Source organism: Notamacropus eugenii, chromosome 6 (assembly GCF_028372415.1).
Source record: "Notamacropus eugenii isolate mMacEug1 chromosome 6, mMacEug1.pri_v2, whole genome shotgun sequence".
Classification (NCBI taxonomy): Eukaryota; Metazoa; Chordata; class Mammalia; order Diprotodontia; family Macropodidae; genus Notamacropus; species Notamacropus eugenii.
The window spans coordinates 31,545,880-31,690,058 of NC_092877.1; the positions used below are offsets into that span (position 1 = coordinate 31,545,880).

General features: G+C 37.7%; 1 protein-coding gene across 5 annotated transcripts; it reads right to left on the reverse strand.

Moving 5' to 3' along the window:
- Positions 1-15,471: 15,471 nt before the first annotated feature.
- Positions 15,472-111,990, reverse strand: FAR1 (fatty acyl-CoA reductase 1). 5 transcript variants are annotated; one of them, XM_072619368.1, is made up of 12 exons: positions 111,541-111,960; positions 60,416-60,611; positions 53,198-53,373; positions 48,766-48,945; positions 46,598-46,775; positions 45,341-45,385; positions 45,119-45,237; positions 43,820-43,887; positions 42,038-42,209; positions 30,115-30,244; positions 20,280-20,407; positions 15,472-18,590 (listed from the first exon to the last, which is right to left on the reverse strand). In XM_072619368.1, exons 2-12 carry the CDS (start codon positions 60,602-60,604, stop codon positions 18,428-18,430), a joined length of 1,548 nt encoding a protein of 515 aa, XP_072475469.1. In that variant the 5' UTR covers positions 60,605-60,611; positions 111,541-111,960; the 3' UTR covers positions 15,472-18,427. The 5 variants fall into 5 exon arrangements, with proteins under 5 accessions (XP_072475469.1, XP_072475470.1, XP_072475468.1 ...); XM_072619369.1 differs by lacking the exon at positions 111,541-111,960 and adding an exon at positions 84,773-85,619; XM_072619367.1 differs by lacking the exons at positions 42,038-42,209; positions 111,541-111,960 and adding exons at positions 41,565-41,736; positions 80,797-80,817.
- Between the last annotated feature and the right edge of the window lie 32,189 nt (positions 111,991-144,179).

A 144,179-nucleotide genomic window follows, 5' to 3' on the forward strand; every position in this document is an offset into this window, starting at 1 on the left:
CATTCCAATATTAAATTATATGGAATAACAGGCAAAGAAGGAGTGCTACAAAACTCCTTTTATGAAACAACTATGGTGCTGATACCTAAACCAGGAAGAGCAAAAACAGAGAAAGAATTATAGATGAATTGCATTAATCAATATGGATGCAAAGATCCTAAATAAAACACTAACTAGAAGACTACAACAATAAATCACAAAGATTATACATTGTGAGCAAGCGGGATTTATACTAGGAATACAGGGGTGGTTTAACATAAGGAAAACATTAAACATAATTTCTTATATCAATAACAACAATAACAAAAATCATGTGATTATATCGATAGATGCAGAAAAAATCTTCTGACAAAATACAACCTCTTTCCTATTAAGAAAACTTAGGTATAAATGGATTTTTTCTTAAAATAAAAAGCATCTACCTAAAACCATCAGCAAGTACTATTTGTAATGGGGATAAGCTACAGAAGCCTTCCCAATAAGACTGAGGTGAAGCAAGGATGTCCACTATCACCAATATTATTCAATACTGTATTAGAAATGCTAACAATAGCAATAAGAGGAGAAAAAAACTAAAGGAACCAGACTGGGCAATGAGGTAAAAAAAAACTATCTCTTGTTGCAGACAATATGATGATATATTTGGAAAATCCTAGAGATTCAACTAAAAAGTTCATTGAAACAATAATTTTAGCAAAATAGCAAGATATAAAATAAACCCACATCAATCACTGGCAATTTTATATATCACTAATGAAACTCCTCAAAAACAGATAGTATGAGATGCCGCACTTTAACTGTGGACAGAATAAATACCTGAGACTATATTTGCCAAGTAAACCCAGGAACTACATGAATATAATCATTAAAACACTTTTATACAAATTAATTCAGGTTTAAATCATTAGAAAAATGGTAATTGTTCAGGGATAAGCAGAGCTAATATAATAAAAATTATAATTCTACCTAAACGAACCTACCTATTCAATGTTACCCCAATTAAATTGTTAAAAAATTAAGCTAGAAAAAATAAAAAAATTTATTTCGAAGAACAAAAGATCAAGAATATCCAGGAATTAATGAAAAAAATATAGGAAGGAGGTTTAACAGAACCAGATCTTAAACCATGGCAGTATGGCAGTAATTATCAAAGCTATGGTACCAGCTAAGAACTAGAAAGGTGGATCAGTGGAACAGAGGAAACATATAATGCAAAGTAGTAAATTATTATAGTAACCTTGTGTTTGACAAATGTAAAAATGTAAGATTTAGGGGATAAGAATTCGCTATTTGGTAAAAAAAAAAAATGTTGGGAAAACTAGAAAGCAGTATGGCAGAAATTGGGCATAGACTGATATCTTACCCCATTTACCAAGTATGAGGTGAAAATTAATACAGGATCTAGATATAAAGGGAGTAAGAAAAGAAAATGAGGAGAAAATGGAACATATTGCCTATCATACTTATGGATAAGATAAGGAATTATGAATAAACCAGAGATACAGAGCATTGTGAGATATAAAATGGATAATTTTGATTACATTAAATTAAAAAGTTTTGCCAAAATAAAACCAATGTAGCCAAGATTAAGAGGAAAGCAGAAAATTGAAGGGGAAATTTTATAAACTGTCTCAGATAAAGGTCTCATATCTCAGATATGCAGAGAACTCTTTCAAATTCATAAGAATATGAGTCATTTCCCAATTGATAAATGGTCAAAGGACATGATTAGGCAACGTTTAATGAAATCAAAATTATATCTAGTCATATGAAAAATGCTCTAAATCATTATGGATTAAAATGCAAATTAAAACAACTTTGAGATATCTCACACCTATCAGACTGGCTAAAATGACAGAAAAGTGCCAAATGTTGGAGGGGATGTGGAAAAATTGGCACCCTAGTACACTGTTTGTGGAACTGTTAACTTGATCCAACCATTTTAGAGAACAATCTGGAATTATGCCCAAAGAGCTATAAATCTGTGTGTACCCTTTGATCCAGCAATACCACTATTAGGTCTCTTTCCCAAGGTCATCAGGGAAGAAGGGAAAGAATCTATATGTTCTAAAATATTTATAGCAGTTCTCTTTGTGGTGGCAAAAACTTAGAAACTGAGGGGAATGTCCATCATTTAGGGAATGTCTAAACAAGTTGTAATATATGATTGTGATAGAATACTCCTGTGCTATAAGAAATGATGAACTGCTTGACTTTAGGAAAACCTGAACTTACATGAACTGATGCAGAGTGAAAAGAGCAGAACCAGGAGAACATTGTATAGTAACAACAATATTGCTTGAAGAACAACTGTGAATGACTAAGTCATTTTGAGTATTATACTCAAATCAGCTACGAGAGCCCTATGAAAGAAGATGCCATCCACCCCCAAAGAAAGAACTGATCAACAGAAGTATGCGTAGCATGGTTTTTATCTAATCTGCGTCCAACGTTGGCTTTCTTTAGCGTGGGATTGGGAGGGAGGGAGACAGTTTAGAACTTAAAATGTAACAAAAAATATTAAATTTTTACAGAAACAAAACCACAAATTATCTATCTTATATTGTATTGATACTTTGTTAAATATTTTCCATTTGCATTTTAATCTGTACATCTATGAGTTTGACATTTGAGTTCAACTCATTTTACAGATGAAGAAATTGAAATCCCAGAAAGGTTTGCCCAAGGTCTCATTCGATTTGGACACAGGTCCTCTGACTATATCCTTACTTCTGCAAACCATGTTGCCTCTCTCTTTAATAATTCTAAAGTTTTTTGCAGGAATCAAAGTTAAGCTTACTGGCCTATAATTTGGAGATTCCATTCTCTTCCATCACCACCACCCCCTTTTGTTTTTAGGATCAAACCTTTTGCCTTCCTCTAGTCATGTCACACCTCTCATTCTCCATGATCTTTCAAACACAGCAGTGGTTGAGCAATCATATCCTCTCATTTCTACTGCTCTCACCACTACTGCCTCCAATGTCCTATTCCAGATCTGCCCTCCCCGGTTTCAATGTATCCTCTGATTGGAAACTACTACTTTATCATTAGCAAACCTCCCTTTAAGACTTTTTCTTCTTATTTTTCTTCTACTTTTAGGTCCTCGCTGAGACTTGCTCCTCCTGGATATGATTGCCTCCCACATCCTTCATCTCTAGTATTAGTTATATTTTTATCCTACACTCAATTTGCTGGTCCCAAAGGTGGAATATGATAAGATAGCCCTTTTCACGGTGATAAGAGAATTTTGGGCAACTCTCTTGCTGCTATTTGCTTAAGATGAGCAGACAAATTAGCTAGAGTCTGCACAATCGAGCTGAGAAATCAAATGTAGCCTTGGCATTATCTGGTTAGTTCCTGCTGTATCTACAAACAGCTTGAGATGTTATCTAGTCATCAGCTGGTTTCCTGTTTTACTTGACATGGATCTTCCCCTTTTGTCACATCTTCTTTGCTCCATAAATCATCATCTTCCCTTATTTACCCTCTGAAATTTGATTGTACTCATCCTCTAACTAAAACTTATATAAGGATGCTGAGACTGCAGCTAAGGACTCTGATTTTTGTATACAGTGAGTCTGTGCACTGAACACAATAAATTGGTTTTCACTGCTTCTCTGCATTATTGGTTGTGTAAGCTGGCATCAGTAACTATCAGCAAACCCCCAGACAATTTTTGCCATATCACGAAGTCCATACATGCATTCTATATTTGCCATTGATCCCATAACTTCCTATCCTCTCCAGGAGATTGCTACACTATCAATCACACCCCTCTATTCTCCAATCTCTGTCTTTTGGTTCCTTTACCTGAAGCCTACAGAAGCAGCCATATTTCCTCTCATCCTTAAAAAAAGAAAACCTCCTCTAGATCTTAACTTTGCCTTTTACCAAAACTACCTTCTAATTCATTATGCATGCATCATACCCAAAAGCTTGGAGGTGGGAGGGTGTTGGAATTAAATAGTTTCTTGGGTATGGGAGAAATGGACAACGGCCACCCCCCCTTCCCAAGTGAACCCCAGAGGCTAACTTCAGTGAGTATCCTGAGGTAGACAGTTTCCAGTGAGAAATACCACCTTTCCTTTGGTATCTCATATCAAAACCCTTTCACACTGAACCAAGAATTTCCCTGACATGTTTGTGTAACAGACAGACTTTCCCCCTCCCCTCCTTAGAAACATCCTGTCTCAAAGCATCCTGTCTTCAGCTATTTTATTTTAAATGAGAAGAAGGACATTTGCTATTGCATCTTCGTCTTTCACTGTCTCATTCTTGCCTTTGCTGCTGAAAGTAGAGGATTCCAGAATCCTGGGAAGCTTCTCTTCCCTTATCTGGTCTGTCAAATTCCTTTAAGTGAGACCAGCTATGCTGAGACGGTTAAATCCCTTATCATCTCCTGCAGCTAAGAATACACATTTTTCTCCAACAAGTATACTGTTCTTCTTATATAACCACCTGTTTTCTGAATAGCCACTTTTCTTTTGTTTCACACAATGTTACTTTGAAAAATGCTGAGCTTCTGAATGCTGCCCTAAAAATCTGCACATAAGGAGGATCTTGGGTCATGCTCAGGGTAGATTTCCATCCATCTTTTAATCTCTCCCAATCAGCAGGTATAAATAGCTATTTGTTTCACTCTTAACAGACTCCTTATTGCTATCATGTGATGCTGACCTCAAGAAAGATTGGTGAGTGATGACCCTCTTGGGTCCCTAAAAAAATTCCACTACATGGGAAGAGGGTCATTTTATCCTTACTGAGTGGAAGGGATGAGAGTGACAAATGGAAGAAATATGGAGGCCTAGGAGACCAGAAAAGCACATCTGTCAGTGTGACCTGCTTATAAAGTTGGGAGAGTAGTAAGCTTGGAAGATACTGTCCAATTAACTGGAAAGCAGCCAGACTATCCCTAGAAAGGCCAACTTCGTCTTCCACAGCAAGCAGACAGATGGGACTGCAGCAGTCCAGTTGTTGGGTATGAGTTATAGTTGATTCTCCTCTCTTACACATGCAAAGCAAGGTAGCTGGAGGCATCTTCTTTTTTTATTCCCTCTTCCTTCCCTCCATCTGTGCAGCTGAAGATGAAAATTGTCAGTAACAATTATGTTCTGTGTTGCTAGCCACCACTGCCAGAGGTACTTTGAAAGTCTGGCTCTTTTTGTACAAATTAATTTCGTATACTGTTTCTTGAGAACAGTGTCCCTGGACAGAGTGCCCTGAGGGGATTTGCATTTCACAAAAATATCCATCTAGGACTCCAGTTCCCATTTAGAGGTGAGGTGGAGGGGGTCAATTGATTCACAGTTTAGTTTATGGATGATCCTATTATCTCTCAATAAAACCCTCAATAAAATCCCTCAAAACTTTGACTTGGGCCTCATTTAGACCTCCTCTATTAGGGTGTGACTGCAGATTTCCTGAAGTTTCTTTGGAATGAAAAAGAATGGAAGGAACACAGAGACTCTTCCAGAGAAATCTAGTATTACATTAGGTACATACTTAAGAGTTTTTTAATCTGAGTTAGTTTAAAAAAAAATCTTGTATTTCATTATAATGTTTCTTTCATCACCCTATGAACTTTGGGAGATAACGAGGTATAGAGGGAGACTTAGAAAGAGTGGTCAGATAGGTATGAGAAGAACCAGAAGACAGCAGTGTCACCAAAAACTAGAGAAGAGAGGGTATACAGGTAGAGAGTGATTGGCAGTTAAGGCAGCAGGTTAAGTCAAGAATGAGGATCAAGAAAGGGCCATTACATCTAGCAATTAAGAGATCATTGACACTTGGTGATGTTTCTCTAAAAACTTAATTCAAATTTAAAATGAAAAAATTATTGGTAGTTTATACACAGAAAAGATAAAAAGTTCAGAAATAACACAGAGAAGTAGGGCAGTGTTGGAACTGTTATGTTAAATTTAAAACATATGTTTTAAAAAATTCAAGTCATACATAGTGAAGATGTTATCTTTTTTTGTATAAGGAAATGTTTTTGTTTCTTCATGTTTGTGTCCAGTTCATATTATTAAAAAGGAAAAATTATTTTAAAGTATTTTTAGGGATAGTAATGACTGAATATGCAGCTAATGAATATTTATTAAGTACCCCACTATATGCTAAGTAACCATTGTGTTAAGCATGAGGAATACAGATATGAAAGACAAAAAAGTCCATGCTCTCAAGGATTAATTTTTTTAATCTTGTAACTTAGTGATAAGAGATATGAAGATCTGGTTCTAAGTTCAATTTATTTCCATATTTTACTTTAAATGGATGTCATGGATAAAAAAATTACTAAATAAAGATAGATATAAACGGAAGAAATGTAACTTTAATTGGCCGTGCTTGCTAAATCATGCTAATTTTTCAATTCCAACCCAATGATGCAAAAATTTTTGTTCAAGTTTAGCTAATAATACTTTTCCTTCGTCCCTGAAGTCAATCAGCTGTTTTTGCAAACTAATCAAAAGGTCTTGCAACATAATTTTTAAAAAAATGTGTTCAAAACTTCCTAAAACTCCATTTGGAAAATTTTGATCTTCTAATTTTTATTCTGAACTTAAAAAATACAAAAGGGCATTTCCACACAAATAGCAGAATATGCGTAAAGAAGATTCTACATAAAACCACAAATCCTTCATTCTGCTTACTTAAAAGAAAAAGATATGATGCATTCTAGACACAAATTTCAAAATTGTCCTACTTGTCAGTACTTCTTTCTGAACTTGTTCTCTTGTATTTCAAAAAATGTTGCTACAGCCCTCTTTATTTTGGCATTGTGATTGATAAACCTTCCAACCCCCTACATGCCCTGATCAAAAACTAAGAGTAAGAAAAAGAAAAAACCCTCACAGTGGTCATGTCCAAAAGTTAGTGTAATCTGCACCTTGCGTCCATTAATTCTGTCAGAAGATTGGTCATATGCTTCATTGATCTGCTGGAGACTTGACTCCTCATTGCATTGATGAGAGTTCTTAAGTCTTATAAAGTTGCTTTTCTGAGACTAGTCTGATACAACCTGACTGTGTGAAGAAGAAATGATGCTAAGACACCAAGGATCTCAGCTTCCCTTAAGCATTCAACTTAGAGATGAAACACTTTATTAGGCCATAGAGAAAATTCTCCTCTATCCAATCCAGGAATCCAAAGAGGATCCCCATAATTTTACAGCCCTTTGAAGATGTTGGGGGAGAGAAATTAAAGGCAGAGGGGAGAGCTCAGACAGTTGCCCCTTTGGGAAGTCTAAGCATTCCCTACTTGAGCCTGGCAGCAGCCCAACCAAGAGCCATGAGCAGTTTGGCCTTCCTTATCCACGCCTGGGCTTCTGCCTTGCCCAAACCTATGCATGGCTGCCTACGCTGGATCAAGAGGGTGCAGCCTTCTAGCATTTCAGGTGGGTTTGATGGGGTGCTTGGGTGCATGTGCTTGCACCACAATTCTAAAATCACATTTCTCCCTAGCCTCAAAATACTATCCCAGGCAGTTTCTCCCTAGCCCAAGGACACAGCCTGCCCCTGCCACAACCGTTATCTTCCTTCCTGTTACAGTAACCAGCTGCACCTACAGAACTTATTAGTCTGAACCAGCTGTGTACTGGCTGAACTGGCTGTGCACTGGGTCATAACGACATTTACTACTCACTGACCAATCATATGTATCCTAGACTTAGACATAGCATACTCCCTTATTTATCTTGTAACAAGACATTGACGAGAGCAGCCCGGTATCCCTTAGTTAGTCCTGACTATTAGTTGACTTAGTGACATTTCAGGTCTAAAACCATACCTCCATGTAGCCCCTCCTTGGGCTATTTCTCGATGAACTCTGGGTAAAATATCTGCACAGTTGATACTAAAAGTGTTTCTTTAAGAACTAACCACTCCCTAATCCTGCCCTGAATCACCTAGTCAGCATATTTGGCACATGTTTTACTACAGAATATCCTGCATAAATTTTACCTCTACCCCTCTAAAGTTGTAAGTTTCCTAAGAACTCTTCCCCACTGAAAATCGTAATAAATCTTTACCACCTTGACCTCAATGCTTGAGTCTGTGAATTCTTTCCCAGACGGCCCACGCAGGGAACTCCAGTCTGTACCTCTCTCTCTCCAGCCCTCATCAGGTTCAGTGCAGCAGTCCCTGAAACAGAGTCTAAGGTTGGTCCAGTCCCAATGGGCCCCAACTCTGCCTTAGTCGAAGACAGCAGGCAGCCTTAAGGAGTTCTGGTTTGATCAGCTCAGGGTCTAGCTAGGTACTAGGGGCTCTAACCAAACTTCAAGAGAAAGGCCATTGATAAAATTGAGCCTGAGTGTTACCTGAAGTCTGTGGACAGGAGTAACTCCAGAACCCAGAAGCAGGAGAAAAAAACTCCATGCCAACCTATAGCAGGGAAAGGTCCTGGAACCCAGTGAAAAGAGGGAATCCCCAGACATTGCCCTGGAATACCTTGGAAGTGGGAACTAGTAAGGTTCACTACATTCAGGACTGGGGAGACTGCCCACTTCAATCATCAGTTGTAAAACCTGATCCAAGTACAATGTTGGGCCTACTCCTCTGGCCTCATGAGAAAACTAAGAACAATTCTGACCACTGTTAGAAAATGTCTGACATTGAGAGCACCCAGGGGATAAACTCCAAGGAAGATAGCAACCCACAAGTCAGTCAGTCAACCAGCATTCACTAAGTGCCAATAATGCACCAGGATTTTGGCTAAGCACGAGGGGTACAAAGGAAGGTAAAAGATATTCCCTGCTCTCAAGGAGCTCACAGGTTAACTGAAGAAACATGCAAATGACTACGTATTAATAAGATATATGTGTGTGTGTGTGTATGTATACACACACATACACACAATAAATTGGAGATAAACAGTAGAAGGGAGACACTAGCATTAAGGTGGACTGGGAAAGGTCTCTTGCAGAAGACAGGACTATAGCTGAAAGTTGAGGAAGCCAAGGAAGCCAGGAGGCAGAGGAGGGAGAGAGTTCCAGGCATGGGGGACAGAGATTGAAAATGTCTGTAGTTGGGAGATAATAGTGTCTTGTGTGAGAAACAAGGAAGTCACTGACACTGGATCTTAGCCTACATCGGGGGAGCAGAATACAGGAAGACCAGAAAGGCAGGAAGGGGCCAGCTTATAGAGGACTTTGCAAGCCAGATGATTTTACATTTGATTCTAGAGGCACTGGGGTTAAATGAATGGGGCAGGAGGGAGGTCAATGGAGTTTCCTCTGGGTCGGACCTACATGGTCAAACCTGCATTTTTAGTAAGATCACTTTGATAGCAGACTGAATGGATTAGAGTAAGGATGCATTTGACTAAGGGAAACAGAGCATCTGTAGTCCTGGTGTGAAGTGCCAAGTGTCTGCACCATGGTGGTGCCATCATCAGGGGATAAGAAATACTTCAGACAGAAATGATGTAATTTGGTAACACATAGGATATGAGGGATGAGAATGAGAGATTAAGGATGACACCTAGGAACCTATTGGTGGCCCTTGACAGTAACAGGGCAGTCAGGGCAAAGGGGGGATGGGGGATATTGGGGAGAAATATGAGCTCAGTTTTGGACATCTTGAGTTTAAGATGTCTATGATTAGCAATAACTTTCTGAGTATCTATCTCCCTCTCATATTTCGAGCACTTAACTGTCCTATTTTACCATTCCTAAGGCCATTTGATGTTGACCCGACTAAGACAAACACAGCAGACTGCCAGCTCGAGAGCCTCACCCTCACTTTTTTGTTTCTTCCACCTCACAACACAGCAATCTACCTCTTCACAAAGCTAAGCAGTCCCTCTAGCGAGTGTTCTTTGATGTGCAACTGCTATTGATAAGCCTCCTTTCCTCAATATTCCCAGAATTCGCAATTTTTTTTTAAACTGGGGAAAAATTACTCATACCTCTAGGTTTTTACACAGCAGTTTTCTCCCATCTTCAATGGACAAGGTAGCATATTATCCTCATTTTAGAGAATGGCTAATAATAATAGCTAGGATTTATACAGTGCCTACCATGAGCCAAGCCCTGTACTACTTTTAAGCTGTATGGTTACACAACCAGTGGCAGCACCAGGACTTAAAGCTGGGTCTTCTGATGTCAAACTCAGTGCCCTTTCTTGTACCTCACACTGCCTCCCTTTATTAGAAAAGAGCCTCTCCCCTGAAGTGGGGTACCATGTCTGAGGAAAGGATGATGAGGAATGAGAAGAGTCCTAGACACCATTGGGTGGCTAGGAGTGCGTGCGTGCGTGCGTGCGTGCGTGCGTGCAGGGGGGTGTCTCTAGCAGCCTTATGTATCTCAGATGAAAGAAGCAATGAGAAGAGTCCTAGACACCACTGAGTGGCTAGGAGTGTGTGTGTGTGTGTGTGTGTGTGTGTGTGTGTGTGTGTGTGCACGTGTGTGTGTGGAGGGGGGTGTCTCTAGCAGCCTTATGTATCTCAGATGAAGGAAGGAGCCAAACAAGAACTCATTCTGGAAATACCTTGCACCAGGTGCCTACTCATCTGAAATGTAAGGAAGATTAGATGAAGTGCTGAATATGTGATCCCTCACTCTCCACCAGGCATTTACCTTGGCTGCAGATACACAGGATTTAGAAGTCTGACAAGATGTTCCAAAACATGTATGTAATCTTGGCAACGCAAATACTGACACATATTGAACCTACCCGGGGCAAAAAGCTTAACAATGATATTAACTGCTAGAATGTAAATAGCATTTTGAAGTTTATCCCTCCCACCTCCATCCTTGTGGTGCAGAAGTCTTAAGTTTTTAGTGATCTCTACCATGCACAGAATTTGGGCAGACATATAACATGACTAGAAAATGAACTAGAAATGCTTAGAGACGATGGTCTATGCAATCTGGGAATATAATTCATTTGCAAACTGAGTAATTCCAATCTCCCTCCACCCAATTTATTCTTGGCATACTATCATAGGATCACAGATTTAGAGATGTAAGGAACCCGAGGGGTAGGTTATGTAGGCCAGCCCTTTCCATGTAAGGATGAGGAAATTGAGGCCTGGTGGTGAAGTTACTTGCCCACGTGCCTACAGGTAGCATATTCACATTCTGTAAAACCAAACACACTTTCCACTACATCATGAGTCAGCAATGTAGCTATCATTATTCATCTTCTCAAGCTCTTCTTAGAACCTTTTAGTAAGGTCTTACTAAAAGTCATTGCATAGGACTGGCATTATGGGGAATATTAAAAGTCAGGAATCCTTACTCTTAAACGGAGACTCTTTTGCTCTGATCCTGGTCTCTCTAATAGATTCTAGCACAGAACATGGTACACAGAGAGCACTTAATGATTACTGAACAGAAAAGGAACCAAACTTTTTCTGTTTGGATTTAGAGCATAACTAGTAAGAAAAAGGTGGAAGTTAGAGAATTGGATTAGGGCTAAAAATTAGGAAAAATTCTGTATCAATTGAAGTTGTGCAAGGATAAACCACATTGAACATCTTTGTCATGACTTAAACGGATGACCTGGGGGTACTGGGTAGAGAGTTCCTAGCAACTGCGGATATTCAGCAGAGGTTATATGGCTACATACTGGGGTTACAGTAGAGGGCAACCACGACTTAGGATAGTACCTAGCTATGTAAACATTTCCTCCCCTAAACTTCACAACCCTAATCTGAAAATTGGGAGGTCAACAGCTGGAAGTGGACTAGATTATCTTAAACATCATTCTGGCTGGGGACATTAATAGTTTGCCCTCTTAGCCGTCTTTTAACCATGTTAAGATACGGTCATCGTGGTACCATTCACACCGCTCAATCATCATATGTAAATCAGCAACCTGGGACACACCAGTCCATATAAAGATGCCCAATACAAGTTTACGTAGGAGTAGAGTAGTTCTAAACAAACATATGAATCTTCTTGCTCCTTAGATCTCACATCGACTGTTCGACTTGTAAAGCAGGAGCTAGAGAATTGATAGTTGAAATTCTTCCAGGATTGAACGCCATGACGAGCAATTCCATGGTGGTAAATGGAAAAGAGAATGCACCATTTTAAGCAGAGGACAAAGGCCAGCCCTGCACTTTGTGTCCAAGAACGACTCCACAACTTACGTGTTACAAGACTTGCCTAGGGCAACTCAGCAGTTAGGCAACATACTCAGGGTTTACTGCCAGTATGCACTAGAGGGAAATCTTGCGCCTGGGTCTTCCTTTTTCCAGCTCTTTAAATGGCACACCACACTGTAATCCCATTTAAACGCTATCTCTAAAAACTGGCCTGCATATTAACAGGCACTTATCAAACAGAACACTCACAAACTGTGACTAAAATGATCTTAGAGGTATGATTTTGTGAGGTACCTGTGATTGGGGTTTGGTGAGAAATTGCCTGGTCCCTGGAACACAAGTATACTAGACTATAAAGTACAACTCTGGCCTTATTAACCACTGCTCTTATCTAGGAATTTCAAACCACCCTCCTTGAAACAACTTTCAGAAATCAGACAGCTTTGGATAGTACAAAGGGGCAGATGGCAAATAAAGCAAATATAACATTTGATTTGGAGAACAACGCTCTAACCAACTGAGTTAAGGAGTCAGTCACTGAGAAAGCTTGTAGTTTCGGCATAAACCACACTGGTGCTTCACCAGCCTTCCTTCTTCTTTTGTCTCATAAAACAAATGTCTTTTATGGCTATATGTTTTGGAAAAGGTAATATACAGTAAAAACCGAAACAATGAACATCCAGTTATCATTTAGGCAGGTTTCTGGTTTTAGGACCGGAGGGGTTTTAACAAGATGGCCAACAATATAAAAGGAGAGAAATTTTTTATATCCCAAAAAATGCTTCAAAAGCACTTTGTTAACTTGTGTTCATCCTTCGTTGCTGAAGATGATCATTCATCAGAAGTGATGACATGACTTGCACTTGACTTTGTTTTGAGTGAGGGAGGGCTGTGCAGGTCACCAGCCTCACTTCTCCTCCAGAGCCATTTGAATCCTGTGACCTGATACTCCTCAGGATGACTGGAGATGACTCAGGATGAGGCAATTGGGGTTAAGTGACTTGCCCAAGGTTACACAGCTAGTGAGTGTCAAGTGTTAACTAAATAAGAAAGCATTCCATTGTTCTGGATGAGACTGAATCTTTTTTTGAGGAGGGTGGGAAAGAGGTGGAGTGGAAAAAGGCATTGACATACCAGGTCATATTTTACTGCAACAAAGTTCACATAATTAAACGATAACTTCCTTCTCTGGAAATAAGTCCTAAACATTTTCTTTTGACAAATCCCAAAGGCAAGCAGATATGCTTTCGAAGTAAGTTACTTTCAAGGCAAATAAAAACTTACTAGCAGTTCAGAACATCAACTGTTTTAACTTCTGTAAAACTCAGCACTAAATGGTTATATGGCAGAGTAAAAAACTCAAGCCTGTTTTTAATAGATTTAACCACTGGTTTTAAGAATTTACATTTATAATGTTCAAAATTCAAGACTTAAGGCATGATCATAATTCCACAAATTGATGCTGGCAGATACTATCACTTGATGACAGTACCTATGGACACATGTATAAATGTGCAAAGTTAATCCCTCTGGTTAATTCTCTTTTTCCTTCCAAAGGACTCCAAAAATCTTAGCTACCAAAGGATTTGATTCTCTAAGAAATTATTTGAGTAATTCTCTGAGAAATTATTAAGAACATTAGAAAATATTATAAATGAACTTTCAAGTCTCCCGATACACTGGTGTCTTCCATTAGCATTTCTGCTTGTTAAAGACAAAAGCTTCCTATGCTCCTACAAAAATAAAGGGAAAAGACCTCAAAGAATTGTCACCACTCTTGACTTTTTATAGATCTATACCATGACACTGCCAGGAAGACATCATAATCATTTTATAATATGATATCTTAGAAGTCTGAAGGGCATTCAATTATTCGGCAAGTAGGTAATTAAGCGCCTTCAATGCACATGTGAGACATAGATTAAAAAAAAAACAAACATCTATATCCTTAAACATCTTTCATTCTACTGAGGCAGAGGGCAGCATATAACCAGTATAAAGATAGGTAAATATAGAGTAACAGGAGGGACAGAACATCAGTTACTGGGAGAGATGAGACTCTGGGTTACAGGCAGCGCCTAAGAGGCGAAGGGGAGGAGGGAGCTCATCCCAGGCACAGCAGGACAGTCTGTACAGACAACAAGACATGGGGGTCAGAGAGCTGAGTTAAGGCCAGTTTGGCTAAAACATAGTGAGCATTAAAGGGAGTCATGTAAAATAAGTTTATAAATGTAAGAGCTTTAAACACCAGGCTGAGCTCTAGAAATTAAAGAGAAAAAGAACCTGTGTATGACAAAAAGCAGAAGTAGAAGAAAAGCATTTAAAAAATGGACAAGTTCTAAATCTATTTAAGAATTTTGATCACTATAATTAACGACTCCAGTGTACCAGTGATGAATTGTACTAAATACACACACACATAACACACAGGCACACACAAACACACACACGTTAATGTGGAATCTGTTTTACCTGACTGCATTTTTGTTCTATGGTTTAGTTTTCCTGGGGGCTGAGGGAGGGTAGAAACTGAGAGAAAATAAATGCTCTGTCAATTAAAAAAAAAGGAATTTAAAAAAGACAAGGAAGACAAAATAATGGGATTTTTAAAAACACTGGCTAAAGAATTTTAATTTTATCCTAAAAGCAAAAGGAGCCACTAAAGATTTTAAGTAGGAAATGATGTCAGACGTATACTCTTATTGTTTTTGCAGCAATATGGCGGATGGATCAGAAAAGAGAAAGATTGGAAGCAATGAGACCAGTTAAGAGGACACTGCATAAGCCCAGGTGAGAGAGGTAAAGAGCTTGAACTAGAATAGGAGTCATGGGACTGGAGAAGAGGATATTGTTGACAATGTTGTTGCAGTTCGGTCATTTCAGTCATGTCTGACTCTTCATGACCCATTTGGGATTTTCTTGGCAGAGGTTCTGCAGTGGTTTTGCCATTTCCTTCTCCAGCTCATTTTACAGACGAGGAAACTGAGGCAAATAGGGATGACTTGCCGAGGGTGCCACAGCTAGTGTCTGAGGCCACATCTGAACTCAGGTCTTCTAGCACTCTATCCACTGCGCCACCTGGCTGCCCTAAACGTGAGAAACGCTGTCCAGGCAAAACTGAAAAAGAAACAGCAACTGACTGAATGGATGTTGGGGGAGGGGGAGAGGAAGTCACAGACAGCTCAGTTTGTGAACACTGGAAGGATGATGGGGCCATCAAAGGAAATAGGCTGGCCCTTAATTCACTGTGAAACTCTCTCACAGGAAATACACAACCAAGAAAACCTGGGACACAAAAGATAAAGAAGTGAATACACCTGTAGGAGGCTGGAGGGCACATGAGGAGTTACCAAGGAATTCATCCCATGATCTCCTAAGTTTTACAAGAGGCAGAAATGCAATAAGTACTATAACAACAGATACAGGGATTTGTTTATTAATCTTTTTGGTTTACAAACACAAGGCACTCAATAACGCTTCTAATTTAAGTCTTAGAAAAGAGTATTGAGTTACATTTTAATTCTAGGTAACTATCCCTACAACAGGAGAACAGAAAAGGAAGGGTATAAAATCACCGGTATTGGGAAAAATGCTTCCCCCTCCCGTTCCCAGCGCTATCATTAAACATTCAGTGACTATTCATTTCATAATACCATTCCTACTTAAGAGACGATTTTGCTGTGCTTTTTGTTCTTGTTAGTTATAGAGAATATGAATGTTTTCTGTATCAAAATGAATTCATTATGATCACCATGACATTTAAAATACTTGATTCCAAAACAATGTTATAGGATCCCAGAATGAAAAAAAAATGTTCTTTGAAAAACAATTTTAGCAAGTGGCTCATGTGGAATGAAACTATGTGCTAATTTTATTGATGAAAAAGCCTCAAAGAGGTAAAGTCAAGGGAGAAAGTAACCTATGAAATCCACAACCCACAGGGGGACAAAGCACAGGAGAGGGTTAAAGTTCTCTCTCGGAACATTTATCTTCCCTTGAGGCCAGAAGGTCATATCCAGGGCAAAGATGAAAGATCTTTATGCTCCACAATGATGCACTCATTCACAGTTAATTTATTTAACAGCCTTCCTTTAAAAGCAGAATTTTCAACAGAGAAAGTTAGTGCAGGGGCTTCAGCACCTCCCAGACTTACAATCAGAGGAATTCAGAAGTAGACATATTTTTAAAAATTATGGTTACAACAGGAACAATGAAACAGCTGAACATACGTACATACATACATATGCATATACACATAAAATGTGCATAACCCTGCCCCACTCAATAATTACGGAGCAGCTGTATCTCTCTCCAAGTTCACATGTAAGATACAAAGGTAGGTCTGAAGATTCTAGGGATATTTTGCAGAAACCATAAGTCATATCCATATTAGCAAATTTTCAATATAACCAGAATACATTCGGGGAGGTGGTTTAATGCATACAGTAGGAATATTAATTAAGCGGAACACTTAAAATCACAGGAACCATCATTTATTCCATTTTAGACACTACTCAGGTCTCTCACACCTTGAAAAGGTATGGTCCTGGACCAGAAAGCAAGTAGCATTTCAAAGAAAGAATATATATGTATATGTGTGTGTGTGTACATATATATATATACATACACATATATACATGTACATATACTACACACATACACACATAGACATATACACATATATACTCACATATGTGTATATACACACATATTTATATATGTATATGTATATGGTATCTTTTAAAAGGATGTTTAAAGTTTTTACTACAGAGTGTTTGGCTTCAACACGGAAGCATTTTTCATCTCAAGATTATACACCTACATGAAAGAAGGTGTCTTCCTCTACAGTTAGCTTTTCACAACAATAACAAAATAAGCTTTTCAGACATTGCTTTGAAATTGACAAAGAAAATACAAGGTGTTGATTTTTATGTAATTCTTTTGTGTTGTGAATTGACCTCTTTAAATATATTCAAAGATTCATTGCTGATGATTTAAATACAGTACAACGTGATCATTTTAATTTGAACAGTGTTATGCTAAACAAATTATTAAAAGAAAGTTATGCTGAAAGAGTATAATATAGCATTCTACTGAGATTTAAAGAGAAATCATAATATCATTAAAATAGACTTCAACTCTTTCTTATCCCTAGAAGTTTCTATAAATGTATTTCTTCCTAAAGCTAAAACCACATGCACAGAAAATAGACAGTATCTCCAAATTCAGTCAACAGTTTGCTATTAAACATGTTATGTTAATAAACTCCTTTATTTGGATTTAATACACATCATTCTTTTTTTCTTGAAGGAATTCAGCTTGCAAGTTAGAAAAGTAATATGTGCTTACACACATCTCTATGTCTGGTATATGGCATCACTGCTCACAAATACATTCTTTCATAATGCACATTCAGTTTTTGTTGGAAAGAAAGTATATATCTTAAAAATTCTATGAAGACAATTTTATAAAAGGGGTGAACGAAAGGCATGGATAAGAGTCTAAAGAAATCTTCAGGCTTCAAAAGTTCAAGAGATTCCTACTGGACTAATTTCACAATCCTCCATAAATGGAAAAACTTAGCAGCTGGTATTTCTATTCCTTTTAATATTTTGATTACTCTGAAGTGTTGCTGTTTTTAATTTCCCTTCAAAAATACATAAAAAATATATGAATTCTGAAACCCATCAAATCCTGTCGGTCAAGTGGAACATACAGCTAACTTGCCTTTCAATAATAAACTAACAATTCAAATCCTTAACAACTGAAAAAAAACAAAAACGAAAAAATGACACGATCACATTCATATATGAGAATTTCCAATAACTTAAAGGATAAAAGTGTGCCATAGTTTCAACAAGATTTTATATAGGACTAAAACATTCCTATGGAAAAGAAAAATAAAAGATTTAATTCAAACAAATAAGCCAATATTTATGTCCAAATGAATGTTCCCATTCAGGTTAAAATTACAATGAGAAATTCACTGTTAAGGCATAGATTTCAATTGATGTGTTTCCAGGGTTGCACAGTTATATTGGTCAGTGGTCCTAATTTTTCCCCACCTTCCTTCCTCCCTCCTTGTTCCCCTATCCCCAAAACACCCTCCAGGATAAAAATATGAAGCCTTGATTGTGTGGTTATCATAGAACTGGCTAATATTGGGTTTGAGCTGACATCCAACCATTTATTTTCTGGGTTTCTGCGAATAAACATATTTAAATGTTACATAAAATGTACTGTCACTTATTCCACACTCCAGATCTAAGATGGTTTAATGCCTTGACAAAAAGTGAGATAACTTAAGTACATTTTACAGGTTTTGTGCAGTTAAGACCACCATATGCATAGATGTCCTAATGCTAAATTCTTTTCTTCAGTATCTCATAGTGCTGGACGCTCTAAAGTAGGAAAGAAACTTATAACACAGACTAACCACAAAGTACCAGATGTTTCTTGCCATTTGTGATCTTGCAATAAAAATACGCCAAATCAGAATCACAAGAATAGTATTGAAACCATAACGTATGTTCCTCAACCTAGAAAACAGAACAAAAGAAATAAAAACCAGGCTATTACAAGTTTCAAACATAGTGGATAAATGGAACGAATATTTAGTTTATAAACCAATAGTCAAAATTCTAGTAGTTTTGCTTTATAGAAAAGAAAGTAGAAAAAGCAATTGAGTAGTTCCCACTGCTATTCACATCCTTTTTAAAGGACATGTCTTATGAAACTACATTTGTTAATAGTATCCCATCTGTCCCAAGAAATCAGTTTGTTTTATCTTCTTTTTTTCTTGCCCTGAATCTGCTTTTAATCTTCGGTGTTTCTCACAAGCTTCCCTGCCTTACATTATTCTGCCGTATTTTCTGTAGTCTGATTTGTGGAGCCCTGTTTCTATAATCTGTTCACGTTCTTTCTGAAGGAAACACCCTGTGAAACTACACTGATATCTATAGGTACTTCCCCCATTTTCCTTCTTCCTCTCTGGAATCATTCATGATTGCCAAAATTTTGTTACTGAAAACATCCTACCTCACCTCAGGCAGAATTTCCTTTAAAGGAAATCAAGAGATCACATCTACTTTGTTTCTAAGCTTTTAAAAGAACATTCTTCTAATGTACAAGATACACAGTTGATCCATTTCTCTCAGAATATTAAGAAGTCAAAGTAAAATTGACTTTCTGCTATGGCTCCTGTCACTTCTACTTTACCACCCAGGACATTCTTTTTTATCAGATTTAGCTATGGACTAGCAGTTCCCGCAGTTTCTTCCATTGCCTTCTAATGGATGAAACTGGCTACAACTTAATTCAAGGATTATTATGAAAGGTTCTTTTTTTTCAACATTGTTTCTATATCTCACCTTTGGATTTGTTTTGCAAATTTGTTATCCATTTCTTTTATCTAGTTAACAGTTAAATGATACTTCCAAAAGTCAGAGTAGGATCAATTACTTCTATTTCATGCCAACTCACAAGGTATTTCTAAAAAGTATGATTTGCTAATACATACACTGGGAAACATACACAACAAACTTACTTCAGTCAGCATTTGAAACAAAATATCTTCTGAATGTCATGTTGTCCAATTGGAAAAAAAAAAAGGTAAAAAAACCCCAAAATCCTTCCCCAATGCTCCCCCCCGCCAAGAAGGATATGCAAAAATTAAATCACTTTTTGATATATGTTTCCTTTGTCTAAAATGTTTTTCCTATAATTGGACAGTCAGCATTTCTTGGTATCCTTATAATTGTAAGAGACCTAGAAAAAAGGTCCCTAAGATGTTTGAGTAGAAACTATGTAGTATTTATTTATAGAAAGACATGACTAAGTTATATGGGGTAAAAATATATGGTTGGGATATGATTTGTATCATGGAGGGCACAATGCTATAATAATCTTACTTGTTCAGTAATACTGGGGATGGGACAAATCATAATTTTTTTAACAATTTACCAAAATACATCTTATAATAAGGAACAAATTTTAAAAAAATCAACATGGAAAACATGTTAAATTTTTCTTCTTAAATTAGAGGTAATCTGACAAATCTCTAAAGTTCCACTAGAATTTTAGGGCACATTTCCTTCTAGGTCATTAAACTTTCATTTTGGATATATACAGACTGCATTCAGTCCAAGACAAAGGTTTATCAACCTCATAAGAGATTACACAAAGAACCATATGCAGGATAATATAACAAAAGCTCCATGCAAACCTACTTGTTCAGGTGTTTCCGTGCTGCAGGGAGACCCGACATTTCTTCATTCAATACATATTTCTTAGTTCCCATGCAGTAATTTTCTATATATTCTGCCCAGTGCAACTGTCGCACATCTATATTAAATGTCTGCATAAAGCAATGTTTTGACTATTAGTTTGTCATTTGAGAATCATTTTAATCAGAAGATAATCAAAAGAAAAAACTCCACTTTCTAAATAATTACAACAGAAACAAAATGAATGCCAACAATCACACCCTTATGACCACAAATAGGCTTTCCCTCCTGCCATCATCAATTTAGTAGCGGAGAAAGTCTACCAAATGAGGTGAATCTTCACATTAGAAATAGAGGCAGAATTCCATTTGAACAAATAGAGTTTTCTCTTTTTATCGTCTAAAACTAAGTACTAAGCAAGTCCTTCTGTACCCTCCCTCTCTCCCTCTAAAGTATCCTCCTTCTGGTTGGCTCCAGATGGCTTGAACTATGTTGTTTTTTATCTTTGGAGTTAAGGTAAAGTATTTTGTATATATAGTAGATTCTCAGTAAATGTTCCTTGAATTTAATCATTTATGACTGGCCAAGACAGGAGAAGATGAGGAAGAAGCACTAGAGCTGGACTCTTCTTCACAAAGATCTAGAAAATGCTGAGTCCAATGAGGAAATCGCTCTCTTTTCTAAATCCTACCTAGAAAGGTCAGATCACTGAGTGGGAAAGAAGTGAGTAATGTATTTGGAAAGAAAGGTGATGCAAAAACAAAACACATAAACAAAAATAAGATAATTCTTTTTTAAAAAGGGGGAACAAAAAAAAATCATAGTGAATCATTTTTTTCCAGACCAAATTGGCACAGGGAAACAGAGGTCTCTGTAAACACTGAGGAAGGGATCTAGTGAAGAGCATGGAAGAAATTACCTGTCAGATTGATGGATAGAGTGCATGATGAAACAAGAGACATTAGTTTTTTGCACAAATAAAATCAATGCATCTAAAGTTAAAAGAGAATCAGAGGACTAGAGGAAAAAAAGTTCTCACTTCTAATACAGGGAAATAACTGAAATTTTTAAGAATAAAGCTATTTCCCAATTAAGAAATGGTCAAAGAATATGAATAAGCAGTTTTTGGAGGAAGAAATCCAAGCTCAATAGCCACATGAAAAAAAGGAACCAAATTAGTAAAAACCAGAGAAATGAAAATTAAAGCAACTCTGAGGTTTTACCTCAACATTCATCAGTCTGGCAAAGCAGACCAAAAAGAGAGGGGGGCAAGTATTCAGAAGGCTAGAGGAAAACAGGTATATTACTGCACTCACTGGTGGTGCTATGAACTGGTACAGTCATTCTAGAAAGCAATTTGGAACTATGCTCAAAAAGTTACTACCCTGTCAGTCCATACCACTTTGACCCAGAGATACGGATATTGGGTCTGTACTCTGAAGAGAGCACAGAAAGGACTCATAGGTACAACAATACTTAGAGCAGTTCTTTTTGTGGTGGTGAAGAAGCAGAAAGTCAGGCAGTGTCCATCAAATGGGAATGACTGAACAAGTGACGGTGTATGACAGAGATGAAAGACCACTGCACTGTCAGAAAAGATGAAGGGAGGGGCAGTTCCAGAGAAACCTTGGAAAGAACTCCTATGTTCTCTGTGGGAGAACAAGTTATACAGATAACTTTGAAAAACATAAGAATTCTGATTAACCAGTGACCACCCAAGATCCCAGAAGATTCATGCTGAAAAATGCCACCCGCCTGCTCCTGACAGGGAGGTAACAGGACTGAGTGCACACATATTTTTTGGACATGATCAATGTAGGAATTCATTTTGCTTGAACAGGCATGTTGTTATGAGTGAATTGTTTTCTTTTTTCAATGTGTGAGGAAGTGGAAAGGAATGTGGATTTTTGTTAATTGGGAAAAATATTCTTTTAATTTAAAAAATAAAACAAAAAAATTAGTCCCTTGTATCCCTTTTGATGCAACTTCAAAAGAAAACCAGACAACATTTCAAAAGAAAAAAATCTCACTTTTCAAAAGGTCAAACTCAATTATAATGAACTCCTTTGGGTCATTCAGTTTTAGTTTCTTCTTTTCTCCCCCATCACTGTACTTAAATTTTATATAAATAAATGTAAGAGCTGAAAGAAAACAGAACTGATAGCTATTTTCTATGTAGTGAATCATAAAAGTAGGTAAAGTGCTTTGATTCTCGTAGGTGAATAAGGAGAACTGCAAGTTTAGATGCAACTAATTTCTTAGTCAAAGCAAGTAAGGAGGTGAGGGAAGTTGAAGGATAACTGCTACCTGATAGCAAAAACCAATAAAGTTGGGAACAGAAGGCACCTCTCCTAAGTATACAACCAGGCACGACTGTTAGTGATTTGTACATGGGTAAGGAACAGAGAAAGCACTTATCTTACGTTATTCATTGTAGAAAATGTGGAACAGAAGAATACAGCACACACCCCAATTACCTGGAACTTAGATATCTACTGCTCTAAAATGCTTGTGAAAGCAATAAATCCAGAAATAAAGGAAAAAGCTCCCAAGTACAAGTATTAACACAAAGAGATGAGGATTCAAAGATTAAAGAACAATCTTGTCTGGATGGTTCATTCACTAGCCAGTCTAAACACTCTCATTAGTGACAAAGGTTGGGAAAAAAATGAGAGACAGAAGAATAAGAAAAAGTATCATAAGAGGGAAAGAGTGGCGGCAGAAAAGGCAATGGAGGAATGGAATCTCTGACAGAAGGCAGAGGAGTCATATCCAGGGACCAACACAGAATGCAGATGGCATATCAAAAAGCACCATCAACTGGAAGTCATGCTAACGTATCAAAACGTAGCAGGGCCAGTGAGTCTGCTCCCTATTCTGCTGAATAAAGTAGTCTACACCAGTATTATGTTAGCTCAGCAGCAGATATTTTCACTAGGCATACTTTCGTGACATATTCCTAAGACACATCCTAAACTTCTCCGAATGGGAGGCACTGGTAAGAGTAACAAGGCGATATGCTTCAATGGTCTGTGATTTCACCATCAGTGCCGCCACATCTCTAAAATGAAGGGAGTGGCCCCAGAAATCCCCTCCAGTCTAGCACTGTGAACCTGTGACCTCAGGAGATGGTCCTCACGAGTTGCTGTGACTAAAGAGAATTTATCAAATAATGTCCAACCCTTTGGTGATAAGCCTCTCTGAATTCAGACACAGGCTGATCCCGGGATGACACTCAATCTATCACAAGACAGGGCCGAGGACAGCTTGTAGTTCCCTAAAGTCTTTTACAATCTAGAGTCCCATTAATGCATCAATAAGATACTGGGGAGAAAGGATGAGTTCAGGAGTTACGAGCTATACTAATTCTAGCACCAGCACGGTAAGCCATAGGAGTAGAAGCCAAAAGAGGCTCAAATTGGCTTAGGTCAGTACTGGACTCAGGTCCATGAGTGGCTACTACACTTCAAGCCTGAGTGATGGTCTGAAAACAAACACTGGAAGTGGTGTGATTCTTAAGACAAAATGAGAATCTCAAAACCTTATTAAACATGAGGGCAAAAAATTTTAAAAATTAGGACAATATTGGTTCATTTGTATTATATGGTAATAGGGCTCAAATAGGAGAACTGGTCAAATTCATTATAGACTATACCTTAAATAAAGCTGTTAAATTTTGTGGCATTCTACAAGGGATTCAAATGCATGCAAAGCCTTGGTTTTTAAAGACAAACAAACGTTCCTGTCTTTGGCCCAACAAAATTATACAGCTAAATGAAATGATAATTGTTTCAATCAACAAAGGCAGCTCACTGAAACATGCACCTCTTGTAAGATCTAATGTAAGAAGGTTTGCTACAATCTGATGGCTTTTCCAGATAACTTTTTTTCTGAGCACAGAATCTCCACATAGCAATCTTACATTTAATGATAATACTTGCCAAATCCAACCCTAGCAACTGCCTGTCAAATACATTTCTCCCATTCCATGTATGAAAAAAACGGTAGAAAACAAGTTTATAATTCTTTAAAGTACTTTTGTAAGGGATTTTGGTAATTTGCTGTCTTAAGACTTTCAAAGGTATCACATATTTACTAAGAGTACAAGCTATTGCTTAAATAGACTAAGGAATACCTTCTGATTCCTTGCATTGCACTTTTGCACAAGTGAAAGAACATTTAAGGACCACAGAAGTATGTGAAATGAGCAGAGCTCATTCTCTTGCTGGACAAACAGAAAGCTCCCTCTGAGTAAACTGACTTAGTTTTCCTCAGATTCCACACACTGATCTGTGTGATCTTATCCACCAGAGTGTTCACTCCAATCCTCACTCATCCTGTACAATTTCATCTGTCCTCCAAAAAGTTCACTACAGGGATCCAAGCAACACATCAGGTCTTCCTCACTTTCTTCCAACATCCAAAGAGTGATAGTAGAGTTATGCAGATTTGTTTACTACCTTCACCTGACATTATGGCCAGCCTATCTTCCTTCCTTGTTACACAATCCTTTTATGACATCTGGTACTTCTGTCTTATGGAGTTTTGTACTGGTCACAGGTTGCAGCCCACTCCAATCTAACATGCACTTTCCCACCATCCTCTGTGGGATACTCATCTTTAAATTCACAGGAGGCAATTGTTACAAGTCTCACTGGGAAATCAGCGACTCCAGTAAAATACACATATTAAAAGAAGGACTGGGACTTCCAGGTCATATGATAAACAAAATGACTCAACATTTTTTCCAGTTTCCACCAATTCCCCAAAAACCCTCAATGAGGGTCATTAGTGTGTCGGAAGTAAAGGAATCACAGCTATTTCCAAACATATAAGCAAGAAACCCAACCAGGTTAACAGATTTATAACTTCATAGTACTCCCTAAAACGGCGTGGGGAACCTGTGGCCTCAAGGCCACATGTGGCCTACTAGGTTCTTGGGTACAGCCTTTTGACTGAGTCCAATATTTACAAAACAAATCCTTTTTCAAGGGGATTTGTTCTGTGAAGTTTGGATTAGATCAAGGGGCCACACTTAAGGACCTAGAGAGCCCTGTCTGGACTCCAGGTAGAAGGTTCCCCACCCCTGCACCTAAAACTTTCACTTAGCACCCTTCCCCACCAACTTCCATGCACCGGCAGGGGACATAAACCAATCACTGGCTTTTGCTTTGGGACTTTCTCACCACAGTCTCTGTGGGCACATGCTGTCCCTCACCGTGAAATCAATCAATCAGTAAACATTTATTAAACAATTATTATGGGCCGGGCACTATGATAAGCACTAGGCATACAAAAAGGGTCAAAAGAAGTCCCTACCCTCAAGGAGCTCACAAGCTAAGGAGGAGACAAGAAGGAAAAAAATATATACAAAGTAAGCTATATACAGAATGAGTAGAAAATAATTCACAGAGGAAAGGCACTGGAATCAAGAGGGGTTAGGAAAGGCTTCCTGTGAAGGACTTTGGTAAAGAAGCCAGTAGGTAGAGATGAGGAGGAAGAGTATTTCAAACCTAAGGGACAACCAAAAGTGCCCAGAGCCAAGAAATGGAACAGCTAGGAGGCCAGTGTCACTGGATGGAAAAGTTGAAGTCAGGAGGTAAAGTATAAAAAGACAGGAAAGGTAGGAAAGGGCTAGGTTATGAAGGGCTTTGAATGTCAAGCTGTGTGCATGATTCTGAGAGCAACAGGGAGCCAGTGGTGTTTACTGAGTAGAAGGGATAGGAGATGGATGTGACATGACTGGACCTGTACTTTTGGAAAATAACTGGTGCCCGCATGGAGTAGGGAAAAACTTGAAGCATGCAGAACCACCAGCAGGCTACTGCAACAGTATCCTCCAGTGGTGAGGTGTAGAGAGCTTGCACCAAAATCACAGGAGAGAAGAAGGCAAAGGTGAAACCAACAAGCCTCGGCAACCTTTCCCCCAACAATCTGTGGATACAAATGGCAGTCCTCAAGTCTGTCCAGTCAACTGTAGAAGATGAAAAGGGACAAGAGAAGGCACTAGGGGACAGACAGAGAGGAAAGGAGGAACATGCTTCCCTTCTGCCTTGGGAGGTCCCCTCACTTGGGAGCCCAAAGGCAAAAGAAATTCTGCCTGGATCACTCACTCCACTCTTCCCCCAAGCCTATAAAAAGTGGCAAATGCTGACTCAACCCATTCAGAGAACTAAAGAATGCAGTGAACTGGAGCAGAGGGCTAAGGGTAAGGAGTTGTATCAGGCCTGACAGAAAGGGGCCTATGATCCAGCTGGGACCAGTCCTGTCTCCACAGAAGTTACTAGGGGGCACTAGACCAAGTCTGATGAAAAAATGAATTAATTAATCAACGTGGAGGCTGAGACAGCTTTGAAGTCTATCCCAAGGGGAAATCCACCATCAAAAGAGGAGTCAGAAAGGGAACAAAAAGAGACTTGCAAGGAAAAAAATCCTAAAATCACTTAAAAAGGAAGAAAATTCAGTTAAAAATCCAGAGCATAAGCATATAAATCAACAGGAAGAATACTGAAATTAGAAGAGGACTTCCAAGGCATATAACAGTGCAAATGTCTCTCAACAAATAATGCAAGACAAAGGAAACTGAACCAATGCCTGATGAATCAGAGCACTCTGGATTCCCAAGAGAGCATGGAACCACAGAACATTCCACAATGGGTCAAGAGAGAAATTAGAATCTTGAGAGACATTTGATGAGAACAAATGGCAGAATTTATGGCCTGCACAACAGAAATATTTAGCAGAATTAGCAAGTCTCTCCAAAGACGTGAAACGGAGAAAAACAAATTGGAATACAAATATGCTGAAGTGAAGGTCAATCTGTATGAAGAAAAGCAAGAAGCAATGTTAAAACAACACATGATCTCAATATATTCTTCATCTACTTGGTCTTTCCTGAGTGGATGAGCAGGACAGACTGCTTTGAGTGAGGCTTGGCAGTGTCTTGGAGCTTACTGCAATCAAGACTTCATTTATAAACAAAGATGCTCTCCCTAACCTGTACTCTGTGGTGGATCTCCACCATTGCAGTAGCCAACACTTATGGTGAGCATATTTATTATCTGAGAGTCAATGATCATGGGTATTTTGGATATTTTTTGTTAAAAGTTCCAAAGAATCCTGAATGACGTTCATTATAATGTGGACAGAAAATATCTTGTTGAAAAGGTTGTGAGGTGGCATTATGTTCTTCTGAGTTGAATATACAATTAAATTACATATAAAAAATACATATGACATAACGTGTCATATATTGTTATATAATTGAAAGTACAATTAAGATTGCTATGTAATACATTTACGTATTACATATTATATTATCATATACAATTAACACATAAAACATGTATTTATATAAAATATTGTACATCAAATCTTTTTCTCATTTTTATTCTTATTATAATTTCTCATTTTAGCTCTGATGATTGATGGTCCAACTATAGACAGGCTGATGATTCAAAAACAATTCTCATATATATAATGTCTTTTCCTGTCTGTTAAAATGTAGATACTCTAACTCCTTGTTTGGTTATCACCCTGTTGAATGTCTGCCAATTCTTTTTTCAAGAAAGTAATCATGACATAGAGGCATGAGGCTTCTATATGATCTATAAATCTTTTCATTCTGTACTCTGTACCACATTTTCCCATGTATTTCCCTTCATCTTTCCTCTTTCCACTTTTATACTGAAGTCACCAAAAATCAGAGTGTATACTAATTGATAGTGAGGGTATGATCATATTCTTCATAGAACTTGCTGCCATTCTGTCATCTGTTACTGTTGGCATGTAAGGTATAAATATATGGTCTTTTTATAAATATACAACCACCATATTTCCCATATAATAATTATTTCTTGAGGCTTTGGGGCACAGAAAACCTCACCACCCTACCTGCTTCTTTGCATACTGAGGCCATTTTTCAATTTTTCCATAGGTTGCTATGGCCAAAACAATTTTGTCATAGCAGGGGTGGTTGGCCTACTGCTGTGGTGTGACTCTTTGTGAAAACAGAATAGGTCCGTTCCTGGGGCCATGCTAGAACCTGACAGAACATGTGCTTTGCTAGAACAGCCTTCTAGAGTCCAAGATCCCCTCCATACCAAAGTAAAACAGCACAGAAGAAATTTGATGAAGAAGGCTTTTCCTACTGGCCAAACTTACTTCAATGACTAGAATGTGAAATGTTATTAGAGAAGCATTTTCATGCATTCACTAGGAAAAACTTTCAATCCTACTGATTTCAATCCTCTTAATCCTAAACATTTTTGCATCATGGGTTGAATCCGATGGATCGATTTTTAACTTTGTTTTTTTTCCAGAATGTCCACCAAAGTCCAATATCTTTACAAAGGTATGGCTTTTGTATGGCCTTGAAAAAGTATCATAAATGGAGTGCCAAAAATGAGAAAAGCATAGCCCTGTATAAATTATGAAAACTGTCTTTTGAAAAATGAAGTAGTTTTGGAGTAAATTAATTTCCATATCTATTAGAACGAATTTCTGAAATGGTAAGGGATATTGCTCCCCACCCCTTCAACAAAGAACACAAGGGATAAAAATGTTGAAGGAGTTTTAAATGGTACAATACTTTAAAAATATAGAAAAAATAAATAATTTCAACTGCTGCTGATAAATAAAATGACTAATATTGATTTTGAATTTTTTTGAAAATTCTCCTACTAGAAAAGAGAGGCTTCAGTCTTTAATTCATTACTTTTTGGATAAGGGCACTGGTATTGCACTAATTAGAATCTCATGCAACTGCAGATTTTTCATTCTATATACTTTGATGAAGTGACAAAAAGCCAAACAAGCCAAGCTGAAATTTAGTACTTTTCTAAAAAACAGGAGCTTCCTGAATATAACTCTCTAAAGCACAATAAAATAACCTATCACCAAGCACTGTGATTTGCCAGGGACCATGCAAAGCACTGGGCATACTAAAAAAAACCAACAGAAAACAGTCCTTGCTTTGAGTACATTCCAAAGGGAGAGACAACTGTCCATATATAGGCATATATGTGATACCTACAAAGTAGACACAAGGTGCCCTTAGAGGGGAAGGCACCAGGAGCTGGGAAGACCAGGAAACGCCTCTAGAAGATGGTATTTAACTTGTACTTTGAAGTCAGGACCTCTAAGAGACAGAGGAGAGGAGGGAGAGCATTCCAAGCCTGGGGACAAGGAGTAAAAAGGCACGGAGACAGGAGATGCAACACTGTGTATGAGGAACAGAAAGGAGGTCAATATGGCTGGATTGTAGACCCAATTTAAGAAAAAGTTAGGTTTGTTCAGGATGCTCTTTGTTAAATCTGAGAGATATAGAACATGTTTTAGAAAGATTTCCATCACAAATGGTTAGTCTGAGCTTTCTGAAACCACTTCCTGGAGCACCAAATTCTAAATCATGCTAGAGAAAATACATTTCCACAACTGTGTTTGAGAAAGTCCCTTGCTAAGATGCTACTGGTTTCAATGGAACTGTTTGTTACCTGTTGTTTCTCCTAACTCCCCTTGTGAACTGGTAATTTTTAAAATAGTAGAAAATTTAAGTAAAGGCAAAAGGATGTGAAGAGCAATTTGTTATTATAGATCTGGGACACAAAGCGTTTTTTAAAACCACTAAGTTTTGATACAAAAGAAACATCAACCATCAAAGAAAAACACAAGGAAATCCCCAAATCTTAATTTCCATTCCTACTGAGGACTCTAAATATTTCATAGCAATCAAATATATCACAGTAATACTGCATAATAGTAAATATGGTAGTATTTACATAATACATGATTCTGAGAGCATGAGTCCTGTTTCTAACATAAAAAAGAAAAAACTTGCCTTTTTGTCTTCAGGGTTTAGCTGATTCATCAACATATTGACATTGTCAGTGTTCCAAACCCAAGAATTACTTGTGAAGTATTCTAGAAACATCATAGCTCTGTGCAGACGAGTTATTGTTTTCATCATCCTATGTTTGAAGAAAGATTACAAATTGATACCTTGTATAGACCATGAAAGTTCTACCATTGCTCAAATACATGTGGCATCTCCCCTCCAAAATACAATATACACTAACATTAACATCTGGTGCATAATTCATCGTGTAGGAAATAAGAACATTTCTGCATAGTGAATCGAATTCAAAAAAGGAAAGAGGAAATCTGAAGCAGCTAGCAAGAAATATGATACAGCATCAATATTGGGGTTACATAAAATAAGACAATCTGAGGTCAAACTTACTGTAAAAATGGAAACAATAAATTAGCAAAACGAATGATGCCTTGCCTTTAAACTGCAATCTAGCTCAGCTGCTTAATACTTAGGACTTTATGTGAAATCAAAATACCAACAATGGTTCTTGACAGCCATGACATTTGCTACAACCCAAGCTATTTTTGATTGGGAAAAAAATATGCAGAAATGTTCATTTGCCACTTGAATCAAATCACATTGAGCATAGTGATCCCCTCAGATCTGAACCATTTTTTGTGTGCCATGATAAATGACCCTTTATGTACAACTTTATGAATCATAAAGGCAGAAAAATCACAATTTCTCCCACATTTGATTCATCTATAAATAAGTTCAATAACCACCCAACCCCCAAAGAACGGAATCATCAAGTCTAGTTCTCTTTTTTGGAAATATTAATTTTCTCACTAATATCAATTATAATATGCTATAAACCACAACTATACAATCTAACTGAAGAAAGAATGAATTACATTTTTAAAATACTTCAAATGAGAAGAAAAGGGAAAAGTTCTCTCTCGGCAGGCATGAGGATGTTGGGGAAAACACAAAAAAATGAATTTCATCTGAAAAAAGTACTCATAATATTGCCATTGTTGTAAATTAAAATGGAAATAACTTCAAAACAGAAATGCTATATGAAAAAGGGGGTTCCCAAGATACAATCCGTATCTTTAAAAAATAATCCTAGAAAGAAAACTTGAAACACTGAAGCTCATTCAGTATACATTCTAAAAATCAAAATCATCATGTTTTGTCAGGAGAAATAAGTCTTCCATTTACGCACTGTTTCATACATTTTTAAATTCCCCTATTTTTCCACTTAGGACCAGAAAAAATATAAACACTTGCTCCATTTACAGTAAGTACTGTCATGCATTTAGAATATTTTCTTCTGAAGCAATCAAATGATATTAGAAAGAAAAAAGGCTGGAGACCCATCAAAATTGAATGCCCAATACCATCGCAATATGAAAAATAATAAATCTGAAAAACATCCAATATGATGTTTACCCAATAAACATCATTAAAAATAGAAATGAAGACTTTCTAAACACAGCAAATGTTTTGAAATTTTTATCAACATTCCTCCATATACTCTTGCTAAATGATATTAAATAGTCATCCCTTCTTGATAATTCAATTGTTAAGTTTACACAGAACTCATTACTTTAATCATTCAATGATTATTTCTTGAGAACCTACCATGTACAAGGTACTGTGGGGGGATACCAAAATGCTCAAGATGGAATAAATATCCCTGAAAAGGAGATGGTAGGCATCTTGTATATTGAATCATTTCTAACAGTCAGTCTTTCATTGATATAGTTCTTTTTTTTTCATATTCCATGATGACTATGGTAGCAAGACCCTTCAATAGCCTGAGACAACTATGATATATTACAACTGGAAGAAAGAGCCTGAGTTTCTTGTGGTTAGTTGAGGAAGAATGAATTTGAACATCTATCTATCCTACCCGCCTTAGGTTAAACCCCTGAGATGAATTTTTTCTTTTCTGATAATACACAGGCTACTTTGTGTGTTCAATAATGATCATGTGACAGATCTAACCCTCACGTTACAAAGCAGCGCTGGATGGATCAAGACCCAGGTTTGGATAAGAAAGGAATATTCAAAAGCTGAATCAATTTAGTAACACTTAGAAATATTTTCGAAGTGTGACTAATTAAGTTTGTGAAAAGGTACTACACAGATGCTGTACAACCCCAGTTCTGTGTAAAACTGATTAACAAAATCTGAACACAGAGAACTATGGAAGGAAAAAAATGTCATAGACCATGTGCCTTGAGTTAAGTTTTATACAATTATGATAAGTACTCAATTGATGTACCTTCCTAGTTCAGATTGTGGCATGAGCAGGAGAGCTGTGACTTGATATGGAGTTAGTAACCAACACAACCACACCTACCCATTATAACACAACACTGCCCTACTGTACCCTAATGCCACTGTGTAAATTCCCAACCTTCCAACTTCTGAACCAGGCATTATTCTCTCAGAGAAGTTATAACTTAGCCTGCACCTCAGCATCCACAACAACTGCACAGGTACTGTTGGGAAGATCCTATAATTCCAGCATATGCACAAGAAAAAATCTGGAAACTACTGACATAGTGGATACAGGACATGCCCTAGAGGTAAGAAGACTCGGAGTCAATTTCCATCTTTTATATGTACTAGTTGTGTGACCTTGGGCAAGTCATTGAACCTTCTTAAGACTTTTGAGTTGCTGTTATGTACCGGTGGAAAAAGTGACCTTACTAGGAGCTACCTACAGCAATGAAATCACAATACCAGAACAAACAAGAGCACAATAATGCTATTTAGCTTCTATTCAAAATAATGCAATGATTAGAAATTCAAACCTTTTTTTGTTCATTTATACTTCAAATAAGAGTCCTTAAGACAAATCTTCCCAATGAAAACACTCCCTCCTATTCCTCAATATGGCGAATCCTCACAAGGGTGCCTGTGATCCCATTCACTCCTGTCTCCTCTTGTTTCAGTGATCAAATGACAAGTATAACCACTGTCTACTTCCTCATCACCTTTCAGCTCATCTTCTATTTGTTCCCATTCTCACTACTCCTCAATCTACTGGCTGCCTCCTGATAATTCTAAAGTCTCCTCCATCTTCAAAGAACCTTCACTGGATTCACTCATCCCCACTGGTGTTGGGGAATTCCCTTGGCCTGTTTCAAGAGGTCTAACTATCAGAGGAAATCTGATGTCTCTGAGTCAAAGACATAAAGCCAAATAGAAAGCAAACAGATTTATAGTATGTTAAGGAAGACTGATTATCTTTTTGAAAGAAGCTTCTGCTTTCTAGGGTACACTTACTTTTCATAACCTTTCAGGACTACTTAATGTACACAGCCCATCAGTTACATTTTGCAGTAACTTAGAATAAGTAAAGCATTTCTCAGAAGAGGGAAGGGTAAGGAAAGATGGGGATCAGTCACGGGTGAAAAAGGGAGTACCTCACCTGCAAATGGCACAATTTATGATAAGAAAACATTCTCTATTCAAAGGCAGGAGGCAAAGGAAAATGGTCAAATACTTTTACAAGAGTGAAAGAAGTCCTTCTAGACAAAACTGTAGGCTCTTATCCAAGGATAGCAAGTAGTTGTCACAACAACAGATGAGACCATCCATTGTACTGTGTCCCTGCTCTATTTTTTCTTCTTCAGAAGGGGTTGGATACTTTCTATGATTAAGCCACCAGCTAGCTGGGAGACTGACCCACCAAGATGTAAAATAACTGTGATTTCTATTTTTTCCCATGCTACTATCAGTCAGTCTCTTCTCCCTTTAGTGGGTAAACTCCTTTAGAAGGCTCTTTATAATCGGTGTCTCTACTTCCTTCTAAGCTCCATCCTAGGCCCTCTAGTCTTCTCCCTCGATACTACTTTGGTGATTTCATCAGCTACCATGGATTCAATTGTTATCTCTATGCAGATGATTCTCAGAGCTCTTTATTCAGTGCTAACCTCATCTCACATTACTAGATGTCCCATATATATCTTCAACTCAACATGTTCAAAACAGAACTCATCATCTTTCCCTCCTAACTCTTCTCTCTTCCTAAGTTCCCTATTATCATTGAGGGCACCACCATCTTCCCAGTTACCCAGGACTACAACTTAGATGTTTTCCTCAACCCGTCACTCTCTTGCCCCCCTCTCACATCCAATTAGTTGTCAAGTCTTATCAATTTTATCTTCACAATGTCTCTAATATTACACCTCAACTGACCTCTCTTTAGATAGTAACTACCCCTAATGTAACCTCTCATCACCTCATACCTGGACTATTATAATGGTCTTCTGGTTGGTTTCCCTGCCTCAAGTTTTTCCCACTCCAATCCATTTTCCACTTAGCTACCAGAGTGATCTTCCTAAAGCACAGGTCTGACCAAGTCACCTCCCCACCTCCCCTAGTCCTATCCATTCAGTAAACTCAAGTGGCTCATTGCCTCCAGGATCAAATATAAAATCCTCTGTTTGACTTTTAAAGCCCTTCATAACTCTGTCCCTTCCTACCTTCCCAGTCTTTTTATACCTTACTCTCCACTTCCTGCATATGTATGCTATGATCCAGTGACGCTGGCATCTTTGCTGTCCCTCTGATTCAATCTCCTGACTGCATTTTCATTAGCAATCCTCCTTGCCTGGAATTCTCTTCTCCTCACCTCAATCTCTAAGCTTCCTTCAGGTTTCAGATAAAATCTAATCATCTGCAAGAAGTCTTCCTGATTCCGTCTTAAAGCTGGTGTCTTTGCTCTGAGATTTATCCTATATATAGCTTGTCTGCATTTTGTCACCTCCATTAGACTGAGTACCTTGAGCACAGGGACTGTTCTTTTGTTTGTTTGTTTTTTTGAAGTCCCATTGCTTAGCATGGTACATAGCAAATAGCAAGCATTTAATAAACTTTTGTGGATTTGACTTAATGTCAAAAAAACAAGATCCTCTTGATTCTCTTTCTACAACTCTAATCACTTATTTTCCAAATCTTCACTCTCCTTGGGTGTTTTTTTCAAAATTCTGTATTCAGCACTCTTTATGTCCTTCTCCCCTGGCAATGTTTCCATGACATCGATTATTACCTTTATGTCAGTAACTCCAAGATTTTTATTTTTTTACCCTGACCTCTTTTGAGGTCCTAACCTTCATCTTTAACTGGACCTCTCACTGACACCTCAAACTCACAATGTCCCAAACCAAGCTTATCGTTCCCCTTTCAGCAGTCCCTCCTTCTGATGCTACTGTTTCTGTCGGTGGTGTTGCGGGGCATCCTGTCTCCCTCATTTGAAATTCTCAAGGCATCTTTAAATGAGAGAAAGAGTCAATCTCTAAGTTCTAGTGATGTCATCTCCAGAAAATTTCCCAAATCTATACCCTTTTCTCTATTCCTATTGTCACCACCTTAATATAGGCCCCTCGTTATCACCTGTTTAGATTACTATAATAGTCCCTGTCTCCACTTTCTCTTCACTCCAAATCATCTTTCGTACCTCTCTACTAGACTAATATTTCCATATACAGATGCAGTTACATCATTACTTTGTTCCCTTTTAACTAATAGTTTTAATTCTTTTGCCTGTCACTCAAAGTCCTGCACAATCTAGTACCGTCCTCTCTTTCCAGCCTTATTTCATGAAACATCATCCATCCAATATGGACTATCCCCTAAATAAGCTCACACTTCTCAACGTCTTTTGTCTTTGGCCTCAGTATTCCCCATGCCTGGACAGCTTATCTGGCTTCCGCCTCTCTACCTGCTGGATTTCCATACTCTGTCCATTAAAGCCCAATCCAAATGCTGTTAAACACTTTAGCCCTCAAGGACTGATATGCCCTTTTCCTCTTTAGACTACATATAGACCTCTGTCTGCACTTCTCTAGTGTATTTTTCACTTATTCCTGGCTACTCCAGCGATTTGTATAGATGTCAAAGCTCCCTACTAGACTACAAATGATAAGGGTAAGGAGCTGAGTCTTTAAAAGGCCCTTTTGCCTTTTTTTGTCTTGGTATCCTCAGACCCAGCCATGTGACTGGCACATAGGAGGCATATAACAAGTGTTTGTTGAGTCTCTAATCTCTGAATAATACATTGTGCTCAGTTTTTAATTTTTTTAATTGCAAGCCTTGTCTCAGTAGTCATCTATTTTTCCAACTATCAGAATGTTCTTCTCATGTTAGTCCATACTAGTTCTACATGTCAGATCAGAAAGTAGAAAACCACCATATCAACTTTGAGAAATACAAAACATATCAAAATGCATGCCAAACAAATGTTCTCAAGGGCTTCTGATAGGGAGTTTATTTTGGTTTTATGTGTGCGTTTGGACCACTGATTGAATTTCTCAACCAAAGCAGGTCACAAAATACTCGCCTCTAACTTCAGAGTCTGTGACCTTCCTGAGGCTTTGACTTGCCCAGGCTCACAGTCAGTCTGGGTCAGACATAGGTTTTCCTGTTCTCCATCTCCTATGCCAGGCTAATAACATTTCAGCCTTAGAATATATAATGGAAGAAAAAAGGCACATTCATCCATTTTTCTGATAGCCATTAGCAACTACCAATTATTTCCTCTTCCCTGCTTAAAACTATGAAAAGAAAAGCCTATAACATACATATACACAAATCTTTTCCCTCTTGTACAAAAGAACAAGCTTATTTTAGCCATGTACTACATAGGATGAAATTCTAGTACATGCTATCCTCGAAATCTGTAATGCAGATTTCATTCTAGAAATTCTCCCAGGGTAGTAAGATTAGTTTTGTAAGAATATAATTTATTTAATGAGAGAGTATTCACAATTGCAATTTAATGAATATTATTCTTTAGCTGTTTAGCTAACAAGACCCATCCAACACAAGTTTTCATCCTAAACTACACTAATGCAGTTCATCTTGGATCTCAACTGATCAAAGGTAAAGAAAACTAAATTCCCATGTTTTGTGGTCTAGTAAAGTTGGGAAATGAGGTGTTCCAAAGTGGGTTTTCCAGAAAATTTACACTTACCAAGTACTCAAATTTAGTTTAATCATTTTCAGTGAAAATCTTTCAAGAGGGACTTCAAGATGATGGAATTCAGCTCACTCATTTTATAAATAAGCAAACTGAAGCTTAGAGAATTTAAATTACTTCCCTAAGGTTATACACCCAGTAAAGGGCAGCCAGGAATTAAAACTGAAGTCCAGTATTTGTTTCACTATACCAGCCTTAATTTCCCTGTCTCTTAAAAGAGGATGCTCAACATAATTTAATCACGTCTTACTGGATGTTCCTGGGTCAATATGAAGACCAATCTCTGTACTGTAATATAACACACAGAATACAGTATTTTGTAGGGTGTTAAATAGTGCAAATAGCTCTGTAGTTAACAGCCAAAGAGCATCTTCCACAGATAAAAAGGAAATTATTTCAGTTCTAGGGCTCTATGACAACTATTTCAAGTGTTCATAAAGACCTTCTGCTGTTTACTTGTATTTAAGAGTGCTGAGCTTTTTGGAAATTTAACCTTCAGATAGGCAAGGTATTAATAAAGGAGAATGAACTTCAGATTAAGAAGGATGGAATAAAAATAGGGTGTAATAGTGAGTTTAAGATAAGCAACTGGATGGTAAGGGAGCACCTAGCTACCTTCTAAGAGTTTAATTCACAAGGCAAGCCTAACAACATGAATGAAAAAAGCCTTTATTGAGAGATTACTATGTGCCAAGCATTGGGGCTACAAATAGAAAAAAAAAAAGACAGTCCCTGTTCTCAAGGAGCTGACAATCTATTTAGGAAAAACACATTAGTCCTAAATCCTGAAAGAACTGGTGGATGAGTTTACTGAGCTACTGTCAATAATATCTGAAGATCATGTGAAGAAAGAGGGGTGCTACCAAACTAGAAATGGGAAAGTCATCTGACATTCAATAAGAAAGAGGATCAGGTTCTTGAAACTGTAAACTTCTGAGCTTGATTTTAGTTTCTGGCAAAATTCTGAAATATATTAGTAAAAGAGACTGACTGTTGGTGAGCACTACAAAGCAAATGGTCATCACTAAAAGCTAGCACGCATTTAGTAAGAATAGTTTTGTGTCTTCAAATACTGTGTCATACCAGCATTCCTTTTTTTGGCCTGTGTTACTGATAGAGTTTGAGAGGTTCAGGGACCCCCCCAAAGATCAGAGACAGGGTCATCTGGAATGAATTCACAGACTCAAGCATTCTTTAAGTCAAGGTGGCAAAGGTTTATTGTAATGTCAGTATAGTGGACAGAGCTCCTTAAGAAACTTGCAACTTAACAGGGGAGATGTTAACACTTTTATAGGAAAAGTAGCAGATTATCTGGTAGATATGCTAATTAGATGATAACTTACAACCTTGGTCATAGGCATCATTCTCTACTAGAAATCAGGGGAAGGGGTTTCTCAGAGGTGTATTTTTGGTCTGCAGCAAGACAGCTTTGAGAGCTGATGTCTACAACTTGACCTCTGGATTGAATATGATAACTTTGGGAATCAATACATGATACTGCTGTAGTTACAAGATGGTCCTGTTTTTACAAGAGAATTTCTTCAGAAGTCAGCTTGTTTTTGTGATGGGGAAAGACAGTTTATTTTACTGGGGACCCACTCATAAGTAATTGCAGGGAAAGGTAGTTTGTCTTATGGGGTCCACTCATGAGTTATTGCTACACATAACATCTTAGGGCTGAGGAGAAAACTGTGGTGGATAGTGTTTTGAAGCTAGGGAGAAATGTGATCTTGAAATTGGGGTCCAAATACAAACACTCAAGCACCTGTAGATTTAGTGTTTGAAGTGAATTCAGAAGTTACCTTGTCCTACCCTCATACAATAGTGTCCCAGAGGGCAGAGAAAGGAGCAAAGAATAAAGTCACAGAGGCATATTTTATATAGACGTAAGAAAAAAAACTTCCTAAAAGAGCTGTCCAAAAGTAGAACAGGGCACCTTGGAATGGAGTAGCTTGCTGTTCACTGGATGTTTGAAGGTAAAGGCTGAATAACGACTTGGGACGTTGCAGAGAGAATTTTGATTCAGGACTGGGTTGGACTCTATGGCCTCTCAGGCTCCATGCAATTTTAAGATGCTGTCATCACCTCCAGTACTCCTCATTTCCCATACAGCTGCACTCTTTTCTGATTTTTTGACTCCTCCACCATGTCCCCAGCTGAGTACCTCCTTTCTCCTCCTCTAGTTTTCTTTTATGTGTTGTTTTCTCCCATTAGACTGCAAATTCCTTGAGAACAAGAACTATCTTTTTCATTATTAGCATCCCTGGTGCTGCCACAGTACCTGGCACATAGTAGGCACTTCATGAGATTCTGCCACATAAAGCAATTGGCACTGACATAGTGCTTTCAAGTATGTAAAGTGCTTCATCAACATTATCTCACTAAGTCACACAACTAGCTTTGGGAGGTGGGTGCCATTAGTTGACCAGTTTTGCACATGAAGACATGGAAGCTCAAAAACATGAAGTGACTTGCCTATGTTCGCATGGCTAAGGAGTGTCAAAGGATGGATTTGTATCAGGTCTTCCTGATTCCTAGTCCAACTTTCTGTCCACTACATTAAGAATCAAGGAGCACTTAAAGGTCTGTTTTCATCAAGTCTGGCTCAAAAGCTTTAAATGGCTCCCCAGTGCCTAAAGGAAAGAATGCAAATTCCTCAAAGCACTCAATGATGGGCGTGGCCTGACCCTCCCCTTTCCAACTTCACTGCCCTCCATTCACCAATCCCCTCCCCAACCCCCGCCCCACTCCAGCTGTCGGCCCTTGGTGACCTCTTTGCTCATGCTCCTGGAAGAGGACCACCCTGTGAACAAAGGTGACAGACAGGAACTCTTTGTCTCCTCCTCCATCAGGGTCTGGGTAAACTCTTATTTCCATCATGAAACTTTTCCCACTCAACCTGCTGAATCCCTCTAATCCTCACCATCTGCCCCAGTTACTTGAGGGCTGCCTCCTCAAAGGATCACCCTTTCAGTGAATCATGTGTCAGGAATCACCTTTCCAACAAGACCCCAAGTTTCTTTAGGACCAACACTGTACTATTTTTGAATCTGTTAACACATTTAAGGAAGTGTACATATAGCAAACACTCAGTAAAGATTTGCTGAATGAGGAAAAGGACAATTCTAATTTCATTTTTAATGTTTTTTTCTAAACCTTAATATTGTTGCCTGAATTTCAGGGCTTTCATGATTATTTTCAGTACTAAGATATGTCTCTGGCAGCAGCTAAATGCCAGTTTGTAGTGAAATGCACTTAAGTTTTGACTTATCATGAACAGACTTCAACAATTATTCACTTCAACAAATATTTCTTGAGTGACTACTATATGCAAGGTATACATAAACACACATATTATATGTCATAACCTGCTCTACTGTGTCATTTCCCCTTGTTATAGCTTTCTAAATTGTGAGAAACTAATAAATGTGACATTTATTCTTCTTAATATCAAGAAAAAGCATATATAGTGAACAATCTAATTATCCAAAAAAGTACTCTCAACAGCAAAGATATATGCAGATCTTCTGGGTGAAACAGAAAACTAGTCTAGAAATTCTAAACCATTTCTCTCTCAAACATTTCGGTTTTGGCCCTTCTAATGTACTTAGTTGTTTGGTAGTGGACAACAAGAATATGAAACAGGAACCTCAGAGACAAATGAAATCAAAAGAAAATCACAAAATGGTTTCATCTTATACTAATGAAAATGATAAGTAGCTTTCAGCTCCTGACACTCTAATGGGCACTGATTTTTGAGTACGAGAGCTACAAAGAAAATTTTCCTTAAAAACACTCAAACTCTGTATTTTCAATTTCTACCAAAATACCACTTAACTAAAAATTTTTTTTCCAAATAAGCTTCATACTATTTTATGTAATAAAGGTTATACGAAGGCTCTGTTTAAATCTGAGGGATTTTAATTTGGGAAGGGAGAAAAGGAATGTCTAAAACAATTAAAATGGAAAATTTAAGACTTATTTGGCCTTTTAAAATTGTCATTTCTCAATCTAGAAAATTAGTCAAATATAATAATTCACATATTATAAGCTGAATGGAAAGCAGATATATTTGAAATAATTTATTCTCCAGGAAAAAGTACTAAATACCAGAAGGAAGAAGATCTTTTATCCTTAACCCTCTACAAAAACCTACACTCAAATTTTTGGAGTAGTGGAGCGAGGGAGGGGATTCATCTTCAGCTTATAATAACAATGACAACCTTGGTGCTGGGCATTTCTTTTTTTGTTTTTTAACAGAATATTGAAGGGTCAATAGCCCAAAGACGTGAGAACCAGAAATGGTATCCCAACAGGCTAATTAAATCCCTAAGAAATGTCCTGGCATCCTGATTGTGATTGTGATGAATTAGGTTAGTATTACTACGGGTAAAGCTCATGCCAGCGACTTGTCGTCTCTCTAGCAAGCTTCCACCACCTCACCGATACGAAGTGTACTTAGCACTATTCTTCTTACCACGGCTTCTGACCTGTCAACCTGAGTGAAAGATCGAGCAATAAGGCAGGTACTGTGTGTGTGACACCCTTCCAATAATGAAGCAATAGGTTGTTGGAATAAAACTTAAAATTGGGGCGCCTGAACACTTGGTTTAAAGGATTCATCTTGAAGGAATGATTTAGATAATAGCCTGTAGGAAAAATAAGCATCAAAGCATTTTTGAATGTTGTTGTTCCAAGAAAAACCTAAAGTGAGATCTTCAATTCAAGACATCATGAGTTAGGCAACCAGAAGGGCTAAATGGAATGGTGTGATTTACAAGATCACCTCTTTATTTAAGGTAAAAGTCTTGAATTGAAGAGTCTTCTCATTCACAAAGGCCATTAAGCCTCAATCATAAGCATGAACAAAAATACAGTTAACATTCATTTCAGTGGCATCATGGGTTTCACAGTCAGAGGAACAGATAAGACAGAGCTAGTCACCATTACCTTGGGCTTCTTCCAGTAATCCTGAGGTAGACATCATACAGGAATGCTGGGGCCTTATGGCTCACAGCAATCCAGTAATGATATAAAAGGTGATTGGAGGTTAGATTTACATTGGGCCGTCTGAAGGCCTGTTCGAGAGGATTCCTCTTGAAAGTAGAAATTACATGGTATTCTGAGAAAGAAAAGTTGTGTAACAGCTTTGGTAATAACCATGTAATGAACTTTTGAAAACCATTACATTTTTACAAAGTACAATACTTTTTGCTATAGATGTCAGAATTAAACTACTGCATCCATATTAAAAAACAAAACCTTATAGAGAAGTTAAAAAAAGGGGAAGGGACATATGCCCACTGAACTCAAATGATTTGAGAACCACCTCTTCTTGTTAATTTTCATTATACCAAGAACTAAAAGTTCATTCTGGCATTTCTCTGAACACTTTACCAAGGTCACATTACAAGGTCACTTTCTATGTTGCACCTCTCACCATAGCTTCTTTCTTTCTGTTCCTCTTTCCAGTTTCTTATTACTGTACTTACTTTAAAAAGAAAAGGAAAATCATGATCTTTTTCTTGCAAATACTTTTAATTAAATTGCCTAAGTCATATACATAAAAAAAGTAAAGTCATTCAACATTATTTTACTTTCCAATATCTTAATTAAATCTCAAATACAGATCAAATTTCTCTATTATCATCTGGATATATTAATACTTTATTTGGAGTATATATAACTTATTAAGCAGCAACCTAGTATCTATTCCAAAATTTTAAAACTTTATGAAATACTAACTGAACTTATGTTTCAAAATGTCTACTTATTTGAAAATTTGAGTAGTTTTAATCAAAACTGTAGTATAGGTTAAGAAAACCAATGGGGTTGAAAAATACAGTAATATGCAATTTTAAATTAAAGTGTTTATTTGAAAATAATTATTCAATTCAAGGTAGAATTTGACCTTGACACTCAATAACATGAATTAACATTTTGCATTAAAACAGACCAAATAAAGCCAGAATCTGGTTCAACTTAAGTTGTCTTTATGCCATATATGTCCATAGTACACCTGATCCAACTCTTTCATCATTTTGCAGCTGAGAAAATTAATATATAGAAAAGCTGAAACAACTGCCCAGAGAACAAGGTATGGTGTGGCAGAGTTATGACAAGGGCCCAGGTCTCTGAAGTACTAACTTTACTGTTACTGTTTCTATAACAATTCAAAACTAACTGCAGACACACTACGCCATGGTGAAAGTGTCACAAGATGCTAGCATAAATTAAGGCATCATTCTGCTTCCCAAGCAAACTTCATCTGTTGCCATTCTGGATCTACTTCATGGAGTATCTCCCATTATACCATCTCCAGCTCTCAAAGCTGGGAGTAATGCCCACTGAACCTACTTCTCATTTTGCCGTAGACAAAGTACAGCTTGTAGTTCTAGTCAAAAAGAAAGGAGCATTACTTCCTACCAGAGGGGTGGGGCAATTGGGGGAGGAAAAAGAACAAGCTGGGAATAAAGGACAAAAATGGCAGATGGGAAATATACATTTCAAGAAGGCAATCACAAGACCTATCTATGCTGTTGTGCTGGTAGATATAACAATTAAGTTTGCAATGATAATGAAAATAAGTTACAAATGAACATCCTTAAGTCTTAAAAAACTGTAATAGTACTAACACATGATCTTTAAAACAACTACTAAAAACTATTCTACTCAGTAACTTTAAGATTTGTTCTAAGATTTATAGAAAGCAGAAAGAAAAAAAAATCATACCAACTTCACCCCAGTGGAAAGGATTAGTGCTGCCTGTGGTGCAGTTATATACCATGATGTTCCTTGGTCTGAAAAATCAAATACCAGAATAAGTACCAAAGAAAAACTGCTGCGCCTACCTTGTATAGAACACCTTTAATGAGTATGACAAAAGTCTGTGTACCTTTTAGATTAATTATAGTGCCACTGTTGTTCTCAATGGACCAATTTACATTTATTAGCTGAGGTACTTTTAATTGCTCATGTACTTAAACACCCCAAAATTTCTCAATAGAAATTATAGACATAACCCGCCTATTGGTAATTAGTGGAATTTAATGAAAACAGAATATGGGCAAAACACAGTTCTACAGTAATGATGTCATAAATGTTATAAATGGATGAATCAGTTAAATGACATTACAGGGGATTTTGTAATTAACTGTCAGATTTAGTTATCACATATTAGTGACAGAATTATGAAAAAATATTGGTCAGAACAACTCTGTCTACTACATATGCATTTTTTTCTCTGCATAATTTCTCTTTTTGTATCTAGATAAAAAACATTCTAAAAAACAAAAGATAAGCCAAAAAATTAAGGAAAATAAGGAAGAGTGTTTTAATTTCTATTCTCTGTGTTTGTTCTTGACACATTTTCTGAGGCCCAATTTGAGGCAAATTATAGACTGAATTTTCCTTTGCCCAAAACAACATATGCAAATAATTACCTAATACCTTGTTCCTTTAGTAGTAAAGTAGAGCTAGGAGTGGATACGTCAGACCTGTACTTTATTTAGTATAGAGAATCCCCATGGAAGGGAGCTACTAAAGCCAAGTAACTCAGCACTTAAGAGTCTCAAGACAGTTTTCCAAGAGCACCGAAGGGTTTAGTGATTTGCCTAAGGTTTCTAAGGCAGCATGTATAAGAGACAGGTCTTAAACCTAGAGATTTCTGGCTTCCAAGACTGCTCTCTATCCAGCAGGCCGTGACTTCTACTAAAAAACCACTGGTAGAAGCATAGAATAGACTAGTGGATGTCAGAAAGGTTAACAAGGTAAAACAACTCTAGAACCACAGTAGCAAATATCAATATACAGTTATTCTGGGGGGAATTATAACTAATCTTAAACATCCAACTTCTGCCCCCTCCCTCAGTTTTCTGTACAATTACAGATATTCTAAAAAGTGTAGCAGTCTTTCAGAAAAAAAATTATCTACTTTCTTATTTTTTAGTTAAATTTCACGTAAGTTATTTCCCCCCACTTACCATAATTTCAAATAATAACTTAATAAGCCCACACTGTCACCTCATATACCTATTAACTCCAGAATACCAGGCTGCTGCAAGACTTGTGTTGACTACCACATCTACAGGAACAAGATCTGCAAGGGCATTGTTGGAAGCACGCATTGTTCGCAGAATTCCTTTCCCTGCCTTTGAAGAAAGAAAAACAAACGTAATGCTTAAGGTAGTTAAACTCAAATTATCTAAGAAAGGAAAAAAAAAAAAGCAGTAATTAAATTAAAGGTTTACTCACAGCAATAAAGAGACCACTTGGTCCATTAAAGTTATCGATCCATCCCTGTAACCAAAGGAAAGACAATTATTTTAGAAAGTGAAACTCCAGATTCTTTCCTTGAAATGCGCATGCCAACAAATACTTATGTAAACTGATTTTTACCACTTATAAAGGAGCAGAAAGGGAGGGAATTTTGTTCTTGCGCCACCTCTACCCAGCAAGGCTGGCTTTTGACAAGGATCTGATTCAGAAAGTTGGAAGCCTGTTCATAAGCTTTGGGACAAACACCATTTAACTCACAATTCTACTGCTCTTATATAAATTCGTGGTTGTAATCCACTGAGTAGAAGGATGGATGACAAAGAAATCTTCCTATTTAAAATTAACTAATACAAGATGAATAAAGTAATCAGCACTGTCCCAACAAAAAACCAATTTTCTTCCTGTTCTTAATTAATTTCCAGGATTCAGCTTCAGGTATTTTAAAGTGTACAATCTGTTGAACAGCAATTCATTAAATATAAACTATACTCAAGCTTAAAATTTGTTTACATCTTAATCTTCCCAACTGTTCTTACTTTATAATGTCACCAAAGGAGAAAGGAAGGATCAGGGTCGTTAGCGGACTGACCAAGGTATATATAGATGGAAGGGTAAGATCCCTAAATGCTCTAAATTTCACCCTTTGTTCTTTTATACTGAGATTCCAGTGTTGAAGATTGATGGCTATGATGATTTTATATATATATATATATATATATATGTGTGTACATGCATGTGTGTGTGTGTATATATATATATATATATATACACATATATATATATATAAAATTGGACTTTATAAAATTCATATAACTAATTCATATGAAATTAAAATTTCCTCTTTTAGAATTTCATATCAAACACAGGGAAAGCTGCCTTGATCAAGTCTTATGTGAATGGAATGCAGTGACTTCATATCCCTCAATCTTAATTTTCAGTGAAAGAAGATTTCAATGTTGCTAATCTACATTTCTAATACTTTCAATTCCTGCATATTATCCAGCATCATAACAGCATAGTTATTTCCTAAAACTACCTTAAAACAAAAATCATTTTTATAAGGAACCATGTTCATCAATTATCACTTTAATAATCTGTAATTACTTAATAATTAAGAATTATACTACAAAGTCACAGTTTTGTCAAATTTTACTCTATACCTCACTTTCTCAGATGTAACACTTCACAATATGTGTAGATACGCCAGCATTCTATATTCTAGATGTGACTTACTGGGAAAGGCTCCTTCCAACTGGCACCAACAATTGACGGCCTTACAATTGCCACATTTAGTTTTGCCCCTTCTTGCTGTACAACATATTCAGCCAAGGCTTTTGTATATATGTAAGTATTAGGTCTGTCTCCTATAAGTTTGGGAGTGATATCGTTTACTAGTCCATCATCCATCCACCTAATAATCAAAGCAGAAAGAAGATTTAGTTTCCAAATGTCTTATTCTAAAAAGTGTTTTTTAAACAATTCCTCAAACACATCAAACATGAACAAATGATTTGATTCAACTGGTCTTCCTTTATTCAGTGAAAAATAATTTAGACCTCTTGCCCACTTCTTTCTCATGCCCCTCCAAAACACAACAAAAACTTTACAAAGATCTAGCAAAGATAGCACAAATTTGGGACATACTCTTTATGTGTGTTTTATATATGTAAGCATATAAAGACTATGTTTGAATGCAAGAGTCAACCTTAAGTTTGAGAAGATTTCAATGCTCTCAGTAGGACTGACCTGCAAATGCCAGGAACATAATAAACTTTTAAAACAAGTAATTATGTAAACAAATTGTAAATAATTATGTACCTTTCATTCCAAAGTCAGCAAGGAAAAAATGAAATTAGTAACTTCTGCCATGAGAAAATAGGTTTGTTTTGTTGTAATGCATATGAATACATAGGACACTATGAGTCTTACACAAAGGAGGAAGTCAAGGAGTATTCTTTCACCAGAAAACATACCTGACTTTTTCCATAGTTTAGATTGTCTAAGGGATCTTTTTCTGCCTTATTGTGGAGGAAGTAGGGGTTGAAATACCAAGAAAACTGGGATAACAGATGTAGATGTGCCTCAAAAAGTTATGTGCAAAATGGAATATTGTAAATGTACTGTTAAAAGAATGCTTTTGTAGGATTATTCAATCTTCATTTATTCTCTGTGTAGAATCACAGATTTTGAACCAGAAGGGAAGGACCTTGGAGGTCATCTAGTCCAGAGATATCAAACTAGAAAACCACATAAAAATATAATTGGGAAATGCTGAACAAAATAAAAATACAATACAACAGAGATAATGTTAATCTGTGGTTTCCTAAGTCAACATGTGGCCCACTGTTTCTATTTGAGTGTGACACCACTGTTCTCTAGTCCATCATTTTACAGTTGAGAAAACTGAAGTCCAGTGAATGTGTATGGATTTTTTTGCCCAAAGACACACTTAACAAGGGAATTCATCTGGAAGTTTTTTAAGCTACAAACCTTTACCCCACGTAAGAGTCTGTCATAAGCTATGGTTAAAAAGTAACTCAAATGGCCTTAATGTTCTTCATAAAGCAGAAAGTGAGGTTATATGATATGATGAGATGGAGTGGGCTGTACAAGGAAAAAGTATGGAATAGCTGCTTGGGAAGTGGGACAGCAAGTCAATTAAAAAAAAAAAAACCTAACATTCCCAACTCAAGTTTGATGGGCCAAAGTAAACGACAACAACCACATTCTCAAAAGTGTAGAGTAACTGATAAACAGTACTACTAAAAGATACGGGATGTTCTAGCCAAGTCAGAATTAACTAATAAGAGATACTCTCCTGCCAACCACCTACTAGAAAGGAGTAAGTACTGATGACTTATTAAAAGAACAGGCCTCACCTCCTTGTTACTACCTCCACCTTCAACTTTAAGCAAATAGTCTCTGCTATCAAAAGTAAATTAGGTAGGGATTTCTTTCCATGTTCATTCCCACCCTCCCTTGCAAACTACCAGGCATAAACCACACGGTCAAAGGCTGAAAGGGATCATGGATGTCTAGTCTAAACCACACCTTTTACAGATGAATACATGAAGCTTAAAGAGGATCAAGTGACCTGTCCAAAGTTATTCAGGTATTAAGTAGAAACCAGAGGTTCAGACACAGATCTTCGGGCTCCAAATCCAGTGTTCTTTCCTTTATACCATGCTACCACTCCCACACAACAAATCTTTTATGAAAAGTACAGTAACATCAGCACTTATGGTGCCCACAGATAGATGCTCAGATTTTTTTTTTTTAAATGTGGCCAAAATACTTGGTGAGGGGAGGGAGAAGGGATTTTAAAATTGCTTGAAAGAAAAGCACATATGTGTATTTTTTTTATCTCTGCATAACTATAAAGTTTAATAAAAAAGACATACTCCAGAGAATCAATTAGTTTCTTGGGGTCAACAGGAGGGGGATAGACTACTTCATCGATATGCTTGCGATTGCAGTATGCGTAAGCTGTTGATACATGCATGAACACTTCCAGATTCTTCATCTGCTGTGCAAGGAGAATAAGCTGCCGTGTAGCAATCACATTTAGCTGAACCGCATCTCTGGAAACAAAAGCACACAATAAATATCTAGTCATGACTGAAAGATTGTATTATTTACTGTGACACCCAAAGAATCTTTTCCTATTTTTAAAAGAGAGATGCATGGAAAATTTTCCACATTTTCTATAAGTGTGTGTGTATGTATAAGAGTATACATGTGTATGTACATATATGCATGTATGTGTGTTATAACATGTTAAATATATTAAAAATTATATAAAGAATAATCAAATTACTTTGAACTATTTGCAATTAAATTAATTTATCCCATAAAATTTCATAACTTATGTTTCATTTTCTTTAAGTTTTCATCAGAACATTTCTTCCCATTTATCTTTTATAGTCATAGGATAAAGATAAACTCTGTTCTTCAACTTTTTTTTGTATTATTTCACAAAGGTTTTTCAATATTCCTTATATGCTTCAAACTTGTCAATCTTAACTAGATGATTACATTACATTACGTTAATGTAGCACAATGTGTTTAACCATTCCCTTTTTGGTTGTTATTGTTCAATTGTCTCAGTTACGTCCAATTCTTTGTGATCTCTTTTGGGATTTTCTTGGCAAAGATACTGGAGTGGTTTGCCATTTCCTTCTCCAACTCATCTTACATCAGATGAGGAAACTGAGGCAAACAGGATGAAGTGACTTGCTAAGTTCATACAATTATAAGTGTCTGAGGCCAAGATATGAACTCAGGATGATGAGTCTCCCTGACTCCAGGTCTGGTGCTCTATGTATTGCACCACCTACCTGCTGATTATTCCTTTACTAATGGACATTTCATTTACTTCTAAATTGTTTTGTTTTGCAATTATAAATACAGCTATAAACATCTTGGAAGAAAAAGTTCTTTAAATAAAAACCCAAACTTTCAAGATATATTCCCAGCAAGAGAATATATTCCCAATATATTCCCTGGATCAAAGAATACTGATTATTTCTATACTCTCTACTCTGTGCTTACAGATCTCCCTGTAAAAAGAGTACATGTTTGCCACCAGGAATGAGAAGGAAAAAGGGTCAGTGGAAAAAAATTGAAAGGCCTTGAGTTCAAGTGACAGTTCTACCTCTCACTCTCTATTTGACCTTGGGCAAGTAGTTTACCCTTTCTGTGTCTCAGAAAGATAACTCATCTATAAAATGAGAGTCTGTTTTAGCTAGAAGACTATGATGCTATTAATTCAAAACTCTGATCAACACAGTATGTACCTAGTCAATCTGTATAGAAATATTTGTAGTAGTAAGTGTATTCATATATCAATCAATTAACAAAAATTTATTAAGAATTCACTACATGCCAATCTTTTCTCCAGTAACAGAGGAGCCATTAGATTTAAATTCTAACATCCTATTTCCCAATGTGATACAAGAGGAAGTAGAAATGGCACTAAGGCAAATAAAGTTGTATGTGTGTTCATCCTTCATTGCCGAAGAAGACCATGCCATCAGACAAATAATGACATGACTTGCACTTGACTTTGTTTTGAGTGAGGGAGGGCTGTGCAGGTCACCAGCCTCACTTCTCCTCCAGAGCCATCTTAATTCAGTGACCCGATATTCATCAGGATGACTGGAGATGACTCAGGATGAGGCAACTGGGGCTAAGTGACTTGCCCAAGGTCACACAGCTAGTGAGTATCAAGTGTCTGAGGTGAGATTTGAACTCAGGTCCTCCTGACTCCTGCACTGGTGCTCTACCCACTGCACCACCTAGCTGCCCTAAAGCAAACAGTCATAAAAGGAACCAATGAACTAGATAAAGTATACACAAAGGAGGTCCATGCTGGGGAGACACCATTTAAGGGTACGCATAAAGTATATAAAAAGAAGGGAGGACACCAAAAGCGTATCACTAAAAAGGGGACATGAGGAAATATGTACCATTGATCTGTCTACCACTAGCGTGTCTTTTCCTAACCCTACAAAATTAAGCCATGTTATATCTATATCTACACAGCATTGTTTCCGATGCTACTTTGTAGTTAACTATTTTGTATTTACTCGTTTGCGCTTATTTTCTTTGTATTTGTTCTACGCATACTTATACAGGTATTTGCTATCTCCCCGCTGGAACGTAAACTCCCCGGGAGTAGAAATATTTCACGCTTTGTATTTGTAGCCCCAATAAATCCTTGCTAATTGATTCACCGATTGTATGAAATTCTGGTTATCGTTCAATAAAATTACTAGATCTTGTCCTGTTCCATAATCCAGGGTAGTGTACCAGTGCCCAGCTCTCAGCCCCTTGAGGTAAAAGTCAGATATCCACATGATGAATATCACACAGAAAGTAAGAATTTCACTGATATGACTATCACTCTCCACAACAGGGAGAGGAGTACAGTGTCCTTTCCCCCTCCTTTGTGCACTGTTAAAAGAAAAATGGACTCAGAGTGGAACACATGGGTATGAGTCCTTGCTCTGCCACTGACCAGTTGTGTGGCCTTTGATGATCCACTTTACCTCTTATAAACCTCAATGTCTTCATCTATAAAATGGTGGTAACATTTGAATCTTAAAATTTACCTTACAGGAACTATGGGGATCAAATGGGAATTCTAAGTGACTTGTAAGTGACATGGCCCTATCATAAAAAAAATAGGAAAGGAAAAAGGAATCAGCAGTAATAAAAGCAGAGATTTCTTCCTTAGAAGTGGATGTCTTGCTTTCCCTTGCACTTTTCCTACTTTTACTTTTATCCTTCCAGATGAGATTACTTTGAAAAAGTTTATCTACCTACTGCAAAACCAAGTTAACAACCATTTCTTAAATGTTTCCTATGTGCCAAGCACTGTACTAATGGCACAAATATAAATACAAACAGAAAGACAGACAGTCTAGGCCTCAAGAAGATTATATTCTAATGGGGAAAGCTGACAAAGGGGGAGGAGGGAACACTGAGGCAGAGACATCATCAGACAGTCCAGAGAGTCAGGAGTGGATTTTGGAAAGGCATAATGCCTGGCTGGGACATTTTCTTTAAAATGGAGATTGTTCTGGGAGGAATCAGTCAGTAAGAGGAAGGGGGCTTCTGGCAGCAAAGGTCTGTCCAACGTGAGAAATTCAGAGTGAAGTGAACTTGTTTATTACCTGATCAGTTCAGTTAAGGGATTTTCATCACAAAGGCCAGCGTCCTTAAATTTTTTCTTTCAATAGTGGTATGCCAAACAAATGTTTTGTACTGAATTCACAATAGAAAATCTGACCAGAGATCAAGGCACTACTCTGACTGGACACTGGCCAGGGCTTGCTTCTGTTGTGTGGAAGCTTTGTGGTGACAATATGCAGTATAATAAGACTTTATAAAAACAAACAAAACAAGCCTTTAAAAATAAAGGGTATCCCATATGACTGAAACTAGTTTATCATCTTTTGCAAATTCTTGTAGAAATGTCTGTTTTGTTTAGATGTATCATGTGTAGGAAGGGTATTGAACTTGGGACTCCATAGAGACTAGGAATTTGTCATTCCAAAAACTTATTGGCAAACTGTTGAAGTAACATTTTAACGAGGTGGGTTTTTTCCTTGTCATCTTAGGAAGAGGCAACATTACAAGTAATTTTTATAAAAAATCTACACTAATTGGATTTCTAATAATAATGGATATTTTAAAAATCCAATTCCAACTCCCCCAAAGCCCTGCCAAAAGCAACTGCTAGTTTTCCTGAAGAAATCTTCCAATTAAAATCAAGAAGGCGCTGCTTTAAAAAGTCATTGTGAGAAATGTGTGGCCTGGAATATTGACCATGATCTTCATAGACATGCGATGGAGTAGAAAGACAAAGTGTCTCAATAATCATCTGGAAAGAGGGAGAAGTACACAGTGAAAAGCTTACAGTGTGAGGACAGAGTGGATTACTGGAAAGAATAAAGAACTAACAGAAAATATTATCCTAAATTTTTCTACCAACTTTCCCACAGCTTTTCTTTCCTCTCCCCCTCACTTTACTTCCCCTCTAAAATAGAGGGTAAAGCTTTAATCTTGGTAAAAAACTGTTTTTTAGTAAAACATAGTTTTTCAGCATCTTTAAACTGAAGAAAAGGAAGAAAAAAAAGGAAATTATTTTGAAAACATCAGGACACTGAAAACCACACACAGCATCCGGACAAATATTGCATACAATTTCAACACGCTTTGAATAAAAAAAGTAGGCTACATTCAACAAAATTTATCTTTTAGCTTGCAGCAAATGGTTTTAAAAACAAATTACTAAAATTAAGAATTCATAGAAATATAGAGACTTACCTTAAATTTTCATTAAATCTGACAGTGGCTGCGCAGTGGAAGATGATGTTCGTAGAACCTAAGATGATCTCTTGGTCTTCTTCACTAAGGGCCAGTTTCGGTTGTGTGAGTTCACTGCTGATTGCTATGATTTTTTGTCTAAATTGTGGATTTTCATCTCTCAATCTGTCAAAAAGCTATAAAAGAATAAAAAGGAAAATAGGGTTAAAAATGTCCTATTTTAAGAATGTTTTTGCAGAGAAAAGATGCAAGAAAGAACCTCCAAAGATCTTATGATATAATTAAGCAAATCTGAGTAGTACTGACTTACAAGAAATGGACTTAAAAACCAAAGGTAAAATATATCAAAAGCTGAAAAAAAAAAAAGCTACCATCACAGAAAATCATTGGGACTACCTGATATAATCTGGTGCATTTTTAAAAATCAATATGAAAAGGAAATAAACTTGAATGAACTCTTTTTTTGTCTCTATATTGGCCAGTCATTTTCTAACAACTCATCCACCACCTCTGTCTTTCTCCCTCTCTGTCTTTGATTTATACTAGATTTGCCAGCTGGTTGCTACCAAGATCTACAGCCTCTAAGGAAAACACTTTCATATTCCTGGCTAATGTGACCCTGAGACCTGTTGCACAAATTCTTCCTCCTTACCACTTGCTATCAGTTATCTTCTTAAAACACTGGTCTCACCATATCAACCCCATACTCAATATTCAATGGTTTCCTATCACCTCCAGGATGAAATATAAAATCTTCTTTTGGGCATTCAAAGTTCTTCAATACCTGCTTTCTCTCACTCCCACCACCACCCTTGTAGTCTTCTTACACCTTACACCCCACGCTACATACCTAGATCACATAATACTGACTTCTGCTGCCGTTCTTTAAACAAGAGTCCATTCTCCAGACTCTAGGAATACACGAATACAACACACACACACACACACACACACACACACACACACACACACACACTCCCTCCCTCCCTCCCTCCCTCCCGTGCCTACACTGATCTCCCTCCTCATCTCTGCCTTTTGGTTTCTTGCAAGTCCCAGCAAACATCCTCCCTTTACAGAAAGCCTTCCCCAAGTCCTTCTTAATACAGCTTCCCTTCTGTTCTGTCCTATATCGGGTTTGCTTATACACAGTTATTTGCATGTTGTCTCCCCCGACTTCCATGAGATTGTGAGCTACTTAAAAGCAAGGATGTATTTCCCCTTTCTTTGTAACCCCAGAGCAGGCACCAAATACATCTTTCCTGACTATAAGATTTGAAGTCCCACCTGCCATACCTCATCCGTCCCATTGCCCTACTTCCTAGGGATTGGCAACAATTCTGAGTCTTCTGCTACCTCCCTGCCACATCTACTGGTTCCCCTTTCCCCTCCTCAAAGCTCAGTCAAGAGCTCAATCTTCTCTCTTCAAAACACTCCTAAGCACCTAACTATGTGCAAGAAAGTATATACTTTAAACTCAAGTATACAATGAATTCTCAATGATTCAATGATCACTTCCACATGAAGGATGTGAATATCCATAGAGAATCTGGAACTGTAAGAGGTCTCAGAGATCATCGTATTTAATCTCCTCATTTCACATGAGACAAAAATACCTTCAGCTCCAGTTTCTCATTGGCTCTAGGTTTTCAAGTTCCAAATGACTGTCAAACATTGTATTTTGAATATTGCACCATTACTTCAAATATATATCCCCAAATATCCTTTTTTCTACTTAACTGGCTTCTCTTCAAGGAAGATGTAGCATTTGAGCTAGGACTTGAAGGAAAGGTAGAATTTCAATAGACGTGCTGGGGAAGGGAATTCCAGGTAAAAGAAACAGCATGAACAAGTAGGCAGGTAGGAAAGTAGGAGTTATGACTGTGGAATTATCTTTCACACCACCCCCAAATGATTTTCACATGAGTTTTCACGAACCATTGAATTTAGCAGACACTTTTTCTTTCCATGAATGTATTTCCATTCAGTCAGCACTCAACCCAATTAAAAAAAAAAAACATTTGGATTCTAAGTATTCCTACCTAATGATGGCTACAAAATAATGAACAGTTAAAATTTGATTCAAAAACAAAATGGTTCATACTGGTTAAGTGCCTACTTCTCTAGGTTCTAGTACAGGTTCCTCAACAAAAATAGGAAAGCCAAGAGTTGGGAGGTAACAGGAAATCTAAAGTCTAAATTTAGTAGCAAACCTAGACGTCAATCTTTCACTTGTAGAACAAAGATGTATCTTTGTTTTAACAAGTTATAAATATTAAGATTGAGGCACATCTAGTAATTAACATAGCTGAGGAAGGAAAACATCTCAGCTTGTTGTGGGTTATGACCTAAAATGGTCATAAAGTCAAACTATCCTAGAATAATCTGAGAAAATACAAAGTGTCCCAAAGTGTCTTATAGTTCTAAGCTATTAGCAAGGGTCCCAAACTACTGCCCAAGAGATAAATCTGGCCAGCTAGCTGCTTTTATGCAGCCTGGAAGAGAAAAATGGTTTTTAACATTTTTCAATACAATAAAACTTTATTTTAAAATGTTAAAACCATTCTTAGCTCTGGACTGTATGTTTGCAGGACTGCAAACTGTAGTTTGTCAATCAGTATATTAAAGTTTGAAACTGTACACTTTTGGAACACCCCATACAATAAAGGGATTTTTCATAACTACTCTGCTGTCCTTTTCTCCCAGTTCTGGAAAGAGTTCTACTGTTACTAATAAGGAAGCTGAAAATGAGGGGCTAAATTATAAGGCACAAACCCCTAGTATTCTCGTAATTCTAGCCAATGAAAGCAAAAAATCATACTTTTAAAATCAAAATGGCAATGATGAGTAATGATCATCCCATCCCTGGGAAAATCACTTTTCCCTGTGCTTTGATTTCTTTAACTGTAAAATGAAAAGACTGAACTAGATTAACCTCTCAAGTTCATTTTACCAATCCTACCCTAACCTCTCTGCTGACCTTCTGTCTTGCATTTCCAGCTACCTTTCAAACATCTCAAACTGGATGTCCACCAGAAATACTAAGTATTTCTACCGGAAAATTAGAATTATTTTAATAAGAAGAATATATTATTTTAATATTGATAATAATAAAAATAATATAAATATTAAACATGTCCAAAATGGAACTCATTTTCTTTCCCCTTAAATCCACCCTCTCTCCAAATTTCCCTATTGTTAAAGGCCCCACAATTCTCCCAGGCTTACAACCTAGGAGTCATCCTTGACTCCTCACTGTCTCTCACCTCTCATATCCAATCTTGTTGCCAAAGCTTCTCAATTTCACTTTCTTAACATCTCCTGAGTAAGCAACTTTCTTTCCTCTGACACTGCCACTACTCTGTTGTCATTACCTCAGTCTGGACTAGTAGTAGCAACAGCCTGCTGTTGAGGTCTGCTTACCTTAAGTCTTTCTCCACTCCAATCTATCCTCCATTTGGCTGCCAATGTAATTTTCCTAAAGCTCAAGTCTGATCATGTCACTCCCCGCCCCCCAAAAAAATAAACCAAATTCCAGTGGCTTCTTATCACTTCCATGATCAAATACAAAATCCCAACCTAGCCCCAACAAACACACACCTTTCTAGCCTTCTTTCATCTTCCTCTCCAACACACACTCTTCAGTTCAGGGACACTGAACTCCTGGCTGCTCCATGAACAAGCCACTCCATCTCATGACTTCGGGCATTTTCTCTGGTAGCGTCCCCCATCAGCAATGTTCTCCCCCTCATCTTTGCCTCCTGGCTTCCCTGGCTTCCTTTCAGTTCTTTAGTCCCGACTAAAAAATTCCATCTTCTAAAGGAAGTCTTTCCCAAGCCTAATTCTACTGCTTTCTCCCTTTTAATTATTTTATTTTATCTGGTATATACTATTACAGATTTGTTTCTTACTGTCTTCCCCTTTAGTCTGTGAAGTCCTTGAAGGCAGGACTGTCTTTGTGCCTCTTTGTTTTATCTCCAAGGTTCCACAGTGCCAGGCACAGAGTAAGAACTTAATAAAATGCTTTAGCTCTAAAATTAAACCTCACCTACTTCAGTCATCATTCTTCCTGTTGATATCACAAACTCAAAGAAATCATCTTTGCTTCATTCCTCTTTCTCACTTCTTAAAGCTGTAATTCAAGCCTCAATTATATACTACCAGATCACCTAAACTGCCTCTCCAAGTCTCTTTGCCAACAGTCCACCAATTCATTCTGCACACTGCCTGAATCTTAAAATACTGGTTTTATATTGTCTACTCATTCGCTCAAAAGATTCTAATGCCTCTCCATAATCCACAAGCTAGAGTCAAATCTGCTTCCTAGCATTCAAGGCGTTCTACATTCTGCTCCCTTCATCAACATTACTTCTTACTCCTCCCCATCACAAACCTACCACTCCATTTCACAGTGATCTGTTCCGATTTTTTCTCTTAAACATAACAAGCTTATTACTCCAACACCCTGACACTAGTTTCTAACACTAGTTCCTTCCTAAATGAAATGTTTCTTCCATATATCTGATCAACTGCTACATACTCTGTGAAGCCTATGGTGACCAATACTCCAACCAAATCATATTTTCTTCCTCCAAAACCCAAACTAAAAGAGCTGGGCCCTTAGAAATCTTCTAGTTTAAGTCCACCCCCACTCCCTATCCTATTGATGGGGAAACCTGATATATAGAGGCATTAATTTAATGTGCCCAAGGCCACATAACTACTTAACAGTCGAGCCAAGTACGGTCCAGTACAAGACTGCCAAGCTCCTGCATTTGAGGCATTCAAATCTCAAAAGAGAAAAAGAATTCAGAATATGTAACTCTTGTTTTGCAGATAAGAAAACTAAGGTCCAGAGAAATAATGAAAATTTGTAATTTACAGTAAATGAAAGAGCTAGACCCAGGTATTTTGACAGCTTGTAATTTATGTGACAACAATTTCCTAAGTACCTACAACATTCAAGGTACTCATGATTTTAAAAAAAAGGTAGTCTTTTCAAGGAGCTCCCTTATTAGGCAGAGAACTAATACAGGGTTCTGTGTATGATATGGACAAACTAGGAAGCATAATAAAAGAAAATAAAGTTATATTATAATATTAGTATATAACAAATTCAAAAGAAAGACATAGACAAATCTTTCTTTGTATTAACTACCCAAGAGGTCAATCTTTAATAGTGAAAGAGGACTTCAAGGTCCTCAGATATCTACTAGAAGACTCAATCTGCTAAAAGTAGAGCACCTAATACAATTGTTAGTAAGTGAAGAATTTATTCTCTCTCAGCAAGAACAGAGAAGCTCTATTAGGAATTTAATTCTGAAAAAGAAAGAAGCAGCTGAGCACATGGAAGCAATTAGAAAAAAATGACCACATCATACTAGAGTTCATAAAAGCCAAGAAAAGAAACACTAGGCATAAGTGTGTTAGAGTATAAAAAGAAAATATATTCTGTGAAACTAAGGACTTGGAGCTAACTCAAAGATAAATCTCTAAAAGTTTAACAGACCATATAATACAGAACAAACTAACAAGGAAGAAAAGAGAAAGGCATCTAAAGAAACTGGTATGACTATACAGGAAGACTGGAGACTTTAAGATTAAAAAAATAATAAAAGTTTACATAGCATATTAGTTTAAAAATACTTTCCTCAAAGTAACCTTTACAGCAACTCTATGATATAGACCATAATTTTAAAGAACATGTTTAAAGGAGGAAGGGTAATATAAAGTTCAAATGGACTAAGTTTTGTAAATTATAGTACTGGCTAAAATATTAATCAATATCAAAACTGAAAATGTATTGTATAAGTTGATTTTAAATATGAGAATTGAGATTCAAAAGCATTTTAGAAAATTACATGATAATGAAGACAATTACACATTTATCTGAAATCTTTTCTGCTCATCAAGCAAATGGTAATTTTAAAAACTGAATTCAATGTTCTTTCACATTTCAGATAGTGGGTGTAATTAAAGGAAGGACAAGCATTTTCTGTTTCAGTGAAGTTATTAATGAAGTATTTAATGAAGTCATGATATATATACGCTATTACTAAAACTATGTAAATGAAGACAAGACTGAACAGCAAAGTATGGGGGTGGGGCAGAGAACCTTCCATGTTCAGGTCCCCGTCACCTCTGGGGTTGTAAGTGCTCTGACTGAACTGAACTGAACTCTAACTGAAGCTAAATTCGTTTGTGCTGAAACTTTTTTTAACTTAAAATTCTTCAAAAATATCTTAGCAAATAGAGAACAGGAAGTATAATAAAACCTTTTTCTCACTAAAAGCACTATCATTATAAACTACATAAAGGACCGCAGACAAGACACTGTTCTATCAGTGTTTATTTCCTCTGACATAACTGTTTTCTGCTGTCCCTCTTTCCCACTGTCAGGGGTTGTGTTTGTCCATCCCACATCCAGTTCTGTTCTTTTCCATTCCCCTCCCTCTGTCTTTTTATTTCTTTTGTGTTCTTTCTTGTCTCCTAGCTCTTATCTTTCTGAGACTTCTCAGTTTAGGAACTAATGAGACTTTAACACCTCTCACCAATGATAACACCTTTCTTCTGATCTGTCTTCTGACCCATCACTTCATGTCTTCCGTAATCTTTGTGGGATTTCTTGAATATTTTCAGTGCTGCTCATAGTAGCTTAAATATTTTTTTCTGCTTTCTAGTTCTTCAATGTTCCCCAGGGTTGAGATTCCAGACATCTGACTACTTAAAAATTAAGGTATTACTACACACTTCTGAAGAGTGACTGCTTATGGAATTGGGATCAATAACCATTATAAAAAAAGATGTGAAACATACTTCTAAACAAAAGGAATATACAGTAACTGACAATGCTTACTATGTATAAAGTAGTGACTCCAAAGACATATTATAATGTTTTACTATTCTTCAAAATACTTATATTCCATAAATTTTAAAAAGCGCTTAACACTTTTTTTAAAATTATCTTCAGTGCTTAGAAGTGGACATCTTTCCCAAACAAAATTTACTAACTTTACAAAAAATACAATAGTGATTAACAATTTTTCTACTTCTCAGCACATTTGCAATATTTTAGTGATATCCCACACAGTTACAACACACTAAAAGGTTTCTAGGGTTCTGGCAAGTTGCATCAAGATCTTTCTCCAGTATACAAAGAAACATTTTATGGGCTATGTATTACGTCATATGTATTTTCTACTGGTCATTCTCTAGACTTACCTTGCCACTAATCACCTCCTCCACTCGCTCCTGAGGGGTCTGGCCAGCTTTCTGCCTCACTAACACGTACACTGAATTCACCTTAGGACAAGACCGAAGTAACTTTTCGAGAAGCACCTTGCCCAGGAAGCCTGTGACGCCTGTGAGAAGGACATTCTTTCCTTCATAGTATTCTGGAATTGAAACCATTCTGTCCCTAGGGAAAATAAAGTAAGCTCTCATAAGTAAAATGATATTGCTCAGAACTTATCCAAATAACAAAACCCTTATGTTCAAACAAAATAAGAGAATCTCATATACTTCAAGGTGGAAATGTGGAAGGAGTCCTGGTTTCATCGAAATTCTGCTCTAAGACTTCGAGTGGGAAAAAAAGACCCTCTATCTCCTGGGGTACTCCATTCCACTTCTGGAATATTTTAATTATTTAGAATTTTTTTTCTATAATGTTGAAAGCCCTCCTGAGACAACTTCCACCTACTTTCTGAGGCCAAGCAGAAAAATTCTAATTTCTCTTCCTCATAATAACCCTTCAAAAACTTGGAAGACACATAGTAGGTGTTAAGTAAATGTTTACTGACAACTATTATGGCTCCCTTAAGTCTTCTCTTCATTGGGCTAAATATTCTCACATCCTTCAAATCCTCAAAAGGGAAGCCCAACAGCAGGGGAAGACAGCTGGATTTCAAGTCAGAGGACCTGGATTCAAAGTTGCTTCTGCCAACAATTTAAGACAATTCACTTGCCCTAACTGGGGCCAAATTTCTTCAAATGGAAATGAGGAAATTGGGCCAGATAAATGCCAAAGTCTCTTCTAATTCCATATCTGTGATGCTATGTTCCTGAAGGTTTTTACTGTCCTGGCACGCATCCCTTAGATTTTCTCCAGTTTATCAATGTCCTACTAGTCTTTACGCTCCATGATGGCAAGGACTATAAAGGTTTTCTCTACAACTATCTTGCATCTTGCAGTAGTTTCTTAATATTTCCCTTTTTAAGTTAACAAAGGATGCTTTCTAATAGGATTTTAGGGAGTTTTCCAAAGAGCTCCAACCTGTCTTTTCATTAAAATAAAATTCTTTGGTTGTAGGCCAAATCCAATTGTTATGAACACTAAAGGGGATCCAAATGTTTTCATTGTTTTGTCTATTTTTGATATTTCAAATGGAATGCTGTCACATAAACAATAAAAATCTGCTTTCTAAAAGATTATTTAAAACTCCAGGTCAAGTTATATGCATGGAGAAATTCTATTAAATATTTTTAAAAAATAATAGTATCTATGCTACAATTATTTTTAAAGCTGAGAAAACACTAAGAAATAATTTTTATGTGATGAATGTTGCCTTAATAACTAAAACATGGAAAAATAAAGAATCACAAAGGAGTTATCACTTATCAGTTCAATCATTTAGAATTAAATTATAGCAAAAACATAACAATAATACCCAAAAAATTATACACTATGACCAGGATAGATTTCTATGAGAGAATGTAAGAATCTTTCAATATAGTTATGTGTGCATATGAATTAAAACCTAACAATATTATTATGCCACAGGATCAGAAACACAGAGCTGACAGGGACCTCAGCGGTCATTTAATCCAATACCCTCATCTTCAGAAAACTGAAGCCAAGACTGGTTAAGTGATTTGCTCCAGCTCACATAGTGAGCTACAGAGCTGAGATTTGAACCCTAAGTCCTGTGTCTCTAAAATACAACACTTCAAAAATAAACACAAATTCAAACACACAACTGACCCCGACTTCATTTTGGCCCCCTTCAAACAGGAAGGACAAACAACAACAACTCTTCAAATACAGCATACTCAAATATACAAGGCTCATTTTTACAGAAAATCCTAAAAATCACAGGCAAAGAAGGGCTTTTTCTTAATACGGCGAAAAAGTACATATCTAAAACAAAACCAAAAAAAACCATTAGAAGCTGTTTCTTTTTTTCTTTTATTTATTTAAGTTTTCAACATTCATTTCCACAAAATTTTGAGTTCCAAACTTTCTCCCCATCTCTCCCTTCCCCCCACCCCAAAATGCTTTGCATTCTGATTATCCCTTCCCCCAGTCTGCCTTCCCTTCTAACACCCCTCCCTTCCTTTATCCCCATCTCTCTCTCTCTTGTCCTGTAGGGCAAGATAAATTTTTATACTCCATTACCTGTATTTCTTATTTCCCAGTTGCATGCAAAAACAATTCTCAACATTTGTTGTTAAAATTTTGAGTTCCAACTTCTCTTCCTTCCTCCCTTCCCACTCATCCTCACTGAGAGGGCAAGCAATTCAATATAAGTTATATATGTGCAGCTTTGCAAATGACTTCCATAATACTCATGATGTGCAAGACTAACTATATTTCCCTCCATTTTATCCTGCCCCCCATTTCTTCTATTCTTTTTTGACCTTGTCCCTCCCCAAGAGTGTTTACTTCTAACTGCTCCCTCCTTCCATTTGCCCTCCCTTCCATCATCCTCCCACCCCATTTATCCCCTTCTCCCCTACTTTCCTGTAGTGTAAGATAGGTTTTCATACCAAATCGAATGTGCATATTATTCCTTCCTTAACTCAAATGTGATGAGAGTAAGCTTCACTTTTTCCCTCTCACCTCCCCTGGTTTCCCCTCCATTGGAAAAGCTTTTTCTTGCGTAAGCTTCACTTTTTCCCTCTCACCTCCCCTGGTTTCCCCTCCATTGGAAAAGCTTTTTCTTGCCTCCTTTTTGAGAGATGATTTGTCCCATCCCATTTCTCCCTTTCTCCTCCCAATATATTCCTCTCTCATCCCTTAATTTTATTTTTTTAGATACGATCCTTTCCTATTCAACTCACTCTGTGCTCTGTCTGTGTATGTGTATGTATAATCCCTCCAACTACCCAGATACTGAGAAAAGTTTCAAGAGTTACAAATATTATCTTTCCATGTAAAAATGTAAACAGTTCAACTTTAGAAAGTCCCTTATGATTTCTCTTTCCTTTTTACCTTTTCATGCTTCTCTTGATTCTTGTGTTTGAAAGTCAAATTTTCTTTTCAGCTCTGGTCTTTTCATCAAGAATGCTTGAAAATCCTCTATTTCATTGAAAGACCATTATTTCCCCTGAAGTATCATACTCAGTTTTGCTGGGTAGGTGATTCTTGGTTTTAATCCTAGTCCCTTTGATTTCTGGAATATCCTATTCCATGCCCTTCTATCCCTTAATGTAGAAGATGCTAGATCTTATGTTATCCTTATTGTATTTCCATAGTACTCAAATTGTTTCTTTCTAGCTGACTGCAATATTTTCTCCTTGACCTGGGGACTCTGGAATTTGGCCACAATGTTCCTAAGAGTTTCTCTTTTGGGATCTCTTTCAGGAAGTGATCAGTAGATTCTTTCAATATTTATTTTGCCCTCTGGTTCTAGAATATCAGGGCTGTTTCCTTTGATAATTTCACGAATGATGATGTCTAGGCACTTTTTTGATCATGACTTTCAAGAATTCCCATAATTTTTAAATTGTCTCTCCCTGATCTATTTTCCAGGTCAGTTGTTTTTCCAATGAGATATTTTCACATTATCTTCCATTTTTTCATTTTTTTTTGGTTTTGTTTTGTAATTTCTTGGTTTCTCATAAAGTCATTAGCTTTTATCTATTCCATTCTAATTTTTAAAGAACTGTTTTCTTCAGTGAGCTTTTGAACATTCTTTTCCATTTGGCCAATTCTGCTTTTTAAAGCCTTCTCCTCCTCATTGGCTTTTTGGACCTCTTTTGCCAACTGAGTTAGCCTATCTTTAAAGGTGTTATTTTCTTCAGCACTTTTTGGGTCTTCTTCAGCAAGCTGTTGACTCGCTTTTCATGATTTTCTTGCATTGTTCTCATTGCTCTTCCCAATTTTTCCTGCACCTCTCGTACTTGATTTTCAAAATCCTTTTTGAGCTCTTCCATGGCCTGAGACTATTGCATATTTATTTTGGATGTTTGGGATGCAGAAGCCTTGACTTTTATGCTTTCCCTGATGGTAAGCATTGTTCTTCCTCTTCAGAAAGGATGAGAGAAAATACCTGTTCACCAAGAAAGTAACCTTCTATAGTCTTATTTTTTTCCCTTTTTTTGGACATTTTCCAACCAGTTACTTTACTTTTGGGTCCTTTATCAACAGTAGGGTATACTCTGAGGACTTGTAAGTTCTCAGTTCCTTCAAGGTGGCACAATCAAGGGAGAGCAGTTTATTCCTCAAGGGCCTCCAGCTCCGCCATGCCAGCACTCCTCTTTACCCCAGGACCGTGCTCAGGGCTGAGATTAAGATCAGTTGCTCAATTCTCCCAGGGGCTTTAAGATGAGGGTTCCAACAATGAGTGCTGGTTGCTGCTTGTGCTGCCAGGCCACCACATCCGCCACCTGGGGTCAGGGCTAGGGGAGGACTCTTCTCCCTTCTCGCCAAGTTGGAAAAGCCCTCTCACTGACATTTAAAGCTTTATTTGGCACTTGTGGGTTGAGGGATCTGAGAACCTCTGCTGCTGCTGGGGAGTCCATCTTCGAGGCCTGTTCTGGCTCTGCTCCTCCCAGTGCTACGCGACCAAGGCTGGGCTGCGCTCCACTCTGTGTCCAGTATGATTCACCTTTCCCATTGGTCTTCCACGTCACCCTGGGCTGGAAATCTCCTCCACTCTGTCGTTCTGTGGCGTCTGCTGCTCTAGAATTGTTGAGTTATTCTTTACAGGTATTTTATGGGCTGTGGCTGAAGAGCTAGAGTATGTGCATCTTTCTACTTTGCCACCTTGGCTCTGCCCCCTCGAAACTGTTTCAATCAATATAGTAAAGCAAGGGTGCTGTCTCTCATTGTTATTTGACATTGTTCTAAAAATGCTAGCATTAGCAATAAAAGAAAAAAGAAACTAAAAGCATAAATATTGGCAGAGAGTTTATTGCTATTTGCTGATAACATGATGATGTGCTTAGAAGACACCAGAGATTCAGCATAGGAAACAACTGAAATAATTGGTACCTTCAATAAAATAAGCAGATATAAAAATAAATCTATAAATATCACCAAGATACGATAGCAACAAAATCCAAGATGAAATAATTACAAAGGAAATCTGTACAAAATAACAACAAAATGCACAACCATCAGGGGAGTGAATCTATTCTGAAATTCAAAATTTATGTAAATATAATTATAAAAACTTTTAAAAGAAATAAACAATTGGAAGGACATTAGCTTACTTGTCCTGACCGTGTCAATATAATAAAAAATGATACCAACTAATTTGCAAATTTAGAACTGTATCAAACTACAAAGGGGATACTTTAATGAATGAGAAAAAAATAACAAAATTCATCTGGAGTTACAAAATGTCTACATTCTCAAGGGAAATAAGGTGGAGTGAAGGGAGGAATGAAGGAATACTTCCAGTCATCAAATTATATGTAAAACAGTATTTAAAAAACTATTTGGTACTACAGTTTAAAAAAATGTAATTCAATGGAACAAACTAGATAAGCAAAAATTAGACACAACTGAACTCAGAAACTTCTCTATTTGACAAAAACTGATGAATGTTAGCATTTCACAGAAATTAAGTTTAAACTAACATCTTACACCATGTATAAGAACATAGTGTAAGAACAAAATGGATACCTGACCTAAATATAAAATGATGTACCATATGGAGATATGAATTGGTCCAATTATTTTGGAAAATAATTTGGATTAGAGATAGTAGCTAAAATACCCACACAGTGAAACAAAGATTCCACTATTAAATATGTACTAGCCCCTAAGGATATCAATGATAAAAATAAAGGCCTTACATACATCAAAATATTTATAGAACCACTTTTTATATTAACCAAGTACTGGAAAACAAAGTAATTGCCCATTCAAGAGGGAATGGCTAAAGAAACTGTGGTATGTGAATGTAATTGAATATTACTGTCCTATAAGAAACAATGGATATGATCAATCACTGGAAGACTTAAATGAAGTGAAACAAAGGAAGTAAGCAGAACCAGGAAAACAATTTATACTATTAAAACAATATAAAGGGAAAGAACCCAAAGAAGAGCAATAAGAAAAATATCTCCCTCAGCTTCTTTACAGAGATGGAGCATCATGACTGTGGATCACTGTGTAAAGACCTTCAGAATTTTTTGAAGTCTTAGTTAGCTACTTAGTACATACACCCAAATATTCAAAGTAGCACTTGTAGTAGTTAGTTAGCTGAACTTATTTCTTTTTTATTATAAGCAAAGGAGTGGGTGGGGAAGGGATACAATGGGAACAGGGTCTATTTTTTTTTTTAATTCACAACATAAAAAAATTAGTAGAGAACTTGTGATTGGGTATTTTACCTAAATATGGCTCAGAGATAATTCTAAAACAAATCAAGAGACGGAGAAGGGTCACAAAAAATTAATAGGTAACTTCAATTACATGAAGTTGGAAAGCCTGTTTTTGCACAAACAAAATCAATACAGCCAGGCTAAGAAGGAAAGCTACTGACTACATTGGAGGAGGGGAAAGAGGGAGGGAAGACTGCCTTATAACCTTCTGATGACCAAGATATAGAGGTAACAATCATAAATATATGAAAATAAAGAAACACTTCCCAGTGGAGAAGTGGTCAAAGGATATGAAAAAATCTATTTTCAAATTATCAAACTACTGACAACCATATTTTAACACATCTCTAAATCACTAATGAGAGAAATGCAAATAAAACAATTCTGAGGTTTTTACCCAGAAAAATGGCAGAGGTCAAAAGGAGGAATTAGTCTGTGCTGGAGAGGCTATGGAAAGACAACCTTTCTAGAAATCAGTGATACTTTAAAAAAAAAGATTTTGATCCAGAAAGCCCACTGATAATAATATAAACCCCAAAAAGTCAGTAACAGAAAGGGTCATATACATCAAAATATTCAGAGTAGCACTTGAAGTAGAGAAGAATCAGAAATAAAGTAGATGCCAGCCTACTGGGAAATAATTAATGTGAAGTACATGTGACTGTAACGGAATACCATTGCTTTGTTAAAAATCAATGTATATGAAGAATTCAGAGAAACACTAGAAGACTTAAATGAATTAACTCATACAAAAAGCAGACCCAGGAAAATAATTGACACGATTACACCAATGAAAAGGAAAACAATTGAACTCTGTATAACTATAATAACAAATCCACCTCAATTAAGAGATAAGAAAATGGATATCCCTGTTTTCTCTGCAGAGACAGAGGACAAGCATGACAAGTAGCACCGCCAAACCCAATTGAAGGGTTCTTTGGTTCTGCCAAACTACTTTTTGCCCTCTTTCTTTTTTATTCTTTGTTGCCAAGGAATGTTCTGGGTAGGGGAGAGAGAAAGCTATATATAGAAATGAAAGTGCTATAAAAACTAAGACATCAATAAAATAAGATTAAAATTTTATAAAACAAAGTAAAAAATGGTCAGTTTATTAGAAATCTGTTTCATCTTCCATGAGTTTCTCTATGGTGAATCCAAAAATGAAAAAAACTGTGATCCCCAAAATAAAAGAATGGTCACACACTCACCTACAGTTTGCTCCTCCAAATCTCTGGATCTTTTGTAAATTTTTGTGGTGGTTTTGGAACTTTGGTAGGACTTTCATAATGTACAAAAAGATGAATAAAACTGAAAAACAACTGGGGTTTGGCACCATTCTCGACTACAATTAACTACACTTAGAGAATAACTATAAAAATTTAAAAACTGCCACCGTGATTTCAGAAAATTCAAAAGTACAGGTGAACCAAAAGGGAAAGGTGAACAGTAGGACATGGATAGGTTGCACCTTATCCCAAATATTTACTTACACAAGAGAAGTATAAAATACATTATCAAAAACATATATGAAAAGGAAGTGAGTCAGTCTTATAAAGACAGCAAGATGTGATAACAGATGGAAAGTGTGAGAGTTAACTGTTATCTCTAAAATTTTAGAGCTTGCATGTCAGGCAAATCACCTAGCCAGGAGTTGTGCTAACACTTGGATAAGAACTATGCAAGATAAGAAGGCATGAATGGGTTACAATGTGGGGAAGAAATAACAACAGAAATGAGATTTTTAAAAAAATCTGCTGAAGAATTACAGATCAATTTCAACATCTTAATTTTAGCTTGATTAATTCCAGAAAAATAATCTATCCTAGTTCTGTGTCATCTGTAACTTCTACACAATATGGAATTCTACTATTCTAACAACCTAGTAGGTTTGCACCATGTGCAAAAGGAAATAATGATTTACTCTTTCTTGGTTAACCTATTTTTGGCTCTGAGTTAGAAACAGGAAACCGAATGCAGATAAGCATCATACTAAGTGTGCTCAAGATATGGGTACTAATTCCAGCTTCCATTTTCACTAGCCTTGAGCCAAATTTCTAATTTAACTGAGTCCCAATTTCCTCAACTCTAAAAAGGATGGGGAAAGGTAGGAAGTGAACAAAATGAATTCTGAGATTTGTGATTCTATCATCTGGAAAATAAAGTTACTATCTGTTCTGCCTAATTCACACAGCTGTCATCAAATGCATCAAAACACTTTGAAGTCTATAAAGCTCCAATGGATCAGAAATCTCATCAGTTTAGGAGCTCCCTTCAACAACACAGATAGAAAGATAACAACCTGTCCAAGTCCTGGTGCTCCTCTTCTCTCCTCATTTATCTTCAGTTTCACTGGATTCCCTTTTTAGAATGCTTGCTGTTCCTTTCTAGTCTGAACAGTAAGATCCTTATTTTGGACACAGCTCAAAAAGAAAACCTTTATTGTTGTCCTTAGCATTTTTCCAAGACTCAAGTCATTAACCTTTCCAAACATTAGTCCGATAGGTTTGTGGTTTTATCCTTCTTATATATTTTATCCATATATCCAGCCTTTTTGTGTGGAGGAACAGAACTGGTAAGGAAGACCTGGGTTCAAGAACTGCTTCTGCAACAAGTCCAGGCTGGATGACTCTGAGGTAAGTCATGTGACCTCTCAGTGCCTCTGACAATTATCTAAGACTAAATCACAGAGCTGCTGCTGTAATTACAGATCAGCTTTGGAAGAATGGGTTTTTTCTACTAATGAATCACCTTAAAAAAACAACCAGACTTAATGTGTTTCCTGAACTCCAGTCTCCTAGACACCTCAAACTCAACATGTCAATTTCAAAGTCACTTTCTCAACATTTTCCTGTTTCTATTGATAGTACCACAATAGCATCCAGTTTCACAACTTTGGAGTTATCCTTGCGGCTTCCCTCTTACTTAACTCCAAAATCCAATCAACTGTCAAGTTTTGTCAATTTTCTCTCCATGACATCTTTCAAATCCTACCCTTCTAACCCCTCACACAGTCTGAACCCCTAACTGGTCTCCCTTGTCTCCTGTCTTTTTCCTATTTAATCAATCTTCCCTACAAAACTGATATTCTTTAAACACAGATATGACCATGTCACCCCCTAATCAAAAATCTTTAGCAGCTCCATCAAGTCTATAGGGGGGAAACACTGACAAAATCCTCAACTTGACTTCAAAATCTCTCTATAATCTGGCTCCCAACTACCTTTTAGTTTTCCCCTAAGTTCAATTCCAAATTGGCCTATTAGGTGTTCCCTACACACAATGTTCCCATTTCTGGCCTCTAAACCTACACTAAAGTATTTACTCCTCTACCCCTGCCCCTAAATCTAGAAGGTACTCCCTTACCTCTGGCTCACATGATTCCGAGTTTCCTTCCAATTCATGTACTATCTCTTAGGTGAGGCTTGTACTGATTCCCTCAAGTTAACAGCACTCTCTCCCTTTTGAAAGCACATCGTCTATACCTTGTACTTATTTGTTCCCATTATGTCCTCCCATAAACATCCTCCCCCCAAATCCCCTCCCCAGATCCTTAAAGGCAAGGGCTGTTTTTAAGGCACTTAATTTTTGCTGAATTGAATTTTAAAGGTCCTACTTCTTCAGATGTCTCCTTTTCTTTCTTACTGGAATTGTGTGTGTGTGTGTGTGTGTTTGTCCTTCGTTGTGGAAGAAGACCATGCCATCAGAGAAATGATGATATGACTTACACTTGACTTTGTTTTGAGTGAGGGAGGGCTGTGCAGGTCACCAGCCTCACTTCTCCTCCAGAGTCATCTGAATCCAGTGACCAGATATTCATCGGGATGACTGGAGATGACCCAGGATGAGGCAATTGAGATTGACTTGCCCGAGGTCACACAGCTAATGAGTGTCAAGTGTCTGAGGTGAGATTTGAACTCATGTCTTCCCGATTCCTGCACTGGTGCTCTATGCTCTATGTACTGCACCACTTAGCTGCTCCCTTATTAGAATTAGAATTGGATAGTCAGAAGTTCATTTTTTAAAATTTGTGCAGATTCCTTTGTTCATGAACTTGCTCATGACCCATAATGGCTTATAAAGTCTCTGGCCTTAGGTTCACACATAGAAAAATTTCAGTGAAAAGAGTGATCTTTTTTCAAACAGTAGGGCATATATGATCAGTCCTCAACACTGACCTTTTTAACTTTGGCAACTTCAGGCATTCCCATGATTTTCACTTTCAGCATCCGTGGCTCTTCACAGTGGAGAAAAATAAATGCAAGGCATAACGTGTACAAGTTTGTGGAGCAGCTGGTACCTGACTGGATACTTCATGGTGCTTGTTCATCCAACTGCTGTGAAGAACTCCACATAGAGTTGTTGCATCTTTTCATTGTTTGCCTTTAAAACTCAAGTTTTGTGTTGTAATCATAACCTCAAAGCCTAGTATAAGTCCTTTGGACTCTAAGCCCAAGTGTTCAGAGTCAGTGATGTGGCTTCGTGGGAAAACAGAGGTGTTAATAAACTTCACTGCCAGAATGTCTGCGGCTACTGTCAGCCAGAAAAGATCAGAGTTTTTTCAATATGCACCAAATATTTGTGTTCTCTGCTTTTCTTCTGTTTTCCAGGAATGTTACCCACACACATGCACACACTTCCAAAGGCAAGACTGTAGTTATGTCCTTCCCACCTTTCCCTTACTGAATCAAAGGATAATTTTCAGATTTGCTCCCATCCTCCTCCTTTGGGGCCTTTACTGAATCCTTTCAATACCACTCAAAACATGTTCTTATTTTCCCTCTAAGTACTAAAATGATTTCTTTTTAATTTCCACTCTTTATCAATTATACTTTAATTTCTGGTTCTAAGTGGAAACCACCATAGCACACTTTGACAGCCATGTCTTATCATTTTGTGGTCACATAAAATAACATGCTAAAGACTATCAAGGCCGGTTTGCACTCTTAACAGTTACAGGTAAAATGGGTAGCTCTCAGCTGGGTGCTTGGGAAGACTTTGGTGGCTTCTGGGTTTCCTATTTTACCAGATATCTGGAGGGGCCAAAAAACTGCGGTGCTAAGTTCATAGTTCTAAAGCTAGAAGTGACCTTTTAGAGTCATCTAGTACAACTCCCTCACTTATAAGGGAAGAAACTGAGGCCCAGACAGGTTAAAACAACCTGTCCCAGGCCACACACCTAGTAATCAGCAGAGCCAGGATTCAGACTCTGGACCCAGTGACTGAAAATTTCACTCTTTTCACTGCACTGAAATGAAGACCACACTAAAAAATTTCTTTAAAGCCGAAGAGAGCACCACAGGAGCACTTTTTACTCTCACAGATAGCACAAGTTCTTGATCTTGACTTGTTTGTTTGTCCCTTCTCCAGTTCACTTTTACTAGCCACTTCCTGCTAGCACTACTCCGCGTGACCTTGAGTCCTTACTACTGGAATACGATAACCAGAGAGGATACAAACTTTTCCCTTCTCTCCTAAGAAAAAAGGCCTTAATCTTTCTTAGTCATCCTCCTCTTACAACACTAAACAAAATCTTTCCTCTAAATCTTGCCTTGTAATTTGGCTAGTCCCATCCTGCTTGGGTAAGACACTACACTACATTAATCAAACTCTAGCTTTCTAGATTCAGTTGAGTAAGGCTATTTACCCAACTTCAGTTCTATGTCCAGGGGGCCACAGGTTTTCCTCTTAAATGAGAAAGATCTCTCTTAATCTAGTACCCACTGGGCTCCAGATATTCAGTACACTACTGGCAAAGCCACCTCCCCTTCATCTTTCCCCTTCACCTTAACATAGTGCAGGCTTAGATCTCATCCCTGACCTAGCTGCTTTAGCTGAAGGAAATTCAAATCAGATTCAATGTGAAATTTTGGCTTACTATTTTCTGTCACAGATTTTCTTTTTGAGAGTTATATGGTCCCTGAACTACAAGGCCCAGTCTACCATTATCTTTTTACCACATGCTCCCACAGACAGAGTTTCCCCAACCCCTGGCCTAGATGGCAACATGCAGGGCACAAAGGATATTTAAATTTTTATTTTTATAACCACATATTTGGAATTCCAGAAAGATCTGCTTTGCATGTACTTTGTAATAGTGTTATAATAATATACATGTTACAGTGAAGGTGAAAAATCCCTTCTGGGCAATAACACTGGAGGCACAATTTCAAGCTTTGTCCACAGTGCCATATCCTGGCTCTGACTAGTTTTTCTCATTTAAATCATGCCCTGAGTTGACATCCTATAAGTTTCTCTTTTTGGAATTCCCCTAGTTCTTTGGTAATTGGCAGAGCTGAGAGGGACTAGAGAGGCAGTGAATAGCTGATGCCTTTCCCTAGTCTGGTTGCCTACTCCGCCCACCTCTAATTCTCAGTTTGATCCATCCGCACCCCAGGGAATATGTTTACAAAACTTCCTTAATACAGGTTTATACTAGAAAACTTGAACATACTGTAACTAGACTATTTGCAACTACTACCAATAAAGCCAAGGTCCTGTTACCTACCACAGAAGAAATGCAAGAGAAAAGTTTTAAAAATATGTCATCCCTGAGTATGACAAACTCAATTATTTTAATGTAAAAAAAAAGTGATCATTTAAAATATTTCCTTTCACCTTACCAGAAATGGTGATAATTTGCTCTAAGTCTGTGAGTATTTAACAACCTGCTCTAAGTTACTGATTAAAAGTCTAATTAAAGCACTGAACTACAAAAGCTTGACCTCCATTTTCAAGAGATATATTTTGGCTTCACTTGTCATTTCTGTCTCCCCCAAATCTCTCACATCCATCCTCTTCTCTCTACTCATAGCAGCTATCACAGTTCAAGCTCTCCTCACTCTTCATCTGTTCTACTACTTGGCATCAGCCAAGAACAGCCTTCCTTCATCCACCTCCTCTTCTCCAATCCATCCTGTACGTAAGAGAAGAGGGTGAGAAAGGTGGATTCAAAGGCTGCCATTAAGTATTAGGATTAAAAAAAGGTCACTAGATTTGGCAACAATAGCCAGTTCTCAACTGAAGAAACATAAGGCTCTTTCCCCACCTCCACTCTACCCATTAAGCTGCCAAAGTGGCTTTTCTAAGTTGTAAGTTCAGTCATGTTAACCTCCCTACTCACTAAATAGGATCAAATACAAAATCCTCTGTTGGCATTCAAAGCCCTTCACACTTTTGCTTCCTCCATCTTGGCAGTCTTCTTCTGCCTCATTTCCCACTAGATACTCTTTCATCTCCTGACTGTTAGACGAACAACTCTTGGCTCCATGCATTTTCTCTGGAGATCTCCCATGCCTGCAATGCTCTCCCAGCTCATCTGCACCTGGTGGCTTCCCAGGCTTCCTTTAAGTCCACACTTAAATGCCCATCTTCTTCCCCATTTGCACAGAGGCTTTCCTAACTCCTCTAAATTCTATTGCCTTCCTCTTTATCGTGTATAAGCCTGTTTGTATAGGTTTGTTTGCTTGTTGCCTCATCATGCAGTGAGTTTCTTGAGGCCAGGGCCTGTCTTTCTTTTAGCCTCAGCACGGTACCTGGCACACAGTAAGTACTTAATAAATATTTACTGACTAACAACCATATGAAATACATGCTCCAATCACTAATAACAAGAGAAGTGCAAATGAAACTGTCTCTAACGTTCTACCTCACAGTCCTCAGGTTGGCAAAAGATGAGAGAAGAAGAAAATGACAATTATAGGCTTGGAGAGGACAGACACACAAATACAGTACTGATGGGACCAATGGCTCAATCGGTTCAGAAGACAATTTAGAATTTTATATATTTATATATATATTTTTAAATCACTAAACTGTACATACCCTTTGACCCAGTAATACAACTCTCAGGTAGATGTAGGTGTAGGTATAGGTGTAGATGTAGATACAGATATATCAAGGAGATTAAGGATAGTGAAGAAAAAGGAAGCTGGAATACACAATCACTCCATACGAACTTTAACACTTCTATTTGTACCTGAGTGCCATTCTTTAATATGATATTCCTATTCCTTTTCCGCAAATCAATCATAAAGGTTTTGCAGAAAACTTTAAGGCACAAATTACATGAAATTCTAGCTGAAGAACCCTTAAATGTGGTAATGCAGAAATCTGGACCACTTGTTTGGTAAAGTTTTAAGGTAGGCTTGCACAATCTGCTGCCTGTAGGCCACTTGTGGCATGCCAAAAGATTTTGGGCAGCCTGCAAGCCACAGCTGTGCAAGCCTACTCTAAAGTAATTAATTTACATTAGGATGTTTTTTTTAAAAAGATCATATGCAGGTAGAGTCAGAAGAAATGAAGAGATAATGAAAGAAAAACACATTGACTATGTGTGAGTTTAAGGCTTGTAAAGAGATGGCTGGGCAGCTAACTCCACAGGTATAAAAACAACAGAGTTAAATTCCATTGTTTCCAAGTATAACCACTCCCTTTTAGATAAAGGGATATTTGAGGGAAAGATAGTTAAAAGAAGACACAGGCTGAACAATTCCAGTGTTTGCCCTGGGAAAAGTTTGAAGACTGCAGCAATTTTTAACAGATTCAATAGCCAGAAGAATATGAACTCATACTAGCTAAGAGGCATAACATATAATAACAAGAAAGTGTGTATTTTAAAGAAGATAAAAGAAACAAAAACATAATTTGCATATTGTAGAGCCTGCATGTTGCAAGGCCTTCTAAAGAAAGGCTTTGAGCCACGCTGGGTAACACAAGCATCCTGACTCATCACAAAACAAATAAGTCCTGTCAGGCCTTAAAATATATGCAATTTATGAATTGTCTTATTTAGAAACTGGAAATAGTCTTCCTCTAGTAGCTGCCTGCCTAATTCTAATTCTACCTTTATATCTAACACTACCTTTCATTCTCTTCCTCTACTTCCTTTCCCAAATCTGTACTAAAATACTTTAGCTCTAACCCAACCCATTCTCCTGAGATTTCTTCTCTTTACCTTACAAAGAAAAATAGGAAAGGTTTAGAGAATCATATTTGGGGGTTGCTTGTTGTGTAATAACAGCTGGTAATAAATGAAGTAAATGGTCTAGGAGATCCTTTGAACTGGAGCAAAATCTAAGAAGCACTATCTTTGACCAGAAGTAAGCAAGAGATGGGGGGGAGAGAGATGCACATTCATCCAAGAATGAGGGCCAGAATAATCAGAAGCTTTGTATCAAATTTAAGTCTCTGCGGTTTTATTAAGTATGTGAACCTAATCAGGAAAGTCACAATCTCTCTAAGCCCGTTTTCTCATCTGCAAAATGAGAAAACATTAACATGACAAGGGCTGCTCTCCCAGTTTTGTTATACGTTTCCTGCACGCACCATATGCCTCACCATTCCCCAATACAAAAGGAATAGAAATGGCTGAGAAGGAACAAAAATAGGAAAAGCTACTAGACTTTAGCAAGCACATAAGAGCAGGAGCACGCTGGAGACAAGACAACTGCGAGAGGACGGAAGAGCCAACCTGTTTGTAAACTTTGAGAAGAGGAAGGGAGCAAGGTGGGGGGGGAACTGGGTCCTATAGATACTCAATGCTGCTGTGTCCTCCAAAGGTGACTGAGGTTCTCTCAACAATTCCCAACCTCTATGCCTACTCTCCAAGTTATACTGAATCTTTTTAAGAGTCATCTCTACATAAAATTTAGGTCATTTTGGATGGGGGTGTTGACAGGAGAAAAGGAGAGATAGGCAAGCAATATTCGAAAACAGACCATATCTTTATCATTTCACAATAAACTAAAAGACACTGAGAATCAAGATCCTATTGTGTTCACTGATCACAAAAAAAAAAAATTTATTCTGGTATTTATAACAAAATTCTGCATTATCAGTAGGGGTATGGGTGTGGTAGGACACTGGGTCTCCTCTCACTTAGGTTGGAAGTAGAGAGGCCACTCACCAGTCCCATTCCCAACACCAACTAGCACAAAAGCTTTCACCTGCTTCATTTCTCTGATCTGCTCCAGTCCATCCCTGCTTAGGCAGCCTGGTGGCCATCACCTCTGGGAGAGCTCACCATTTTGGAGCTCTCTCAGTTAGGACACTCAAATATTTTTAGCCCTGCAGCTCAGAATTCCCAACCACCCTCAGCTCCTCAATAGCAAGAACTACAGGCATGTACCACCACGTCTAACTTCCAACAAGGTATTTTTCCCATTAATACATTAAAACCATTAAAGATTTCTCACATCAAAAGTCTAGCCAATAGAAAGCTCTGAATGAGCTATTTGAAGAGTGAACTATATATAAGCAGGGTATAAAGATAGGTATTAGGGAATATAGCTCCCAAGACACAATCTTTTCTACTAATAATTTGGGTACTTTTTATAAGATAACTCTATAAGGGCACTAAGAAAATTATTCTTAACATCTTCCAAGTGGTATATAGTATGGTATCTTATAGTTATGTGACCTGAAGAATGAGAATACCATTTCTTCCTCTAAAAATAATTCCAAATTACTCACCTGAGGCTCAGAGTGTTTTTTTTTTCATTCATAAAATGGGTAACAATATCTGGTCTACATTCTTTAACTTCATGGTAAGACTTAAATGAGAGAATATATTTTAAAATGCTTTTTAAAGGATAGGCTAGAGAACACAAAAATAAAGTAAGAACCAGCCTTGCCCTCATGGAACTGTGTGTTACATATTGTGTAAATAAAGTTCAAAACATTATTTTTTGAAGTTATCTTTTTAGAGTTAGAACAGCAATGGCTCTTTGTTTAATGAGTCCTTTGTGGGTTGGATGATTTGAACACAAGAAGACAGCAACTAGTAAAAGCGGTATGACAATAAGTGTCGAGCTAAGGAGGTGTCATCTTGTTTAGAAACCTTCAGTACTTTTAATTTGTATCCTATTATGTTCTGAAAAAGAAAATGTATTGTTACAATAGCATCATAACTTGAAAAGGAACAGGCAGTTTGCTTTCTTTAATGAGGTCAAAAATTAGACAGTCAATGTGCTATATCCACACGATATCAGAAGAACACAGGATGAGAGGGCATGGATGGGTTGCAGGGAGAATTAAAGTAGTTACAGTTCAAAAGGTACACACTTAAAAAGCACTAATTGAGACAATGCATGCCTAAGAGTGGGCATAATCTGCTCCCACTTTCACCCATCCACTTTTTAGTCTGAAAAGGTTAACAAAGATAATGAGTTTTACGTCTTAACACTATCTAGTTTCATCCTCACAGTTATATCTGTATCACTCAAAGGATTTGATAAAGCAATCTTACTCATCAAGTGGAGAACTGCCTGGTATTAACTCTGAAAAGATGTCAAAGTATAAGATTTTTTTACTATAATTTCAAAAACAAATTACGTTTTTAATAACTCATACATCAAATTAAATCTCCCCTGACAAGAACAATATTAGACTAGGTATTCAAGCACCAACCAAGGTTAAAGCTCAAACTCAGTATGTGGTAAAAGTACACTTGAGAAAATCATCTCTATTCTACGACCTTATACCAAGTTTCCTTCTTCCTATTTCAAAATTAAGCTGATAAAGCATTTTTTAGCATTTTTTTTTTTATCTAAAAAAGGACAGAGAACAGCTATGCCATCTTAGCTAACATTTCTTCCCTCAATAAACAGTCCTAGTGTCCAAAGCTGTTATAAGCACCCATTGAGGAGCACATAATAGCCACTTTGTTTGCCTACACAGACATTGCTATAACAATATTTTACTCATTGGAATCTCTTTTTTCCAATGCTTAGGTTGCTCCCTGGTAATTAAAAAAAAAGTTCCTTAACTCTTTCATATCACTACAGTACCACTTTCTATATTATTTTATATTTGCAGTATCATGGAAGAATTAGTAACTCACAAAGTAAAGAACTTCACTCAAACTCAGGACAGAAGATAGAGTACTACACAATCAAATGGAAAAGGTCACTATAAAAATTCAAGATCTGCTTGAAATTTTAAGAAAAATTAGATTTTTGAGCAATAACAAGTTTTCTATTATTTCTAGAAAAACATATTCTAGAGTTGAGAAAATGCATTTCCTTCCCTTAATTACAGAGATAAGGGACTATAGGTGTGTAATATTTTATATATTGTAAGCTATGTTCTATGTATTAATTTTAATGAGCTGCTCCCCTTTTCTTTTTTCATTTCCTTTTTTTTTTTTTAATTTTTGTTTCAAGTCACTCTCTGGGTAAGGGAGGGGGAGTGATATATTCAGGAATGAATGTGATGTAAAACAAAAGACAAATAAAAAGCGTACTTTAAATTCGGTTAAGAATTAAAATCTCATTAACAGTAGGGCCTGGAACTGAGTCTACTTTAAGCAAAATTATCTTTCTAAATGCAGAGCTTAATGGTGCTTAGTAAATGCTAAAAAATAAAACAGGAAGTAATTAAAAGGGCCTAAGAAAAAAAGAACATTAAACAATTCCAGAAATTAGACTAGTAATTGAATTTATAAGTCAGTTCCATCTGTTTGCAGAGGGAAATGTATTTTCAAGCCATAGGCAAAAATATATTTTTTAAAAGTAATGTAGCATTTCCACAATTCAACCGGACTTTTTTCCTAAACCATTCATTTCTGAGTGCTGTATTCTTTCTTTACCTCAAAGTCCATCAACATGAAACCTCTAAAGCAAGAGAAAGTAGTATGGAAAGTACTTGGAAGCAGTATCTTGGGGATTTTTTAAAAAGTTATTTGCAAAATGTTACTTCAATGATCTGTTATCATGATTTGGAAATTCCCTCCAGCTGCACAAACTGTCATCTCTCCATGCATGTCTTCTCATCTTATGTAATTTTTTTTATTCATTTCTTCCCATAAATCCCCCAAAGATGTTTGGCACCTGTTCAAGACATACAGATATACACACAAATACATATATATATGGACTAACTCAATGAACTTCCTACCCAAATGCATGCAGTAACCTAGATGCCATCTGTTTGCTCACTTTACTTTTCCAGTGTAGCTGCCTGGGTCATTTTTTTTTGCAAATGATTATGAATGTCACTGAAGAGTCACTACAGCATCCCAGGGCTTCATGCAAAGTGTGTACTTTCTGTGATCTATGAAAACAACATCATCACTGACTGGGAGTCCCTCATCTATTACATTCCATACACCAAGTCCTCCACAGGTTTTGCAAATAGCTTAAGGGTTTTGAACCTTGCTTGACATCATTATTTAATGGATATTGAACAAACTTTAGTCAAATCTGTTATAGAATCTTATATCGTTTTAAGAAAAATAAGACTGTTCTTAAAGTGATATTTTGTTTGCCCAACAGAATGCTTTTATGAAATAGACAATAAATGATAAGGTTTTTTGTGTGTATGGCTCCAAAGGAAGCCTGTTCTACTTTGTACACTTCCAACTATAGGGTAGTTTTTTCCTTATACTAAATCTAAATCTGCCTCTAAGCAACTTCAATCCATTGCTTGTAATTCTATTCTCTGGAGCCAAGCAAAAGAACCCTTTTTCCTTCAAAATCACAGACAACTATCATGTACCTCTAAATAATCTCTTCTCCAGGTTAAACATCTCCAATTCCTTCCACTGCTTCTGGTATGGCCTGGTCACCATTCTCCAGACACTGCAATTTACTGATAATCTTCTGAAAACATTGAATCTGACCACAATAATATAATGCAGTGTGACCAGGGCAGAGTACAATGGAGCTATCATCTGTTTATTCCCGTAAACTATGTCTAGTAGAATATTGTGCAAGATCCTATTAGGTTGAGTTTTTTAATATGGGATATCAAACTGTTGACTTGTAATGGCACTTTCAGTGCACTAAACTTCCCAGACTCTCTGCCACAAGTCTCTCTCCTTAGTCCAGTTCATCTTATATATGCTGCCAGTGATCTTCTTTAAGAGCAATTCTACTTGGTAAGCTCCAGGGGTTCCCTGTTGGTTTTAGAATCAAATGTAAACTTTGTGAAGATCTTTTTAGATCCTGCACCTGTCATCTAGTAGCTACATAATGCTACCAGGGCAGCTAGGTGGTGCAGTGGATAGAGCACCAGTGCAGAAGTCAAGAGGACCTGAGTTGAAATCTCACCTCAGACGCTGGACACTTGCTAGCTGTGTGACCTTGGGCAAGTCACTTAACCACAACTGCCTCATCCTGGGTCATCTCCAGTCATCCTGATGAATATCTGGTCACTGGATTCAGATGGCTCTGGAGGAGAAGAGAGGCTGGTGACCTGCACAGCCCTCCCTCACTCAAAACAAAGTCAAGTGCAAGTCATGTCATCATTTCTCTGATGGCATGGTCTTCTTTGGCAACAAAGGACGAACACATACATACATACACACACACACACACACACACACATAATGCTACCAAGTTTTGTGTCACTTTCAAATGCAATAAAGGTGCCTCCTCTATCTTCATCCAGAACATTGATACAGAATATTAAAAGAGCACAGAACCAAGCACAGTTCCCTGGATGAATCTACTCAAGATCTTCTAAGACAGCACTAAATTATTAACAAATACTCATTGAATCTGCCAGGCAACCAGTGTCAAAACCCATCCAAATGTATCATCATCTAGCTTATACCACGTCATTTTTCTGCAAGAATAGCACAGCACTATTAAATACTTTGCTAAGATCTAATTAAACTATATAACATTTCCCTAATATATCAATTCAGCAACACTATCAGAAAATACTTCCTTTAAGATTCAGCATAAGTCCCACCTTTTGGAGGTGATCCTTGCTAGTCTCTTTCTGTTAGTATCCTTCCCTCTCAGATTACCTTCCATCTACTATTTAGATTATCTTGAATATATCTAGTTATCTGTATGTCTTTCTCATGATAATATATGTTTCTTGAGGACAAGGACTGTTTTTGCCTTCCTTTGTATCTCCAGTGCTTAGCATTGTCCTTGACATATAAAATGAGTGCTTAATAAATGTCTGTTGATTGATTATCTAACAGAAAAGGAAATAAGATTAGTTTAGCATGAGCTGCTCACTATAACGTCATTTTGGCTCTCTGTAACTATAGCTTCTTTTTCTACATGGTGACTAATCATCCTTTCAGAATAAAAGAATTTCACCAAAATTAGATATCATGCTCTTTTTATATACTGTTTTTAATATACTGTTAGGGTTTAATAAATGTTTGCACTACATCAAGATGAGTATTTACTGAGTTATAATAACTTCTGAATAACTTAAACACGTATAATCCCTTAATGAAACAGATAATACTAGGAAAGAGAAGACCATTACATAAAATTTACGAACCAAATAGAAATAAGTGAGAGATCAAAGGATATGCACAAACAATTCTCAAAAGAAGACAGAAAGGTATTCCCAACAACATGAAAGAATGCACCAAATCACTAATAATAAAAAAATGCAAATCAAAACAACCCTGGAGTTTCACTTCATACCCTGCAAATCGGCAAAAATGACAAAAAATGGGAATATTCAGTGTTGGAGAGGATGTGGAATAACAGGCACACTAACACAATACTGATAGGGCTGTGAAATGGTTCAACTGCTTTGGAAAGCAATTTGAAATAAAGTGACTAAAATGTCTATTTGCACTGAACCAGAGGCTCCAAATAAGCCACCATTAAGAAGAAAGTCCCCATATACAACAAAATACAGCAACACTTTTTGTGACAATTAAGAATTGGAAACAAAACAGATAACATCCATCAATAGGGAATGAATGGCTAAACAAATTGTGGTATGTGAATGTAACAGAATATTATTATGCTAATAAGAAATAATGTTTGTGATGAATATAGAGAAGATGGAAAAGAGCTATGTGAACTGATGCACAGTGAAGTAAGCTGAGCCAAAAGAACAATGTGCAACTGCTGTGATACAAACAGAAACAACAATGACAACCCCCCTCAAAAAAAAATTAAAAGGGATGCAACAAAATTAGAAAAGTGAAGCAGGACTTAAATGAAGAGATGAGAAGATACTCCTAACCCACCCCAACAGATGAGAAGATACTCCTACCCCAACCCTTCATGGAAGAAGGAGGACTACAGGTATTACCTGATGGACATTTTCAGGCTTTTTCAATGTTTTGTTCAGTTATGTTAATTTTTTCTCTCTCCAAAAAAATACTATTTGTTACATTGGATGATGGCTCCATGAGACATGGAGGGTTACTTGGGATAACTATTACAATGTAAGAAACAGAAGACACCAATAAAAACTTATTTTTGAAAAAGAAGTAAATGAAAGGAAGACAAATGAACTTGATTTACAATTTATAGAAAGCTGCAGCTTATTTGTTGGGGTCATTGTAGAAGAGATCCTTGGATCAGTATTGATCAGGGGAGAGACTACGGCTGGTTATAGAGCATTTTTCCTACCTCTCTTCCTTTAAGACTCAACTGAAGTATCCATCATCTTTACCAGGAACCCTTTTCTGATTTCCCCAACTGAGCATTCTCCTTCTCATTCCTCCAAAATTTTTTTCTATTTATATAAGAGCAACTAGTGGTACTGAGATAATAGTTTCCTTTCCATTGAAGTGATTTACAAGGAAAATCAACTTTTAAACTTAACCCAGAGAAGAAACCTGAACTTCTGAACTCATGAACTTCTATAGCAGTGGAGGCAAAGAAACATAGCTTAGGCAGTTACAGAACAGAATCAATTACAGAATGGAATCAAATACAAAATCAATAGTTGATTTTCTCAATTCCCTGCTTAGATCAAAAGAGACCTATTTCCTATGAATCACTTTATTTGTATCATAGTTCTATAAGATATTTTAACATCACCTTTATCAGTAGTGCATATTAACATTTTTTTATGGTGCAAGTTCAGAACAGGCTTAACACAGCAACTAATGTAAAGTCTAAAAAGAATAAGACAGAGGGAAATAAGAGTCCATTTACCAAGAGTGGCCAAGAGGGAGTTTCTGTATAGCCACATGAACAAAGAGGAGGGTTTTGGGGAGGGTCAGCTGGAATGGGTAGTTGTGTCTCTGCTATCACTTGATGAATTTTATGAAGGCTAGTAACAATTTCTCCTAATCAGTTAATGTAAGAACAAGAAAACTAAGCACAGCACAAGCTATAGTAAGAATATCTAGAACCATGGACTAATTTTAAAGAGGAGATTAAAAGATTACCCAGATAACTAAGAAAATTCAGCAGAGATACAATGAAACAAAGAAAGTCAAAGTAATACAATAATAATCATCAATAGGAACTAACATCAAATCTCCCTGTAGCTTAGTAATCCACTCCCAATATCTATTTTAATCAACATTTCATCATCTATGGAGTCATCTGATTCCTGGAAACATCTTCTTTCAGACATCTGGAAGAGGTCTCATTCTAAGGCAACTCTGAAGGAGTTCCTGAAGATCTGCTTCTCTGGTTCCAAGTCACTTGCAGAGAATCATACTGACTCCTGTTACTGACAGATTTCAAAATCTCCGCAAGTGACTTGGATTCAATACAATTTAGTGCAACCTTCTAACTCTGGTTAATAAAATTCTTTTTGTAAAATCCTCAGTCTAATTTAGGAACCTATTTCAAAGGCCTGTATTTCTGATTAGAAACATTTCGAAGTCAATCATATACATAAGTTTACTACTTCATTTAATTAGAAAATTTTTATATCTTCGTCTTAAAAAAATTATGCATCTTTGTCTTAATTTCCCCCCTTAAGAGAATGACATTCCCATATCATCCTGAAAGAATTATATATTTCAAGGACCTAATCTTATACACAAAAATATAACTATCAGAAAGTCCAAAAACTCATTTACTTAGTTGGGATATGAAATTGCCTACCAAGTCACACTGAAAATACTAAGTTCTTTCTATTGTATCCTTACTTCTAACTCAGAAGAACTGGAATGTTGCAACAGCAAGATTCATTATATTGAAAAAAATTATAGTTTTATCTGCTCTGGTTAGAGAAATTTGCTACGAGAGGAAGAAACAGGAAGGAATTTATAACGACATCAAAAATGGCCCTCCAGACATATGCCTAGGGGCACAGAATGACTGGATATATGTATAATAGGATAATACATACTTAGTTCTGTTTCATTGCAGGTAAGAGTCGTATTTATCATTTGGAGTAGTCAATCGTAGCAAATTCAACATCATTCACAGGTTATGATAGCCAGGCTCAGGATTAACCAGGTGGAAAACATAGATTGGGAAAGGAAATAACACAATGGAGAAATGAAGTCAGGAGGATCCTACCTTAGTCCACGCCAACATCATCCCCTCAACCTTTCCCACTCATCTATAAGAGTTCTCAGGCTAGACTTCCTTGAGTAGTAGCACTCCCTAGTGGCATTTCCCTCAAATGATGGATTACTGACTTAATGATCATTCAGATAATTAGGCCTGACTTCAAGACTCAAAACCATATCAGATTACAATCCCATGAGATTTCACCTCAAATAGCAAAGTTTCACTAAATACAGTTATTATCACACTCATGTCGATGCAGTAAGTTAACTAGCAATAAAAATTTTCCAGACCTTTTAAAAAACAAATCATGCAACATCCTCTTTTGTTAAGTTTCAAAGTCATATTAGTGTAAAAATTAATCATTAGAAATTAAGAAAATAATCATATTGCGGAATTCCACACAGTGAATATAGGATAGTTCACTCAAAATCCAGAGAGGGGAAAACACAAAACATTGGCTAAGCACTATAAATCTCCAGACTGACATATTCAGCTCTTAAGATATTATATATTTACCCCTTAAAGAACAAATCTTAAAACTGGAATTTGAGACTAAGTTGGCTCAAGAAGTAGTTTTAAGATATCATTTAATATAGTATCATAATTCTCATACATGATAACCAAATTAAACCAAAAAACCAAGATAAAACTTGCTTTATATACTATAAACAATCTTATAAATCATCACTCCCTCATTTTACAAAGAGGGGATCCTATTTTCTCAGGAAATAAATTCACAAGTTCTTTCACAGGTCTGATAAGATTTTATGATCCTGCCCAAGCACATGGTCCCAAGGAACAAAACAAGTTTACAAATAAGGAGATTTTACAAAGCTGCCCCTTGATTATTCTTCCCTTTTAAGATATGCCTAATTAAATGCTTGATACGTTTTAACATTATGACAACAGCCTCTAAGAAGTTAATTAATAATTTCACATTATCGAAATCAAAAGAAATTAATTCTCCAATGACAAAATTTTATTATTCTTTCTCTTAACTTTCTTATATCGTAGTTTCCCAGGAGTTACATTATAAGAAAATTTAGAGACAGCAATATTCACAATATCATGAATTTAAAACTTATTACCAGTCAATGGTAAATGTTATTTCCAAATTATCTTACATAGAAAATCATTAATTTTATCACCTTTAGTATTTTATACTAATCATATTTAAAACCCAATACAGAGTTATCCAGTATGAAGCAACTGAATTCAATTAAAGAAAATAATGATTAACATTTTAAATAGTGTTTACCACATACCAAGTCTTGTTTTATTAAACACTTCATAATCAAGTAATTCTCAAAACAACCCTGGGAACTGGGTACTATTTTTATCCCCTTTACAAATTAGTAAACTGAGGCAGAGATTGAAGTAACTGACCCATGCTCTTTTCGCACTGTGCCTTCCTTAATTTCAAAATGCATTATTATTTGGTTTCAGGACAAACCTTCACCATACCAAATCTGGACATAAAATCACAAAATCAAAACCTCAGTGTTCCCAAGGGCCATGTACTCCCAGTACTTCACATTCAAATTAGAAACTGACTCTGAAACTTTTCTCAAACTGACTTTCCCTTCTCAGTTTTGTGGTATAGAACAGTTGAGAGAGGTAGGGCTATAGTTGGGGCTTACAGAGGTATAGTCTAGGGATGGGTCTCAAGGGATAGGAAGACCTCTTAGGGAAATAACCCCTCTGTGGAGCAAGGAGCAGATTTTTCCCTCCCTTTATTCTCTCTCTCATATACATCTGTGGCAATGCTCTTGAGATCACATATACCCTTTCTTATACCATCTAGGGCACAAAATATGGATTCACCAACTAATTTTGGGGATAGACTGAACAAAAGCAGAGCATCATGTGGTTTCAGTGGATCTAACCCCAAATTCCACCTAGCACTTCTACAAAGTTTATTACAAATGAGTAGGAACCTCATCTTCTCCTTGTCAAGTATGAAATCTACTCTAATTAATAACCATACTTGAATCAAAGAGTCTAATATAATTACAGCCAAATTTTGAATTCTGAAACACATCAATTTGAAATTTTCTTTCTAAATCAATTTATACTTAATTTTAATTTGTAAAACTCCCAAATATCTAATCAGATGTTCTAAAAAACTTACTTTTTAGCTGTTCTCTGATTTACACAAACTTTTCTCTTTTTCATGAACCGAGAAAGAATTAATAATAGGCAAGTTTGATTAAGTGCTACTGCAACCCAATTTTTTTTTTACTTTGAAGTTTCACTAATACTACTTTCAAATTGGCTTCCCTTTCCTTTTCTCTAATAAGTGAAATTATCTCCCCCTACACTAAAACAATAAATTTGTCACTTTCCAGACAAAGAATGATAAAAGATCTAGGTGTTACTTCCCTGTAACTTTCACAGTCCAACAAATTCTATAGAATTACCTCAAAACTCACTAAAATGTTTTAGCACTTATAAAAACATTCAAACCACAATCTGGAAATTCACAGCAGAGAAATTATATTTAAGTCATAAATTTAGTCTTGAATTAGTTTATGATGCCACAAATTTCTGTAAACTGGGAACAGAAGATCCTTCTCTTATCTGTTTCTGTCTCTTCTCTGACTTCTAACCTGGCCAGAATTAAAAGACAGAAAGAAACCTTTTTTTCTGAAGACAATAGTTTTTGTTGACCAGGCCCCAGGAAAAAGTTACTTTGGCTTACAAAACACAGATAATAAGACAAGACAAATACAAAGACACTAACTAAATAAAATCAGTGAACACAAAGGCAAGTCCCATTTTTAGGTCAAATTCTGGGACATACATATAGACAGATATAGATAGTACATATATAGACAGACAGAGACAGACAGACAGAGAGAGGTGGGTAATTTTGCTATAAATTTAGTCACCCCATTTTTCCACTTAGGAAGATTCTGTTTCCAGGCTTCCTCAACCCCTTCCTTAAATGGGAAGTGTACCTGATTATCCCTCTGGGTTTGCACCAAGAGCCACCCCTTGAAGGAAGAAATATTCTTCCAAGGGTTCAGTATTCCTCCCAACATGAACCGGGAGCCTCCCTTGAAGAAAAAAGTTCTCCAAGCATTCCATATTGACTTCCCTGCAAAGGCACTGATCCTTTAGGGGGATTTCCTGTGTTTTCTATGAACAATTATTGCCAATCAGTCACACTTAAACACAGACAGGACACCAACAAAATTACAATTTCTCCAAAAATATGCGGACTTACCTTGGATTAGAACAATTGGGACTGAAGGGAATGTCAGATCTCTAGTGCAATCCTCTGGGAAGAAATCCCTCCCCAACACGTATCATGAAAATTCCACCTGAGCACTCTGAAGAGAGTCTCAAAAGCTTGCTCCAAGGACAAGACTCCCACCTCCAATTCCTTCACAATCGCCAATTTTCAAAATTGAAATTAAGGCAAACTAAGGCACTAAGTTCTAAGGATGTTCAACCTATTGGCAGGGCTAGCAGTTACCCATAAAAGAGGTCTCTCAGCTCCTCAGCTATCTGAAAAAACACAAGGTAAGATTTACTATCCTTCATGTAGTTTTAGAAAGTACAAGAGAACAAAGAATAGGAAGCATCGCTGATAGAAAACAATGGTTAGTTACAAAATCAGAAGCATCACAAGAAGAGAGGAGGGACAATATGATTAGCCTGAAATCAGAAAGGTGGCTAGCAACAAGCCCTCCTTTGATGTAGGAAATCCTGACTTAGTCCACCTGCAAGGATAACTAATGGTAGATACATAACAGATTTCTTCTCATTATACAAGGGCAACTAGTGGTATAGAGATAACAGTTTTCTTTCCATTACAGTGATCTACAAGGAAACTGAACTTTTAAACTTAACTAAGAATGGAAAATTGAACTGAACTCATGAACTTCTAAACTTAACTCTGAGACAAAGAAACATACAGGCAGTTACAGAATACAGAATGGAATTAAATACAGAATATAAAAGCTGATTTTTTCAAAGGGAAAAGGAATGGGGAGATTAGAACTAAGTAAAAGGGAAAAAAAGAATTAATAAATAAAACTCCAAAGGTAAGGAAAAGGATGACAAAAGGGAGAGGGAGAGCTTGAAGATGAGATGAAAAGAGCCTATGGGAAAAGGACTGTGAATAAATTAAGCAAAAATAACAGATACCAAGTATAGTCTCTAAAGAGCCTTGGTATCTGTTAAATCTAAGTCATAACTTTAAAGGTGAATTAATTAATTAAAAAAAAGAGACTGGATGAGAGAGCATAACTCCACAATATGTTATCTACAAGAAACACACCTAAAAAGCAAAGATGTTCACAAAAAAACAATGAGAGAGGAACAAAATACAGATACATCACATGAATCCAAAAATAAAAAAAGGAGGAGTTGCAGATAAAATATCAGATAAAATAAAAACAACTTACAACAAATACATGAACACAGAAATTACATTATGATGAAAGGAGCTACAGACAAAAATCCAATATCAATATGATCCAGGATATGCCTATAGCATTTACCTTTAGCAAAATACTTCCAGAATACCTTCAGCATCTTAATTGGTCAAGGAAAAATTAACTGAATTACAAGAAAACATATACAGTAACCCAACAACAGTAGGAACCTTTACTGTCACTCATTAAATTTTTGACCAATCTAATACAAGGATAAACAAAAGGGAAACTATAAAATTGGAACAAACTGTTGGAGAAACAAGAGCTAAGACTTATGGCATCTTCTAAACGGGACTGCTCAGGAATATATGTGCTTTTCAGTATTTTATGGAACATTTACAGTAGCACTTTGTGTAGTAGCAAGAAAAAACAAAGTAGATGTCTATGGATTGAAATTGGTATACAAACTGTGGGAATGAATGCAATGGAATATTACCCGCTGTAAGAAACAAGGAATATGATCAATACAAAGAACCATGGAAAGACTTACATGATCTGATGCAGGCTGAAGTAAATAGAACCAGTTAAAAAATATACACAAGTACTACAACAATTTAAATGTAAATAACCAAAAAAATTAAAAAATGAATGCTGCAAAATCACAAAAAAGAAGTATGCCCAAGACAAGATATGAGAAAAAACCACCAATCTAATTTTTCTGCAAAAGTGAGAGGTCCATAGGTGTGAAACATTGTATATATTTTCATAATCTTTTGGTGAATTGATCAGTTTTGCTGATTTTTTTTGTCTCCTTCCTTAAAATTTTTTTTTCCTTAAAATTTTTTAATATGAGATAAGTCTTTGGGAAGGGGAGGAGGGATACTAGGAAAACTTCTGGTGATGTAAAACAATTATCCAAAAAAAATTTTTTTAATGATAGGCACTGAAATCAATCTCACTAACCTTATAAACTTACAAACTCCACTCTTCCCGTTTTTAAAAAAGTAGAAAATGGTAAATGTTTCAAACCTGTGATACCTCTCCCATTCTTTATTGTCTTTCAAATATCCCTGACAATGGCTCAACAATCACTTCTGTTGGCGATTTCAGTACCCTAGAACGTAGTTATCTGGCCTTGGGGTCTTGACTTCATCAAGGGCAACTAACACTACTATCTCACTACTTATTTTGGGTACTGACTTAGATTTGGTTCAATTTGGTTTGGTTCTTTCTGATCCAAAGATCATTTTCCTTAGAGGAACAAACAGAAGGAAAAGAAAGGAATAGATGTATCTTCTCTCATTCATGAATTATTTAGTATGACCCACCCCCAAATAGGGATCCTTTCCCTTCCTTAATCCTCTCCTATTATGGCAACAAACACACACACATCCCTTTTTGTTTTTGTTTTTTTAGCTCTCCCATAATCCTCAACTCATTCTGAGTTTTAGCAGTCTTGATAATACTTACAGGACTGTCATGTTTTTGTTCTATTTCCATTAACTGCACTTACATCCATCTCTTACATATCATTTTTTTTTAAAATTTGTTTCACTCTGAACTTTACAAACAGCAAATAAAACTATCATTTCTGTATACAAAGTATAAAAGAAAAAGAAGACTGCACATGAAACTGTGACTCTATTATATACAGCTTGATTTTTTAAAAATATGACATTCAATTTTCAAAGCTATCTTGATTTACTATGATTATTTTCGGCCTCTTTGTTCTGTGCATTTTAAAAAAATATTTCACTGTCCCTTTTTTTTAAGCTATCATATCTAATCTACCCCTTATCTCCCTCCTACTTCCCCCAAAAGAAAAAAAAACACTCATCATATTTACAGTCAAGCAAAACGAATTCCTACACTGACCACATCCAAAACTGTACAGCTTATTTTGAATCTTGACTTTCTTTGTCCAGGTGGGCAGCATCCATCACCATAGGTACTCTAGAATCAAAACTGAGGTTAGTCATTGCATTGACCAGAATTCTTAAGTCAGTTTGTAAGTTGTTAAGTCTCTATCCATTGTTCATCTGATTCTGTTCACTTTACTCTGCATCAGTTCATACAAGTTTTCCCAGGTTTCTCTGAAATGATCCCTTTCATCATTTCTTGTGGCACAATAATATTCTATCACATGTATGATAACGTTCAGCCAATCTTTTTTGATGGAAATCCATTTAGTTTCCAGAGAGATACTGGAATTCCAGAGATCCCTTTTTCTTCTGTCTTTGATTCACTGAGCGTATAAGCCTAGTAGTTTTATCACTGAGTAAAAGAATATACGGAGACTTTGGGGGCATACCTCAAAATCATTTCCCATTTAAAATGGCCAGATAATCCACAACTTTACTAATAGCGTATTCATGAGACTATTTTCTCCAACAACTGTAATTTTCCTTTGTTATCATCGCCAACCTTATGGTTGTGAAGTAAATCGTCAGAATTTCTTTACATTTTATATTTCTCTAATTATTAGAGATGTGGAGCATTTTAATGGTTGTTGATGGCTGAGATTTTTTTTTCCTTTGAAAACTGCACATTCATATCCTTTGGCCATTTACTTACCAAGGTATAGCTGTTGTTCTTATAAATTTGAATCAATTCCTATATGTCTTAAATATGAGACCTTTATCTTACTGCAGAGATTCTCATGTTTGTTTGTTTTTTCAAAATATAAGTTGGCTCACAACTTCTTAGGGCATCCACGGTTCAGTCTCTTAAGACAGCTCCACTATTTCTACCCTCACTGGAATTGCTTCATGTCTTCTGAATTTAACTTTCTGATGGTTTCCCATATATAGGCTGCCCTCCTTTATAAAATCTTATTCCATGGGAATCTATTTCTTTTCTCTGAACCCTCTGAAATCTGCTCTCTAAAACCATAGAGTAGCTCACTCTACAAGAGAATGGTCACAACTCCCCAAGTCTCCTGTCACTGCTTCCTTGTCTGAAGCAGCAATCTTTCTGGTTACTTCCTATGCCTTTTGAAGGGTCACACCATCATTTCTCGGAAAGCCAAGAAATTAATCTGCTGCCCTGCTTTTAAGACTTCCACCACTATTAGTTTATCCTAACTTTATGCCAGGGATGATGTTCCCAAACTTCTCATCCCTTTCTTCATCTTGTCTAAGTGTTCTCTAGTTAGCTCCAATAACAAAATTACTTATTTCTGCCTCTACTGTCACTCAGGTGTTGTCTACCACATCACTGCATAGCACAATCATACGTTTTCAAAGTTGGAAGGGATCTCAAATGGACACCTAATACAATCCATACTGGTTCTGTTTCTCCCATCTTTTTCTTTTAATGCTTATCATCCTTCCCATTTTCTGTACAGAAAGCTCAGGATATCTGGCTTCTGAACTCTCTGCAAAATGGTCTTTAATTCATTAAGTGGCTAGTATTCAATTCAATAATCATTTATTAAGCACCAATTACATACCAGGCATTAATCTAAGTGCTGGGAATACAAAGATAAAAACAAAATACTCCCTGACCTCAAAAAGGGGGTAAAAACACAAAAGTAATGGGGGCAAAAGGGTGGTGTGAAGAATGTGGGACACACACGAGCAGCTGGATTTATCAGATTAGGCCTGTGTAGGAGGTGGCACTTCAGAAGAGTCTTAGAGGAGCCTAAGGATTCTAAGAAGCAGAAATGAGAAGGGAGTGAATTTCAGACCTTGGTAACCATCCATATAAAAGCATGGAAACCAGATTTGGCTGGAAGGTAGAGTTCCTGATAGGGCAATGTACAATAAACCCAGGAAGGCAGATTGTCACTAGATTTTGAATGTTTTTAAATGACAAATAAGTAGTCCTAAAGGTAATAGGAAATCACTGGATCATTCTGGGAAAGAGAATAACATGGCCAAACCTGTGCTTCAGGAATATAAAACTGGCAGTCATGTGGAGGACAAACTGGAAAGGCGAGAGATCTGGGGCAAGGAGAAAAATCAGAAGGTTATTGCAGTATTCTAGGTGAGAGGAATTAAGACTTTCAATTATGGAGGTGAGGTAGGTGGAAAGAAGGGTACTGATGTGAGAGACATCATAGAGGTAGAAGTGTCAAGATCTTGGCAACTGACTGTGTATGTGGTCTGACTGAGAAGGAACAGTCAAGGATGGCTCCAAGGTTGTTCCACTGTTTTCTATCTTGTAAAAGGATGCTTCTTATAATCTTCTATCATTTTTCTTCAAATAAACTTCTTAACCTAACATAGAAGGTCCTTCACAACCTGGATCCAATCCACCTTTTAGTCTCATTTACATCTCTCCCCTGCTTCTTTCTAGCCAAAGTGCACTAGGTACCCCTCCAAAGTCAGCATCCTACATATACTAAGCAGTGCCTCCATGTCTAGAATCCTTTCAGAATCCCTCTCTTCCTCAAGACTCCGCTCAGGTATTACATTTTCTATGAAAGTCTTCCCTGATTTCTCCCTCATTCCACCCCCAATTGAAAAGTATTTTTCTCTCCCCACAAATTTTCCTAAAGCATTTGGAACTCTCTTTTGTCCTAATCACACCCAACTCTAATTATATTTATTTCTATACCTACCCTAATAAAATATAAGCTTCTTAAAGGCAAGGACTCTTTGCTTTTTAATTTCTGCATCTCCAGAAACTAGCACTATGCTGCAAAAATAAGGCTGCTTAATAAACGTATAATTAAATGTGAAGTGCAATGTTTTCCAAAAGAATGAAGTACCTCAGTAACCCTTGGATGAACCAGCTCTTCACTTTGCAAAGAGATTAAATATTTACTGGCTAGAGGCCATTTCTGAGTTCTTTTGGAATCTTTGTAGGAACCACTTTGCTTCAGTTAAACTTCACTAAGAAATGGCAATAAGCTGAATCAATGTCTTTACTTCTACCACATGAATAATCGAAATAATAGATTTGGATTCAGAGAACCAGAGTTCAAATACTCTGCTGCTTACTACCTATATAACCTTAGCAGGTCTCTTCCCTCTTCTGCATCAGAGTTTAATCATCTCCAAGATAATGTTGTGGAACTTGATGATTCCTAAGGTCCATTCCTAGTTCTAAATGTTATGATTTCCAATATTTTCTTCCAGAGCTAAGTTTGTTTCACAGGTCAGTTTAGAACTGCTGGATAGTACATGTCATATATTCTCCTTGTTTTTATTCACTCTTAATTTGGTTAGGATTTTAACCTTATACTTAACAATTGGTTAATCAACAAATATTAAGAGCCAGGCTCTGTGCTTAGCACTGAACTCACAAATACAAAGACTGAAACAATCCCTACTGGCAAGGAACCTGCATTTTAAAGATCCAAGAGTTCTTAGCCTGTGGTCTATGAACTTTTCAAAATATTTCGATAACTATATTTCAATGTGATTGTTTTCCTTTATTAGCTTACTAAGTTTTGTGCATTTAAAAACATCATTCTGATATTCCAGAAGTCAAAGGAACTAGGACTAAAACCAAGAATCACCTACCCAGCAAAACTGAGTATAATGCTTCAGGGGAAAAAATGGTCTTTCCATGAAATCGAGGACTTTCAAGCATTCTTGATGAAAAGACCAGAGCTGAAAAGAAAATTTGACTTTCAAACACAAGAATGAAGAGAACCATGAAAAGGTGAACAGCAAAGAGAAGTCATAAGGGACTTACTAAAGTTGAACTGTTTACATTCCTACATGGAAAGACAATATTTGTAACTCTTGAAACTTTTCAGTAGCTGGGTACTGGGTGGGATTACACACACGTGCACATGCACACGCACACACACATAGAGACAGAGTGCACAGAGTGAATTGAAGAGGATGGGATCATATCTTTAAAAAATGGAATCAAGCAGTGAGAGAGAAATATATTGGGAGGAGAAAGGGAGAAATTGAATGGGGCAAATTATCTCTCATAAAAGAGGCAAGCAAAAGACTCATTAGTGGAGGGATAAAGAGGGGAGGTGAGAGAAAAACATGAAGTCTACTCTCATCACATTCCACTAAAGGAAAGAATAAAATGCACACTCATTTTGGTAGGAAAACCTATCTCACAATACAGGAAAGTGGGGGACAAGGGGACAAGCAGGGTGGGGGGGATGATAGAAGGGAGGGCATGGGGAGGAGAATGCAATTCGAGGTCGACACTCATGGGGAGGGATAGGATCAAAAGAGAATACAAGTAATGGGGGACAGGATAGGATGGAGGGAAATATAGTTAGTCCTATACAACACAACTATTATGGAAGTCATTTGCAAAACTACACAGATTTGGCCTATATTGAATTGCTTGCCTTCCAAAGGAAAGGGGTGGAGAGGGAGGGAGGTAATGAAGTTGGAACTCAAAGTGTTAGGATCAACTGTTGAGTAATGTTCTTGCCACTAGGAAATAAGAAATACAGGTAAAGGGGTATAGAAAGCTATCTGGCCCTACAGGACAAAAGAGAAGACGGGGACAAGGGCAGAGAGGGATGATAGAAGAGAGAGCAGATTGGTCACAGGGGCAATTAGAATGCTTGGTGTTTGGGGGGGGAGGGGATAAAAGGGGAGAAAATTTGTAACCCAAAATTTTGTGAAAATGAATGTTAAAAGTTAAATAAATAAATTTAATTATTAAAATAAATAAATAAATAAATAAATAAAAAATAAAAACTTCATTCTGAAAGAATGTCTGTAGGCTTCACCAGACTGCCAAAGGTCACACACAAAAAAGGTCAAGAAACTCTGGTAATAAGACCTCTGCCATAACCAAACAATATATTCCTTAAAGACTCAGATACATCAACAATAAGTAATTTCCTATCTATTAAGATATAGTCAATTTCTTTTTTTTAAATATTTAGCGCTCACCCTATCCATTACCTCCTGGCTCTCACCTTCAAGAAAGTACTCATGATGTGTAAGAATGAGATGACTGAATAGCCTACAAACCTTTGGTCCTCAGTCATATTTTCCAGTTTCCAGTGTCTTCTCCTGTGCCAGTCTTCACACTGAAGTCACCTAGTATTCAAGGCATGTGCTCAAGACACAAGCTGACCTAGATCTTAACAAGTTCTTCACAGAGTTTCTCTGCTCCTTTGCGCTCTTCAACAGATGTTGGCACAAAAAATCTAAATATCTGCAGGTCTGTTTTCTTACTGTGAACACTGCAAAACAGGATGGCCAGTATCCCAGGAAGTGTGTTTTGTAATCCTTGGAGTACATGATGAAACTAAATGTTCTCATTCTTTAACGAACCTCTTTGAGGAAAGTTTTTCAGTCATGCTCCCATTTATTTGCAACTTTAAAAATGTCTTGATTTTATTAGAATATAAAATATGAATGTAGTTTAGTTCTCTCCATAGATCAGCTTGGTCAACTGGATAAAGTTCTTTTGTTCAGAGTGTCAAAAATTTAAATTAATGGTTAGGGATAGTCTCAGTACTATATGATTCCAATCTGGTCATTTTATATTACTCTGGCCCTGTGGAAGCACTCCAGCATTGGACCATGTAGGACAAAGGGGGTCACATTATATTTTTAGCTGTTTCATGATCTTAGATTTAGAACTGAAAGGAATCTTACATGTTATCTAATCCAATCCCCTCAATTTTATAGAAAAAGACAAGATTAAGTGTCACAAAGGTAGGTAAGCAGCAAACCAAGGATTTTCCCCCAGATCTGACTCCAAATTCAATATTTTTCCTCCTTTACCATATCACCTTTAATTCAGATGAAGATGCTAGAAACTGAAACAGTGATCCCACACATGACAAATTTGTACTCTACCACCACGTTATTCTTCACCACTTACTGGTGAACCGTTTAGCAATAAGTTTTTCCCCTTAGTAAGGATGGTCCTTAGATGACAGATAGAGTCTGTCCCTGGCCTGGATCCTAAGCCTTTCTAACTTGAATCTGGTAGAACTTTGTGCTTTGCCAGTCTACTATTCAAAAATCCAGCATTATCTCCAGTTGGGATTTTTCTGGAAACTGAAAAATGTAAATAAATGAATTTCACCTACTAAGTAAATTTTTTAAAATATAATAAGGCTGATTCCAAGGAAAGATGATGAAAAGTTTTCCCCTCCCAGGAGAAGGGTATAAGTAGGAAATGACTACAGGATGTTGCTGTGAGAAGCTGGTTTTGTTTACTTATTTTTTTTTGTTATTGTTCAAGGAAAGATCTATGTGGGGTTGAGGAAAGGGACAGAATAGGAAATGACAATAGTATTTAGAAAAAGGCTTTAAAATTTTTAAAAAGCAAAAATAAAATACAAGACAAAAAGTAGACTCTTACTATTCACTGACTATTCCTACTTCAAAAATTTTTCAGTAACACTAAGAAAAAGGGTCATTAAAAAAACTTCATTACTACCTCTTCTAAGTAATCTGTGGTCAATAGTAAATTATATGCCTACAGTTCAAAATCCATAAATTCTATGAGGAGAAATAAACCATTTGCTATTAACCTTTTTTTCAGACTAATGATTTCAAAGCAGCCAACTCTATCCTCACTCTAAGAGGTACTTCCAACACTCTTATGAGAATATTTACCCTTACAATCTGAAGTGAAATGGTTCCCACTTAATTTTGTTCTAAACAAATACATGTGTATAATCAATGTCAACAAGAATTTGTACCCAATCCATTGTGTATAATTATTGTTAGTGACAGCAAATATCAAGATTGCAGTTGAAGTTATGTAAACATCAGTGAAACTATACAAGATGAACTTGCTTCTATATACCTTGACCCTACCAAACTACCTTTGCAGTTCAAAAGGAAATAACCAAGTACTACAGAGAAAAATAAATCCTACATTTTGGTAAAATGTTTAAAATACTAAAAATTATTCTAACTTACATTTCCCTCATAATATACAATTATAAATAATAAAAAAATAACTAGAATTTCAATAACACTAAGGTATCTAAAGGTTTGTTGTGTTGTTTTTTTTTAATATATTAATTCATTTGATTTTCACAATAACTCTGGGAGGAAGGTGTTTTTATTATCTTCCTTTTACAGAAGAGGAAACTAAAGCACAGAGTGCTTCAGCAATTTATTTGCCCAGTAAGTCTCTGAGGTATGAAATAGCTGAATTGATAATCCTTAGTACTAAAAGAAGTCAAATATGCTTGTGTTAAAGCAACAGCCTAGGCACTAGGAAAAGATGCAAAATGTCAACATTATTTTCTTTGACCCTTTCTGTAACACATATTTTTACTTGCACAAGTTTCTTTCTCTGATTATTTTCCATCTAAAAATAAATGCAGCAAATTAATTCACCTGCTCTCCTAAGGGCAGGAAGTTTATAGAAGGTGAGGGGGGAAGATGGGAGGGATTAGAGAACTTTGAAAATTAGAGTTCCTTTCAATTTAACTCTAAGAACAGAAGACACCTTGGCCACAGTGACTTGGGAAAGGATTGTAACTGACGCAAGGATGGAGGATTTAGACTATTTTAATAAAACTAACAAGTTTTGCACTAATAAAATCAATGCAGCTAGAATAAGAGAAGCAGTCATATGCGGGAGGGGAAGAAGCTTTCTATCAAATATTTCTGATAAAAGTCTTATGTCCAAGACATACAGAGAATTGATCAAATATCAAAAAGATCAAGATTCATTCTAGATAGCTGGTCAAAGGACATGATCTATTTTTTAAAAGAGAAATATAAACTATCAACAACTACAAAGAAAAGTGCTTCAATTCTATAAAGAAGAAATGTAAATTAAAATTCTGAGGATCTACCTTATACCCATCAAAATAAGCAAAACTAATACTTAATATTTTCTTATGCTAACAGCAACTATGTTAGACGTTAGGGAAACAATTCCGGTAGTTTTGTCAGTGCAGACTATATGTGAATACAGACGCACACACACAAGCAATATATACTTAGGAAACCACAAGGTTATTGAAGGGGCAGGGCCCTAGCAGCTGCAAGAATCAAGTAAGGTCTCCTACAGAAGGTGGCACTTGGGCTGCATGTTGAAAAAAAATTGCACTTATAAGAACTCAGCAAAGGTGAGGAAAAAATGCATTCCAAGAACAGAGGACGACAAGGGTCATGGAGGGTAGTGTGTGACAAAAAGCACGAAAGACAATCTGGCTAAACTGCAGGTTGTGAGAAGTGAAGGAAAGTAAACTGAATCAGGAAAGGCAAAATGAAGACAAGTGGGGAAGGGCTTTAAATGCCACACTGAAGCTCTCTTGAATGACCCTAAAGGACAAAGAGCTACTTGGTGGCACAGTGCATAGAGTGCCCAGCCTGGAATCAGGAAGACTCATCTTCCTGAGTTTAGATCTGGTCTCAGACTCCAGCTGTGTGACCCTGGGCAAGTCATTTCACCCTGTTAGTCTCAGTTTCCTCATCTAGCAGATGAGCTAGAGGAGGCCACTCCAGGAGCTTTGTCAAGAGAATCACAAATGGGGTCATGAAGAGTAGGACACGACTGAAAAATGACTGAACAACAACAGTAAATATCAAAGAGAGCCACTGTAGTCACTGTGAGTTGAGTAACGTGCCTTTTTCATGAGTCACATGGTCAGAACCTATGCTTTAGAAATACCACTTTGACAATTATGAATGGAAAGACAAGATGGAAACAGTCAACATAGCAGGGGTAGTGGGAAATCCCATACACTAAAACAGGGTGTGAATTAACTGAAAACAATTTGGACAAGGAAAATCTTTAAATTGTACCTATCCTTTGCCTTCACAATCCCACTATTGAACATATACTTCAAGGAAGTCAAACACAGATATAAAAGTCTTGAAAACATGGTATATTTCTTAGGAGCTGTTTTTTAGCAGGAAAAACAAAAGCAAACCCAAAACCTAAAAACAAAGTAGGTGCCCAATGAGTAGGTGAATGGCTACAAAAATTGATATGGGAATGTAAGAAAGGAGGTAAGAAATGATCAAGGAATTCAAAGAAACAAGAGAAGAAATAAGCTAAACCAAGAAAACAGTATGTAACTATAGTATAATATATGCCAAAAAAAACTGCAGTTCAGGAAGCTAAACTCAATCAAATTCAGTGACCAAATTTGGTCCTAGGAAAATATTTGAAGAAACACATTTCCCCCCTCTCTGAAGTGAGATGGAGACACTATGAATGTAGAGTACATTATGGAGTGCCTCATACACCAGCAGACTAAGTAGTATTGTCAGCTGATTTTACTTAAATGTTTTCCTTTGTTGAGGGAGAACCCAAAAGGAGCATCATATTTTGCAAAAATGTCTGTGGCATGAAATGTAAAAGAAATGAATAAAATTTTTAAAAATAAGAAAGTTTAAAAGTAAATAAATTTTAACTCTTCAAGACTTCAAACTGCCACGATTGTCTTTCGTGCTTTTTGTGCCTAGCACAGAAACATTTCATTTTTGTAAATAGCATTTTTATTCAGAATGAGCACGAAAAAAGCATTAGAAAATATTTTTCATCAAGAATTACTTCTAGTGATCCATAGTTTCATCACCATGGGAACTCTCCACACACCACTAAGCAATTTCACAAACTGCTGTGGCTGAACTGCTGTACTTTTCTGTCTACGGAAAAATCAACGGACATAAAGCCCCTAAAACACCTCAGGAGTAATGGGCAGCTAGAAGGGGAGTTAGTACAACAGGAAAGTAAATACACACAAGGGAGTATAGCTGTAAAGGGAAATGTGGGGCTACTAAGACCCTAGGGCTCACTGCTCCTCCTTATTTTTACCCAAAGAGAAAGAATGACTAAAAGCTCCTAAACAATGGAGCTAAGACTCAGAAGAATGAACATTACTGGGCCTTGTTAACTACTAGCCAGATGTGTGTCAAATTACCCACTGTCTCTCCCTCTCCCAACCTTTACCTTATTCTGAAACAGAAGCCTGAACTCAAGCTCCCTGGGCCCACAGTTCAAGTGAGGCACATTATAATGAGTCTGCTTCTTAGAGTTCTCGTCATCACATGATCCATACTAGGATATGATATGTGATGCTAGCAACCATATCATAAATCCTATAGTGGGGCACAGGCCCCTTATGCATAACAATGATCATATTAGGGAAGGAGAGCCAAGGAAAATGTCATGCTCTCACACTTTCTTCCCCTATCCTCCAACCACTGCTTTGCCTTCTACTTTCTAGATCTCTAAGCATCTAGACTTGCTTCCTGGCTCATAAGCACTGTCTCTGGACCTGGGTTCAAATCTCACCTCTGCCTCTTACACACATGACATTGGGCATTTACCTCCCCAGGCCTTAATTTTTTCATCTGTAAAGTGAAGGGTGGACCAGAAAGACTCTGGAGCTATGGTCCTATGACCCAGCGCTCCTCTTTTGCAGTCAATCTTCCCCCTTCCAGGTGACCTGCAGAAAGTCAAGAGGCAGGAAAACAATCATCCCACAAGCAGAGGGAGAAGCATGTCTCTCTTGACCTCCCCAGCCTCTAACTGTCCCAATATCCTAACCCTGGGCAAGCTATTTAATCTCTCTGGACTTATTTCCTCATCTGACAATTTTATTGGACTGTAAGCTCAATATGAGCCAGCAGTGTGATATGACAGCCAAAAAAGCTAATGTAATCTTGGAACAGAGAGGCTTAGCTTCTAAGAACATGGAAATGGTAATCCCCACCGTCTTCTGCCCTCATCAGGCAGTATACACAGTACTGTGTTCAGCTCAGTCACTGTCTAAGGAGGACACTGGTAAGCCAGGCAGTGTTTAGAGGAGACAACCAGGACAGTCTGAGTCCATGTCGCTGAGAATGTCTAGCCTGGAGAAGACCTAGGAGGGGTATCTTAACGGGCTCCAAGTATCTGAATGGTTATCAATGTTGAACTGTTATCATTGTTATCACTGAAGAACTGGCCCCAGGGGGCAGAACCAGAAGCAATAAGGAGAAGCTGCAAAAGAGGCCAATTTGGGTTTGATGTCAGGAAAAAAAAAACAAAACTTCCTAATAATTGCTGCTCAGTTGTGTCCGTCTCTCCATGACCCCAATTGGAGTTTTCTTGGCAAAGACACTTGAGTGGTTTGCCATTTCCTTCTGCAGCTCATTTCAGAGATGGGGAAACTGAGGCCAACAGGGTTAAGTGACTCTCCTAGGTCACACAGCTAGTGTCTCAGGCTGAATTTGAACTTGGGTCTTCCTGACTCAAGGAGCATTCTGAGCATTGCACCACTTAGCTGCCTTTTCCTAGTAATTAGGGCTGTCCAAAAGACCAATGGGTTGCCTTGAGGTATAACACATTCTCACTTCCTGGAGGTCATCAAGCAAAGGCCAGAAAACCACTTGTCACATTATGGTATAATGGGATTCCTTTAGTATACGTGTCAAAATAGATGTCAGCTGAGGGCCCCTCCATCTCTCAGATTCTGTTATTCTAAGACGCCCAGCCTCACTCAGGCCTGGAGAAAGGCCAACAGGTTATATCATGTGTAAATCTCCAGAGGAAAATTAAGTTAGGCCAGCAGCGAACCAAGTGAACTGAAAAACAACCAGGTCCTGACTTATCCCCTCACTGGTAGTATCATGAATGGAGGCTATACAGGTTCTTAAGGCAGGGCCCACTATTGGAGACAGTTGTTTGATACCCTCCAGCAAGACTGAGGCCTCAAGTATGAGCCCATTTGATTTTGTCTTATTAAGTGAATTTGCTCCATGTAGTCACCCGCTGGAGTCAGCACCAAAAAAGCTAAAAGTGTAAGCGTTTCCATATGTGAAACTGGTAAACGCTCTTATCACTCAGGGCTGGGGTTTTGTTGTTGTTATTTTATAGCTTAGACTTAAGAAAGTAATGGAGAAAATGTTAATGATGCAGATTGAACTTAAATGTGTACCCTACATATACCTTCTTTTTAAAGCCAGAGAGCCAGCATAAAGATTTATCAGCATACATCGATTTACATACAGTGTCAAAATGGCCTGAGTACTTATAGAGAAAGTGAGACATGAATCGAATACTGATGTTCCCAGAGTAGTACATGGATGGGGACAAAATAAGCCACAGAGATTTTGTCAGAGACATCTCCCCTCCCTTTGACACTGAATAAGGTCCGTTATGTCAGAGATCTAGATCTGATATATATATTAAAAAAAAAATTTGAACTAGATTATCTCTAAGGTCTCTCCTAGCCCGAAAAAGTTAAGACTCACCTTATACGTAGCTAGCACTGAATCAATAGTTGTTGAACTAATTCATCTGCTTTCAATTAGACTAAGTCACTCCCTAGAGTTAAATAAGGTGGTGGAAAATAAGCAGCTCTTTCAGGACATAAAGGGTCATCTCTTTGGACAATACAACTCTAATCTACTGATATGCCATCTCCGGATCACTACAGCTAAGTAAAACTTCTCACTGACCAGCTCTCATTTGTCACTGCCAAAGGAAAGTATTCTGTAGAGTTCTTATCTATGCCAAGTTATTTTCATAGTTACATTTCACACAAGCAATTGTATAGCACAAAAATTTTTTTAAGTTTATTCTTTAAAAATGTTTTTTACAATATGATTACTTCCTCAATATACACCTTTTCCAAAAACAGAACATTTTCTAATAATAATAATAATACCATTTACATAGCTCTTACTATGTTCCAAGCTCTGTGCCAAGTGCTTTACAAATATAATCTCATTTGATTCTCACAACCCTCTGAGGTAAGTGCTTTTATGATTCCCATTTTACAGGTGAGGAAACAGGGGCAAAGAGAGGTTAAATGACCTTGGGGTCATTCACCTATTAAGTGTGAGGTAAAATTTGAACTAAGTCTTCCTGACTTCAGGTTCAGCACTCTATCCACTTCACCACCTAGATGTCAGTAAAGCTGATCAGTAAAGCAAAACTAAAGAGACGTTACAGGCCACCTTCTGCACCTCTAGTCCAATACCTCTATAGTAAGAGAAGGAAATGTTTCATTTCTGCTCTGTGGAATCAACACTGATCATTAAGTTTAACTAATGCTTCTTACTATTCTTTTCAGTTATATCATTCTAGTCATTGGATGTTACAATTGCTCCGGTTCATCCCACTAACATTCTGGACCAGCCCATAGGCTAGAGTTTCCATAAGCATTCCTAGGCGTTGCATGGCCTGAGGGTATGCGCTGTGCGTTCAAAACCAAGGCAGCAGGGAAGGTGCTGGTGTAACACACAGGCAAGTCAGAAACAAGGCGGATTCATGACAAGTTTGATTTTTAATTAATTTCTGGTCGTTGCACATTCAAAAACCTTTTATTATTGCCAAATTGTCTTCGACCTCATATGAGGTGCCACCCACGTACTGCTGTAGACTACCCTGAAGATGCTCCCAAAATTCCCTTCAATCCCTGATATTCTTTGATCATCAATGTTGTCTAAAGACTATCCTGAAACCTGTTGCATTTTCTTCTAGAATGTACCTTCTCACCTAATTTCTTATGAGAAAGCACAACTAAACAACTTCAAAATCCAGCGATGAAAAGCTCTCAACTACCACAATCAATTCAGGCAGAAATGTGCTTTTTCTTTTCTTTGAAAAAATGACCTTTTGCATGTTCTACCCCCAAATTATAGAAAACTGTAAGTGGAAAAGAGCTATAGTCTATTCTATCAATTCAGTGAAAGCAGCTGCCAAAACATTCATCTTTGACAGCCTCACTAGGAACTCCCACAGCCTTGCTGACATATCAAATAGCACTGTGCGCTTCTTTTCATGGATTTATTACTTTCTATTTTGTATCATAGCTATTTGGGTATATTGTGTATTCCTTCTAGTCTATAAACTTCAAAAGGGCAAGAGCAGTGTTTTACCTCCCCTCCAAGGCCCTAGCACAGTGCTGGGCACAGAAAACAGGTACTCAATAAATGTTTGTTGAACTGAATATTCAATTTTATATATAATTCTACATGTTCAGTAAAACTATAATCCCTATATATAACAATGAAGAGTAAAGCAAGATAACTAAAAGATAACTAAAACTCTGCCTGAACCTTTTCTTTGCACTTCCATTTGTACTCTCATATCTTAGTTATTTGTGCACATGTATTCCCACTAGAGAGAAAGTTCCTTGGAAGCCTCTGTGTCAGATCTAACTTTGTATCCCCAGCACCAAAGGGCATACCTTGTATACAGCAGGTACCTGAGTAATGTTTGTGGATCAGAACTTGTTTGGCTCAGTTAAACTTCCACATGATAAACATGATTTCCTAATTTCTGAATCATCTCTATGTTAATAATGATTAAACCTGCTTGTAAAAGTGAAGTACTATACTAAAAACATGGCAGAAATTCCAGTTTTCCACATACCACATACCCATTTCTTCAGGCCTCTCCAAAACTGGATAAAAATCAGAATAAATTCTTTAAAACCAACAAAATTTCCCTCATTACTCTTATACCAACATTCTTGGTGTGCCTGAGGCTATCAGAGGCAAGAGTGCTCATAAACCCACAAAATCACAAACTTCACCAGTAACTTTGCTTGTCAGACTAAAATAAAAGGCCATGGATTTGTACAGCAGCACTGTCCTGGGGAGGCAGAAGATCTGGCCTTTGGCCTCGGTGCTATTTAATCTGCTTTATGGAACAAATCATTTCCTTTTCTGAGGCCTCCTCAAATTTCTGAGAGCCTTTCCAGTTTTAACACTGATTCTAAAAATGTTTTAAGAAATGAAAACTAATTTATATTTTAATATTAAAGGCAATTGGACAAGCATCACTTAAAACAAGCAATTGATAACGTAACAATAGACCATTATAGTTAGAATGAGTCTACTAATATTTGCAGTGTCAAGTCTTTTGATAACTTTAAAATCTGTAATCTGGCAATCATTCATACCGTACAGGGGTATAAATTCAAGGGACACAATCTGTAGTAAAGTAATTAAAAAGTATTTCTTTCTACTACCACCTTTAAAAAAAGTGCTTATATGAAAATGAATTTTATGCTAAGCCAAAAACATCGTTGTTACTACTTGGGCAATATTTGACACAAGGTCAAAGATCTCTGGTGAGAAATGTCCAAACTAAGATCCCTTTAGGCTTTAAATTTATGATCTTACTATACCAGAGAGAGGCAAGTTGGCATTAACAGATGGTAGACTGACCTTGGAGTGAGGAAGCCATGGGCTTACGTCCTGCCACTGACACATATTAGCTGTGTGACCATGAACAAGTCACTTAACTTCTTGGAATACCAGACAACTCTAGACAAGTTACAGATAAGTTGCCCATCAGCATCATTAAAGTTAGTTTTGATAATGGGAATTTTGAAACTGATGAAATCACAGCCCTGGACCAAAATAAAAATTATTATCTGATCACAAATTCAATACTTTTGTTCCATTCTTTTCCTACCTTTACCTACCCTTACTTTTCCTATCTTTACCAAATAAATGTCTTTCCTTCTTCCTTCCCTCTCTATAAATATTAAAAGAATGCTGGAGTTGGAGTAAAAAAAAAAAAAAAAACACCTCACACATCACACTGGTCAAGTTATCTAACATCTTTCCATTATCCCCATCTGTAAAATGGAGCAAATAATAGTCCCTACCTCCAAAGATCAAATGAGAGAAGATGAGTTCCATGTGAGCACTTCAAAGGCAGGAACTCTCTCCTCCCTCTTTCTGCATCCCCAGCACTTAGCACGATGCCTTGCATAGAGTGTATGCTTAATAAATGTACTGACTGTAGAGCCCTAAATAAGTAGGAGCTATGATTATTACCCATGATACAGTTCAAGTCCCATGAAATTCCCTCTAGACTGAGGCTCATTCATGTACTTTATCACAGATGGCTTTGAATCGTACCGTAACCGCTGTTCCATACTATGATGGAGTGGAATAAGTGCTGGGTCTGATAGTCAAAGACCCTCAGTTCAAATACATCTCTGCCACTGAGTATTTATGAGACCACAGGAAAATTGCTTCTCCAGGTCTATTTCTTCATCTGTACATTGTGGAGGTTGGATTTTGTGACCTCTGAGATCTAAATACCTAATCCATCATCTAAATCTGTAATCCTATATATCTAAATCTATAATCTTGCATATCATCTCACCAAAGATACTGTAAGCTCCTAGAAGACAGGGACTATTTTAATATTTCTTTTGTATCTTTCTGCACACAGAAATCATGCTAGATGAATAGTGTTAGACATGATAGATCAGTAAATGTTTACTGACTAAATAAATGAAATCCAGGTCTTTGAAGATACTGATATTGTTGGTATTCATTTTCAAGTCACTTGGTTTAATACAAGCATTTCTTCCTTGCCCAACATATAAAACTGGATAACCAAAAGACTCAGCATATGCAGGTTATACTAGTTCAATGACTTTTCTTACTAACTCAGGATGAAGTAGAAAACTCTTTGTGTTTCAAATCTGAGATTTCCTGCCAAAATATATGTTGAGCATAATGTTATACGTGATTAAAGATCTTGCCCTGCTTTCAAAGTCAAAGTTATAAAATATGCTCCAATAGTCCTCCAAATACTATTTTTCTGTAAGTATAGGACTAATGAAGAGGAATGAACCACACAAGGTAAAAATCCAGGGTCACTTAAGTAAAAAAGAATTGAGCTTTTAAGAATGAAATACAAAACATTCCATTCATCAACTTTTAAAATTAACAATATGAAACTGCAATAAGTTCAATAATAAATGTATACTTTAATATTATATTTGGTATTATATTTTGCCTTGGGGCAGAGAGTAGGGAGAAGGGAAGAAGAAAATATGACAAAGGTAGGGCATAACTACTTGTAAAACAAAAAAGATCAGAGACACCGCTAGGTGACACATAGAGATATAACTCATTATTCTACAATCACAACTCATACACATATAGATACATTTCTCCACCTGAAATATAACATTAGAGATTTAAACCTGTGCTGTCTTTATATCTACAGGCTGGTAGTTGGTCTCACAGCCAAATTAAACAATCGATTGTTTATCATAATGAGGAAAACTGTGGTGAAAGACAGCATCAGAGGAGATTAAAATGCAATCAGGAAGGTTGCACAATTAAAGTAAAAGTCATAACCAACCAACTGACAGAGGCCCTGCACACCTAGGATAATGATCTCAACGTGTACTTAACATGTACCAGTCACACCCCTGGAGGTTTCTTTAGTGAACAAATTCTTAACATAAGGTTTTGGTCTGTGTGTGTGTGCGTGTGCGTGTGCGTGTGAGAGAGAGAGAGAAAGAGAGAAAAAGAGAGAGAGCGAAAGAGAGAGAGAAGGAGAGATCTTTTTCTCTTAAAAATCAGGAGGAAAAACAATTATTGAGGATTCCAGTTGACCAAACACATAAATTTAGTTTTGTTAATTTCAATATTCCAAAACTAACAAATGCTTCCAATGCAAACCTACTGAATCAAGAAATTATGCAACTGATGCACAAGGGATGAAAATGAGGGAGAACATTCAAGGAAATCCTGAGATCTGGCCTTACCAGTAAAATTATTCCCATTTTACAGATAGGGAAACTGAGGCCCAGAGAAGGCAGATGAACAGGTCCATGTCCTCACAGTCATTAAGCATCAGAGGGAAGATTCAAGTCCAATTCTTTCTTACTTCAAGACCTGCAATCAATCTACCAGGCACACTACACCTCCTTGTTAATTGGGAAAGCTTTACCATCCAAATCTCTCATATTCCAATGATCTTTTCCTGTCTAAATTAGATTGACACGCTTTACTTTTCAAACTTCTGCCTTTATCAGCTTTGATTTATCCTGTTAATTAATTCTTCCTCAAAACTCTTGCCATTGGCTTCCCCAATATTGCATCCTTGGATATATTCATTTCTCCCAATTATTCTCTCTGGCTCTTCTGCTTACTAGCTATTAATTCTTAAAATACTCAAATTAAGTATTCAGTCCCTCAGTTTCTCTCACCAATCCCACAGTCTCAACATCTTTCTGAAGATGACAAATCTACATTTGCAATATTCTCTATGGTCCCATGAGCCAAACTGTCAACATTACATTTCGACCTGAAAATTATCTTATCATCACTCTCTCCTGATTCACCAACCCCAATGACACCAACATCCTCTAGGTCCCCCAGGTTGAAATATTTCTGAATGTGCTTTTTGTCCTTTGCCTCATAACCAAATTCAGTCCAAATTATCATCTTTTAAGTAGGTAGCCCCCTAGCTGGTAGCGCTGCCCCTAGTTACTCATCATTTAAGTTCAATATATTCATTCACATAGCTGCTCTTCCTCAACTATGTAAAAATGGTTATCTTCCTCAAATACCATTTTCAACTTGTTCCTATGCTCAAAAAACTCCGTTTTGGTCTTCAGCAATTTCTCATTCTAATCTTAACTTGATTTTTTTCTGTTCCCACACAGTTCCATGCTTTGCATGTGGTATTTGCCTCTCACACCACTACCCTTGGAATATCCTATCTCTTCCGATAATGCTTATGTCACCAAAAGATAGCTCAAAATTCACCCTCTAGAGATTGCTTATCTATCAAAAGACCACAGCGTTAGAGCTGGAAGAGACATTAGAGGTCATCTAGTCCAACTCCTTTTTCTTACAGAAGACAAGCCAGAATGTAGCAAACCTGAGATTTGAATCTCCATCCTTTGACTTCAAATCCAGTACGCTTTCTGCTGTATCATAGTTCTTCCTGAAGCAATTATTGTTTTTTTATTCAAGATTCCTCATAAATTATTTGTTCTCTTTACACTATAGTAAGATGCCCCCAGAATCACTGGACAGCATCACCAAAAGAAAAGTGTTTTGTAAAGTAATGGTATTTCCATGATAACTGACAGCCCAGAATATAACAGTGCTATATTAATCTGTTTACAATGCAAGAGACTGAAGATTAACCATTCAGTAAAACAAATTAATTTCTTTGGTTCTGGTCCAGGTAAGTCACAAGTCATGTGGTAAAGAATACAACACAAAAAAGTCAAGGAACCTGGAAGAGAAAAAAGAAAGTGCATTTGTGACACTAAGCTAAGATCCTTTTCATATGCCACTTCACTATATAAGGAGAATCCTGCAAGACGGGGATGTGACTTTTTAAACAATGTATTTTTATAATTAAGTTCCACAACAATTAAATAATTCAATAGGTCTGTCAAGATTTTTAATGAGATTTATTTTGTACTACATAAGCTCCACTTGAGCATTTACCATCTTAATCCTTTTTCAGCCACTTTCATGTATATATGTATACATACACATACGAATATACCACACAAACAGGCACATATATAATGTAACCATTTAGTTGAAAGTACTTCTACTTAACACAGAACAGTTGTAATCTCTTGCAAAATTAACATTTTTGATGCAACAAATTGTAATACTACTTTTTTAAAAAAAGTATGAGTTACTCAGAAGACTCCTCACTAGTATCTCATACAGAGGAGTGCCAGTCTTCCCATAAATTTTGATAAAATGTTGTTTTGTTTTCTGCGCTGGCAAGGAAAGGGGGTGGTATGGGGAGGTCTTTTCAATTCAGCTCAATGTATTCTGCCACATTCGGGGGGATATGCTTTGTGCTTGGGGCTAAGCCAAACCTCTGAGGGGTTTACAGATCGCGGCTGCGATGGGCACACAAATGCCCCCGATACCCGGCCATGGGTTCCCCCTCTTCTCTCAGCTCTGCCTTACCCAAGTCACTACCATCCCTCACTAGCAGCTCGCACTGGGATCTCCGCCCTCCGCCCTCAGGTCCTTCCAGTAACTCCTAACACTTCCCTGTCAGCTGCCCCCGGCGGACCCCCCAGCCAGGCAGCACCCCCCCGGCTCCCGCAGCGGCCCTCCTCCCCTTCCTCCTCCGGGCCCCAAACAGCCCGCACGCTCCCAGCCCTCGGGGCACACACGCTCCGGGAAGACTCGCTAGGTCGCGGCCGGCGCGAGCATCGTCCCTCGCGGGGCCCGGTCCCTCTGCCCGGGCCCGCTCTCCTGCCAGCACCCTGCCCGCAGGCACGGGTCTGGCCACAGCCTCCCTCCCTCCCGACTCCCCGGCGCGCGGCCGCGGGAGACCAGGCCCCTCCCCGACCTCGCCCTTCCCTGCTTCGGGGTCCCCTTGGAGGCAGCAGCTCGCGAGGACGCTTCGCGAGGCCCGGGCCCGAGACGACGGCAGAAGCCGGGGGAGCCCCCGGAGCCCCGACCCCCACCCGGCCGCCCTGGGGCCCGGGCCTCGTAGTCAGCCTGACTTGCCGGGCCCGGACTGATGGGAGGAGGAGGGCGGGCTCTTCTCCCATTCCCATGGTCGCTGCCCCCCGGCCCGACCCTTTCCGTCCTCTCACCGAACTCCTGGGGGGAACAGGCCGCGATCACCCCTTCCCCAGTCCAGCGATGCTTCCTTCGGCCGCCGCCGCCGCGCTCTCCTCACTCCCCTTCCCACCGCCCCCGACCGGCTGCTGAAGAGCGGACAGGCAGTGGCACTCCCATTGGCTGCCACCGAGCCTCGCGTCAGCCGGCACCGACCCGGACCGCAGAATGCTATTGGCTAGCGGGCCACCTCGTTCCCACGGCTCGATCTTATTGGTGCGTGGTAGCCCCTGGCTCCGGGACCGCTCTTCCTCCTCCCTCCTTCTTCCTCCCTCCTCCCCAACCCGTTTCCATCTGGTTCGGAGGGGGCGAGGAAGAGAGGAGAGAGAGAGGGTGGAGGGAGCTCGTCTGGCGGCCAATCGGGGCTCCGCTAGAGGGCGGAAGGGGCTTCTCCAGGCCCCGGGCTCCGTGGGGGGCCTGCCGAGCCAATGGGCGTGTGCCCCACCGCCTGGGCCTCCTACTGCCTAGGGGCCCGCCCCGGCCCGGGCTACTGGCCCGGGCCCCACCCTGCTCGCGGGTCCCCGCCACCCTGCGGCCTTGCGGGGGAGCCGGGCCTCGGAAAGACAAGGATGTCCTCGGAGCGGTGCCCGAGGCCTTCCCGGGCCCGAGACTCCGGAGGAGTGCTGGCTGCGAGGCACCATTGTGTGCCCGGTGCCATGGCAATGCCTACGTGGGGCCCCGGGCATCATTGTGAACGCCCCCCTGGAGCGGGAGAGTGAGAGGTTCGAGGCGGACTGCCCTGCCCTGCCCCGCCGGCCCAGGCTGGCCACCTGGCGGCGTCTGTGCGCGCCGTCCATCACCGACCACCCTGGGGTATCACCCGTGCGCGAGGTGCGGGGGCGCCAGGGGCGAAGGGGGGAGGGGCGTGGAAGCCCCCCGGGCTCCGGGCCGCTTCTGCTCCACGGCCGCGCCCGGGGGGCTCCCTTTAGGCACCAGCCGGAGGGATGGCAGTGCCCAGGCTGGTGCGTTCCGGGGCAGGTCGGCGCAGCCCTGGGCAAATCAGCCCGCTTACAGTCCCGGCTTGGAAGGGTCGGCTAACCTCGGTGGGAGGAAGGACTTGGCACCCACCTGGGGCTGGAGGGATGAGGGGGTGTTTTTTGCCTTGGTTGTCCCGGCCAAAGAATTCATCGGGAAAGTGGCCAACCTGCCCTTGTCATAAAACCTCAGTACTTAACTGGGCTAGTCCTTGGAAACAGATGAAGTCTCTCTCCTGCCCTGTCCTTCGGACCTTCCTTTGGAAGACTTTCACATGGTGACCCTTCCCAGAATTTATGCTCTGCTGGCGGGGCTATCGATAATTCAGGTTCATTTCCATATCAAAATATTAGTGGAGTAGGAGATCAGTTAATATTAAGAACAGGTTCTGGGGAACTGAGTCAAATTCAGAAGTATGCGTCATTCCCAAATTTATAAGAATAAAGCATTCCCAAAGGAATAATGGTCAAAGGATATGAACATGCAGTTTTTTAGAGGAAGACGTAAAACGTAGCAATAGCCATATGAAGGAATGTTCTAAATCAGTAATACCCAGAATACTGAAAACTAGAACAACTCTGATGTACCACCTCACGCCCATCGGATTAGCTAAATGTAGCCAAGCACCGATCTGAACTCTCCCATCCCTCATACTGGTATCTAAAAGGAAAAATGGTCAATGCTGGAGGGGCTGTAGGAAAACAGGTACTTGAATGCTTTTAGCTGTGAACCCATTTTGAAAAGTAATTTGGAAGGATTATACCCCAAAGGACATTAAACTGTGCATACCTTTTGACAAAGTCAAGTTTGTACCCCAAAGATGCCGAAGAAAGAGAAAAGAAACCCATATGTACAAAAGTATTAATAGCTTTTTGTGGTAACAAAAATGGAAACTGAGAGAGGGTGCCCATCAATTGGGGAGTAGCTGGACCAGTTATGGTACAGGAATGAGATGGAATACTTTTGTGTTGTAAGACAAAATCAAAGGAGCAGTTTCAGAAAAAACTGGCTATGTATGAACTGATAGAGTGAAGTGAGCAGATCCAAGAGAACAATGTGTACCATAACAATAGTGTAAAGATATTCAACTCGGACATGCTTAGAAATTCAGATCAAGACAATGACCAACCGCAGTTCCAAAGGACTGAGGATGTTGAAACACTTGTTTTCACCCCCAGAGACAGATTTTATGAAGTGAGAGAGGAAATTGAAATATTTCCTTCTTTTTAATTTTTTTTGGGGGGGAGCACTGCTAATGTGGGGACTTGTTTTGCTTGCACTATACATATTTATAACAGGTTTTGCTTTTCTTGATTTCTCAATGGAGGGAAGGACAGAATGAAGGGAAAGAATTCAGAACTGGAAGTAAAATTGAATTTTTTTTATTCTTTTAGAGGAAGAAATAAAAACTAGCTATAGCCATATAAAAATGTTCTAAATCAATAATAACTGAAATAATGAAAATTAAAACAACTCTGATATACTCCCTCCCACCCATCAGATTAGCTAAATTGAGCTCCCATAAAGGAAAAATGACAAATGCTGGAGGGGCTAAAAAACTTATTCAGTCAAGTTTTAGGTATTTGATAAAAGACTTAGCTATATTGGCTTCACATGGGATGAGTTAAGGCAACACATATTGTAAAAGTTAGCTAGTGCCTAAGATACGCTTTTGATATGTGGTATCAAAATAACGGGTATTACAAATGCATATTGTAAATATCGTACTATTGTACAGGTTTAAAAAATGCCAAGGAAAACAGATCCTACTCCAAAGAGTATTCAATAAAATGGAGAGAGTTAGAGAAAATGTGATAGAATAAACAAAAAAAAAATTAGTATACATTCATATAGTTTTATATGATATATATTCATATAGTTTTATAGATACTTTTCTAGAATCCACAATTTTTAAATGGGAAGCAAGGAATAAGATGAGTTTTAAATGCAATTTTTATTGCATATCTACCTCCCTGTTGATCTCTGCAGTGAAACAGGGTCAGGCCTTTGATGGGACCCTGTCTGGGAATAATAGTAGACACTACAGCCCCCTAAAAGAGAGGCATCTTGGCCTGGTAGAAACAGAGCAGGCCTCAGAGCTGGGAAGGCAAGTCTGGCTTTAAGTCCCATCTCAACCACATACTGCACATATGACCCTTGGTAAGTCACTCAACTTAGGTCTTTAAGAGTGAGTTACGGATGCCTCCCTCTGTGAATAAAAGTTTCCTCATCTGAACCAGCCCTATCGCAATGACATCATAGGTCTACTCCCTATTGTTAGTAGAATAAGGTTCTGCGTTGCAGGCCTCTCTTATGATGATGAGACCCTGACAAGGGCTAACATTTCATGAAGTGCCTAAGCAGTTCACTCTTTTTTTCCTCATTCCATAACTTACTCTCCAGACTTTTCTGCTTCCTACCCAACCTCTTTGCCTCTGCTCTCTTAACTCTCCTCTCTCCACCTCTCCATTTCTTTTTACTTGTCTGCCCATTAGAATATAGACTGCTTTAGGGAAGGAATTCCTTTTTTTTTCCCTGTAGTTGTATTCTCAGTGCACATACTATCAGTTAGCTTCATATATGTTTTAGCTATTATGACTTGCTAACGTAGGTAATGTTTGTAAATCACTTCCCACAATTCCTGGCACAGAAGTTCTAAGTCAATGCTAGCTCTCATTGCTATCTTTATTATTATTGCTGTCATTATTATGTAGAATGCTCACTTAAAAACAACACTGTTTAGAACTGATGGTAATTTTGCGAATAATACCTAACATAGAACACTTTCAGGTTTGCAAAACACTTTACATGCATTAACTTTTTTTGATCCTCATAACAATCTTTCGTTGCTGACATTCAGTCATGTTCAACTCTTTGTGGCCCCATTTGGTATTTCATTGGCAGAGACCCTGGAGTGGTTTGCCATTTCTTTTTCCAGATGAGGAAACTGAGGTAAACAAGGTTTCATGATCACAGGATCACACAGCCAGTAAGTGTTTGAGGCCAGACTTGAATTCAGGTCTCTCTGACTCCAGGGCTGACGTTGGTCCGCTGTGCCACTCAGCTGTTCCAACAAGTCTTTGGGGGTACGTGCTATTATTATTGTCTCTGTTTTACAAATGAAGAAAGGTGAAAGAGGTTAAGTAAATATAACATTTATTATGATCCTTATGTGTGCTAATCACTGTACTAAGCTGCTAGGGACACGAATAAGAAAAAGACAATCCCTACCCTCAAGGAACTTAGATCTAATGGGGGGAAGACAATACACAAAAAAATCGAAAAGTTGTCGAGGGAGAGGAGGGAGGAAAGGAATGACAGGGGAGTGGTGATCAGAGTGTCGGAGCTAACCAGCATAGCTGGTAAGAACTAAAGTGGTAGCTGATCTCCCCTGAGGGCCCACTAAGTGGCCCAAGGCCCCACAGCTTATCTGAGGGAGGCTTCAAGCTCAGCCCAATTCAATGTCCAACACCATATCCCGTTTTGGAATCTCTCTTTAAAATACACTTGTGTGGATGTAATTCTAAGTGATACTTAACTCATTATAGAAAGAGCTTAATGAAAATTGTGACAACTTCAAGTGTATATAACCTCTGTAGTTCATTTTGCGATATCTAACACTCTGCCGATAACCAAGACATCCAGTTTGCTTTTAAATTTTTAGGAAAAATAAGTAGCACCTTATCATTAAGAAACAAAGAAATGTCATGTTAGTTACAAATGTGGAAAACCGAATTTGCTATATCCAGTTCTTTCCAGTTATATCCTAGTTCACATGCATTCTTGACATTCATTTTTCTACAACACGTATTTGATGCTCATCTCTAAAAAGGGTAACAAAACAATATCTGAGAGGAAGTCCAGGAATATGTGAGCTAATTTTCCATAGACCGCCTGAGATGCAGGTCAAGTGGACGGTTCAACCAAATCCCTCACCCTATCAAAGATTATTTGTATCAGAACATTGAACTTCTGAATCTGCTTTTTCTCATCCATAGTATGTTGATGATGGTGTGTCATGTTACCTATTTCAAGTGTGATGAAGAGGAAGAAAAGAAATGTTTGTAAATATTTATTTAGATGCAAGATGTATATTTTCTATTATTATGAAATAATAAGAGGAGGGATCTGCTTTTATCAAACATTGTAGGGACTGGACTTTCTAGAGTCATTCCTGTTACTATCTAGAAGCCAGTGATTTCAAGGGTACCTATATTTATATGCTGAGAACAAGTTGGCTCAAATGGGCTAGCAAGATTAACTGCTCATCTTCATACAGTATCCCTCCATTTCAACATCTCAAATTATAAGCTGTGACAATGATTTTTCCATTGCTTGTCTTTTAACTGATAAGGTTTGATAGCATTTTGTTTCAAAGGCCAGAACTAGAATTCCTCTGAAGTTCTGAAAGTGGCCAACTCCCAGTTGTCAAATAAAAGACCTGTTATGGGAATCCAACGAACTAAGTCACACCTTTCAATAAAAACTTGTTTTTATATATGCTGTTATGACTCTTTAAAGAAATAAACTGGGAAGTATATTTTCTGCAATTCCAGATCTTTAATTCTTTAGGTCAGAGAACAATATGCAGACTGGGATTGAAAGCTACAAATATCCTTAGGAAACATTGAGAGAGCACATTGTTAAAAAAATATATATATATGTATATATCTTTAGTCAATCCAGTAAACGTGGGCTCCTCATGAAAGTTATTAGGATAGAGTAATTTACTTGAGAATAAAACCATAGAATCATAAAAATCAGAATTATAAAACTGGATTGAGCCACAAGAGCTCATTGTTCAGCACCCATCATATAAGGGAACAGTGAAGTCATACAAAATAAATACATTGTTGACTTACAGACAGGTCTTTGATGACTGGAATGTGACTCTGGAAGAGGAAATATTGTATTTAAAAGGACTAGAAGAGGTTAAAAAGGGAGATGAGTAGCATTCTCTGTTAAGAGTAGATGCATGTAAAAAATTAGTCTAGGAATGTGGGGGTAGGGAGGGAGAGTTGGGGGAATAAGAAGGAGTATTCATTCAACAAATATTAAGCATCTCTACTATGTGAAAGTTACTAAACTGAATCCTAATTACTGAAGGCACAAATAAAGAATTTAAAAAGTACATGTTCTCAAGGAGCTTATATTCTATAATGTGATAGAACATGTACACCAGGGGTTCTTAACCTGGGATACATTGACCTTCAGGGGAGCTGTAGAGAGATTTCAAGGAGTCCATGAACTTGAATTACAAAAAAAATTACATTTTTCTTTAGATACGTTATTCTAGAAAGGGATCCATAGGCCTCACTGAACTGACGAAGGGGTCCAGGACACACACGCATACACACACCACACACACACACACACACACACACACACACAATATTCAGAAGCCCTGAAGTAAATGAATAAGTAAATACAAGATAATGTGATAAGAGACAGAGAGAGAGAGAGAACTAACTAGAGGGAGGAGTCCCTGTGGAGGGGGCTCTTCAGCTTACCCCCCAAAGCTAAGAAGTGAAGGTCAAGATTGGCAGATGTAAGGAGGGAGGGCTTTGAAGGCAGTCTCAGAGACAATGTATTAGTGAGTTTCATGATGAGTAAAGCATCTCATTTGTCTGGAATAGAGTATGTGCATGTACAAAAAATGAACAAAAAGTCATGTGGAAAAAGTTTGAAAAGTTTGTTTAGACTAAATGCCAGGATGATGAATTTATCCTGGAGACACTGATGAGCCACTCAATATTTTTAAGTAAAACAATGATATAGTCAGATATATTCTTTAGTCATGTCATTTAGGCAAGCAATGTGGAAGATGAATTGGAGATGAGAGACTGTAAAGAGAAACCAAGCAGGAAGCTATTGTGGTAGTCCACGTGACAAGTAAGAAATTCCTGAAGGAGTGTGGGGGAGAAGAAAAAAGATGGGAGTTAGAACCAACAAGACTGGGAAACTAGAGAAATATGGAGAAGCGAAGAATTCAGGATGACTCTAGGCTATGAACCTGAGTGACAGCTAAGATAGCAAGACCCTCAGCAGAAATAGACAAAATTGGGAAAGAGATAGATTTAGGGGAAACGAGTTCCAGATTGAATATGGTGAATTTGAGATGCCTACAGGTAGAGATGTTAATACTCTGGACTCCTCCCAGAGTAGGGACAGCTGCTTCTCCCCTCTCAGAGTTCTAAGATATCCTATTTATGGGTTAAGGTGTCTTTTCTTTAATTGAGCTCCCATGCTGCTATGTTCCTCCTAAGGTTAACCTTAATAACTAGAGCCTAGTGTCATTTAACCAATTAATATAAATTAACTTTTAAACAGGACATTTACTTTAAAGATAGAATAGAAAAATTACAATACTTGGTTGTCTGCTCTCCCCTATACCACCTCAGTCCCTGGGAAGAGTGGGCTCAGACTTAACACAATGTCAGCCTACCAGATGAAGTACTATGGTAGGTATGCAGGTTTCACCCTATCAGGTTTATTTCCAAAAATGGCATAGTCAACAGATGAATGAAGAAGCATGTTCTGGTACTGTCATATTGGGCTGGGCAGAACAGAACTTCACTTCTCACCATCCTGCTTCTGGCAAGGTCTGACAAGGACTCTGGCTCCTAGTTTCTAGCAGCTTTCTCTTTTGACCTTTAAAAGCTCACAAGTCCATAGGCATCTCAATTCTTCTTCATCTAAAAGCAGGGAAAGAATAGACACAACTAAAGCAACAATCAGGTTCTCTTGACTTCATGCCAACTCTGGGTAAGTGAGGCTAAGGTCCTTCCCAACCCAGAAGACCACAGCAGCTTATGTTCTTTCTTGTGTCAGAGTAACCAAGACCAAGAGACTTGCCATGGATGACCCATGCCTTTTGAGTGTATCTCATTGTTAGTAACACAGTCAGTCAGGAGTTTGTCTCCTTGTCATGCGGTTAACAGATCAGTACCTGCTATAGAACATCTGCAAGTGTTCCAAATCAGGGAACAGAACCCTTTTTATTACACATCATCTGTGAAAATGGATTCCCTAGTCTCTTTCACAGAGAGGATTTCATTAGCATCACCATCATCACCCCGATAATAGTAATATAGAACTGAAGTTCAGGAAAGAGATTAGGGGATAGTGGATAGCATTTGACTGAAGGTAAATGGAGGTATGAAGCAGAAGACATATTGTCATGAGGCTATACCACAGATGAAGTTATACCACAGATTGCATGGATAAGACTGATCATAATAACCCTTGTTTAAAGACATAATATACTAGCAATGGAAGACCAATTATCCAGACATTTATCTGCAGAAGCTTGCTCTCTCTACCAAAAGCAGAGCAGAAAATAAATTCTCAACCTGCTCAGTGATACATTTTAAAAACTAGAAGAACCAAGGGAGGCAGTTTCTGTTCTGGACCTGATTCTTACCAACAAGAAAAAGGAGGAAGGGAAGAAAGAGAAGGAAAAGGAATGGAATAAGCATTTATTAAGTACCTACTATATATGCTAGGCGCTGTGCTATGCACTTTACAAAAAATCTTATTTGCAGGGGTTGAAATGATAAGCAACCTTGGTGGGAGTGATTGTTCATTTTAGAATTTGTTATAGAAGAGAAGAAAACCAAGTGTAGATTGACATGTCCCCTAGATTTTGGAAGAGCAAATTCCAGAGGGTTCAGAGAAAGGAAAATTAAGATTCCGTATAATAAGATTATATAGAGAAAGTCAACTCAGGAGCTATAAGAACCTATCAAAACTGAAATTCTGATGAAATGAACTGAATTCTGGTCAGAAAAAAAAAGAGTTGTCTTAAGAGACCTCTTTGTATTTAAGTTTCAAAAAGACCTACATAAGAGACAGAAGCAAAGTCAAGTAACTGGACAACTATAAAAGAATGATTTGTAACTCTAAGAATAGTAAATCAGGAGCACCACAGTTCAGGATAAACTGGGCTTAGAAAGTGAAGCTTAAGAACAATCAGAAGGAGTTTATTTATTTGTTGCTAATAATGAATAAAAAATATCCAAAGAAGGGATAGAATGATGTGCATTATGGTTGTTGAAGTCTTCTTTTCCTTTCTTTCTTTCTTTCTTTTTTTTTTTTTTTTTTTGACAAGGAGAATGACCTCTGTACTGAAAAGGATAAAGTCAAAATAACTTATAGGGAGATGAAACTCAAGATAAGTAAGGAGAGATTAAGAAAGCATTTAAGCTTTTGATGGGTTCAAGTCACCAGAACAAAATGTCAGGATATTAGTGCCACAATAACTGGCAGATATGATCACTGAGCAGTTATTGTTAATCTTTGATAGAACATAAAGACTGGGAGGATGTTTGAAAAAGATGGACAGCAAATTTTTATCAGAGGGAAGAAAGTAGAATTATGGAATTGACTTGACTTTGATTCTTATCAAAATTAGGAAAGGTAATTAGAGGTCCTTTAATCCAATGAAAAAGGGAACAGTTATCACAAAGGATTAGCATTAGCATGGTTTCATCAAAAACAGGTCATACTCAACCTTGGACCCAGAGAACAAATGATGAAAGATATTTCCCTTCTCTCAGTACAAAGGTGGAGGATTACAGCCTATGGAAAGTTTCATCATCCATTCAATATGATTCCCAGAACAAATTCTAGTGCAGCAGAAGCCACAGAACAATAGAGTGGAGATTTCCAGCCCAGGGTGACCTGAAAGGAGCGGACCCCAGCCTAGCCTTGGCTGAGCAACAAAGCTCTGGGATAACAAGAGCAGGCCTTAGGGGCAGAATCCCAGGTCCCAGTAGCAGCAATTTGCAGATCCCTCAACCCACAGGTGCCAAAGGTCAGTGACAGGGTTTTTTCAGCTGGCCAGGAAGGGAGAAGGACCTTCCCATAGCTCTGGCCTTAAGCAGGGGCCATAGAGGCCACATTGGGCAGGTGGCAGCAGTTTCCACAGCAGCCCCTACAGCAGCCCATGTTCATTGTTGGATTGTAAAAACCCTGGGGGCACTGAGCAGCTGATTCTTACCTCAGCCCTGTGTAAAGGCCCTGCCCCCACCTAATACTCCTGAGGGATTTGAGCAGCTGATCTTTATTTCTTTCATAGCCTGAGATGCTTGAATATTTATTTTGGATGTTTGGGATACAGAAGCCTTGACTTTTATGTCTTTCCTGATGGTAAGCATTGTTCTTCCTCATCAGAAAGGATGGGAGAGGATATCTGTTCACCAAGAAAGTAACCTTCTATAGTCTTATTTTTTTTTCCCTTTTTTGGGCATTTTCCCCAACCAGTTACTTGACTTTTGGGTCCTTTGTCAAGAGTAGGGTATACTCTGGGAATCTGTAAGATCTCAGTTCCTCCAAGGTGGCACAATCAAGCATGTACACTGGTCTGGGAGTAGGCAGAAATTTTTGTGTCCAGAATAGCAGTATTGTCTCCACAGCCACCTGGCCTCCAGTTCAGCCAAGCCAGCACTGGGGACTGATTTTCAGATAAGGTGCATGGGCAGAGCCACCATTTAGTGTGAGATAAAGATCAGCTCCCTCAGGGCCTTTACACAGTGCTGAGGTAAGAATCAGCTGCTCAGTGCCCCCAGGGTTTTTACAATCCAACAATGAACATGGGCTGCTGTAGGGGCTGCTGTGGAAACTGCTGCCACCTGCCCAATGTGGCCTCTATGGCCCCTGCTTAAGGCCAGAGCTATGGGAAGGTCTTTCTCCCTTCCTGGCCAGCTGAAAAAACCCTGTCACTGACCTTTGGTACCTGTGGGTTGAGGGATCTGCAAATTGCTGCTACTGACACTGGGGATTCTGCGACTGGAGATTCCATCCCCGAGGGCTGTTCATGAGCCATGGCCAAGGCTGAGCTGGGCTCCTCTCTGCATCCAGTGCAACGACGTTTCCCGTGGGCCTCTTAGATCACCCTGGGCTGGAAATCTCCTCCACTCTGTTGTTCTCTACTTCTGCTACTCCAAAATTTGTTGAGAGTCCCTCTCTACACGTATTTTATGAGCTATATGGGGAGAGCCTGCATATGTGTGTCTTTCTACTCCTCCATCTTGGCTCTGTCCCCTGATCTTTATTTCACACTAAATGGTGGCCCTGCCCCTGTAGCTTATCTGAATCTCAGCCCCCAGGGCTAGCTTGGCTGAACTGGAGGTGAGGTGGTTGTGAAGATGAGACTCTATTACTCAGATTCTGGGCACAAAAATTTCTACTTGCTCCCAGACCAGTGTACATGCTTGATTGTACCACCTTGGAGGAACTGAGATCTTACAGACCCCCAGAGTATACCCTACTCTTGACAAAGGACCCAAAAGTCAAGTAACTGGTTGGGGGGGGGGCAGGAACAGAATAAGACTATAGAAGGTTACTTTCTCGGTGAACAGATATCTTCTCCTGTTCTTTCTGATGAGGAAGAACAATACTTACCATCGAGGAGAGACATAAAAGTCAAGGCTTCTGTATCCCAAACATCCAAAATAAATATTCAATGGTGTCAGGCAATGGAAGAGCTGAAAAAGGATTTTGAAAATCAAGTAAGAGAAGTGGAGGGAAAATTGGGAAGAGAAATGAGAGAGATGAAAGAAAATCATGAAAAGCGGGTCAACAGCTTGCTAAAGGAGACCCAAAAAAATGCTGAAGAAAATAACACCTTTAAAAATAGGCCAACTCAATTGGCAAAAGAGGTTCAATATGATTCCTAGTTTTCCTTACGTGTTTTTTTTTAACTAGGGAAAGTAGGGATGAGATAGAGGGAGTGGGAAAGGAGGGAAAGTTCTAGAAATGACTGGTATAAAAACCAAAAGGCATCATTACATTAAAAAAAAAAACAGGTTGTGCCATACTAACCTCATTTTCTTTTTGACAAGGTTAATAGGCTCATAGGCCAAGAGAAAGCCATAGATGTAGCTTATCTAGATTTTTAGCAAAGTGTTTCACAACAAAAGCTCAGGCTATTCTCTTTTTCAAATATATTTAATATTTATTTTTCCCAATTACATATAAAAACCATTTTAACATTTGTTTTTTTTTATTTTGAATTCCAAATTTTCTCTCTCCCTCCTTATTCTCCCTGATCATTGAGAAGGCAAACAATTCATTAGAGGTTATACACATGTAGTCATGCAAAACATATCTACATATTAGTCATATCGTGAAAGAAAAGACAGACCAAAAATGCCCAAGAAAAATAAAATTTGAAAAGTACACTTTGATCTGCATGCAGACTCCATCAGTTCTTTCTCTGGAAGGAGAGAGCATTTTTCATTATGAGTCCTGTGTAATTGTCTTGGATCATTGTATTGTTGAGAATAGCTAAGGTGATAATTAGATAATATTGTATAATTTTCTCCTGGTTCTGCCCATTTCACTTTGCATCAGTTCATTTAAGTCTTTCCAGGTTTTTCTGAGAGCATTCTGTTCATCATTTTTTATTATACAATAGCTATCCATTACAATCATATACCACAACTTATTCAACCATCCTGCAAATGATGAGCTTGTCAGTTTCCAATTCTTTACCACCATTAAAAGAACTGCTATAAATATTTGTATACATATAGGTCCTTTTTCATTTTGTTTTTTCTCTATTTGTTATACAGACCAAGTAGCAGTATTGCTGGGTCAAAGGGTGTACACAGTTTTATAACCCTTTGTACATAGTTCCAAATTGCTCTCCAAAATTATTGAATCATTTCACAACTCCAGAGACAATTCATTAGTATCTCAACTTTCCTACATCTCCTCCCACATTTGTCATTTTCTTCTTCAGTAATAATAGCCAATGTGACAATGTAGGGTGGTAGTTCAGTGTTGTTTTAATTTGCATTTCTCTAATCAGTAGTGAGTTAGAAAATTTTTCATATGACTATAGGTAGCTTCAATTATTTTGTGTGAAAATTTCCTATTGATATCTTTGACCATTTAGCATTTGGAGAATGGCTCTTATTTTTTATAAATTTGATTAAATTCTCTATGTATTTGAGAAAATTGATCTTTATCAGAGAAACTTCAAAAATTTTTTTCACATTTATGATTACTGTGTATTTCTCTCCACCCTATTTTTTACCCTTTTTATCCTATTCTCTCTTCTCTGTCCCTTTTCAAAAGTATTTTGCTTGACTACCATCTTCCCCAATATGCTCTCCCTTCTATCATCACCCCCTTCTTTTCCCTTATCCTCTTCCCCTCACACTTTCCTGTAAGGTAAGATAGAATTCCATGCCCTACTGAATGTGTATGTTATTCACTCTTTGAGCCAATTCCATTGAAAGTAAGGTTCAAATGCTCCCCCCACACATACACCTCTCTCATCTTCCTCTCCACTGTAAAAATTCTTTCACACTTCTTTTATATGAAATAATGTACCCCATTTTACCTTTCCCCTTCCCCTTCTCTCAATGCATTCATCTTTCTCAGCCGTTAACTTTATTTAGATTAACTTTATAATATTCAATTCACATGCATGCCCTCTATCTATCTATACTCCTAACTGTCCTAACATTGAAAAAGTTCTTAGGATCTTCCCATGTAGGAATGTAAGCAGTTTAACCTTGTTGAATCCCTTATGATTTCTCTTTCCTGTTTCCCTTTTTATGCTTCTCTTGAGTCTTGTATTTGAAAGTCATGGGTTTTTTTTGTTTGTTTGTTTCTTTTTTATTTATTTAGCATTTAATTTTCCCCTGGTTACATGTAAAAATAATTTTTAACATTTGTTTTTAAAACTGATTTCCAAATTGAAAGTCATATTTTCTATTCAGCTCTGATCTCATCTAGAATGCTTGAAAGTCCTCTATTTGATAAAATATCCATTTTTCCCCTGAGAGATTTTAGGCATTCTTGCTATATAGATGATTCTTGATTGTAGTCCTATCTCCTTTGCCTTCTGGAATATCATATTCCATCCCCCCCCCTACAAATCCTTTACTGTAGAAGCTACAAAATCTTGTGTGATCCTGACTGTTACTCCATAGTGATTGACTTGTTTCTTTCTGGTTGCTTGCAGTATTTTCTCCTTGACCTGGAAGCTCTGAAATTTGGCTATAATATTCCTGGGAGTTTTCATTTGGGGATCTCTTTTTAGAAGGTGATCAATAATTCTTTCAGTTCTATTTTGCCCTCTGGTTCTACAATACCAGGGCAGTTTTCCTTCATAATTTCTTAAAATATGATATCTAGGCTCTTTTTTTCATCATAGCTTTCAGGTAGTCCAATAATTCTTAAATTATCTCTCCCTCCATTTATTTTCCAGGTCAGTTTTTCCAATGAGATATTTCACAATTTCTTCATTTTTTTCATTCCATGGACTTTTTTTTATTGCTTCTTGATGTCATTAGTTTCCACTTGCCAAGTTTTAATTTTTAAGGAATTAGTTTCTTCAGTGAGCTTTTGTGCCTCCTTTGCATTTGGCCAATTCTCCTTTTTAAGGAGTTTTTTTTTCTTCAATGAATTTTTGTACTTCTTTTTCCATATGAGCAACCCTGCTTCTTACAGAGTTCTTCTCTTTAGTGAATTCTTGTGCCCCATTTGGCCTATTCTGTTTTTTAAGGTGATATTTTCTTCAGTATTTTTTGTGCCTTCCTTATCAAGCTATCAACTCTTTCTTTCATAATTTTCTTGCATCAGTCTCATTTTTTCTCCCAATTTCCCTCTACCTCTCTTATTTGTTTTTTTATAATCCTTTATGAGTTCTTCCAGGGAATTCTTTTTTGGACTGAGAACAATTCATATTTTTCTTTGAGACTTTGGATATAGCACTTTTGACTTTATTATCTTCTTCTGAGTTTGTGTTTTGATCTTCCCTGTCACCATAGTAACTTTCTATGGTCAAGTTCTTTGTGTATGTTTGTTTACTCATATTTTCTACCTATTTCTTGACTTTTAACTCTATATTCAAGTGGGGCTCTGCTCTAGGGGTGGCGGGGACACTGTCCTAACTTTCAGACCTTTCTTGTTAGTGCTCTCAGAGATAATTCTGGGGTTCTAAGTTTTCTCTTTTTCTTAGATGGTATGATCTAAGAAGAGGTGTGGTCACTGCTCTCTTGGCCTGTGCTATGGTCTGTAGATGGCTACTCCCCTGCAGCCACAAGCTCTGCTAAACTAGTACTCCTCCTCACCCTGGAACTGTCACCTAGGACTGGGACCTGGATTTGCATGTGGGCAATGCAATAGATTCTTGCACCTAGTTCTAGCAAAAGGACCCTTGTAATCTCCTTCTGACCAGTTATCCAACCCCCTCACTGTCTGTGGGCTGAAAGCTCCAGAAGCCACTGCTGCTGAAGATTCAGTCACCTCCAAGGACTCCTGCTGATTGGCCAGAATGCAGCCTGATCCCTGAACTTGATGTCTATGCTGTACTCTCATCCCAGTGTAACATCTCTTTTTTGTTGAGCTTCAAAGTTTTCCGGGGCTAAAAAATTGTTTCACCATTTTCTTTTGTGAATTGTGCTGCTCCAGAATTTTTTTTGAGGTGTTAAAGCCATTTGGAAGGAAATTTGGGAGAGCTTAGGAGGACTATGCCTTTTCTCTACCATCTTGGCTCTGTCCCTCTCATGCTATTCTTGTGAATAAAGAGAAATGAGCTAACAGTAGTATGGTGAGACAGGTTCAGAACTGTTTCAATAAGTAGACCCAAATGTTCATTATGAGTCAATGCCATCTTGGAAGGAGGTTTTAAGTTAAATGTTGCAGGCACCTGGGTTGGGCCATGGGCTAACATTTTAAAACATTTGAGAAAATTATTTTAGTAATGGTATATATTATGGCTTGCTTACCAAATTTTCAGATGACCCAAAGGTAGGAGAGATAGCTATTAGAGTCAAGATCCAGAAAGATCTCAGTAAACTACTAGAACATGAGGCTGAATTTAATAAGATAACATTTAATAGGGATAAATGTCAAGTTTTATATTAGGGTTCAAAAATCAATTTCACAAAATTAAAATGGGAAAGATGTGGCTAGGCAGCCACATAAACTATATATATAGTTCATCTGAGAAAGATGTAGGAGATTTAATGTCTTACAAGCTCAGTAAGAATAAATAGTGTAATGTAGCAGGCAAAAAAAATGAATGTGATTTTATGCTTCATTAAGAGAGAACTGGGATCTAGCAATAAGAAATTGATAGTCCAGTTGTACTCTGCCCTGATGGGACCATATCTGGAGTATTCTGCTCACTTCTAGTTACCACATTATAGGAAGAATGGGCTAGAAAACATTCAGAAGAGGGTAATCAAGATGGTGGAGGACCTCAAGATCAGTCAAATTCAAATTCAAATAGAAACAGATCCCTGAAGGCTGCATGTTGACTTAAAAAAACACAAATTAACATTATCTATGTTGTATTTTCATTTTATTCAGTTAAACATTTCCCAATTATATTTTAATCTGTTCAGGTGAACAGTTGGATGTCACTTCTCAAGATCATGCCCAAAGACCTTGGTTGAGGGAAATAGCATGTTTCATCTGGAGAAGAGAACAATTGCAGGGCTAGTGGAAGGGAAGAAAATAGGCATTTATATAATGCTTCTAGGGAAAGTGGGGAGGGGCAGAGGTGGTGTGACCGTGGTGCTCAGATTTCTGAATGGGCAATAAGTGGAAGAGAAATAAGATTTATTTCTCTTGGCAGCTGGTGGCTCAGTGGATAGGGTGCTGGGACTTGGCTTCAAATGTGGCCTCAGACACCTATGAGCTATCTGACATGGGCAAGTCACTTACACTTGTCTGCCTCACTTTCCTCAGCTGTAAAATGGGCTTAATAATGAGAATCAAATGAGATATTTATTTTTTAAAAGTAAGTTATGTAAATGCCTATTCCTTTCCCTTTTTCTTGACACCAGAGGTCAGAACTAGAGATAATGAATGAAAAGTTAGGAAGAGGCAAATTTATCTCTCTGTCTCTGTGCATGTGTGCGTGTGTGAGTGTGTGTGAGTGTGTGTATGGGGGGGGGGGGGGTCTGTCTCTCTCTCTCATTTTCATTATCTATGTATTGGCTCCTTTCCAACTACCTACAAACATACTCAGTTTTCTGAGTGTTAAGAACAAAAAAAGTTTCTTTAATGCCACCATTTCCTATAGTTATTGTACTATATCTGCCTTCCTTTCACTGGTAAATTCTTAGAATAATCTACACTCACTGCCTCTATTTCCTTAGTCCCATTTGTTGTTCATTCATGTCTGACTATTCACAGCCCCATTTGGAGTTTTCTTGGCAGAGATACTGGAGTGATTTGCCATTTCCTTCTCCAGCTCATTTTACAGATGAGTAAATTGAAATAAACAGAGTTAAGTGACTTATCCAGGATTACACAGCCAGTAAGTTTCTGAGGCCATATTTGAACTCAGCAAGATGAGTCTTCCTGACTCCAGGTCCAGCACTGTGCCACCTACCTGCCCAATCCTTAGTCTCACATTTATTCCTTTGAACCCTTTCAGTCTGGCTTCAGAACATGTTACTCTACTAAAACTAGTAACGATCATCTCAAGGGGGCCAATCCATTTCACCTCTTTTGGGATGAAGAGGTGAAAGCAGACAAACAAGAATAATATTTAAAATAATAAGCCTTTATCATAGGCATGTTTTAACACTTATAAGTGAATGTAACATACATAATCTGAGGTGCTCAGGAGCTAAATCAGGGGGAAGCAAGGAATCCAGAGCAGAGAACACATGTAGGTCTTAGTCACTGAAGGGGAATATAACTTGGTCTCTGTTAATGGGTTTTCAGATTCAGTCATCTTCACATCGTAGCAAAAGGAAAACATCCAAGGGTACGATGTGAACATGTACTTCTATATGTATTCATGCTAGAAAATTAAAAATAGGAAATACTTTCTCTCCATTTGACTCCACCCAGCCTGGACCAAGAAAAAAAGCTCATTCCCTCTCATAACAACACTTTCAAATAGCACAAAAATGAAAATAAAAAAGAAATAAAGCTTCCAAATGGCAGTTGCTTTACTACTGCCAAGAGGAAACACAAGGCTTTCTCTCCTCTAGCACCTCTTCTCCCACCAGGTCAGAAGGGGCATAGAAAGTGAGTGATTGCACAATGAATAGAGAACAGCTACTTTGCTCCAGAGATGGATGGGAGAGGAAGGTGTTGTGAACCAGGACTGGGCATCTCATTGGCCTCATGGTCAGTTCTGGGCCCAGCCCCTCCGCACCACAATGATGTCTATAGATCTTCTTATTCAACTTCCTATCTCCTCTATCACCATCACCACAGATCTGGTCCTGGCTTCCTCACATCCACCTTCCTATGCCTCTTGGCCAACCTCACATTCTGGCAGGCAGGGAGGGATCCTAGCTCACATGGATAGATTTCACTAGTGAGAACTCCTGGAGTGTTCTGCTTCTTCTGGGCTTCTCTATTGCTGTGAAGGACATCACTAGCCTCTCAGTCACCCAATCTTGCAATCTAGGTGTCATTCTCAACTTCTTACTCTCATCTCACTCATATCCAATCAGTTTCCATATTTGATCTTTTCTACTTTTGTAACATCTTTAGAATATACCTCCTGTTCTCCTCTGACGCTGCAACCACCCTGGTGCGTGTCCTTTTCAGGTTACCCCAGAACTATCATAACAGCTTGCTGGTTGGTCTGCCTGCCTCAAGTCTCTCCCCACTTTAGTCCGTCTTCCACTTAGCTGTCCAATTGATCTTCCTAAAACTCAGAGTTGATGAAATCACTTAGTATCACAGTGTGCAGACCAGGAAAACAGCGAACCACACCTCTCGCAGGATCATACCTTGTGGACCCCCAAAACTAGCTCTGAAAACAGCAGTATGAAAAGTTTGAAATTTGGAACAGTGCCTCCCTATTCCCAGATGGACAGAGTCCAACTTTAACATAAAGTTCAAAGTCAAGAAATAGGCTGAAAACAAGCAAACAGCAAAAAAAAAAAAAAAAAAAAAAGCTACTATAATAAAAACCTACCCCCCCCCCCACCACACACACACACACATTCTGATAAAAAAGCTGACCATAAAAAGTTACCATGGTGGCAGGGAAGACCAGAGATTGCTGGGAAATCGTTGTGTACAATAACAGCAATTGTGTAATGATGACCGACTATAAAAGACTTGGTTACTCTGATAAATACAATGATCCAAGACAGTTCCAAAGCATTCAGGATGAAAAAATATTATTCACCCCCAGAGAAAGAACTCTGATGAATTCTGAGTGCAAATTGAAGGATAATTTTCTCACTTTATTTTTTTTTTGGCTTTTTTTTTCAATATGGCTAATATGGAAATATGTTTTGCATGGTTTCACATGTAATTGATTTATGTTTACTTGTCTTCTCAGGAGTGGAGAGAATTTGGAACTCAAAATTTAAAAAAGAAAGGAATTTCAAAAATAAATAATAAAGAAACAACATGCATATAAAAATAAAAGAAATACTCTGAACTTTAAAACAAATCCTAATATTTATGTTGATATAATTAGAGGAGACAGAGGATCCTACATAAAACTACAGGTTTCTACTACATACAGCTTGCTTTTCTACTATATAATAAAATCATCTTCTAGGATCTCCATATTTTAAAAAAGTGCCTCAGTGACCCTTTTTTCTTTCTTTCTTTTTTCTGTCTTATTCCCAAACTCCTTTTGTTCTCTCAAAATGTGAAAAAATAAAAACCCTTACTACAAATATACGTAAACAAACAAAAATCTTCACAATGGATGCGTATCTCATTTTGTATCTTGAGTCTATCACCTCCATTTGCTGCAGCTTGCTCAACTGTAAAATGAGGGTAATAACAGTACATACCTTGCAGGGTTGTTGTGAGGATTTAATGAGATAATATTTGTAAAGCTCTTAGCACAGGGCCTGGCACATTGTAGTTACTATATAAATGCTTTCCCCTCCCCCTTTTCCCTTTCTTGTCAAAAGATGGATAGTAAGGTTCATCATCAGTCCTTTGGAAATATGATTGGTTATTGTTCTGATTGTATTTCTTAGGTCTTTCAAATGGTTTTTCTTTATAATGTCGTATAAATTGTTCTGCTTGTGCTCATTTTATGGCTCATTTCGTCTTCCCAATTTCTCTGATATTGTCCATTTCGTCATTTCTTACATTCATATGCCATAATTCTATTTTTGTCATTCTCAAACAGATTGATACCTACCGAGAGAATTAAATTGATTTTGTATCATTTTTCATTGATTCTATTTACAGTTAATTGATTTTGTCTTGTAACAAACTAAGTCATGGTTCTTTGTCTCTGGATCATCTGGATTGTAATGAATTAAGTTTAGAAATCCAGCTCTCCTATTGACCTCTGTTCTATTCTTGCCTCAAGGAAATCCACTATCCTCAAGACTGGCCCAGTCTCTGTACACTACCCGTCTTTCAAGAATGTCTAGACCACTATCTTTAACCCTGCAGGTGGACTCAAACAATGAATATTTCTTAGTTACAGGAGGAAAGAAGAGGATTGTTCTTAGCCTCTCATTCCCAACTTTCAACCAACCATTCTGTTCCCCATGATTCAGTTGTGTAACCAATCATGTTGTCCTCAATCCCATGACGTCACCCAACCCTGTAATCAATTGTATTATTTCCCTATCTACTCTGGTCTATTCTTTGTTCTAACTTCATAAAAATGAACTATGTTTTCATCTTGGGGTCTTTAGCTAAATTGAGGCAAGCTATTGACCCATTCTATTGATAGATGTCACCCCTGTTAATAAAATGTTATCTTGCTTGGCAAAAACATGTCCCACTCTACCTTTGTTGAAATTTATTCATGACACCCTTAGTTTCCAGTTCTTGACTTGTATAAAAAGAACATAGACATAGGTAGATAGATAGATAGATAGTTCCTTTTGCACTTTCTTTGATTTCTTTGGGGAAACAGAGTCAAAACTAATTAAGAATCTGATGTAGTATCATCCAATCTGAGCTAAAAAGGACCTTAAAAGCCATGTAGTCAAATACCCTCATTTTATAGTTGAAGAGCTATGTCCCAGAGAGGCTATTACTTGACCAAGCTCCCATAACTAGTTAAGTATCAGGGGCCATGTGATATGAAGAGTTATTGAAGGAATGAGAGATTTCTATTCTGAAGAAGAGAAGATCTGGAAGCAGGAGTGTGGTGGAGCCAGTTCAAACTGACACAAGAGAGTCAATTATTAAATTTTCAGTGTGAACATTTAACCTTGGATATTGGCAAACATGACAAATCACGGCTTGATTTGTTCTGTTGATTGTCTAAACTTGAGAAATTGTCAAAAACTTAGAGATTGTCTAAACTTGATGGAGAAAATGTTGATAATACAAATTAAGATTTAAAAATGTGTTGAGCATACTTTTTTTTCCTAGAAAGCCAGCAGCTAAATGTTTATCAGCGCATCACTTCTTAGAGAGGTCAGGATAACTACTATATCTTTGAGTATTGTGTATTAAACATCATGTGAGAGTACAAAAGATATCTCAAACTAAGTTTCAGTGACTGGAACTGCCCTTAAGGTAATTTGATTGGTATGGACTCTTGGGAAGAAGAGCTCTGTTGAGAGGATATATCTTCTTTGGTGGTAGTCTATAAAAATAAGCTGACAGAGCTACATAGCCTTTTTAAGAAAATATCTTTCCACCTTTAATCTTGAGCTTTTTCTCTGAGTGGGGAGAGGAAAGGAGAATTTCTCACTTGCCCTACCAGGAATCTTTAATAGTTACCTTCCATGTGAAGCACATGGGAATTGCCGTAATGATAAGTATTATGGACTGGGTATACACAGGTATGTTAGCATACCCTATCATTACATAATTCTAATATTGAATAGCTATGAGTTATTCGGACAGTACTAGTCCGAAAGACTGTTAAGCAGAAGAGAGTTGAAACTTCTTGGACCCAGAAAGTAGAAGTAGGAGCACTGGATAGAAGGCTCAAACTGTTACTTAGGCTAATGAAAGGACAATCTTCCTAAAGAGTATGATAGTCTAAAAGTACTATGACTTGCATCAGGAGGATATATGGTCCTCCTCATTGAGAGTTTTCAAGTGGAGATTAGATGACCACTTGTTGGTATAGTGTAAAGTTTTAATTACATGTGAGTCTAAATTATCTCTGAGGTCTCTTCCAACTCTGAGATTCTGTGATTTTATAATTAGTAGTAGATATAAATGTAAAGTGAATGTTTATGGAGATAACCCTAAAATGTTAGTCTTTTGGTTCATTATTGCCCACACATAGAATTTACCATGGCAAATTTCCAAATGTAGTTTAAATGTAGCTTTTGTCTAGGTTTTTACAGATGTGGGTCCCTGGTTACTATCCTTCAAGGTAATAAGTGTATATTGGTTTGAGGATAGCCTTTACTGCACACTACAGAAAATTCTGAAGGTACAAAGCATTCGTAAGGTCCCGTGATCAGATATTAAAGGCATGTAAAGTGCTCATAGTATCACCTAAAAAATCAACATAACTCTTCTTCTCTTATAGATGCCATCTTTCCATCAGGGTCCCAGAGTTCTTCTGACTCAGTGTCATTCCATGATTAGGCATTTTTTGAAAGGGAACTGATTTTGGGGTTGCTGGGGGACAACATCATGACTTTCCAGTGAATCCCTAGCTTTCCATCAGGGTCTTACATAGTTCTTCTCAGATTCATAGTGCCATCTCATGGTTTAGACTCCCCTAAAAGGGAAGTACCCTTTGGCATTGCTAAGCAAGTAATACATTGCCTCTGGACTAGTACTGTCTGAATAACTCATAGCTGTTCAATATTAGAGTTATGTAATGATAGGGTGTGCTAACATACCTGTGTATACCCAGTCCATAATACTTATCATTACGGCAATTCCCATGTGCTTCATATGGAAGGTAACTATTAAAGATTCCTGGTAGGGCAAGTGAGAAATTCTCCTTTCCTCTCCCCACTCAGAAAAAAAGCTCAAGATTAAAGGTGGAAAGATATTTTTTTAAAAAGGCTATGTAGCTCTGTCAGCTTATTTTTATAGACCACCACCAAAGAAGATATATCCTCTCAACAGAGCTCTTCTTCCCAAGAGTCCATACCAATCAAATTATCTTAAGGGCAGTTCCAGTCACTGAAACTTAGTTTAAGAGATATCTTTTGTACTCTCACATGATGCCAATGGGCACATCAATACTCTATCAAGAGAGAATCAAAGATTCCCCTCCTAGCAAGCTCTTCAAATTGATCAGGAAACTTTCCTTGATTAACCCAATATGTCTATATTATATATGATTAGATTATAAATTCCTCAAGGCTGTAATATTCTTCTTTTAAATACTCTGTAGAAAGATAAGATAAGAACATTACCATATTTATTTAGATGCCAAGCTGAGTTATCAAAGGCTATGCTACCAAATGCAAGCTCTGAAAATTCCTGTCCAAAATTGGAAAAGATTCAATATGGGCCCATTAGCAAAGCATATGTCTATCTGACTATAGTTCAAGAGAACCTGTTAGGTTCAAGAGAACACTAGAAACTGTTAGGTGATGAATTTTTTCAGCCATAGTAACTCATGAAGCTTATCTACTAAAGTACATAAGAATAACACTCATCAATGTAGGAAGTATCACAGTGATTAAATTATAGTTCCTAATGTAACACCACCTCTAAGCTCACTCTTCTAGTCCTAACTGATCCTCAAGCTGGGTCCCAGAAAGCTGTTGACTACTCTTTGCCTTGAGGGTTCTAGGGTAGCCCTGAGGGGTGGGAGATTCCAGTACTATTTCTCATGAGTCCTCATCTAGTATGCTCCTCTCAATACCAATTAATTATTTGCAGTTAACCAGTTGATATCCATTAGTTCTTGCAGAAGCATATTAAACATCATATAAATGTTAGTCATTATTATTATATATACTGAGAAGGTACAGCAAGGACCAATGTTACCAAAACATCTCCCTTAATTGGGTGGTCCATTCTCCTCTGCACCTGCTTGGTCTCTGGCAAGAGCAGGTTCTAACTTAACAGTAAAGAGCCACCCATGTGGAAGACATGAGTGACTGAGATGTTATCTCCTGGCCCAAGGAATCCTTTTAATCCCCATCTCTGGGATTCCCAAGAAGTTCTCTTCTGGATGTGATTGAGGCAATGCTGAGTTCTCAGTTGGGCAAACTCATTGCAGGTTGCAGTGTCTAATCTGCTATGCTGGGTGAAACAAGTTCCCCCCAAGGCTGACTACTCACGGGACTGGCAACTATTGCTACTGGCTCTTTTGGTCTTTGCTATCAACTTTCCTCACTAGACTCACAGTTTTCTTCACTAAAACATCTAAGAAAGAGAAAAGTGCACAAAAATGGTGAGGAGGTATATATAGATCTTCTTGTGTGCAAACTCATTTCCAGCACTACTGTCAGTCCTAGTCTGAAGCCAATTAGAAAACACCTTGTTACCACATAACGCCTGCCCCTCAGTCACTTGTGAGCAGAAGACTCCATGTACTGAATTAAGACCAAGTATTATTGTACATGCTTTACGCTCTTTGGACTTCATTGTCTAGTACTTCCATTACATTTAAAAGACTGTAGTCAGTAGCCATACTCAAAGCAGTGACCAGGGCTACTCAGTTCGAACTTCTGGCACAGGGAATATAATCCTGGGCAGAATTTTTGAACCTGTGCTCCACCATCTCTGCTTCATGGCATTTTTCTTCTCTTTCTCCCAATCCTTCATTAAGTCCATCTTCCATTCAGTCCCCAAAGTGATTTTTCTAAAGCACAAGTCTAACCAGGTCCCTTCCATACTTAATAAACTCTATTGGCTCCTTATCACCTTCAGGACCAAAACCAAAACTCTCTGTTTAGCACCCAAAGTCTTTCATAATCTAGCTTTACCCATATATATTCCAGTCTTTTTATACCTTATACCTTCCTTGTTATTGTCAACAAGTCATTTCATCCCTTGGCTCTGAGCATTTCCTCTGTTCTCCACGTCTGCAAGTGCTCTCCCACCTCTCCTCCTCTCTTGCCTTACCTGGGTTCCTTCAGGTCTCAGCAAAAATCCTACCTTGGATGAACAGGCCGACTTCAGAAAACCCTGGGAAGACTTATATGAACTGATGCTGAGTGAAATGAGCAGAACCAGGAGAATATTATACAAAGTAATAGTCACAGTGTGCAAGGACTGTTTCTGACAGACTTAGCCCTTCAGAGCAATGCAAGGACCTAAACCACTCCCAAAGGACTCAATACAAAATGCCATCCACATCCAGAGAAAGAACTATGGAATAGGAATGCAGAATGAAGCAGACTATTTTCTCTTGTGTTATGTTTTGTTTTGTTTTGATTTTTCTCATGGTTTCTCCCATTTGCTTTAATTCTTCCATGCAACATGACTAATGTGAAAATGTGTTTAATAAGAATGTATGTGTAGAACCCATATAAGCTTGCATATTATCTCAGGGAGGGAAGAGGGATAGAGGGAGAAAAAATTTAAAATTTATAGAAGTGATTATTGAAAACTGAAAACAAATAAATTAAATTTAAAAATCCCACCTTGCACAGGAAGCCTTTCTCAACTCCTCTGAATTCTAATGCCTTCCCTCTGTTAATTATTTCCAATTTTTCCTGTATGTAGCTTGTTGGTACATATTTGTTTGTTGTCTCTCCCATGAGATTATGGCAGGGAACTGTCTTCGGCTTTTCTTTATATCCTCCCTTAGTATAGTGCCTGGCACATAGGGCACTTTTTAATTGACTAATAGGGCACTGTTTATTGACTAAATGACTCCTTATATTTATAAAGACAAATGATAAGATTACTCTGTCTTGAGTCTTCTTTTCTTCTCCTTCTCTCTACTTGACATGGTGATCTCATCAGCTCTCATGGAATTAATTATCATTTCATGGTGATGATTCCCAGATCTACTGATCCAGCCCTTAAAAATTAAGAAAAAATTATTGAAGTTCATAGAATTCAACTATATTTATTGATGGCCTACTGTGTACAGAGCTTCACATGAGTTAGATAAAAGAACAAGGAAGAAGAAATAAAGCCCTTGCCAGCAAAACTTTAGAATAATATGCCAATGGCAAGATAAAGATTGAGATAGGGAGTTGGAGCCAAGCCAAGAACACGATTCCATTCCTCTCTAGTGTTTGCCCTATGTAGCTCTCCTATGTAATTGTCTAATTAGAGGAGAGACTTGAATGAAGTGGGCTAATTGTGCTGACACACCCCAGGGGATCATTTCCGTCAACCTTTCCCTTTCCCCTCAGAGCAAGAATCAAGGGGAATGCTCCTCTAGGGTGTGCCAACACACCAAGCCAACACCTTACACAAGAGTATGGATACTAGGACTGGCATTTCTTCCTACATGAAGCTTCCTACGATGGAGAGTTATGTGACTGGAGAAGAGAATCTGGGTTAATTAATTTAATTAATTAAATGATTAATTAATTAATATTAATTGAATGGTTCATAAAAGGATGCTGGAAAGAGGGGGTACACATCTGCCCACACTGCTCCCACTCACTTCTGCTTAAGCACAAATGACTGACTTGGATTTCCCTGTTTTCCTGGGCTCAGTTCTATTCAGCTAGTTCCTGTGGTTGGTTGGCTTTCATTGACAAGTCTGGAACTTGTTCATGCCTGCACCTTATTTATGATCACATTTAATATAAATGTTACAAGGATCAGAAAAGAGTAACCATGGATGCAGTGGATTCTCAGAATTTAAAAGTGCTTTATTCAATTTCATTACATTCATTACATTCATACATTCATTACATTCATACATTACAGAATCAATCTAGTAGGGGAAACAACAAGTAAACAAACATGTACAAACAAGCTATATAAAATAATTCACAAAGGAAAGGCATTAGAATTGAGAGGGCTTGTGAAAGGTTTCTTTTACAAGGTGGCATTTTTGCCTGGACCCAAAAGAAGCCAGGGAAGTCAGGGAGAAGAGATGAGGAAGAGGCATGGGGGACAGCCAGAGAGAATTGTCTATGGAACAGCAAGGAGGTCAGCGTCATTGGATCACAGCGTTGGGGAGGCAGGTGTGCAAAGATGTAAAGGAGACTGAAAAGTGTAGGTTATGCAGGTCTTTTAACAGCAGAGTATTTTATATTTGATCCTGAAGGTGACCGGGTGCTACTGGAGTTTATTGAGTATTGTGGTGACATAGTTGAACCAGGGCATTCCCAAAATTACTTTGGTGCCTGAATGGAGATGAACTGGAGTGAGGAAAGATTTGTGGCAGACAGGCCAACCAGTAGGTTAATACAATAGTCCAAATGTGAAGTAATGAGGGCTTGCTCGCACCAGGGGATGGAAATGTCAGATAAAAGAATGGAACAAACTGAAAAGATGAAATCAATAGGCCTGGGCAATGAATTAGACACAAGGAGTGAAAGTGAAAAGTTAAGGATGACACCCTGGTTACAAGTTTGGGAAACTCAGAGGATGCTGGTCACCTCAACCAACCTATTGTCCTCAATGAGGGCATTTGGAAGGAAGGAGAGCTTAGGAGGAAAGAGAAAGAGTTTATTTTTGGACACGAATACAACATCCAGAAAGAACCCACCTAATACCTGGTCCTGGGGAGGTATCTAGATTCCCTCAAGTTTCTTTCAAACTTTTGAGTAATTTCACTGCACTTTTCTTTCAATAAAGTTGTTGCAATCCTCCGACCTCCTCCTCCCCCCAAAAAAATATCTACAGGACATTAATTTGAAGATGTCTAAAAGTCAATTAGAGGGAGGTGCAAGGATAGAAGTCAGCAGAGAGGTTAGGGCTGGATCAGTAGATCTGGGAATCATCACCATGAAACGATAATTAATTCCTTGGGAGCTGATGAGATCACCAAGTAAAGTAATCTAGAGGGAGAAGAGAAGGTGGGCCAGGACAGAGCCCTATGTGACACCCATGGTTAATGGTCATGACTTAGATTAAGACATAGCCAGAGACACTGAGTAGTAGTGTGGTAGGAATTGGGAGAAATTAGTGTCCTGAAAACCTAGAAAAGGGAGAAAAGATTGACAGTGTCAAAGACTGCAGAGGTCAAGAAGAATGGGGACTGAGAGAAGGCCATTGGATCTGGGAATTAGGAGATCGCTGAGAGGGCAGTTTTTGTTGAATGATAGAACTGAATGTTGGAATGCAGGAAGTCAAGAGAAGAGAGAGGAGAGGAAGTAGAAGCACCTGTTGTAGGCAGTCTTCTCAAGTCTAGCCTTCATCATACATTTAGAGATACAAGATGCCTTAGAGATTACATAATTTCCTCATTTTACAGATGAGGAAACTGAGGCCCAGAGAAGTTAATTCAAGTAAATAGTATTGATGAAGTGCCTGTTATATGTCTGGCATTGTGCTAAGAGCTGAGGATGCAAAGAAAGGCAAAAAGTAGTCCCTGCTCACAAGAAGCGCAAGATTTAATGGGGAAAACAACATGCAAACAACTATGTGGAAACAAGCACAAGATAATTTGGAAATAACCCTCAGAGAGGAGGCACTAGCATTAAAGAGGATCAGGAAAGACTTCTTTCTGAACGTGAGATTTTGGCTGGGACCTAAAGGAAACCAGGGAAGCCAGGAGATTAAGTTGAGAGGAAAGTGTTCCTGGTATAGTGGACAACCAATAAAAAAAGGACATCAAGTTCAGGATCACTGGATCAGAGTATATGGAAAGGAGGAAGGCATTAAAAAACTGGAACATTGAGGGGTTCAAGTTATGAAGAGCTTTAAACACCAAGCAGATGATTTTAGATTTCATCCTGGAGGTAACATGGAGTCACTGGAGTTTATTGAATAAGGCGGTAGCTTGGTGAGCCCTTCGCTTTAGAAAGATTAATTTGGCAGCTAGATGAAGAGACTTGAAAGAGATGAACCAGAAGGCTATTGCGATACTCCAAGAAGTCTTGAGAAATAAAACTTAAGTGAAATAGGATTAATGGGTAGATATCTGAGGTTCATCTAAGTTATCTTTGTCTTTCCTTCCATGTTTAAGAATGAGTATGAATTCATTGAAATTAACTGAAATTTCTCCTTTTGTCAATTTTGTGGTTTTTCAGTCTTTTTTTCAGTTGTGTCTGACTTTTCATGACCTCATTTGGGGTTTTCTTGGCAAAAACACTGGAGTGTTTTGCTATTTCTTTCTCCAGCTCATTTTACAGATGAGGAAACTGAGGCAAACGGGGCTCAGTGACTTTCTCAGGATCACACAGCTAGTAAGTGTCTGAGGACAGATTTGAACTTGGAAAGATGAGTCTTCCTGACTCCAGGCCTGGCACTCTTATTCACTGTGTCACCTAATTGCCCTCCTTTTCTCAATACAGCTTATTCAATACAAGTTCTCTACAACACTCATCTACCTCTTCATCTGTAAATTGATCCTTTGTTGTTTTCAGCAGCTGTCAAGTAACCTTTCTGAATGGTGCCTATAACTTCTTCATCAAAGCAAGTAAAAATTTTCAAGCCATTCTTGGATCTGGTTTATTTATCTTATCCACAAACGCAGTAACAAATATAGTGGATGTCACAGGCCCTGGAGTTTCATTCATCATAGCAGCTAGGTGTGCATCAGTTGGATTCTTCCCTGAGAAGTAAGTATATCATGCAAATTTTCCGGGTCAGTGAAAGTATCTTTGTTCTGATGAATCATCTTAAAGTTTCTTTGAACTCCTGAATCTGTGACTAGCCAACCACAGCAGTTACTCATTTGCAACATTTCTTCATGGTCTTTGTCTTTGAATTTTTGCTTGACATGTTGACCATACTACTGCCTGAGACCAGACTACACCAGCTCCAACTAGTCAATGACAGGCTTTCCTTTGGGGTGCTTATAGAGAAGGAAGAAAAGGTGCAAAAGAAAATAAAGATAGGAAAAACCACTAGACTGGGTCAAGTCAGAGGCGATCAGTTGTGAGAACGTTGAGACCGATATACAAGGTATCTGAAGGTGAAGATGATATCAAAGGCAGGAGAGAAAAAAAATATAAAAATTCTGGACCTTATTAGTACCGAAAAAGGCAACTGAGAGAATCTCAACAACTACCAATCTATATGTCCACCCTCCTAGCTGGACAAAATATACATGAGAGTCATGTATACACAAATCAAGGCCATCCTCAAAATAAATTATTAGTAGGGAAATAGCATGCTATTGCAAGTGATATTCAACAATGGGCCATATCTTTATCATTTCATATTAAATGAAATAGAAAACATAACCTCCCATTTGTCTTATTTTTTGTTGATTACAAGAAATATTTGACTTGGTAGCCTTTGAGGCCTTGCCTTAAGGCTTATTTCACAAAGTATGTCCCGTCCATCATCAGAATCAATTAGGATTCCCTGGAAGATATAACAACAGAAATAACTCTGGCAAACCTGCGATGATAAACATCAGGCACATAAATCAGGGAGATGGATGCTTAATAATGTGAAAAGGTGCTCACCCCTCTGATGGAGGGGATTCATTACAGACTCTAGATTACAGAGAGATTCCCTGTGGGCATAGAAGTCCCCTAGAGGTTCCTGCTGACATCATGCAGGTATCATCATGCCCCCTGCAGAATCATCTAGAAGAGATCTGTAATTACTCAAAGGAGCACAGCCCATCCAAATGCATGGAAAAGACAAAAAGAGTGAAGAACGTCTGTTGCTCAGATTTCAACATATATTTGGATGGACAAGCTGCAAAGCCCGTTCAGTTGTATGTGTATCTGAAATAGAGAGTTCAGAGGGACAGTGAGTTGGACCGAGAATTGAAGAAGAGGAGGACAGCAGACTGTATTGCTTTCAGAAAATTACAAAGCTCCATTATGGACCCCAAGCTTTGCTTGAAAACAAAGGCTCCTTTTTACAATACTAACATTTTACCAGTACTGCTTTATGGCAGTTAGATGTCATACCACTGCTCCTGAAGCACACAGAAGACAGTGGAAAGGTGGGAGCAGGCCATGACGCATCACCAATAAGAAATGCCAAGGAACAGCAGGAGTGAAAAAAGAATGCAATCAAAGAATTCTATAATTAAGAATTATAATTATAACTAAAATAGTAATAATAAAAGTATAGCTATTATAATAATTATATAATGATATAAATATAATAATAATAATACTGTACTATATATAAATAATACGTACTCATATATTGTTTATATAACATAATTACATATTTGACATATTATATGTTAATAATATATTATATAAATATATATTTTATATAAATAATGTAAATATGATACTGTATTAACAAAATAACATTGTATATATAGAATATAATATTTAACAATATAACAATATTATATTAATGCAATGCACATATAGTATGCTAACATAATAATATAATAGAAATAATTATAATGATAAATTGATAATTGCAATGAAATAATTACAATTCTATAGTTAAAAAAAGAAAAAAAGTGGATTATTCACATGGCATGAATGAGTAATGACAGTGTTTGCCATGGATACCCTTGCAATATTAGGAGAAAGCAAAGAAGGCCTCTGGCACATTGGATGAACCTCTTGGGGCACACTTTTGGGAGGACATGGGCAAGAGTTGCACAGAATGGTCAAGCATGGAATCAGAAATCCATGAGATCATGGGTGCCTATGAGTATTTTGGATTAAAGAAAAATTTCCTAATATTTAAAGGTTGCTCAGATTGTAATAGACTTTTTTGAGAAGTGGCTAGATCCTCGCACACTGGAGGTTTTCATTTGGAGGCTGGGTGACCACTCATTGGAGGATATTCTCAATCACATAGACCTAGACTGGATAGCTCCAAGGTCCCTTTCAACTCTTAGACTGTATAATTTTTTGTGAAAATGTTCAGCGAAGAGAAGATGGCCATGTCTTACTTTAAAAGATTTGAGCAACAACTTGGTTAATAACTTATTACAGGATTTAGGAGTTTCACCAAAGGATCAGAGTCTTATCATAGTCTTCTGTCATGGCCTGTTTTAACTCACACAAGGAGGAGTTCAATCGGAAACAAAATGCCCAGAGAGAGGCAGGAACACTGGGGATCAGGGACAATGAGGCAAGAGGCATAGTACGATAAGCCTTCATTCGCAAGAGGGGGTGACATAAATGAGTCTCTGTCATTGGAAGAAACAGCCACTAGAGACTTGAGTGAAGTGGTTTTCAGGACAGGGCAGGAGAAGCAAGGTATTCAATGATGGTCCTTTTGAGAGGCCACTCCTTAGCCTTAGCTCCATCCAAATCTGTTACCATCTCTATTTGGTGCTTAGGATGCTGGCATTTTGATAACTTTTACACCAGGGAAGTTCACAAAAACAGGTTGCAGGCAGTTAAGTGGTATTAATGGCTAAACTTGACAGCAAAGACCTGAATTCAAAACTTGCCGTAGATACTAGCAGGGTGACCTAGGCAAGTCACTTCTCTTGTGCTCAGTTTCTCCATCTGTAAAATGGGGATAATAATAGCGCCTACCCAGGGGTTTGCTGGAATTAGCTTTAACTGATTTTGTGCAAATTGCTAAATTTTCACTGCCAGCCTTTATACCTCAGAATTTCAACTACAAATTAGAGTTTGATTTATTGTTTTATTGATTGCTTAGACTTAAGAAAGTGTTAACAATACAGGTTAATATTCAATATAATAATAATTAGTAATCAAATAATAATACATCATATGCTAATAATATAATAAATAAGGAAACTGAGACAAACAACTGTGAAGCAACTTGCTCAGGATCATAC

What these genes read in the sequence shown, in the direction of transcription:
- FAR1 (XM_072619368.1), bottom strand. Translation starts at nt 60,604, where the DNA reads ATGGTTTCAATTCCAGAATACTATGAAGGAAAGAATGTCCTTCTCACA. An exon ending in AAACTAATTGATTCTCTGGA is followed by an intron (nt 46,776 to 48,765) that starts GTATGTCTTTTT and finishes TTTGATTATTAG; the next exon opens with GTGGATGGATGATGGACTAG. An exon ending in GCACGGAAACACCTGAACAA is followed by an intron (nt 18,591 to 20,279) that starts GTAGGTTTGCAT and finishes TCTGTTTTCTAG; the next exon opens with GTTGAGGAACATACGTTATG.